The sequence below is a fragment of the Pinus tabuliformis genome, chromosome 3_1 (assembly GCF_031772625.1).
Source record: "Pinus tabuliformis cultivar Carrire ecotype Pingquan chromosome 3_1, CPIR1, whole genome shotgun sequence".
NCBI lineage: Eukaryota > Viridiplantae > Streptophyta > Pinopsida > Pinales > Pinaceae > Pinus > Pinus tabuliformis.
In genome coordinates, this window is record NC_142301.1 from 88,455,443 (window position 1) to 88,599,621 (window position 144,179).

Below are 144,179 nucleotides of genomic sequence, written 5' to 3' on the forward strand. Positions count from 1 at the left end.
TGGTGTGAAGATGAACAAAGGGGATTTAGTTGAGAGAGGGTTAAGGGGATATTCCCCACTTCCCTAACCTTCTCATCTATGACCCAATCAACATTAGATTGGTGGCTCTCCCATCATGGGCCTAGGAGAAGCCTTGAGTCCTATTTGATCCCTTCATTATGTGAACACTTTTTGCTTGCGGACAAACCATACGGTCGTATATCTAAGTGTAAGGTCCATTCATTTTAGGTGGCTTCGATCATGAGTAATTTGGAGAAAGCCATGAAATTTAACTTGGAATCTTTTTGGACAAAGCTGACTAGATGTGACAACACTTTATTGAAATTTATGGCTTGATAATCCAATGCATTTTCTTTAGGATATGTGTAGTTCACTTCAAGTTTGTTGGTGACAGGATGATGGTGTTAATGCAGTAGCATTGTGATGATGAATCCAGGAGGGAATTATGCTCACCTAAGGGGAATGAAATTATGGATGGATATGCTTTAGGATGGAGGTGATCCATGACATGATCTTCTTAAGGTGGCACTCCTAGTTTGTGTGCCCCCTAGGTAGCTTGGTGTTCTTATTTAAATAAGGTAGAGGAGGATTGGACGTTTAGTGTGCCCATCTGATGATAGTTGGTTGGCAGTCATCTTGGAACCAAGGTAAATTTTCTTTTTCATGTGGTTTTAGAGTCTGGGTTTAGGTGTTTATGTTGTGGAGATATAATCTTGGGTTGTGTGTTCATGAGAAGCATAATCTAGTGAAAATCAAGCCTCCCCTTGGGTCTAGCTCTTCCTTGTTCTTTGGTTTTAGGTTGGGTTGTTTGATTCCCATTCCCCAGTAGAGTTCAATATTGTATTGTTTGTGTTGAAGGGACATAGGGATTTAGTTTATATATGCATGGCTTCTTGTGTGCTAAGTTTCTTTGGGTGGTCATCATCTTGGTCTTGTGGTATCTGCTATATTTCTGTTACATGTTGTCTTAAGTTCTGGGTGCTGATATTTATGATGAGGTTCATTTTTGTGTTGGCTGAAGTCGTGCTTGAAGATTGGCCAAAAAATTTTAGTTGCACTAGTAAATTGAGTAATGCTTGGGTTGTTCTGAAGGATAATCTTTGTTTTGGTTTAGGTTCTCTTAGTTGTTATCAACAGGTTAGAGAGTTCCTTGAACTCTTTTGGCCCATGGTATCACAATTGGTAACATCCTTGTTTGTTAGGTTCAATGAGCCCCCACTCTTTGGGTTTATTACTTCTTTTAGTGAGCAGGGTGGTTCATTGGATCTTACTTTACTGTGGTGAAGGTAGTGGGGGCTTCCGACTTTTAGAGGATGTTGCTCAATCAATTGGGGTGTGGTCATTTTAGATTGTTCTCACTCTTCATTCAAAGATCTCTTTGCTCCTTTGGTCTCCAGCGTATTGGTAGTTCCTAGTAATTTGACAAGTGCAAAGTTGCCAAATAATTGGGAGTTGAAATTTGATACTTTGCAGTAGGAAGTAAACTTCATCAACTTAAACTCAATCAATTATCTACCATCATGGATGTAATCATGGGGTTCATAACTAATTTGCAAGAGAAAAGTTAATGCTTGGAGTATGAGGCTCTTCATCTCAAAAGCTCAATAGTGGATCTCATACGGGAAAGAAATATGTAAGCAAAGTAGCGTGGCATGGAGGGCTCAAATGATATCATGGAACCTGAGGACCAAAGGAAATTGAACTAGCAATAGGAGAAGTCTCCCCAAAATAAGTAAATCTGAATGTTATGATGAACTGTAAATTTTGTTTTTTGTTGTGTGTCTTTTGGAGAGTATACTAGTGGATAAATTTTGAATAGCTCTTTCTTCTCCAAGAGAGTGTATATGTAAATGGTATAGGATAAGAGGGCTCTGGATCTTGGATCCATGTCTTGTTAAGAGGCTCAATAAGATTGTATTTTATGTATATACATTTTCTCCTTTGCGTAGTGGTTTGTAATCAATACAATATTCACAATTACGTTATAGAAGAAGAAAAAAGAGGAGGTAGAAGATTTAACAACACAAATTTATTATTCCAACTATTTTTGAATAGATTTTGAACAAAACTCATTAGAATATATACTAAAAAATAACAAAAAAAATAAATTAAAATTTCATTTTTTTTCCTTTTAATACATTTAATTATAAAAACGTGAATTTAATTTTTTTTATTATAATTATTTCTATAATGTCAAAGAAAAAATAAATAAATTTAACTAATGTGATAAATTAATTCATTGTTAAATATATAATAAATCATTTATTAATAATAAAAAAATAATTATAAAAAAATAGGTCAATAATTTAATTAATTTCCATAAAATTAAAATTAAAATTAATATTATATTTTTATTATTAATAAATTTAATTATAAAAATGATATATATATATATATAGATATAAAAGTTAAAATAACATTATAATTTAACTATTTAAAATCATACTTTTTATATCAACGTTATAGAAAAACAAAATATATAGTGCAAAACAAACAGAAACCTAACCACATCCATATTAAGAATAAGGAAAGTTGACACTGTGACAATGTGACTTCCAAGTAAGCAAACACAAACCTCATCTAGGCAAAGTTGACTATGTGACTTGCAAGTGGGCACAACAACATCATGTTGAAAATGGTAGGGGATGTGTTGCAAGTGATTGGGGTGTGGTTAGTGTGTGATGACAACAGGGGTAGGGCCACTGCATCACATGTCATAGACCCAATCTATTTCTTTATCTCTTTCCAAATCTGGGCACTGAGGTCTACCAATTGCTACCACCAATAGAGATCACCACCCCCACTACGCTACAAAAGTTGTTTGTTCATTTCAATTTTATGATGGGAGATGAGATGATATCATCCCCATTTTTTATATCTCATTCTAACTCTTCCTCTAATTTTATTTTGTTAAATAAATAAACAACACCTTTTATCATATTATAAAATTCTAATATATTATATAGTGCGAGGGCCCCTTTCGTTGTCATAATCACATGGATCTCCAAACATGGCAACCATATCCCTGTTTTCCCATGTGATGTGACCTGTTTGGCCGTGTAGTAGTTGGTATTTTTAAATGGTGGATGGTGTTAGATTGTAGAAGATTTGGCATTCCAAATATAAAATGTCTCATTGATTGAATGTTTAGTATGTGTTTTTGTGGGTACACTCGGCCTTTGTTATCCATGGGAAGTTTAAGATTTTTATTTTGGTAATTAAAATATTTAATAGATTAATAATGTTTAAAAGGAGTTTGATGTATAAATGAAATTAAAGCGTTGTAATTATTTATGTTATTTAAGATTTTTATTTTGGTAATTAAAATATTTAATAGATTAATATTGTTTAAAAGGAATTTGATGTGTTAATGAAATTAGAGTGATGTAAGATGTGTTAATGAAATTAGAGTTATGTAATTATTTAGGTTGGATTTTATTATGTAAAGTGATATTTTTGTTTTTTATAAGCGAGTGTGTTGATGACATTTATGTTTTTTAAATGTAATTTTGGAACTGGATGCATCTTTGTTATTTAAAGATTTTGATTGATTAATTTTTTCACCTTTGTTATGAGGATGAATCACATTATATGGTTCGAAACGTCGACCAACAACTTATGATGTGATTAATTTGAAAGACATTATAAAAAATAAAGACATTTATGCTCTTCATAAGCTAGTGCATCGATGTAAGGAGATGTTAAATAATGATAATCATCATGGTTGTTAAATGGGGTTGAAGGTTACACAACGTGTAATGAACCTCACAAAAACACCCTATTTTTTTTTTAAATTGAGATACTCATATGACAATCGTTCACATATATACTTGAGTATGTTATCTTTATTTTTCCTTTTCATTATTGATGGTTTCTAGTTATTGAATACTATTACAAATTGACCTCAGATGTTATCCTGATATTCTCCTTTCTTTTCTTCCACTTAAGTTCACTCTCTTTAACATTCATGACTATTGTGTTAATTTGTTGAGATGTTGAGGATACGTATATCAATATACTCTTAACAAGGTATGATGTCTCCCTTAATTTTTCTCCCTTATTATAGAGGCGATTCTTGTTTCCTAAGCTTAAATAATTCTTAAATCCTTCTTTAGGATTATTACAAGGTTAAAAATGTATATATATAAATTAAAAAAGTGTTAAGCCTCAAAAGGCCCAACCTCACAACTTGTACATTGTGGTTATTTCTTTGGGTTCTATAGTCATACTACTTATGCAAATATGACTTTATAATTTGAATGGTTTATTTAATTTCCAAGGGTTATCCTATTTAATGTGGTACACTTACTAAGTGTGCATGTTACCAAACTATGGAATCAATATCTACTCATCTAAGGGTGTACAAAAATATTTCATATAGTCGTGATGGTTACTTTATATACTTGTTGTTTATATTAAATCATTGGCCCGCTACATATTCAGTTTATGTTTCCTTTATATTTGTATGCATTCATATATGTTTCTATTAAACATTATTGTAGACGTAATGACACACATTTTCAAACACTTGTGGTCTCGTTTGCATATGTGGAGCCCTAACAACAATCCACAATGGTGAATACCACCCACTCTTCACGTGGACTCATGTTGATATGCATGTACCCAGACCTCAACAGCTACAATTTGATCTTGCTCGATCAACGATTGATAAGGTTTAGGGTTTTGATTGTTGCATTGACTATCCTTTGGGTCTTGGTGTTTGCTCATTCAGTTGTTAGACTTTGGACAAAGCTATGCTCGCTCTGTGATTGAACTTACCTTAGTCTTTCTATCCTTACCACACATTTGACAAAGGAGAATTATGGTTCCACTACTCTACTTCCATCGATCTGTAAAGTGAAAGTTGGTACGTTGAACGTATCCGTTCTTTTTGGGAGCCCAACAGAGGTATGCTTATTTTCCTTCAAATAAATTTGGTCACAATTTCTATAACTTCATTTTTGAGTTTTTCATACTAATTTAACCTCTTAAGTCTACATGTTACCAGGTTTAGCTTGAGGGTTTCTACCTTAGTTCTGAGTTCATAGTCTTTTTGGCTTCGACTTTATGGCCAAAATTACTCTACCGAGGGTTTATGGGTTTTGATACCATTAACAATGTGAGGCATGTTTTCACCTTCATGCTCTTATAGGTAATTTAAATTCGAATACTAGGTTATCTACAATTTTTCCTTCACGGGTTTACATTACCATAGATATAACCCTAACTATTCATTGTAGGGTATCAATGACCTTCCTAATCATTTCCATAATTGGATTTAGCTTTTGTCTCTGGCAAGATTTGTTCTTCAAGCTTCAAGTTGTTTTGGAAAATGTTTTTTTGTTCTCTTACACAAGTAATTTTATCTAAATGTTTAAATGATTCCTTTCAAGTTTCTTTCTTTATTTTCTAGTTATGTTATGAATATGGTTTCCAAAATAATAACCCTAACTCTCCATGGGTATTTATATAGTTATAGGTTTGTTTGATACCAAATTCTTGCCTCATCCATTCATATAATTACATGAGCGGCCATAGAACTACTTTGTTTAGTGTGTATCTTATGTAAACCCTACTATATTTTTCTTAGGGATTTAACTCTTCACAAATGTTCACATATCTTCTTTGTAACTTGGTCGTATCTCCTATACAAGTTTTATTATCATGATAGCTATAATTTCTTTTTCTTTTTTTACAATTTGTTTGACCTTAAAAATAATGGTTTAATTGTAAGATTATGACATGGTATCCTGGAACGTTTACTCCTACATGTAATTATATATACTCGATATGCTATTCATTATACAAATTCGACTTGTGGTTTTTCTACCACACTCTAACCAAGAATTTTGTTTCCTAAATTCTTGTACGTAATATAAAACCGTGCTTTTTCCTTTGAGCCTATAGTTTGGAGCTCTTCTACTAATTATGGAATATCTAACATCCTCTTTCTAGGTCGGGTGTTACTAAAACCCCTGGTTACTTCTTTGCTTGTGCATGATTGTTTTGTCGAAGACTGGATGCCGAGGTTTTAAATGTTTTTGTAATTTAAAACAATAATTTATTTCTTAGGGAATACTTCCTTATTAGAAGTTTGTATTTCATTTGCTTTCATGCCTAATTTTTAATTGTTTAAAAAGGGTAACTATGACCCTAGAACATTAATATTTATATAATTAATTTGATTAATACTATGGTCATTTTTTACCTGTTACTACAACTTTAGCAGTCTAACTTTTGTTATCAAACTCATTGTATGTTATCCCTTTCATTCTCAATTAATTCAATATAGTTTTTCTCCATTGGTTATATGTTTTATTGTTTGTATTTTATGTCTAAAAGGATTTATGTACTTGCATACGAGATACATTTATTTCACTTATACATTAATTTAGTTTATTTTCAGACTCTTCCATAACACTTAATAATTTCACAACGACTAATTTACGCAAGGATTTTTCCATATTCTCTTTTATTAGGGAATACCTTCTCTATACTTATGGTTCTATCTATATTTATTGTCAATAATTTAGGTCTTTTTGACCTTAAAATAATTTTGTATTCCTATGTGCCCTCTGAAAAATGACATCTATGCATTTAGTCCCTTACTTTCAAACTCTATATAAAAACTAACATATTCCAACACACTAATAAAAGAAAGAATTAGCAAAGAGACTAACTATTTCTATTAATCAATACTTTGCTTAACTTACTTTCTGTTTTATATACTTTACTATGTAAGTACTAGAACATACTTGCTTGCAAGATGTAACTATAATAATAGAACAAACTTGCTTATATATATATATATATATAGAGAGAGAGAGAGAGAGAGAGAGATTCCAGTAAAAAAACTCAATCTTTTATTCTTTTACTCTATTACCTATTCTATAATTCCACTCTACAAAATTGCACTAAATAACCAAAGTAAAATTATTATTTCAAAATAAGAATTTTAAGCTCGTTTTTCTTTTTTCCTTTTTTGGAGTACTCTTTCCAAAATCATTTACTCATATAGCAAACAAAAACTCCATATAAAAGCTAACATATTCCAACATGCTAATAATTAAAAAAAAATAGCAAAAGAGACAAACTTTTTCTATTAATCACTACTCTTAATTTACACCATGTTTTATATGTTTTACTCTATAAGTACTAGAAAATACTTGCTTGCAATCAATATATATATATAGATAGATAATTTTTTTGTTTTTTTGTTTTTTTCTAGTCAAGAAACTCAATCTTTTCTTTTCTTGTTTACTTTGTTGTAACTTTTGTTTACAACAGGAAAGCTACAAAAAAATTTAAAATTTGCTAATTGATCACCTAGCTAAACTTTGAGCTATGTAAAAGTTTTTGTCAAGTTCCCATCACCTATGTACAAGTTTTTGTCAAGTTCCCATCACCTAAATCCTTCGATTAACTAATCTTCCAAAATAGTCATGTCCTTCATGAGTCAAATTTGGAAAAAATCCCTTTTCATTTCTAGTCTTAATCCAAGCATGTGTATCCCAAACCTATATCTAGCCTTAGTTTTTATCTAAATTCCTTGATCCCATTCTACCTATTCCCAAATTTTATATTTCTTCTAGAAATAATATTTTTATTCCCACCTTTGTTTTACCTATCATTCCATTCACTTTTTACCCTTATTATTATATCCCCATAATTTTTTTTTATATATATTTCACTATACCCTACCATTATTTTTATAATTAATCCATTTTTCATTTTTACTATAATCCCACATTAAAATTATTATATTTTACTTTATTCTTTATTTTATATATCTATCCCATTATTCCATACTCCACTTATTATAAAAATATTATTTTTGTCCATCCAAACATATGTCACCACCCTGCATTTCACACATTAAAACACCATAATATAGAATGAGTTGAGATGTGTGAAGTAATAATGGATGGTTTGTTGGGACCTCACTTATCTAACCTCCTTTAACCTACCCTTGCATTTCTCACATTAAAACACCATAATATAGAATGAGTTGAGATGTGTGAAGTAATAAGGGATGGTTTGTGGGGACCTCGCCTATCTGACCTTTAACCTACCCCCTCTTGAAATATATTTTTGTGCAGGTAAAATGAGGATACATGTTCCAAAGGTACATCTCAATACAAAATAAAGAAATGTTTCCTCCTTGTGGAATAATTTTACAAAGGTAAAAGCAAACCAGTAAATGGTTTTCACATAAAAATGAAAATTATTTATGAAGTTTCATTTATTCATAAGTATACCAAAAGGAAAAACAAAATATGAAAACAGTGGACGGTTTGGGTAAATTGTTTTGATTTCATTTATGAAATTCATAAACAATAAGTTAAATGCTACAATGGAGAAGTATTACACGACATGGTTTTCTATGGGAGACATGGTTTTTTTTATAGAAATGGGAGAATATAGAAATGGAATTTTACAAGTTAAAGAAGTATTTGAGAATTATTTTTATCAAAATATCTTATTCTCAAATATTTGAAAATTGATATTTCTAAAATAGACATGGATAAATAAAAATCAGATTTGAAAGGATACAAGTGGCATTTCAAAACAACATGTCACAACCAATGATTTATTTTCCAGATTTAAAGAAATTGAAAATGATTCCATGCTCAAAATCAACCAATCTCATATTTAAAGACAACAGTTGAGGAGAAAATCATATTTTCGAGCAACTTTTTGGCAAGTCAAAGACAAATGGTGAAGTATTTCTATTGCAAAAGCATTTGGTTCCATCTCCAACATTTGAGAGATATGGTAGTTTTTCTAGATTTAATTTGATTTCATGATTTTTATTTAAATTTGTTTCCAAAAAGCCAGTCAGAGGAGAACTTTGTAATTTTCTATTTAAGCTATCATTTGTAATGAAAAAAAGGGTTGGATTTTGTGCCTAAAAACCCTAACATTTTTGTGAAGTCTTCTATTATAGAGAATTTTATCAAGGGATTCTAGCTCCGGTTCATGACAAAATTTGTTATTTATGTATGTTTTTCCAGGGATTTCATAATATGTTATTCTTCGTATATTTGAGGTCACATAGAAGTACCTCTACATCAGTAAATTGTTGTCTTTTCTCATCTCTTAAATATATTATTGTTAGTTGTAGAACTCCTTCTACACGCTTCTGATCTTAGTTAGATAATTAGACATCAGGGAAGGATATTTAATTGCATAATTTCTCCTCCATTCCTCCATCAAAACCTTTCAAGTTATGTTATTCTAGCAAATATGAGCGTTGACACTTTGATAAGGCCTCTACAAGAGAGGGTTTGGTTTGTGAGCATGGATTTGTGACTCATTAGCAACCACCTATACAACAAATTAGATCTGGCCATTATGCTTCATAGGTTATTTTCCAGTGACAATCAACAACATTAAAAAGCCTCGTAACACTTGAGAGAGCACCCTCTAGTTCAAGGGCCATCTTGAACCTAAATATTGGTCATGTTGGTTTCTTGGAACAGTTTTGCAGCCAAGAACTACCTTCGAGAAACATTACAACATTTGGTGTCGTTGTCAGGGAGTGAAGTAAGGAATATATTTTTCCCTAGAGAACGATCAAGACTAGATCTATTCCTTGCTGGTGAATAACGATTAGGCATTTGAAATTTGTTACATTTCCTTCACTTGGCGGCTCCACTTTCTTTGTTTGGTGATTCCATTGAGAAACATATTTTCTTCCTTTCAGCTGTGATAAAAAATCTTAGATGTCTTCAAAGGATGAAACTTTCCAAGTTCACTTGTAAGTATCAGTTTCCTATGAAGTTTGTATTTCATATTGTAAATATTTTTCAAGGTATCAATTGCATATAAGGTGGTTTTCCAGTCAACCCAATCCTCACATGGTTGCATTGGAAGTCAAACTACACTTAACAGGTATGCTTTTAGTTGACTACAGTAGGAGTGTGTAGATCAATCAATTATGGTGTGCAGTTTATGAATGAGTTTTATTTTAAACAATTTATGGATTGATTCAGTTTATAACAATAGTTGTTTTAGTAGAGTTTCCACTTTCAGTTTGGAGTAGATGAAGTGTTCATTTTTCAGCAGTTTCAGTTTTAGTTTTTGAAGAATGTTCTAGGGTTGAAGGGCTAGACAGAAAAGTTGAACAAGGAAGTTTGAGATTGCAGTACAAATTGCAGATTTCAGATTACATGTTATCAATATGTAGTATATGGTTTCAGTTTGTAAATGCAACTGCAGATTACAGGTTTTATGGCATGACTCCATGCTCAATACTAAAGGCACAAGTCTACAAGTTCTTTGCATCCCACAGGGGGAAGTAGTCCCTAGTTGGAGCCGATGTTGTAACTTTTTTTTACCACAGGAAACCTACATTTTTTTTTTTTTTAATTTTGCTAATTGATCTCCTGGCTAAACTTTGAGGTATGTACAAGTTTTTGTCAAGTTCACATCACCTAAAGCCTTCACTTAACTAATCTTCCAAATCCTCCATGCGTCAAAATTGGCAAAAATCCCTTTTCATTTCTAGCCTTAATCCAAGCATGTCTATCCCAAACCCATATATAGCCTTAATTTTTATCTAAATTCCTTGGTCCCATTCTACCTATTCCCAAATTTTATATTTCTTCTAGAAATAATATTTTTATTCTCACCTTTGTTTTACCCATCACTCCATTCACTTTTTACCCTTATTATCATATCCCCATAAGTTTTTTTTATATATTTTACTATACCCTACCATTATTTTTATTATTCATCCATTTTTCATTTTTACCATAATCCCACGTTAAAATTATTATATTTTATTTTATTCTTTATCTTATTTATTTATCCCATTATTCCATACTCCATGTATTATAAAAATATTATTTTTGTCCATCCAAACCTATGTCACCACCCTGCATTTTGCACATTAAAACACCATAATATAGAATGCCTTGAGATGTGTGAAGTAATAATTGATGGTTTGCGGGGCCCCTGCCTATCTGATTAACCTAGCCCCCTCTGCAATTTTACCACCTTTTACACTTGTCTCCATCTTGTGTATTGCAGAACCCCCCTTCTAAACCATTTACCACCTACTAACCCCCTCCCCTTGCAATACCATTGCAATACCAAGGCTATAATGGAGGGAAGTTTTTTATAGTTCTATTTTTATGGAATGAGCTTATGGATGAAAAATTGAGGTAAGAGGAGGCTAGGCCAACAATTCAAATATATTTTTGTGTAGATAAAATGAGGACACTGTAGAAATTCCTACAAATTCTCTACAAATCTACCTCTGAGATCTATGTAGAAAATCTTACTGTAGATTAGCTCGATAATGCAATATACTAAAGCAAAATATTATAATCTACTTCTACTATCAAACTTGCGGAAGCTTCGAGCTGAATCAAAGCTGAACACATATAACCAGAAGAAGAATCAATGCACATGAAACACTAGAAAATACTCAAGGGAAATCCTCAGCTAAAAAACCCCACTATCTATATTATCATACAAGGTGGAAATATATCAGGATAATACAAAGCCTTAGCTCCCACAGCTAGCCAGTTCTCAGTACAATCCTCCTGGATGCTCACAGGCAAACAAGGCTTCTCACAAACCTTCTCCTCTGCCCTCCAAGCCTCCTATTTCCTTGTGCAGTTTCTCTAGGTGATCCTCTAGTTACCAAGTGGAAGACTGATCACTCACACTGATCCTCCACCCTGTCAGAACTGTACAATCCTCAAGGAAACTTACCTTGATTACATGGATGAGTTTCCTTTATAGGAAAACACATGCAACTGATAGTAACCTGTCCTTGACATTTAGCTCAACCGGGTCTTTCTTAGAATAGACATGCATGAGTTTCTGATGAGGGAATCTTCAGTTATCTGGAGTACACTAGTTGAGTGCATGTATGCATCAACTGACTGATAACTCACAATTAGTTCCTCAAACAGTTTGAAAATAATTTAACTGGACTTGTCTCAGTAAACTGAGCTAACTAATTACAATTCAAATATAACTAAATCTTATCTCCTTAATTAAGGGATAATCTCCTTAATTTAAGAGATAACTGTTGCATGACTGCAAAAAGACTTCTAACTTGAATTTCTCCAACTAATTAATCCATAATGAATTAATTAATTATTTCCAAGCAGTTGGTGAGACTAAATTCGAATTTTAATTCAAGGACAAATTAAAATTGGAATATAATGGATTCTATTTGTATCATTTCTTGTTGCTATTTTCAACACTCTCTCTCAACAAGAAAGGAATTCAACTCGATCCTGATCATGAACCTTTGGAATGTTATGCATGCAACACTTCTCTCTAGTGTTGTTGCTCCAACGACTCCAGAAACAAAAAAAAAAAGAATCCAACCTGAATCAGTATGATGCATCTGTCATCAAAGTCTCTGACTGCTATTGCCTCTATCAACTGAAAGCTTTGCACTTCTACTGACTCTGCCTTTCTGCACTGTTGTTAATCCTTCTCTGCGCTCTTCAGTATTTGACTGCTCTAGCCTCTGTCACTTTGATCTCTGACTGCATCAATCCCACTAATTCCTCCCGCTACTATGTACTTTGGGCTCCCGTAGCAAGGTACGATCCATGAGATAAAACCTCTCAATGGACCCTGCCCAATTTCAGTTTTCATGGGACTATTACTTCACATTGCTCCACTTCACACCTGGAGGTATGGCTGCATGTGATCCCTCTGCTGACTCTAATTGTGGCTCCTTCACAATTGTCTGAGACTTCTTCTGGGACTGCATGTTGAGAGGTAATTTACTTTCCCTCTCAACCACCAAGTCTCTAACATTTGCCTTGCTCCTCAAGGCTTTGCATGCATCTTGAACCTCAAGAGCATATAGGTTCTTGACTCATGAACCGATCTATCACTTGTCTCGTGGTGATGTGTCGAAGGAAAACCCCTTCCCTTACTGAAGACAACATCGTAGCCTTTGTCCTCCAACATCGCGACCGATACCAAGTTCTTCTTCAGTCCAGACACATACTTCACATCGGTCAGGGTGATAGAAGCTCCATGCTCCCTCTGAAAAGCAACTATGTCCACTCTTGAAACACTAAACTTTTCATCGTCACCTATCTCTATGCGAATCTTGAGGTCTTTCTCCTCCAAGGTACTGAATAAACTTTTATTGTCGGTCATGTGGAATGAGGCTCCAATGTCAAGAAACCAACCACAACCCATCATCGATGACACCATGCATGCAATGAGGGTGAAGTCCATTTCAAATTGAGAGGCTAATGCCTCACCTTTCGATCCTTCCAAGGATCCCTTCTTGTACTTCTTCGATGGGCAATTAGTCGCATAATGACCCATCTCATGACAAGTAAAGCATCTCACTTTAGACTTGTTAACCTTCTTCCCTCCATGAGAAGAATTTGATTCGGAATGGGACACCTTCCCCTTCCCTTTCCTTGCCTTACTTGCTAAGGCCAGATTTTCTTCATCATCATCCTTGGATGAAGAACCATCTCGTGTGCTCCTCCTACATGAGACCCAACCACAGTTGTTCCCAATCTGACAGTTTCTCCCTTCCATTCACAAAGTCCTGGTAGTTATTCTAGCTCTTTGGAAGGCCAAGGAGAGCGAGGCTCACCATATCATCATCGACAGTAGTTATTCCCACACTACCAAGCTCATCTCTGCAAGTGGTGAGCTTCTTCAGATATGTGGAAATAGTATCGTCGTTCTCCATCTTGATTCTTCGAAGCTTATCCTTGAGCGCCAATTTCCTCTGGTCGCTATTGTTCTGGTAGAGGTCCTTCAATGTCTTCCATATTGAATATGGAGTATCCTTCCCATGGAGACTCGAGACAATATGGTCTCAAACTCCCTCAAGTATGACTTGTCTCGCCCTCGCCACACACTTCTTCCATTCACCCAACTCTTGTGCATTAGTTGAACCTGGCTTTGGGATTTCTTGACCAATGAAATCCTTCAAGCCGTTGTCTTCTAATACAGTCTCCATGCGATCTTTCCATGCTATGTAATTCGAGCTATCTTCCAAGGCATACTCAAGTCTCAAGCCATAGAACGCCATTGGCCAACCTTGAAGTATGATAAGAATTCGATTTGCACCTACAACCCCGAACTTCAAACTTCTAATTCTCTTCTTTGTATACTATTCACAGCTCTGATAAACTTGGCTCCGATACCATGTAGAAATTCCTGCAAATTCTCTACAAGTCTACCTCTGAGATCTATGTAGAAAACCTGACTGTAGATTAACTCGATAATGCAATATACTAAAAGTAAAATACTATAATCTACTTCTACTATCAAACTTGCGGAAGCTTAAAGATCGAGATGAACACATATAACTAGAAGAAGAATCAATGCACATGAAACACAGAAAATACTCAGGGGAAAGCCTCAGCTAAAAAACCCCACTATCTGTATTATCATACAAGTTGGAAATATATCAGAATAATACAAAGCCTTAGCTCCCACAGCTAGCCAGCTCTCAGTACAATCCTCCTAGATGCTCACAGGCAAACAAGGCTTCCCACAAACCTTCTCCTCTGCCCTTCAAGCCTCATATTTCCTTGTGCAGTTTCTCTGGGTGATCCTCTTGTTACCAAGTGGAAGACTGATCACTCACATTGATCCTACACCATGTCAAAACTGCGCAATCCTCAAGGAACCTTACCTTGGCTGCATGGATGAGTTTCCTTTATAGGAAAACACATGCAATTGATAGTAACCTGTCCTTGACATTTAGCTCAACGGGGTCTTTCTCAGAATAGACATGCATGAGTTTCTGATGAGGGAATCTTCAATTATTTGGATTACACTAGTTGAGTGCATGCATGCATCAACTAACTGATAACTCACAATTAGTTCCTCAAACAGTTTGAAATGAATTTAACTAGACTTATCTCAGTAAATTGAGCTAATTAATTACAACTAAAATATAACTCAATCTTATCTCCTTAATTAAGGGATAATCTTCTTAATTTAAGGGATAACTGTTGCATGACTGTTGAAAGACTTCTAACTTGAATTTCTCCAACTAATTAATCCATAATGAATTAATTAATTATTTCCAAGCAGCTGGTGAGACTAAATTCGAATTTTAATTCAAGGACAAATTAAAATTGGAATATACTGGATTCTATTTTTATCATTTATTGTTGTTATTTTCAACAGATACATGTTCCAAGGCACATTTCAATACAAATCATGGAGTTTCCAATGTTATAAAGAAATGTTTCCTCTATGGGGAATAATTTTACAGAGGCAAAATCAAATTTCATGGAGCACACTGATAAATGTTTTATGCTATGGATATAAGGAGGAAAGGAACTAAAAAGAGGAAAAAAAAATGGGTAATTTCTTATCCAAAGTTTTTACAAGAGTAAAAAGGGGGGGATAAAAAAATATTTTCATAGTTTAACAAACATGGTTGAAGACATGGTTTTCAAAATCACAAGAAGCAAACAAGTAAATGGTTTTCACAGAAAAATGAAAATTATTTATGAAGTTTCATTTATTCATAAGTATACAAAAAGTGGGCAAAACAAAATATGAAAATAGTGGATGGTTTGGGTAAATTGTTTTAAATTTGATTTATGAAATTCATAAACAAATAAATTAAGTGCTACAATGGAGAAGTATTACATGACATGGTTTTCTATGGGGGAGATGGTTTTTTTTTTTAAACCGTATGCACTAATATTGATAAGTAAAAATCAAAATTGAAAGGGGACAAGTGGCACTTCAAAGAGCATGTGGCCCTCAATGATTTATTTTCCAGATTTAAAGAAATTGAAAAAGATTTCAAGCTCAAAATCATCCAATCTCAAATTTAAAGACAACAGTTGAGGAGAAAATCAAATTTTCAGGCAGATTTTTGGCAAGTAAAAGACAAATGGCAGAGTATTTCTATTGCAAAATGATTTAGTTCCATCTCCAACATTCGAGAGATGCAATGGTTATTTTCCAAAATTAGTTTGATTTCATGATTTTTATTAAAAATTGTTTCTAGAAAGCTAGTTAGAGGATAACTTTGTAAATTTCCATTTAAGCTATCATTTGTAATGAAAAAGGGGTTGGCTTTTGTGCCCAAAAACCATGATATTTTTTTGAAGTCTGCTATTACAAAGAATTTTATCAAGGGCTTCTCACTCCAGTTCATGACAAAATTTGTTACTTATGTATGTCTTTTCTAGTGATTTCATAACATGTTATTCTTCATATATTTGAGGTAACATAGAAGTATTGGGTAACGCTAGGTCGAGTCTTAACCTCCTTGATAGCCCTTACAAAGTTATTATCATTACTGAGACTAGCTAATTGAACAATTTGCATGGATTAGTACCTATACATCAATAAATTGTTGCCTTTTGTCATCTCTTAAATATATCGTTGTTAGTTGTAGAAATTCTTCTACACACTTTTGCTCTTAGTTAGATAATTAGACATCTAGGAAGGATATTTAATTTCCTAATTACTCCTTCATTCCTCCATCAAAACCTTTCAAGTTATGTTATTTTGCCGTAGTTGAACGTTGACACTTTGATAAGGCCTCTGCAAGAGAGGGCTTGGTTTGTGAGCAAGGATTTGTGACTCATCAACAACCTCTTATACAACAAATCCTAGATATGGCCATTGTACTTCATAGGCTGTTGCCCAGTGATAGTGAACAACATTAAAAAGCCTCGTAACACTTGAGGGAGCCCCCTCTGGTTCAAGGGCCAACTTGAACCTAAAAATTGGTTGAGTTGGTTTCTCGACACAATTTCACAGCTAGGAAATGCCTTCGAGAAACATTACAACATACTCTATCACCTATTTTATAATTCCACTGTACAAAATTGTATAAAATAAACAAAGTAAAATCATTATTTTGGAATAAGAATTCTCAAAACTTTTTCATTTTTCTAGTACTCTTTCCAAAATCATTTACTTGCATAACAAATAAAATACAACATAACAAATCCATCTTCTAGAAACTCAAAGAGTTTGAGGTACCAACTTGAAAATATTACTTTGGAAATTAAGACTAGAGCTAACTAGCTCCACCCAACCTTGACTCCTTTCTCCAAAAGGCCCCCTCCCCCCCTCCCTTGAGCACTTAGGTCTGCAATTTCCTTTCTATGTTCTTGTTTTTGTCACCTTTTGCCTCTCACCCAGTTTTTCCACCGCGTGAATTCTCTTTCAACAAAATACAAAAACCAAAAACCCCTTACCAAAATAATTATTAGTTAGTAACTACCTCCACGTCATCCAACAGGTGTCAGGTAGTTATTAGCTCATTTATGAGCCCCACTTACTCACTCATTTCCATTATCATTAATGAGCTAATCATTTAAAATAGATGCCTAGGACTTAATTAATAGAGGTAATCATTTCCCATCATTAACTTGCAGCCTTATCTCATTCTGTTGGCATTATAGTGTTGTCATTGATGTCAACATGTGTATGAGTCCTATGCCTTGCATGACGTCAACAAGTGTATGGTTATGAATTTGAATTGAAAAGAGTAGTTTGTCATCTTTTCTAGAGCTTACACTTGAAGCTGAGTTGAACACTACATAGAGGCGAGGGGTGAATCAATAGTGTAGGAAGGTTTCACTTTTAACCCTTTTTTGCTTTTCTTTCACATTAACAGATCATGCATTCATTAGTACCATAAGAATGTGAAAAAAATATGTAGTAATACAACTGAACATGCAAGCGTCAACAACACATAATCATGTAAACATGAAAGCATCAATGATCAACACATAAAAACCATCACACAAGGGGACACCGGGTGTTAGGTGGAAAACCCAACTGGGAAAAACCACTGTTGTTTTTGTTTTCATTTGCTTTTATTATTATTATTATAAAAATATTGCTTTTTACATAATCACTGACATCCACCAGTATGCAAGCCTCTACTCGCAAAGCAATGTGTCCACCACTCACTCGGAAGCCACCACTCCCATAAACTATGTAGGCCACCACCTACTAAAGGTCACCACCTTCACTATTTTTCCAACCACCATTGGAAGGAAGCCTCTACTCCCTGAGTAAGTTATCTAACATCTACGAGAAGGAAGTCGCTACTCCCTTAGCAAGTCACCATTTGCCTGCAAATCTATACCTACAACATTGAGGGCCCCAATTTTTAAATCCACATGGGCCTAGTTTCATCTATTTTAAAACATCAACCCATGAACTCTACATACAACAAATGTGAGCCTCATTTCATCCTATTTTCAAACTGGAATCACCACATACAGTAAGCTCATCTATTGAATATTATATGCTCCAACACAATCTCTCTACAACATCCAAACTACTCATAAACACAATGAGCAACATACATAACCATCTCTCACAAACTCATCGACAACATAACAATTTTGAACACATAAAATTAGTTGTGTATTAATAAAGAAACCATACAATATATGAATACAATGCTACAACCATATGAAATAAAACATGACCTTCTCAGCTATAAAGCCCTACATACACCATGTTAGCAATACACGCGTGTTATATAAAATATGCTAACAATAAATCTCCATGATAACAACAATATCCTCCATCAAATGTCTTCATAAACCTGCATCATACAATTGTTGAAGCGTGCACACAAAACTCTGCAATAAAATTGTTCTCCTCCAGCAATCTGCTACAACTATGTCTCTCCTCTCACCATTGGTTCTCTCTATTATATAGTGAATTACTCTCTCAAATGAATCAACCTCTACAAAATGAAGTTGCCTCCTATATATAAAATATATGAAATGCTCAAGCAATAATGGCTCAGAGACATGGAGAGACAAACACTCCTGTTCATACTCTAGTATCTTGCACCTTGACTTGATCCTCCATCTTCTTCATTCAATGACAGACTTATTTTCAACTTTAACTAACTTTTAGATGAAGGCCAAATCAATAGACTCTAACCATAAAATACCATGGAGAATGCCCCTAAAATTGGTTGGAATGCGCACACAATGTGGGAAAATACACCTACAGGGATAAACGGTCCTCTTCCATTCGAGAAGTGAGTTATAGCACAGGTTTCTCCAATGTGACCAAAGTTATAACGTAGGTTTCTCCACTGTGACCTGAGTTACCCTTTTTTGCAGCCCAAAACTTAGTCAAACCTCAGTCAAACTGCTTCCAACTTCTAGTACACCTTCTTCAACACTTGCACAACCTGTCCAAGTTTTGAAAAGTCTCAATAACACCTCAACAACCTTTGTACTAATGGAAGAAGTGTCCTCAGACACATAATTTTATTAATCAGAAAAACAATTACATAATTGATTTGCAAGAGTTTACACCCGAACAACCAAACACTCTTGCAATGAGCTATTTATAAGCTCCATGTCCTAACTACCTCTAATTATGGATCACTTATTAAATAACAAGTGTCCATTTACATTAAAAGCTATTCAAACCAACTAGCTAACTAATCTCCTAAAATAGAGCCTAAGATACGACACATTTGGAGAGTCATATCTTGTTACAACAATATACTAATTTCTAATTGTCTCCATTAAATAATTAATCATTCTAGAATAATAATTATTAATTTAATTTCTTAAATTAATAATTATTTTATTTCAATTTTATAACCTATGATAATAAATTATTTTTGGATCATCTAACATTCCCCCCTATGATCCAAAGATACATTACAACAGATACCAAGTTCATCCCTAAACTTAGTAAATTTTATTCTGCCAAGCGATTTCGTGAAAATGTTGGAGATCTGATCTTCGGAAGGACAATAAACTGGCTTGAGGACATCTTTGGCAATGAGAGATCTAATATGATGATACTTGGTGTCCACATGCTTTGTCTTTGAATGAAAAACTGGGTTCTTGGCAAGTTTCATCGCTGGCTGGCTGTCAATGAATAATGATGTAGCTTCTGCCTGAGAAATGCCCAAGTCCTGCAAAATTCGGCGCAACCAAACAATTTCACATGTTGCTTCCCATGCTGAAATGTACTTTGCTTCAGCTGAAGAAGTGGCCACTGTAGCTTGTTTCTTACAACTCCAAGATACTGCTGCTGACCCCATATTCATTAAATAACCTGATGTTGATGCTCAATCATCAATACTCCCAGCAAAGTCAGCATCAGAATATCCACCAAGTACAAAATTTTTAGTCTTTGTGTAAAGAAGACCAAAATCTTTTGTTCCTTGGATATATCGAAGAACTCTTTTGGCTGCATTCCAGTGGCTGTCTCGTGGTTCCTGCATAAAACGTGAAAGAATACTAACTGCATAAGATAGATCAGGACGAGTATTTGTCAAATAAATCAAGCTGCCAATCAACTGTCTGTAAGTTGTACTGTCCACCTTTCCCCCCCTTCAAATTTTGAAAGTTTCAAGTTTTGCTCCATGGGGGTAAGAACGGGCTTGCAATCCTGCATGCCAAAACGCTGAAGAACCTCGGCTGCATACTTACGCTGAGAAATGAAAATATGATGTGGACGTTGGAAGACTTCAACTCCAAGATAGTAGTGAAGTAATCCCAAATCTGTCATCTTAAAACCTGCATGTAACTCCTTTTTTACCTGTGCAATATGATCATCATGATTGCCAGTGATGATAAAATCATCTACATACATAACAAGAATTACCAGATATTTGCCCTGTTGTCGCACATACAAAGTATCATCAGATTCACTTCGTTGAAAACCAACTTTCTTAAGGTATTCATCCATCTTTGCATACCAAGCTCGGGGAGCTTGTTTTAATCCATATAAAGCCTTGATCAATTTGCAGACTTTATGTTCTTGTCCTTCAACTTCAAAACCTGGTGGTTGGGTCATATACACTTCCTCCTGTAAATCCCCATTGAGAAAAGCACTTTTCACATCCATTTGATGAACTTTCCATCCTTTTTGAGCGGCCAATGCAAGTGTTAATCGGATGGTGTTCCATTTAGCTGTTGGAGCAAAAGTTTCTTCATAATCAATGCCTTCCTGCTGCGCAAAACCCTTTGCGACAAGTCGTGCTTTATACTTTTCAAGTTCACCCTTATGATTATACTTAATTCTGTAAACCCATTTACATCCTATGGGTTTAACATTTGCTGGACAATCAACAAGTTTCCAAGTGTTGTTATCAATTACTGCTTGATATTCTTCAACCATAGCCCGTTTCCATTCTTTATGTTTTACTGCTTCTTTGTATGTGGAAGGTTCAGTAACATCATTTGCTATCAAGGCAAAATTGCCTTCACTTCTATGTGCCCTTCTGGTGCCAGTTTTATTCTGTTCATCAGGCTTTACATCTTTCAAAAGTTGAACTGCCCATTTCGGAAGTTGGTGCTCACTTGTTTGTGCTTCTGTAAAGTCCCCATCATTGTAAAGAGGATTAATATAAACTGATGTACGTCGTTCAGGTGAAGAATGTGGAGAATCACTGTCAGAAGAACTGCTGCTGCTGGGAGATGTGGATGAACTGCTAGAAGACCCAGATGATGTTGTTGATGTAGATGGACTGGATGACTCATCTTCAGAGGAAGGAAAATCAAGTTCATACCAATTTGGTGAAGTTGGTTGACTTTGCATTTTACCATTTCTTTTACTTCCTTTAGTTTCTAACTTGTGAAGAAGATTTTCAATTTCTTCAGCACTCTTACTCTCTGTTTCATCAAAAATGACATCCCTGCTCACAATGAATTTTCCATTGGTCAAAAGACGATACCCTTTCTTCTCATCAGAATAGCCAATCATTATGCATTTTAAACTTCTTGAGTCAAGCTTAGTTCGTTTTTCTTTCGGAACTAAGGCATAACACACTGAACCAAAAACTCTAAGATGTTTAAATCGAGGTTTGAAACCAAACCAAGCTTCATAAGGTGTGATTCCATCTAAAGAAGCAGTTGGAGATCTGTTTCTTAAGTAGACAGCTGTATGAATTGCTTCCGCCCAATATGTTGGACTTAACCTCTTGAAAGTTAACATGGATCTCGCCATTCCTAACAAAGTGCGATTCATTCTTTCGACTACTCCATTTTGTTGTGGAGTGTAAACATTAGTAAGATGTCGTCTTATGCCATTTTCACTGCAATAAGTTTTGAATTCATTCGAAGTGAATTCTCCCCCATTATCTGTCCGGAGAGTACCTATCTTTTCTCTGACTTCATTTTCAACAAGTTGGCGAAAAATTTTAAACTTATCAAATGCTTCTGACTTGTTCTTCAAGAAGTAAACCCAAGTCATTCTACTGAAATCATCAATGAATAGTAAGAAATATTTACAACCGCCAAATGAAGTTTGTAGTGGACCACAAACATCACTGTGAACTAGTTGTAGCCGCCTGTTTGCGCGCCATGAACTTGTTGGAAAACTTTCTCGATTTTGTTTGCCATAAATGCAAGCTTCACATTTTGCATTTTCCCTTTTGAATGTGGGAAGTCCTTTAACCATTCCTTGTTTCTGCAATTGAGAAAGACTCTCAAAATTCAAATGTCCATATCTTACATGCCATAGTCTTATAGGTGAAATACATGTAGTCACTACCCCTGCAAAATCAGAATGCCTTGGAATAACTGTCCCTTTCATCCGTAACAGTTTTCCATCTTCATAACCTGTCATGATTGTTTTCAAGTTCTGTTTCACTGAATTAATCTTCACTAAACCATCTTCCATAATCACCTGATGTCCTGCTTGTCGAATCATGACTAAAGAGAGCAAATTTTTCTTAAAACTGGGTACATACCATACATTGGAAATCATTTTTTCTCCAATGCCAGGGAGAAAAACTTTTACTGCTCCTTTGCCATAAGGAGTATGTTTTGTATCATTAGCAAGAAAAATGGAATTAAGTTGGCAATCTTGAAAATTCCAAAAAAAATCACGTCGACAAGTTATGTGCTGAGTTGCCTCGGAATCCAAGATCCAGGCATCTTCGTAGTCACTTCTAAGATAGGATGAAATTTGTGATGCTGGTGAGGAAGTAAAAACATATTCGGAGTTATCTTCATCTTGATCATTTGCAAATTGTGCTGAATGTTGCTGAAACTTGGGAATTTTATTAAGTGATGTTCGACAATCTTCAGCATAATGGCCAACTTTGTTACATCTTCGACACACAATTTGACTTAAGTCTCTTCCTCTTCCTGAAGATTGTCCTCTGCCTCTGCTTTGACTTCTATTTTGAGATTGTCCTCTACCTTGATTATTATATCCTTGTTCTTGAAAATTGTCTCTTCCTTGGTTGTTTCCTCTACCTTGAAAATTATTTCTTCCTCCTCTGTTAAAATTGTTTCCTCTGCTTTGGCTTCGACCTCGATTATGTGCTGCTTGATTCTGATTCCATCTGCCTCTTCCTCGAGAACTATCTGCTAATGACTTACTGGTGCTGGCCTCTGTAAGAAAAACATCTTCACCAACTTTCTTCTTCTTCCCAAAAGTTTTATCATGTTGACTCAACATTTCACAAAGCTCATCAAACTTTAGTTTTTCTAATTTCCCAGTTACTTGTAGAGTCTCTAAAAAATGCGTATAGGAAGAAGGAAGCCCAGCAATTACAATTGTGACCATAAAGCTATCATCAATTGTGGGAAAACCAGCATTAATAAGTTCTTGCCTGATATTCTTAAGTCTTGAGAGATATTCAAGAACATCATCGCCTTCAGTTAATTTTTGTTGCAACAATTTTAATTGTAGATCGACTTTCTTTGATTCAGGCTGAGTATCAAAGAGGTCTTTAAAAGTTTTCAAAGCAGTCCATGCATCTATAGCATTTTCTATATGGACATACATTTCATCATTCACAGACGATTTAATAAGAGCTAAGGCTTTAACATTCTTGATTTCCCATTTTGCTAGTGCAGCTGCATCTGTGGGTTTATTTGGCTTAACATCTCCATCACATATTCCCTGCCATAATTCATTGTAAATGAGTGTGCTTTCGATGAGACGATGCCATGTTTTATAAGATTTGGTGCCTTCTAGTTTGTCGGAATCAGAAAACAAATTAATCAACTTAGACATTTTAGCGTTGTAGCGTCGCACCAAGAATCAGAACAGAAATGACAAGATAGTCAACACAACATGCAAAAAACACAATCTATCGGGGCTTGGCCTTGACCCTCGAATAGTCGTCAAAACAGGAGACAATTGACTGAGCTTTGCACTTGGCTCTAGTCAATTTCTCAAATTTTTACAAGGCAACTTTCAAAATTTGACTTTTTACAATGGTGCTTTTGCACAATATGGTAAAAAAGAAATTACCCCTCCTCAAAGTAAAATTACTTTGAGCTACAATCTCTCCGAAAACAAATTACAACTAAAGTCTCCTTATTACTCCAAAATTTACAATCCTTAACATTTACAAATATCCCTTATTACTCCACAAAACATAAACTCCAAAATTAAAAAATCATGAGATTTCTTCAAAATACAATATGCATTATATTACAAAAAAAAACTTTATGATCCAAGCTGATAGGCTTCACTCTGGCTTCTTCTGGCTTTACATTGACAGGCTAACAGGCTTCACTCTGGCTTCATAAACAATATTGGCTACAGAATCCTTCTTTATTTGAGTAGCTTCACCCCTTAAGCAGATGTAATATATTTGGGTTGTTTCAGCTCCAAAATTTTCAAGAAAATGCAAAGTGAGACTTGCCACACCTTGAAATCGAGAATACTTTATTTCATATTCAATTTCTCCTTGAGTGTTTTCTGCCAATTCCCATTCCTGAACTGGTGCTATTTCTTGAGCATCTGAAAAATCAATGCCATCCCGGTTTATGAACGCTTGCATTCTTGAAGGACTCGTTCCTTCAGTACCACCAATAATAGAAATACTTTTTATCTTTACATCAGACGTGAATGGTATAAAAACAATTAGCTCTGGATCACCATCATTGCTCTCCAAAAACTCAGATGAATTATCCAAACGTTGTTCCTAGCTTTTGAAAATAGACTTTACACTTCCTACCACAGATTCATTTAATGCAGAAACATGGGGCGTGTCAATGTGCTTGTAAAGAGACCATTCGGAGCTGCAGTCGTGGTCAGTGAAGCGGTTATTTGAAATTGTGATATGTGTAGATCCTCTCACAGTATCAATGCAATAATGGCAGAACCGACGACACCGCCATTGTGGACAACAATACAAGCAGAAACAACAATATCATGGCCGCTTCTGTATCCAGTCGTGAGTTTCAAGCCAAACAGTGTTGAAGCGGAGCAGTAACAAAAATTCCAAAAAACAGGGGCAATTTTTGATAATACTAAAAAATGATTTTTAGATTTTAAAAATCTAAAATCAATGATAAAATTTATTTTCTTTTTTAAACAAAAACTGGACAATTTCCATACCAATCATTTGCCGGTCAATTGAATGGAGTTTTCCAGGACTTTGTTGAGCTGGAATATCCTCCTCACATCCACTGCATCATTACTGGAGCTCTGATACCACAATAATGGCAGAAGTGTCCTCAGACACATAATTTTATTAATCAGAAAAAACAATTACATAATTGATTTGCAAGAGTTTACACCCGAACAACCAAACACTCTTGCAATGAGCTATTTATAAGCTCCATGTCCTAACTACCTCTAATTATGGATCACTTATTAAATAACAAGTGTCCATTTACATTAAATGCTATTCAAACCAACTAGCTAACTAATCTCCTAAAATAGAGCCTAAGATACGACACATTTGGAGAGTCATATCTTGTTACAACAATATACTAATTTCTAATTGTCTCCATTAAATAATTAATCATTCTAGAATAATAATTATTAATTTAATTTCTTAAATTAATAATTATTTTATTTCAATTTTATTACCTATGATAATAAATTATTTTTGGATCATCTAACATGTACACATCAATAAACCTTCCTCAACCAATCATTCGTGTCACCTCATGTAATTGCCTTCTTCAACTCCATTTGTAGCTCAGCTTCAGGTATAGGTTCTAAACAAGATGACAAACTACTCTTTGTAGTTCAAATTCATAACCATACACTTGTTGACATCATACAAGCCATATGAATTATACACCTATTGACATCAATGACAACACTACAATTCCAATAAGCTCCCCCTTTGACAATGATGTCAACCTGAGCCTCCTTCCTGAACTTGACAACAGATGTTGAGTTTAACACTTTCTCCCCTTTCAACATCAATGACAAGGGACAATACATGGCAAGAAAAATGCATAGAAATACTAAGACATAATGCCATAAAAAACACACTCCCCCTGAGTTGTTGAAACACTCTCCTCTTGCATGAATGACCATGTTGATAGAATGATACCACTTGTTGTTCATATAAACATAGCAACAATAAACACATATGGATGATACAAATGATACCGCTTGTTTGAGGATGAAACAAAATCAGTTGCCAACATCTACAAGATAAGCATTAGAAAATGTGAAAATTTCATCTATCACAGCAAATGGAAATTATTTTTCTAATTGTTAATTTATTTAACAATTTATCTGCGGTCTGCTATGACAAACATCAAACAATTCACTTTTTGATTTTTACAAATAAATTGTAGAATAAAATAGCGTTGGAAACTGAGAAAATCTAGCACACACACACATAAAAATGAAATGGTTAGTTTTGGACAATCGTCCTCGAAAAAACTGGTGTAGCAACTGAGGGTTTTATTATATGTAGCAGTGATAAATTCTAAGTACACTATGGATGTCGAATACTGGCTATCTTGCAAAGAAAATATTGGAAAAAATAATTTGAAGGAAATTACCCTCTCTCCAGGCAATTTCGGCACTATATCGCTTCTGAAAAGTAAGTCGTCCAACTGGGCTTGGGCAGGCTCTGCGCCACTTTGAAGTTTCCTGCCACATGTGCTTCCTGGATCGTCTGCTAATCAATCCGTCCTGCCTACTGTTGGTTGGGAAAATGATTCTCCCGCACTTTGGGACTCCTTCTTTACCTATAGAACTGAAGACATCTTCCCATATCAGCAAATCAAACTGCCCTCTGAGGCTTCTTCGCTAGGACTGCTAAGCCTCCTGGGGAAACTTCAACCTCTCTGCAAATGCACTTGCTAGATCTAGAAAAATTCCTCCATCCTCACTATCTCTACCCCTCATTGTCTCTACTTCGATCTCTGGCTCTTTGGCAACTACTGTTGCTCTCAGAAAATCGATCTGCCAAGGAAATTGAACTACTTAAATGTGTTTTCCAAGTGCCCATCGAATTCTTCTTATAATCCCCTGTTGGGACTTCAACGACCAAGACTAAATATTAATCAAGGGCTAGGATCAGCTTGAAGTCTATTTGTGTGAGTTTCTAGACTATTCTAACCTTGACTTAATTAATTCTAATTAATTAACCAATTTTCCTAAGTTTAGACTTAGGAAACTATTGTAGCGGCTGTAGGTCTGTATCCAAATTTCGGAGCCTTCCTTGGTTTTACCCCTTGATGGTCACAAACGCTCAAGCTCATCCCATGAGCTCCTATTGAGTTTTCACACCCTTTTTGCTTGATCGATCACCAATCCTCTTTTGGCATGTTGATCATTATGTCATGCTTGCGAGTTTGTTTTGGCATTTTGAAGGTTTTCCTGGTGTGTATGAGTTGTTTTCGCTTTTTCAACATCGGTCACACTCACACAAAAAGTTGTAAACATTTTCATGCAAGTGTCATCATGGTCGTTCGAAGACATATTTCAAGTGTCGCACTTGTTGCTCTTAACCATTGAGTCAATTTCACTAAGCACATGTTGTCTTGTTGGTTTGAGGTGTCTTATCGCCGAGTCGTGCTAAGTGTGTGATCACATTGTCATGTATGCACAAGTACACTTGCTTCCACACTCAGTGAATTTTCTCGAAAATATGTCAACCGAACAACCCTCCGTCAACCGAACTCGATCTTAGTGACCTTGCATTGCTGCCCAGTGTTGGGTTGTGTTATATTCTTTCCATGACTAACCTACGGAGTTAACTAGGGGGTTAGAGCGAGGGCAGAGCCCCCCCTTCGTTGCGCCAATTGCATAGTGAGGGGGTCACAGGGGGGTTTGAGGGGGGTGGGTAGCTCCCCTCTACGGGGTCTAGGGCAGTGCCCAAGGAATTTTTTTTGGACCCTACATTAGGTTGGGCGAACCTACCTATGGTTTTTGGTCCACGATTTTCGACACAATGGTTTTTGATCCATGGTATTGGATGCTTTGACATGTATAAATATGTATTGTAACATTGAAAGGAATGTAATGAAAAATCAAGCTGGTAGTCCCAGTTTTGGGATCCAGGGAAAATCTCTGTGTATATGTGTTTTATGTGTTATGCTCTCGCATTGTTTATTTTATGTGTTTTAGAATTCGTATGCAGGTAATTTTTGTATGGGGTTCAAACCTACATTTGGTATCAGAGCTATTTTGGCTTCAAGGGGACGCCTTTATTGCTAAGGTGCTTCGCTCGGGCTTGTGGTAGACCCTATTCAGTGGGAGATCTGCTGGATCGATTCTGGTGGTGAAAGAAGATGGCGAGTAGTGGAAAGATAGAGATCAATAAATTTAATGGTTAGAGTTTTGAGTTATGGAAACTCGAGATGGAGGATCTGTTGGTGGATAAAGATCAGTGGATCGCGATCGATCCAAGTACTAAACCAATGGGAATGTTCGATGAAAAATGGAAGAAGTTGGATCGAAAGGCAAAGAGCACAATACGATTGTGTGTCTCAGATTCAGTATTGCTGAATGTATCAGGGGAAGCTATGACAAAGGCTTTGTGGGACAAGTTAGGGACTTTGTACCAATCTAAGTCTCTGATGAATAACCTGTTCTTACGGAAAAATCTATATAACTTGAGGATGAAAGATGGAGACTTGGTGACAGAGCATCTGAACGCAGTTAATACTATGGTAATTCAATTATTGTCTGTTGATATTAAAATTTCAGATGAAGATAAGTGCATCGGTTTGTTGTGTTCTCTACTAGATTCGTGGGATAATCTAGTTATTGCAATAGGTAGCAATGCAACTGCCTTGCAGTTTGATGAAATAGTCTCATCCTTGCTGACGGAGGAGATGAGATGGAAAAATATGGAGAGCCAGAATGGTGATGCCTTGTCTGTACGAGGATGGTCCCAGAACAGAAACAAAAATAAGTCATTGAGTGGGAGATCTAAATGTAGAGGGAGATCTAAATATCCAGGAAAACTTGTAAAGGTGGTGCACTGGAAATGTGGAAAGGAAGGGCACTACAAAAGGGACTGTAAATCTAAAGCTCCTGACAAAGGAAAGGGATCTGATGATGCTTCTTCTGTAGAGGCGAAAACCACCTTAGATGAAGGTGGCGATGTGTACTTGGCTTCTTCAAGTACACATGTAGATCATGAGGCATGGTTGATTGACTCAGGTGCATCATTTCACTTCACTCCCCATAGAGTGGTTCTGCGAGTATGATAAATACGATGGTGGTGATGTCTTCTTAGGGGATGATAGGAAGGCTAGAATCATTGGTCGCAGAAAAGTAAAGTTGAAGTTGTAAGGTGGAAGGGTTAGAACACTTTCGGGTGTTCTGCATATTTCTGCATTAACCAGAAATCTGATTTTTGTAAGCAAGATGGATGATGCAAGTGTGAAAACAGTGTTTGAGAAGGATACCTGCAAGATGGTTCAAGGAGCATTGGTCTTGATGCAGGGAGTTCGGACTGGAACTTTGTACAAGCTGCAAGGTAGCACTATTGTTGATGGGTGCAATAGTTCTGTGGTTCCTGAAAGTGGAGCAGAAAATCTAGTGGTCTATGGAGAGAAGACCATGTTGTGGTATCAAAGGCTTGGACATATTGGAGAGAAGGGCCTTCGAATGCTTCATGGTAAAGGTATGGTAGAAGGTATGAGCAATAGCTCTCTGGATTTTGATTTCTGTGAAAATTGTCTATATGGGAAGTAGAATCGGGTGAGTTTCCCCTCTGGTGGTAAGAGGGTGAAACAGATATTAAAGCTTGTGCACAATGATGTGTTTGGGCCTGTGAAGGTTCCATCACTGGGTAAGTCTGTGTACTATGTATCATTTATAGATGACTTCTCAAGGAATACATGGATATATTTCCTTAAGAAGAAATATGAAGTCTTTGACAGGTTTAAAGAATTTAAGGCTCTGGTGGAAAACCAGACAGAGAAGAAGATAAAGGTGTCGAGGATAGATAATGGTGGAGAGTTTTGCAGTAAGGAATTTGAAGAATTCTATAAGAAGTGTGGTATAGCACGACAGAAGACTACTCCATATACACCTCAGCAAAATGGAGTTGCAGAAAGAATGAACAAGATGTTGATGGAAAGGGCAAGAAGCATGCTCAGTGGTGTCAGGTTAGGATAGGAATTCTGGGGAGAGGCGGTGGAGACAACATGTTACCTGGTCAACAAATCACCTTCATCAGCGTTGGAGGATAAGAATCCATAAGAGGTATGGATTGGTAAGAAACCCTCTCTTTCACATCTGAGGGTTTTTGGATGTGATGCATATGTACATGTTCCAAAGGAGAAATGAACCAAGTTGGATAGTAAATCTAAAAAGTGCATCTTTATTGGGTATAAGGATGGTTTAAAGGGTTATAAGCTTTGGAACCAAGCAACAAGGAAGGTTGTGTATAGCCAAGATGTGGTGTTCAGAGAGGTGAAAGATGTTATTAAACATGAAGTCCAACCAAAGGAACCTGAGAAGATAGAATTTGAGCTAAAGGAGGAAGAATCATACTCTACAGCAGAGGATGAATCAGAAGATGAAGAGCCACAAACTCCGGGTGTAAGAAGATAAGTTCAAGAAAGAAGGCAGCCAGAAAGGTATAGTCCATCTGCTTTTTGTTCAAATTTTGCTTTATCTATTACTGATGATGATCCTAGAGCTGTGAAGGAAGCAATAGATTCAGAGGATGGAAAACTCTAGAAAGAGGCCATGGTTGATGAAATGGCATCTTTGCACAAAATTGAGGCTTGGGATCTGGTAGAGTTTTCGGCTGGAAGGAAACCCATTAGCAACAAATGGGTGTTTAAGAAGAAGACAAATGCAGAAGGAAAGGTGGAGAAATACAAAGCTTGGTTGGTAGCAAAAGGTTATTCCCAGGTGCCAGGAATTGATTTTGGTGATATTTTTTCTCCTGTTGCCAAGGTAACTTCTATTAGATTACTTTTATCTGTTGCTGCTACTTTTGAGTTTGAGGTAGAACAGATGGATGTGAAGACAACATTTCTTCACGGGGATTTGGAAGAGGAGATCTACATGAAGCAACCTGAAGGCTTTGCGGTGAAGGGTAAGAAAGAACTAGTATGCAAGTTAAAGAAGTCTTTGTATGGGTTAAAACAGTCACCAAGGATGTGGTATCATAAATTTGATACATTTATACGGGGACTTGGCTTCACCAAAAGCAAAGCAGATCACTGTGTGTATTTTAAATTAATTGGTGACCGTGTTATTTATCTGGTATTGTATGTGGATGATATATTGTTGGTTGGAAATGACAAAGAAATTATCCAGGATTTGAAGACCCAATTGTCCTCCAAATTTGACATGAAAGATCTTGGTGCTGCAAACTATATTTTGGGCATGGAAATTAAAAGAGATCGAGCAAAGAGGAAGCTCTGGTTAAACCAAAGGAAGTATGTTGAGACAATACTGCAGATGTTTAATATGCAGGATAGTAAACCGATGAAGGTTCCTATTCCTGTAGGTGTAAAGTTGTCTGTTGAATAGTGTCCTAAGACACAAGAAGAGGAAGAGGATATGTCCCATGTTCCATATGCAAGTGCAGTTGGTAGCCTGATGTATGCAATGGTTTGTACTAGACTAGACATTGCACATGCAGTGGGAGTATTGAGCAGGTTTATGTCAAAACTAGGGAAGGAGCATTGGACAACAGTGAAGCGGGTTTTCAGGTATTTGTGTGGCACTAGTGATTATGGTTTGTGCTACCAAGGAAGACTAAGATTGGACAGAGTTTTGGATATTCGTGGCTTTCTTGATGCAGACTGGGCTGGAGATTTGGATCAAAGTAGATCTACAAGTGGGTATGTGTTTAACCTATTTGGAGGCGCAGTTAGCTGGCTGAGTAAGAAACAATCTGTAGTGGAACTATCAACTACAAAGGCAGAATACATTGAAGCCATTCATGCAAGCAAGGAAGCAGTTTGGTTGCAGATATTGTGTTCAAGTATGGGGTTAGTACAGGGAGTTATAAGGATAGACTGTGACAGCCAAAGTGCACTTTTCTTGGCAAAGAACCCTGCTTATCATTCAAAGACAAAGCACATTGATGTTTAGTATCACTTTGTGAGGGATATGATAGAAGACAAAAAGGTGTTGCTGGTAAAGGTGGACACTTTGAAGAATACTGTGGATACATTGACAAAATCTGTGATCTCTGAGAAGTTCTCCTGGTGTAGAGAAACAATGGGCATTTCAAGGCTAGAAAAATGACTAAGCTCTCCTATGGTCCCTGGTGGAAAGAAAACAACAAGTGGGAGAATGTTGGGTTGTGTTATATTCTTTCCACGACTAACCTATGGAGTTAAACGGGGGGTTAGAGGGGGCAGAGCCCCCCCTTCGTTGCGCCAATTGTGTAGTGGGGGGTTTGAGGGGGGCAGGCAACTCTCCTTTATGGGGTTCGGGGCAGTGCCCCGGTAAATTTTATTTTGGACCCTATATTAGGTTGGGCAGACCTACCTATGGTTTTTGGTCCATGGTTTTGGACACGATGGTTTTCGGTCCATGGTATTGGATGCTTCAGCATGTATAAATATGTATTGTAATATTGAAAGGAATATAATGACAAATCAAGTTGCTAGTCCTGGTTTTGGGATCCAGGGGAAAATCTTTGTGTATATGTGTTTTATGGTTATGCTCTCGCATTGTTTATTTTCTATGTTTTAGAATTCGTATGCAGGTAATTTCTATACGGGGTTCAAACCTACACCAAAAACTGCAATGATCTTGAGGTTGTCCTTCGGGCAGCCTGCTTTGGGCAATTCTGGAAATGAGCCAGCTGACTGACTCCCATAATTACACAGAAGTTGTCCTAGAAACTGATCCAGTCAACGCTTCCTACAAGACCTCCCATCAAGGTTCTCACTGGTCAAATGGAAGAAATGAGTTGAGCTATGACCCAGGGCTGTACTGATCTCCAAAATTACATAGAGTTGTCCTCCACCTGCCCTTCTTCCCCACTCTACAACTTGCGTAGATCTTTCCTTGACCATCCCTTCTTCCCCACTCTGCAACCAACCTAAGAATTGCACAGAGCTATCCTTGACCAACCCTTCTTCCCCACTCTACAACCAACCCAGGAATTGTGTAGAGTTTTCCTTGACCAACCCTTCTTCCCTGCTCTGCAAACATTCGAGAAACTGTGCTATCAGGGAGGTTTCCCTGCTGACCTGCTCCGCTCACTCAGAAAACTACGTAGAACTGGCTATCACCAACCCTTCTTCCCTGCTTTGCAATTAGCCCAAAAATTGCATAGAATTGTTTAGGCCCGGACTGTCTCCCAAGATTGTGCAATTTTGACCACTAACTCCTATAGCCTGATCTTGTTCTCCTAAAAAATACATGGATTTTTCTACCATTGCCTCCGGCTGCCCGCACTGTCTTCCCCGAAGAAATTACGCAAGTCCCAGTTGGATGACCTGCCCACTACTCCCATTGAAAATTGCACAGATTGGCCTAGCAACTCCCCAACACCACACCTGGCCTTCCTCCCGAAAACTGTGCAATCTTGCCTCCTAGCCGTGTTTTTCCCTGCAACTATCACTGTTGTCCTAAATTGCGAAATTTTGTCTCCCAAGGACATCTGCGCAGTTTTTCCTGATAGTGCTCTAGAGCCTTACATCCTGGCTTGAGTTGTGCTCTGTGCAGTTTCAGTGCCTTGTTCCTCTCCCGATCACTTGCACCGAAATGGAAAACAATGCATCATGATAAACGAGGATATTTTTGGATTTGATTTTGTCTCATCATGAGTGATTGCAGGAATAGGTACATCGATGAAACATGACAAAACGACAAACGAGATGGTAAAGAGGTGCATCCTAGAAGACTTGCTCGCAGTCGATTGAACACATGAAGCACATCGAGCAAGCGAGCGAAAGGGACACATTCACATGCACCATCAAGCAAAGACCAAGACCATCGAAGACCCCGCACACTTTTCCATGTGGAGGTGAAGACATATTACACCAAGAGCATACCATCACTTAGCAGCACAAAAGCTCGACACTGACACCACAGTTAGCCAATACATGTCAACAATGTCATGTCGACTTGTGTCATGAGTTGTCTCGACCACATCACTTCTATGGGCCATACTTGTTGTAATCAATGTAATGTATGTGGAAGCCCAAGAGACCCACATTTGAAGTTGAAGAGTCATGTAAAGTCGAAAAGTCATAAGAAGTCAAACATTCATGAGGGAAGTAGAAGAGTCACAAGGGTTAGTTATACCCCCTTAGCTATATATACCCCCTCATTGTATGAGCAAATGTCTCTTCACCTTGGCTCCTCCCACATAGCCTTGAGAGTATGTAGTATGTTCTTTGAGGAGCGAGGAGTGGCTCCAATGTCCCACCACTGGGGTTAGTGATGTATGGTGTACAAATGTGTCTTGGATCTTTTGTTTAATTCAGAAGTCTATCTCAGGACAACACGTTTTCACACATGTTCTGTATCCGTTTGTAAGACTATTCTTTAAAAATTTGTAATGCATGTTTTCTTAACCTATTATAAGATTGTTGAACTACATCGATTATTTTAGTACTCATATTGTTGAAGTTGTGTTGTATTGTTTATCGATGTTGTCCCATCCATGTGGACTACTCCACCAGACATTAAACAAACCATCTTTGTGTTGTCTTGATTTTAACAACCGTCACCCCCATGTGGACTGTTCTACTGGATGGTGTACATGTTTTCCCTTGAACTTTGGTTTTCACGACTACTGCATCTGTTGTGGACTATTCCGCTGGATGCTGGACAAACCCTTGTGGTTGTTCGTGTGTGTTTCTTCCTGGGTTGGGACTATTCCCTCTCATCAAGATGCTCACTTTACTTTCCCCCTTTGACATTAAGAGAACTTGGACACAGAGTTACATTACGCACTCACCAGGCACACTCACCTCACTTTCTTGAAGTTACAAGCATAACACTCTCATGTGTCGAACAACAAGAGTAAGGCAAATCTCTAAGATAATGGCAACAGGGCCATCATACTAGATGGGACTCCTACACCAAACGGTGTGAGGTATAATTGGAATTCACATCGGGGAGATCCCCTTTGCTAGCGAATCCAACACCATCAACAGAAACATTAAAAAATAGGTTAATAATCTAATTAAGTCATCTCTAGGAGGAATTTCCAAAAACGATTTATGGGTTATTTGTTGATTTGGGGTAGCATCGGATGTGCTCTAGCCACAAAAATTGGTGGAGAGGCTAAAGCACATGATATCTCCAATACCCAGAAATGGTTTGGGTAGAATCTAACCAATTTGGGAGATATTAAAATAATTAATATTTTTAATGGAGTCCCTATGTCTAAACTTAGGGAAAATAAAATATTGATGTGAATTAATATAAAACAGAGTTAGAATGGTACAAAAGCCATGGATCAAGCCAGATCTAATCTTAGCGATTGATTAGGGACTTAATCTCGGTCATTGAATTGTCAACGAGAAAAGTATAAAAGGAGGCTTCAGGGTCACTTGGAGAATACACCGAGTTGATCAAGAATGCAATTTTCTGGGGCAGGGCTTGCTGAGGAAATTGAAGGAGTGATCAGAGTTGCAGCTAAGGGGTAGTGAATGCAGTAGAAAAGAGGCAGAGATAGTGCCGGGAGCATCAACACAGAAGCCAGGAGAGGGTTGACGCAGAGCCAACTAGAGGCCACGCAGAAGCAGCCATAAGCCACGCAGAGGCAGTCAGGAGTTGTGCAGAGCTTGAGGAGGTCCAACATGGGAGACGTAGAGGCAGTCAGGAGATGCGCAGAGCCTGAGGAGGGCCAACATGGGAGACGCAGAGGCTCCAGAGGCTGATGCAGAGACTAGAGAGGTTGATGTTGGGCCAAAGAGGCTAACGCTAGGCCAGAGAGGCTAACGCAGACCCTAGAGGTTGACACTGGGAGATTTCGTGGGGAAGATTGGGGTTGATATCTATCTTCGACTGAGAGGTACTACTGCTGAGGGAATTCTCTATTGGGTGGACCATTTCTGGCACCCAACTTGTATTCTGAAACTGCTTAATAATAAAACCGTCAGATAGCTGCACCGATTTTCCTACATTGGGTTTTTCTGGGGACATTAGTCCAAAAATAACAGTGTCACTTGTGTGCTTGTTTTTTTCCTTCATTTGATGATCTGTATGTGTAGAGACTGTACTTATATTTATTTTCAGTATTTACATGGTAAATAACTTGTTAATTAATAGAACAAGTAGGAATAAATAAACCAGAAAGTACATGAAGGATTTCTAATAGTTAGACTTAGAAATTCCAACATTATGGAGATCTCATGTATTCTAGACTCTCCACCAAGTTTCGTGACTAGAACACATCCGATGCTATAAAAACTAATAGAAACAAGATGACTCTTGTTGGAAAACTCTATGGAAAGAAGATATAGGGTTGTGCTAGCCAACACCATGCTGAACCATCACTGAATACTGCCGATACCAATTGATATGCAAAGAAAAAAAATGATTAGCACTTCATGCCAACACCATGTACTCCCTTCAACTGTTAGGTTGAACATGCTCCCCCTGTACATGTAATGGGGCTACAAACAAATTTACGTTGATGTACATCACATTTTGCTACTACAAATGCCTCTTTGATATATGCAAGAGACCATTAATCATACCAAGACTCCTTGCAACTATGAACAAATGATGAACATGATATTACAAGGCTTCATAAGAGTGATACATGGCCATATCAATGATAAATACATGAATGATAAAGGGCTCCTCAAATGTACATAAGAGTTCTCTACATGGTTGTTACATCAATGAAGCTCCTCTATGCATGGTTGGTATAAAATTTTCAACCGACTTGTCAATGATAACATATACATATATATCGCTGAAAATGTACCCTTAAACTCATGAAAAGATATATGGTGCTGCTACAAATACATGGATAAAAGTAAATAAGAGAATGACAAGTAAATCAAGCAAACCTCAAACCATTCATAGCTCCCTTCAAAGCTCATTATACATCCAATAGGCAAGTTGATCTTGCAAACCTGAATATGCATGAGGCTCGTGAGCATACCATGTTGTTGCTACTCATCTCCACCAACTAATCATGATTCCATATGCTGCAACCATACATTCCCCATGAGGTTATGCACCTCACATGCACTTATGTAGCCAATCATGAATATGCATCAAATCATTATGAACTGTAGAAGGGGTTGCTCTCTCTTACTCAAAATCTGAAGAGGAAGAGGCTCTCCTTGACCTCTTATTTCTGCTCACTCTTCCCTTTAGCACATATACATTTCCTAGGCCCTGGCTCCTATCGCTATCAGCGTCTTTGAACCTTCTTTCTGGATGAGGCAACCTTTGGAGTTGAATACCACTTCCTTGCCTCCATCTACCATCTAGTTCACGCTCAAAATATTGTGCTTTAGACCCTCAATGAATCACACATTAGTTGCATTGGTATTCTTGTCACAAGGTTGGCCTTTCCTTTCACCAACACTCTTGTTGGTTCATTGCCTTAAAAAAATAACGTGGCCACTCTTGGTTCTCTTCGGAAAGAGAAATATGCTCCTGTCTCCTGACATATGGTGGGAGCATACATATCAATACACCACCTATGATCATCACCACGCGAGTAAAGGGAAATACCACACTTTCCTAATTGCTCCTCCTTTTTCTTCCACACGATCCTCGACTGATTCTTTAATAGAGTACTCTCCTTTGTCTTTATTTAGGTCTACTATGAGTCTTCCACTCCTTTTGACTAGATGGTGTGAAGAATTTGACAACTTGCCATCTTTGACCATATGCTTGAAATTGTGGCACACATAACACTCCACATGACCAAGTGTTGTAGCGACTACAACCATCCTCCAAAATTTTTCCTTAGCTTTGTTTTGGAGCCTCCCTACCAACCATCCTTAGCAGCATGTCTTGCACTGCCCAGGTACTTACACTTTCAGTTGAGTTATTTGGCTTATCAGCTTGTGTTCGCTAACTTGTTTGCCTTTCACCTACAAGGTGACTTCCCGAGACTTGGTCTTCAACTGGTTCTTGTGCTGGCTTGGGGAATTGCGTAGAACTGGAGGGAAACCAACCTTTCTCTCCAGAATTGTGTAGAACTGGAGGGAAACTAGTCTTGCTCTCCAGAATTGCGTAGAGCATCAATGATCCGAGTTGATTCAACTTCCAGATTTAACCAAGATATTTTACTTCTGTGATGTCGTTAGAATTGCATTTAAAAGAGCATAAATGAACATATATGCATGCTGTAAAGAAGAGGGAACATGACAAGAATCAATAAAATAAAACACAAGACATTGATAACGGAGTTTGTCTAGGAGGGACTACATCTTTGCACCTCGGTGTCAAGATGGTGTAGGCCGCTGCATTAAGTGCTGGAAAGAGTGATGATGTACATGAATGTGTTTTCTCTATCATGCAAGGAATATGCCCTCATACAGGAGTGGCTCCACGACATGTTCCCCTGTAGGAATTCTCATTCACAAAAGGACTCCTATCAGCACGACATAATTTCACGTATGATAATAATGAGCATCCCACCAACATGGAATCAAAGGGATCTCAATTCAAACATACATGGCAACACATGAGTATCCCGTCAACATGGCGACAAAGGGATCTCAATAAAAACATGACAATAAGTACATCTCACATCAAGAACAAAACAAGATCCCACATCAAACATCAAACAGGGATCTATATAACACAATGCATCTCAAGCAAAGAGACTAAGAAGTACATGATCACACTGCATATACCTCACATAAAGGAGTTATCTGAAGAAGAGGATGATAAACTGTTGGATCTGGATGTACCATCAATCTCACGGCATCGAATATCATGGAAGTCGTTGCTCACACATTGAATGTTGACACCTGCACTCCACTTGAAAAGTGGCCGAAAAATGGAATGATCAAATGGAAAATATGATTACACCATCAGATTTGTAGCGTCGAATAGTGTAAAATCGACTGTCAAATTTCTAAATTTTGACAAAGTGAAAATCTAGGGCTACAAGAATATTTTAGATTCCCCTAGATTCCTCAAAGATTCCCTCCTTTGGGTCATCTGAAGATCTGCTGCTCAGATCAAAATTCTGTCTGCGCCATCAAGATCCTTGCAAAATTTTGAGAAGAATGAGTATGAAGTTGGTTGCATTCTGACTTTGGCAAATTTCAACTTCCACGGAATCTAGAAGATTCCCTCAAGATTCTCCTCTGTTGGGAATCTGAAAATCTGCTGCTCAAAAGGCGAATCTGACCTTGCCATTGTGTTCCTTGCAAAAAATTGAGAAAAATGAACGTAGACTTGATTACATTCTGATAAAATTAATTTTTACCTCCAAGGGAATCTTTTAGATTCCTCTCTACATTAGGGAATATTCTATCTCGAAATGCGTGTCAAAGTTCCACCTCCTGGAACTGCATCATGGTTCCACCTGGGCATGGTTCCACTGCATGAAACTTCGTTTCCATTCTCTGTTCTGTTGGCTCACTCTTCATTCACTGTTCTTTGTTCTCCTCTGTGCGAATGAGTGAGGAAGGATTAAATATATTTTTCGGGCGGGGTTTACAACACAAGGTGGTTTGGCCAGTTTTTTAGGGTGTATGGTTTGAGGCAAGGAGGTTGGGGGATCAAATCTCGACCTCTCCCAAAATACATTGGAACTTTTTGGCGTGTTTTTAAATTTGGTAACAATTATATCTTAATGTTTTGGGTGCATTTGTTGTGGGTGGAGTAATGCGTCGTGTATTGGAGTTTGGGTGTTGTTGTGTGGGCACCTGAGTGGTGGGCCGGCTGGGCGGGTTGAAACCCCGCCACCCATGATTCAATTATTATATGGTATGGTGGGGCGTGGGTGGGTCCACCAGAGGTGGCCCACCCACTTTCGTTTGATTTTAATACAAAACGTTAACGTAATGTTGTTATGCGTTTGGTTGGGCGGGGGTCACGGACCTTCGGCCTTTTTTTAAGTAAAAATTTGTTTTTAATGTTATGTTTTGGGAGGAGGGGTGACGGCGGTCATGGCCCACCACCTCAATATATATATATTTTTTTAATTTTCGTTTTTATAGAAAAAAATGGTTATTTTAAAATCTAACGAAAATAAGGGTCATTGGACATTTTAAAGAGGCAACAATTTCGCTCGCTCTCGGGAGCTAAGTTTCCTCACCGGTTGACGGTGAATTTGTAGGACACTTAAACCTAGTCCACGGGCCAACTTTGACCAAAAATTTGACTGGCTCTTTCTCCCTCATATGAGCTTAGATTTGAGTGTCGTTCGCACCATTGGAATCAGGGCGACAAGCACTTCGATCTGGTGCTCGTTTGGGAGCAATCTGACCACTTTGAATTTTTATCATTTCCGAGTTCTCTGGGAGTTCTGCTTGTGTCTAGAGCCACCTAGATCAATCAAGGCAGCCAGCTTCTCTCCAAAATTGCACAGAGAATGCATGCTTCCTTCCCCTTGAAAATTGCGCAGAGTAGCCCATCACCGGGCTTGCTCTCAGAATTTGCACAGCTCTGGCTGGCAGCATTGGTTTCAGTCCAGAAATTATATGGAGCTTGAGGGGCAACTAGAGCCACTCAGCCCAGAAACTATGCAGAAGCCATCCTGAGGCTTGTTGTGCATTGCATGTGCTCACAAGTTGACTGGTTCCCTCCATGGCTGTGCAATATTGCCTTGCATGCATGGAAACTTTTTCCTGAAAATCAAAGAACTTCTATTAGATTATCATGAAAATACATATTAGAAAATGTTTCTCAACGACTTCCTCAACTTAACTCCAACCAGATTAGTTAGCTAGGAGATCTAGAGTATGCAGAAGATGTTCCCATTGTGCCTTTATTTCCGAGAAGTTGAATAGACTTACAAGCCAAAAAGAAGACAAAAATAACAAACAACCTATGAGCATCATACAATGGATGTGGTTGAGGAGGGTGGAAAGGAGACACTACAAATAGACCATATCTCTCATGCATATGGAAATCAATGCGCTCGACTCTGGCCTCCAATTCATGTAGGTGATCATTAGTCCAATGTTGGCTCCAACCAATGTTAGCCAAATACTCCAGAATCTCATTCTAACTGAACTGGATGTTGTTGATGTTGTTCATGTATGCCACCAACTCATTCATATCCTCATATCTATGCTCCCCAAGGATATCCAGGTTGGCTCCACACTCGTAGGATAATGAACTGTGGCTACTTGCATGATGTGTTTCCTGCCTCTGCAAACCACCACCTTTCTAGCAAGGCATGACTGAACTCACACTAGTTTCCCAAACCTGAAACCCGAAAAGGACCATAACCTCTGTAGAGACTATTATCACTCAGATTTCTTCCTTAGAAGTTATCAAAGAAGGAATAGTCCAAGGTAACCACAAACCTAATCTTTTAGACTCGGGTTCTAGACAACCTAAGTCCAGAGAGGGCTCTCTCTTTATAGTTTAACTTTGTCTAAATAAGATTTTAGGCTAGTTCTTAATGTTCAAGATTGTTTGTTTTGATTGGGTGGTGGAATTAAGAAGACAAATGGGTAGAGCAAATATTTAGGCCATTGGGCTATGGAGTCAATCAAGAAAGGCTTAATTGGATTTGATCTATCACTGAGGTAAGAGTCCACAGGGTAGGCTAGCACAACAAAAGAAAATCTATAGGTTTAAATGGATGAAAAGTCCTAACCAGGGCCAAGGGCAATGAAGAATCCTTAACCGGGATTAAGATGAAGAAAGGAAGGATGGCCAGTAGCAAAGGGCAATGAAGAATCCTGTACTATGGGCCAAAGGGGGGATAAACTACGAAAGTAAGGGGGCAATTAAGAATCCCCAGACCAAGGCAGTTTAGTTGAAAACATAAATAAAACAAATAGTTAAAATAGAGAGCACTTAAGCTAATTCTGATGATATCATTCCTTGTTTGCTTTTAAGATTTTATAAGAAACACATATGAATATTTCATGACATAAAGATAAAACGATATTTAAACATGAGAAAATGATACTTATTTGTTCCAACTGTGCACAAGAATCCAGTGAAATGTCCTCAGCTTTATTTCATTTCCAGCAAAACCAGTCCAGTCTTGAGTACAATAGCTCCTTGGCTAAAAAATAATATGTCTACAGAAATGTATTTTAATCCACCCTAATTACTTCAATTTGTGAAGTATTTATACAAAAATTGATACAAAATATCTTATAACCATATGAGAATTATTCTAGGAAACAAAAATATCTTCAACACGAAGATAGAGACAGATGGAGAACTGTCTTCTAGCTGTCCCTTTTATTGTGACTGTGTTGGCTGTTGCAACTCGGATTTGGCTCTTGCAGTTGCTTTGTAGTTATGTGTTGGAATCACTTTTATCTTCTACCTACTGATACTCTTTACCTGTGCTGCTTTGATCCTGTCTTACCTGTTTTACCTGGCAGTTATGTTTTACCATATAGATTTACTACAGTAACTTATAGTAAATCAGTCAAATTTGTCCACCATTCACTGTCAGGTAATTTCATCCTTATCATTTTCCTGTAAACTTCATCAGCTTCTGTGTATTTGGAAAAATTCGGTTTTCTTGTGAACAAGTGCTTGACTTCATGTTCTATGTAGAACAGATTCTCAAGGCCATCATAAAGCACTTTTCCAGTGGGCAAAGATTTCACCCCTGAAGTACTAGCTTGGCTTCTGGCCAGCTTGTTTAACTTGTCAATGTAATCTTCCTGGGTCATCAACTTATCATGGATCACCATAGGACTGGGGAGTCCTTTTTCTCTTAGGATGCCATACTTTAGCATAAAGCTATCAATGTCTGTTTGGATGCTCTGACATCTTTTCTCCAGATTGAGCATTAAGTTCCTTTTGGTGAGAACTTTTTTGATCTCTATGATTGTTGTTGTTCTGTCCTCTATTTCCAGTTCATCAAGCCGATATCTATTTTTGCTGTTCAAAAAGGTGATCAACTAATTGGCCTCTTCTGGATTATTTCCCAATTCTTCAACTGTCATATGGATTGCCTCTGTAGCCATTTTGACTAATTCTGTTTGCTAAAAAATAATTTGAATTGAAGGCCAAACATCATTGATGGAATCAATGATGTTGGCCCAAAGGATTTCTTTCATGTCTCCTAATGGTTCTTGCAGTGTTAAATCCTTCTCAAGGGCTTTTATCCTTTCTGCCATCCTTAGGTTCCTCTGAGTTTCTTCTTTGTGTTGTATTTGTGCAAGTTTACAATTGGTTTCTAAACTTGTCACTTGTTCTCTGAGTTTCTTGAGCTCAGTGGCCTGGATACTCATTTCTTCCATGGCCTTGATCAACTCTACAGTTTTCTCTGTTGGTGTCTCTGTGCTGGTTGATGTACCTGTGCCTGATGTAGTACCTGTCATTGGCAATGTTGTAGTTGGAGGAAGCGTAGGTGCCAAGGCAGCTGCCAAGGTGGAGGGTACTGCTGTGGAAACTGTAGGTATTATAGTCTGAGGAGCGGTGGCCAACTCACTTTGCTTGGACTGTATCAAATTATCCAATTCTTTCTCAATTTCCTTCAATTGGTCATTTAACTTAAGGACTAGGTCCATAAGTTCTTCCTCCTTTTGTGTTTCTAACACTTCAGCTGTTTGAGGATGATGTAGAGGAGGGATTTTAAGCTACTTCTTCAATGTAGCTATGTCATCATTTTTCTTCTTTATCAGTTGCTTTGTTGCTTTCACATCCTTGGGATCATGTCCTCTAAGGACTTTATTCTGGTGTCTTTGGCCTGTGAAGAGGCCTTTTCCAACTGAAATTGTGTTGAGATGTTATTTAATGAGTTCTGGAGTTGGTGGGCTACTATGGCCTTGTTGGTCAAGGTGGAATAGACCATTTCCCCAGTTTGTTTATGCAACTCAATTTGGTCAATAGGATGGATATCCTTTGCCAATACCTCAAAATCTATTTTAAGGTAGTTTGCCATTAATTTAGGTTGTTGTATGGTTGGTTTGAGAAAGCTCATCTACGTTTTACCCTCTTTTATGTCAAAGGCTGAAATTAGCCTTGTTTGGTTTGTTGGAGCCATCTTTAGATAATGTGCATAGCTTTGTACCTTTAACCTCTCATTCCTTGCCTTGATTTCCTTATACTTTTCTTTGATGTCTTGGCTTTTTCCCGTGGGAGCCCTAAAGGAGGATACTTCCACACTCTATTGCCTTTCTAACATTTGAGTTTGAGAGGTGGAAGGTTCTTGTGTCCCTCCTAAAGGAGTGTTGTGCCTGCTTTATGTTCTCTCTGCCCCTGAAATCCATGTTGTCTGTTCAGTGTATTCTTGCCCTGCATATCGATTTAACCTTTGCCTCTTAGCATAGGTTTGGGAAACATGCCTGCTGGAAGGGGTGGCCTCATCTCTGTCTCTCTTAAGGTTCCTCTCCTCATTTAGAGGAGTCTGTAAAACAAGAGGATTGATCATGATTTGTTTAGGTTGAGCAAGTTCCTTTGAAATTTCACGCGCTTCAGATTCTTCTAAATGTTCTGAAATCTCTAGTCGCTTTGATGGCCCTGCTTGATCTGAAGAATCTGGTTGCCCTGATGGCCCTACCTCTGCTAATGGACCTGCTTCTTTTGTCTGCCCATTGTGGCTCTGTGTTTGTCTCGGAGACTGAGACTGTCCTAGAAATTGTACAAAGGAATCCTCATCAAGTCTTCTGTCTAAGTCCATTAATACATTATCAACAACAACCTCTGTACTATCTCGATCTATCAAAGTGCCTTCCACCCATTCAGATTGATTAGCATATTGTTCAATTTCAGGGATTCTGTGGTGGATGTAAGGAGATAGTTTATTCTTTTGTCTCCTATTACAAATGAAGCTTAAGGGTCATAGGTCCACATGAAACTCTGTTTGAGTTTCAACCTTTGGAGGATTTCATCTGCCTCCTTTCCTGCTTCCCTACTGTTACAAATGAATGGGCCCAATTGATCTTTTATTCTAAGTTGGGCTTTCTTCTTGGCTTTTACAAAGTGCACCTCATCTGAATTGATCATTTGTCTGTAGTACTCCAGAGCAAATAATCTCATGGGGAGGTACTTTGGCAATTTGTAAGGTGGCAATTCACATCCATAAATTCTGATTTCAGTGTGGTTTTGGTACAAGTACCAATCCCCCACTTTGTACTACTTTGACAACTGTAGGACCCTCCTGATGTCTGCACTGATTCTGGGTGGAGGGTTTCCTAGTAGCATGGTTGTCACAGGGTAAACAAAGAGGTCTATGAAATATGTATAGGAGTATTGAGAATCAAATTGATGAATCAAAGAAATCCAGAAGATCACTAATCTGGGGTTTCCTCTGTTATCTAGCTTTTGGAGGGAGATTGGAAATCTATCGGCTTGGTAATGCAAGAATAAATTATATAAAACTGAAGAATACTTGAAAACTCTTTCATTTTCCAACCTCATCAATTGATCATGCATTCTGTCAGCGATAAACTTTGCATAGTCAAATATGATGGTTGGTGGGTGGCCAGGAGAGTAGATTGACATGATGGATATTATCATCTCATCAACAAATTCACTAGTGGTACAACCTAGCACACTGGATATCATAACTATGATGTCTCGACCAAGGCTGGAGAATATTGTCCATAGATAAGGAGGAGGGTCCTTTGGGATGTACTGTTCTTCTCTGATGAAGGTCTCAAATAACTGAGCCATTCTGATTAATGTGAGGGTAGGGTATCTATTTAGCATATCTCCAATGGAAAGAGGAGTTAGATTTTGGCTTGGTTGCAATTGTAGCATTTGATTAATGGATTCAACAGTGATAGTAAACAGAACTGACTGGTCAGGGGTTCTTACTACCCTTTGGATAGGATCATAGTTCATGTGGCAGTAATGTACAATCTTTGGGAATATATGCACTCTGGGGAACTGGTACTTGGGTAAACCTGATTCCCAAAGTCCAATGGAGTCTGCTTGGTTCAAGTATTGGTCTCTGTATTTGCAGAAAAGTTTCAAAGGGGATTTGGAGACAGAGGTATCTTTAATATGGAAATCCTTGTCTGCAAGTGGGAGATGGTCTAAATCCATGTGGGGAGTCGTAATGGGCATGACATTCAAGGCAATTGGGGCTTCCATCCTTGGTTCTTGTGGATTCAAGGACGGGGGCAAAGGGTTTCAGGGAAATATGGAAAAATTGGTCTATTACAGAGTATTTCAGGACTACTAGGCAGCTTAATTTACTAAATTACTTAGTTTTTAAAGCAATTTAGCTCAGGTTCGGCAAGAAAACAGGGTTTCTCAATGGAAATGGGGTAAATACCTGGTTTTGGCTGTTTTAACGGAGTAATGGTGTTGGTGCACTGTTTGCAGGAAGTGCACGGGTCTCCAAGGTAGTTTGGAGTTCAGTGGCTTTGGAAAGTTGATGGTTGGTAGTAGGTTGACAGTTGAATGTACTATGTGCTTTGCATGGGAGTCAGAATGTTCTTTTCATGATAAAAATGAAAAAACAATGAGTTTTTTGGTTTTATGTGTAAAGTCAATGTTATTGGCGGGTACATCGGGAAAGGATAATTGGTGCCAATCGGAGGATAAGACATTTTGGCGTGTAGCAAAGGCGGTAAGTGGAATCTATCGCACCGCTTTTCGGGATAAGTGGTTTTGGCGGGAGGCCGCCTCATGCCATTTATTGGGTGCCACGTAGCGGTGGGGTGAACAGTAAAACCGCTCACATCGAGCGGGTAAAGGTCGGCCTTCGAAGGCCGCCCGATATGAGTGTCTGCCGTTGGATCTGAAGGGGTCAGATCGCACGGTGGTCGGGGGTGTGATTTGATCGGGGAGTTAATGGAGGGGCCCAACGGGATATTAATTGTGAATTAGGGAGGCTTAATGACGTCAGGGGCGATTTGATTGGTTGAACAGGTTATTAATTAATCACTGTTTGATTAATTAACCCTTTTTTTTTGGCGGAGGGTTATGGCTCTTAATTAGTCATTGATCGATTAATTAATCCATTTAATTAATTTACTAATAAAGTTTATATTTCAAACCATTTGGGTGGGATATTAACATATGAGATTTAATAAATATACGGGAAAGGGGTGTATTTTCGGGAGTTAAATAAATAAAATGAATACTAAAGTTAATATGAAATGAAAGGGGAAAAGTGGTTTTTTTCACTAAGTATAATGTGTTGAACATTTATTTATATATTCATACCTACACATTATAACTTAGGATAAATGCTTTTTGTGGGAAAAAGGGGTTTTATGTAGGGTTAATTACTTTCCATAGGCAAATGATGATTTCACCTTAGGAAAAGAGATTTTTTAGATGAAATGGATGAATTATGGAGGGGTGAATGTTGGTAAGGGGGTTTTAGTACTTAGACCCTATAAGTTATTGGGCTGAGGGTCTGGTCCCTCCAGAAGTGAGAGAAATGCTCTGAGGCCCTTTAGCTTAAGGTTTTGGGTACTTTTTTTCATTGCTTATGGGAAATTAGTAAAATTGAAGGTAAAATGAATGGGGTAATTAATCATTTTGACTATGTAAAATGTTCCATTGTCATCCATACCTTTCACAATTTGATGATGAAAGTAAATGATATGATTTTATCCAATCAATCACCATAATTCTGCAACCATCCAACTACTTACCCATTTACTCACCTTACCATTTTTTCTACTCTTTATTAGGATGCACTTAAGCTGGCAAACCCTCATCAAACCTTTTTTATTTTCTTTTACAATAGAAATCTATCTAAGTCTAGGGCTCAGATTAAACTATTGAGCTCCTTTTATTAACTCTACCTATCTACTTATCTACCAAGATTAAACAGTTTTGTCAGATTTTATTCTCTATTTCTAGGCATGAAATTCAAAACATGGAACAACCAATATTAAACTATTTGGTTACCATGGATTGTGGCATAAATAACAAGTTGCACACAATCATTATTATGTATAAAAATAAATAGCAGTGGAATTTGGACTTGCACACTTTCATGGTCCTTTTCTTTTTTATTGGGGTTCATTTTTTCATCTGTTTTGACCCTTTTTATTCCTTTTGTCCCTTGGTTTTTCTTTTGGGACATACCCTCTTTACATTTTTTTAATCTTTTTGATTATTTGAATATGGAAAACATTTACAGAAAGCAAAGGTATGTACATATTATAGTTTTAACCTCATCCATTAAAAAATTATGAGACGTATTGGTATAGGAACATAACAGTGGCTCCACTGGGGGACGACGTTTCCTGGTGAAATGTCAAGAACTAGTAGATCAATGGCCTTCTAAATTTCTGTGATCTTACTCTGCAACTTTTCCTTTTACTTTGTTGCTTTATTGATACTTATGATAGTAAACTTTTGCGGCTTAGGGCCTTCTCTTCAGGCTTCAACTCTAAAATTTACCATCCAATCCACACAAAACTTTGTGAAGGATATATTATGTACACGTGATTAGTGAAATCAATGACTAGGATCTATATAGTGCTTAAGCATTCAACCATTTACCGGTCCTCCTTCTACTTCTGCAACATCCAATTCTTTGAGAAAATAAGCATTATTACCTTTGAAAGCATAAATAATGTAAGGGCCTTTCCATAGGAAGTCAACCTTCCCATGTTTCCCTTTATCTTCCCTTCTTGAGTCCCATTTTAATACTTTATCCCCTAGATAGAAATCTTCTGCCTTGGTTCTCTTGTCAAATGCTTTCTTGATTTTCTCCTGCACAGCTTGGGACCTGATGTACACTTGCTCCCTGGTTTGCTGCAAATGAATTGTCTGGTTGATCCTTCTCTGAATATCATTTGGCTCAACCAGTGCTTCTTGGAGTATTTTCATCACTAGAGTTCCCAAGGAAGATGGGAAGACAACCTCCATTCCATAGACTAGCTGATAGGGACTGGTACTAATATATTTCTTTGTGGTCAGCCTGTCTGCCCATAAAGCATTCACTAATTTCTTATTCCAGGTCTTCTTATTGTCTTGCAACAATTTTTTGATAATATTCATTAAGCTCTTACTGGATGACTTTGCAAGTCCATTTCCCTGGGGATAGTGGGCTGTGGAATGACCAAGGGTTATGTGATATTTGTTGCAAAAATCAATCATCCTCTTTGATTTAAAGGCTGCAGCATTTCTGTGATGATTTTAGTGGGCCAACCGATTCTGGACAGAATGTTGGCCTCAAGAAAACCTATTATGACAGTATCAGTGGCTTGTCTTGAGGGTATGGCTTCTATCCACTATGTAAAATAATATGTGGAAGTTAAGATCCATCTATACTAGGCAGAGGAAGGGGGATGAATTTCACCAATAAAGTCAAGACCCCACTGTTGAAATGGTGTTTCAGTAGATGTAGGTTTCAAAGGTAATGGCAGTAGTTTTCTTTTTCCTTCAAAAATATGACATTTGTAGCATGAGGTTACAAACTTCTTAACATTAGCAAACAGAGTGGGCCAGTAAAAACCAGCCCTCAAGATCTTATTAGCTTTTGTCTTCCAATAGAGATGTACCCCATAGTCACCTGCATGAAACTCTTACAAAATTTTATCAGATTCCTCCTTTAACAAACAATTTAGAAAGATGCCTTCATGCTTTTTCCAAAATAAAGCATTATCAATTATGTAAAGCTTCAAAGATTTCATCTTTAAGAACCTACTTTTAGTCCTGGATAGCTATGGAGGAGATTGAAGGTTTTGTAGAACGTATATTATGTCAGCATACCATGGTGAATCTGTAAAGGCTTGGCTGATCTGTGGAGTCGCCATCTCCTCTTCGTTATCCAGTTCTGCAATGAAGTTTATGTCTAGGGCCTGGTAGTTTGATTCAACCATGAGCTTAGCCAAACCTTGGCCTTTGATCAATTTTGTAGGTTTAATTTCTAAATCATACTCTAATATTGTAGCTATCCACTTTCCTCTCTTTCCATCAGGTCCATCCTGTGTTAGAATGTCCTTGACTACAACATTGGGAACATAAGCTACTATATGAGAGTACAAGATATAAACTCTGAAATCTTTAATAGCTTTAACCAGAGCAAAAGCCTGCTTTTCCATTATATTATACTTTAAAGGTGCATCTCTCAGGGCTTTACTGAAGAAGGCTATTGGCTGTTCAAAACCTTGATCATTTTTCTGCAAGAGGACTGTAGCAATGATGTGTTCTGAAGCAAAAGAAAATATGATGAATTCCCTATCAAACATTGGACTAATGAGGACTGGTGTTTGCGGCTAAATTTATATATTCAAATGAATTTATAGCCTCTAGAGTCCATTTAATAGTCGAATCTTTCTTCAACATGTTCTTTAGTAATCTATTTAACTCAGCTAAATTAGAGATAAATCTCCTCAAAAAGTTTATGTTACATAGAAATGCTTGAAGTTCTTTGATATTCCTGGGATGTGATATCTGCAAAATAGCTTCAATTCTTGTTGGGTCAATCTTGATACCATCTTTAGAGATATTCTGGCCTAATAATTTCCCTTCTTCCAACCCAAATAGAGATTTTTTAGGATTCAGAGAAATTCCATATTTCCTGCATTTAGTAAAGACCTACCTAAGGTGATCCAAGTGTTGTAGAGCTGATTTAGAGAAAACTGTGAGGTCATCAAGGTATATTACCAGGAAGTCATGGATTTCCTTGGCAAAGGCTATGCCCATTGCTCTTTGAAAGGTGGCCCTTGCATTTTTTAACCCGAATGGCATTTTCACATACATGAAAGTGCCCCATGGAGTAGTGAATGCAGTATTTGCCTAATCATCTGGGTGGACTAGGATTTGGTTATAACCGGAGAATCCATCTAGCAGTGAGATTCTGGAGGAACCTACTCCCCTCTATAATATGTGATCCATTTTTGGAAGAGGATAGTTATCCTTAAGTGAACTTTTATTCAAATTCCTAAGGTCAACACACAACCTAATTTCGCCAGTTTTCTTTCTAGTGGGTACCAGATTGGAAACCCAGTCTGAGAACCTGATAGGTGCAATAATCCCAGCTTCATACATTCTTTTGATCTCCTTTTCAATAGAAGGCAATAGAACAGGGTTGATTCTTCTAAGCTTCTATCTAAAAGGATTTTGATTTTCTTTTAATGGAATGGTGTGTTGTATTATGCTGGTATCATAGGATTTCAGGTCCTCATAATTCCATGCAAAAACATCTTGGAATTCTTTCAGCAGTTCCATATACTTCAGTTTTTCATTGCGAGGTAATGATTTTGAAAGTTTTATCAGCTTGGGATCTTCTTCAAAGCCTATATTACATTCCTCAATGTCTGATTTCAAGGGTTCCATTTTAGGCTTTTTTTGAATATCGTTTGAATCGAATAAGTCCTCCAAAGGAGTTAATCCTTTGGGTAGAAAATTGTCTTTAAGGTTTATGACTTCAGTTTCTTCATCAATTCCATTTGGTTTAGGTTTCGAATATCTGCTTTTGTAAACTTTGTAGGATGAATCTATCTATCTTCTCATCTTCTAGTTTGTTAATTTGTACTTCATCAAAGCAATCAAAATCTATTCCTATGTCTGTGTCTATGTTGCTATTTACAAACTCCTCATCTAAAGTTAAAAAAATGTTAATTTGCTGATCATTCTCAAATAATTTCCTGTTCTTTAAGTTGTCAGGAATAGCAAGTCTATGCCTAACCTCAGCAGTGTACTTATGGTTGGGCTGAAAGGGCAACTTACAAGTACTAGCAAACATGGCTAAGCTGTGAGCTTGCATGTTGTGTTTTCTTGGAATAACAACAAGTTTAGTTTCTAAAAAAGTATTTAGTATTTCTATAACTGTACCTCTATAAAATCCTAACCTAGGATCCCTAGTCATATAAACAACTTTAATTTCTTTGATTACCAACTCAGAATCTCCCATAATAGGGACTCTTATGGCTCCTAATCTTTTGACTAGTTTCAGACCTAACATAAGTGCTTCATATTCGGTTATGTTGTTTGTACATTTAAGGTTTAATTTGTAGGCATGACCTTATGCATGATCATTTTCTAAGTTATAAATCCATATACCTACTCTTGCACCTAGTTTGTTGACTGACCCATCAAACTCAAGATGCCACAGGATTTCATGCTCATAATTTTCATCTGGGGTGGTGAAATATTTCTTGACTAAAGTATCTAAGTCATCTTTTTTATCTGAAATCTCATGAATTTGGACAGTTTTATTTTCTTTTAATACTGCGATTTCTTTTGGTTCTGTTGTTATTTTTTTTCCAAGGAAAAAAACGGTAACCTTTTATTAAAGAATTAATGAAAAGTTACACTAGCAGATGCAATGAAGCATTCAGTAATTGCCACATGGGCTCAAGTGCTTTCGCACCCCACGCAACGTTAGAAGACTAACGTGCACAAAGAATAAGAAAAGAAAAGAGAAAAGAGAAAGAAAAAGGGTTAAAAAACCTGAATTCCGGCTGTGAGTAAAACTCACGCTTCAAGTTTTTCTCCCCTTTTTCTTTTTGACCTTGCGCCACTCTCCTTGAGTGGGCTCGATCGAAGCAATGACTAACTGTGTTGTTGCATTCGGAGGCCCTGTTTCTTTGTCTGAGTCTGAAGTATCTGAGTGATGATGCCGTTTGATGCCTCCCATGCTTTGATCCACGCTTATCATCTCTGCCTGATTTTGCTGTGTTTCTGCCTGATTTGAGTGGGACTGTGAAGCCTTGTTGTCTGCTATTTCAACTTCCTCTATGGTGGTATCATCCTCTTCTGCTTCTGTTTCTTCATCTTCTGTTACCGAAGGGGCTTTCTTTTCCGCGGCTCTCTTCTTTACAACATCATCTATGTTCTGCCATCCTTTGGGCTTCCTTTGTTGTGGCTTGCTCTTGTTGAGGCTTTTGCATGCATTGAACAGATGACCTGTTTGTTGACATCCCCTGCATCTGAATGCTGTATTCTCATAGTCCAAAGGTTGTTTCCACTGAGAATTGTTGAAATTCAGAATGATGCTTTCAGGTAATCCTTGGCTAAGGTCTACCTCGACACATATCCTAGCAAAAGTAAAGATTCCTTTTATGTGTCTCTCTGAATCAATCTTTAACATTCTTCCAAGGGTATTCCCTATGGCTGATAAGGTCTTGTAGTGCCAAAAATGTATCGGAAGATTATGCAACCTTACCCATACTGGCATCCTTGATACCACCATAGTATTTGCATCAAACTCCGGGAACCATGGGGTAACAAACAATCCCGCACTGCCCCAGAACCATGGTCCTTCATTGAGAATTTTTTCCCTTTCTCCTTCTACGAGGAAGATTACTATGAAGAAACCCTTCGAGCATAGGTGGATCTGGCAGTTTTTTGTCCAGACCGTGTGAATCCATTGGTACAAAGCATCCGTTCTAGGCCAGAAACCGTTAAATCTACAAATAACAACATTTTTTTGTAGATCTGAGAATATGCACTTTACCTCTGGAGTATCCAGCAAGATGGAGGGACTCTCTGGCACTTGATCCACGATATACTGCCCTGGAGGTATATTAACAGTTGTGGATTCTTTCCCCTTTGGAGGTTCTTTCCCTTTGGCTGCATCGCGATAGTTGCCTGTAGGTTTTGAGGTAGATCCCTTAGATCCACCTCGCAATCGGTGATTGAGGATAATAGTTGAGTCCTTTGCAACCTTGTAATGCTGGAGTGTGTGTTGATCCTGCAAACATATCCCAGAAAATATTAGGATTTGAAATGCAACTGGAATTCCCAGTTTGTCCTGGATCTCTTTTTTAAGCTCCAAAACACTCATCCGTTCCCAGATCTGCACACAAACGTGTCTGCCTTCTGTTGATCTGATGAAGATTTGTTTCAGATCCGCTGTGTCTGCCTTGATCAGATCCCGTTTTTCGGATTTGTATTCTGGATCTGGCGAAATTTCATTTTGCTTCTGCCTAGATCTGGCCAGATCTGGTAGATCCACCCCGAATCTACAATGTTTGGCACTAACTGATGATCCGTTTCCCAGATCGGGCCTCCTGTTAAGTCTATCTCTCATCTGGAGATCCCCAAACCCTACCTGCGCAGGGAAGATCTCAAGCTTCAGGGCTAAGATCCCATGTCTAAATCTCAGCTCCTTGCCACGGATCAGGAAAAAAAATGCCCGATCTGGGCGGAAAGACGCATTTTCAACAAGATCTGCGACAAATAAAACCGGATCCGGATCCTGATGTGCAAAATTTTTGAGTTTTCGTTTCCTTTCCTCCGGGGTCTTGTCGCCATGGGTTTCTTTTCCGCGGATCTGTATCTGCGTACCGCTGCATGTCAAAATAATGTGATTAATGAAGCCCCTGGATACCAGATCCATTCGAAAACTCGCATTGCCCCGGAAGCCCTCTTTCACCTGCGGAGCGATATGCAAAAACAAATTCCTGTGCTTGACCGACGCCGATCCCGCAACCTCAGAATCGGATCTCGCACATTTTTCCCCTGCGTTCGCCATCACCGAAACCCCGGATCTCCTTGGTTCTGTTGTTATACTGTTTGGAGTATCTTTTTTATTATTGAAAGAATCAATATCAGAATGTACTGAATATATAGGAAAGTTCTGAGGTCTCTCCTGGGTACTCACTACATACTTCATCAGAGTCTCTCTATACAGTTTCTTGGGATGTCTAAAGACTAATATGGTAGCATATGAAATGTCTAGTTGTAGAGATCCTTGGAGTTTAGCACCCCAAGATCTAGACAATAGCATACCATACTTAGGGGGTATATCAGCAACAACTATGTCCATAAGTATGGTATTGGCAGGGTACTTCACTAGGGAAGCACACAAGTCTTTTAGTAGCCCTAAACACTTAACTTGGCTTGAATCAAAGGAAAATAGATCCTTGTAAGGCTTGGTGATATCCAAGTTAAGTTTTTCCATTACAGACTTAGGCATAAGATTACGTGAAGCCCCAGAGTCAAGCATGGCATTATGTAGGATTTTATCGTGGATGTTAAGGCTAATGTAGAAGGGTGGTATCCCTCCTTCACCTATCTTTCCATTAACATCTGGTCCGAAAATTAACTCAGGTTGGTCATCAAATAGATTCACAGAGTCTTCATTTTCAACGAAGTTCAAAGATTTACTAATTTGAGATCTGTAAGTTTCATGTTTAACCAATTCTGTCATAGGCACTGAGATTTTAAGCTTGGTCACCTCTGAAACAAACAACTTCTGGATAAACAGAAATATATATAGAAATAATTTATTAATAAAAGAATAGACAGATGATGTCTTTTACAATGGGGTTTCCTGGCTTAAATACTGCCACGGGCACCCTTTGGGGAAAGGGCATGATCTTATGATCGTGCCCTTTCGTCTAATTAATCCTAAAACTAAATAATAAATCTAAAATTAACGACTAACTAATTTTTTACATAACATTGCCTTCCTCTCGAAAGAATGCTTTGTCCTCAAAGCATAAGTAACGACGGATGTTGTTGAAGGATGGTTCATTCTCCCAGAAAGCGTCTTCTTCAGGTAAGTCCTTCCACTTGATTAGATATTCTAAGATGATCAAGGTCGCACACTTTAAAAGGTCTTGGATTAATCTCTCCAGTTCCGTTTTTTGGTGATGTGGATATCGGTATGGCTTGATGTTGACAGGGTCTGACCCTGCCTTGACTTCTATTGTATGCTCAATTTCCGTATTAGGCGGCATCTTCATAGGTAGGTCTTGAATCTCTGGTGATTCTTCTCTAGTCATATTTGCAGATAACATTTCTAATTGGTGACATTGTACTACATAAGTAGGTGCTCTTCTTCGACTCAGCTTCATCATTTGAGATGATGATACAACTTGATTTTCTGGTGCTTGGAATCCGTGTAGCTTGTACTTCTGACCTCCCCATTTGAATTTTATAAATTGTACTTGATGGTTGGCAGCATAAGTACCTAAAGTTCGTAACCATTGGATACCTAAGACTACATCTACTCCTCCTAACGGTACTGTGAAGAATGGAGACTCTAGATTAAAGTCTTGAATTTGCAAATTGACCTTATGGCATTTCCCTACCTTTTCAATCTTCTTACCATTAGCTACCATCACTTTCATGTTTGGTAAGGGAAATGAAAAGATATTGAGTCTCTTTGCCACAGTTGTATCTAAAAAATTGTGTGTGCTTCCAGAGTCGATGAGAACCACTACGTTGTTCTTCTTTATGTGTCCTTTTAACTTTAAGGTCTGAGGTTGTGATATACCTGTCATGGCTGATAATGACACTTGCGGAATTCTTCCGTCATCTAATTCTGGTGAGAATTCTGTGGCATCTTCTGTGTCTTCTATGTCATAATCTTCACTGTTTGAATCATTGGTTGCTTCACAATTATATAGGTTCTTTGGTTCTTTTCCTTTAACACATCTATGTTTGGGGTCCCACTTCTCACCACAGCGTTTACATTTACCCTCTTTTATCCTTTGCATTTCCACATTAGATTTTTCATCTTCACGACGATGTGGTGGAACATATCTTGTATTATTTGAGTCCACATACTGGGGTATCCTTCGTCTTGCATAAGCTTTTTCCACTGTTGACCAAAATATTGGTTCGGATTTCTTTTCGGCTGTTTTTGCTTTTCGTCTTGCTTCTTCTATAGATGTAATATCATGCATCTCAAGTTCTGCTTGTAAATGGGTTTTGAGTCCTGAGATGTATGACTGAATTAGACGAGATTCTGATAACCCAGGTACTCGTGTTACTAAGGTCTCCCATTCTTGAGTGTATTCGTCCACACTTCCTTTTTGTCGTAATTTGATGAGTTTTGAAAAGAACTCTTCTTCCTTTACACCTTGGAATCTTTTGAAGAATGCATCTTTAAATCTCCTCCAGCTAATGACGTGTGTGGTCTTTTTCCACCACATATACCAGTTATATGCTTCTCCCTCCATTTTCATGGATGCATGTCTGAGCTTTTCGTCATCGTCAGTGATGTCATATATCTCAAAGTATTCTTCTGCTTTATTTATCCATGCAACATTGTTTTTTTCGTTTCCATCGAATTTAGGCATCTCGACCTTTGCCCTTCGCTGGTATGTTGCTACTGGTTGAGCGAAAAAAGGGTGTTGATTGGTAAAGTTATCCCAGAGTTGCTTGTTTGTAAAGACTGTGTTACTTGCTTCTTGGTGGGGTGTCGCTGATTTTTTTGGGGATTCAACCTTGTCATGAGAGTCTGTGGACTTAGTTGAATCTGACGAGACGTGTTCTTGATTCTCCTCACCTTCTTTCAGTAGTTGTTCGGGCATACAGTTCGACCTTTTACACAGAACTTTTAGCATTGTTAAGACCTCTTTGAAGTTTACTTCTGTTTGGACATGTTGACTTTCCATTTTTATCTCTATTCGATTTGTCGTATCTTCAAGATTCTTGATTTTGTCCGCTTGCTCCCCAAGCTTGCTCTCGACTTCATTTAATCTTTTACTGACCTCATCGTGGTTGTTATTTATCTTTTGCTCTGCATCCAACAACCTTTTTTGGAAATCCGCCATTGTCATTGTCGACATTGAGCGGGTTTGCGGAGGCGTGTATTTATTTGCCAGCTAAAATATTTTTCCTTCCCTTTTTTTTTTTTTTTTAAATAATTAAATTAAATTAATTTAATAATTTAATTAAATTAATTATTATATATATATATATATATTTTATTAAATTAAATTAATAATTTAATTTAATTAATAATTTTTTTTTTAAATTAAATTAAATTAATTTAATAATTTAATTTAATTAATATATATATATATATTTTTAACTTATAATTAAATTATAGAATATATATTATATATAACTTATACATATAATTATAATATTGTATATATTATATATATCCTAGGGACAGTTACGTCCACCAAAAGGTTACGACCAATGCTTCCACGAATCGATTTATGAAGGGATGTGACTTATTGAAGTCAATGAAATGGGTGGGGTGAACGAAATAAGGCACAACGGATGGGCACAGATAACGAGTGGTGAACTGGTAGTCGGAAGCACGAGAGAGGAATGGACGGCGGTTGGCGTGGGTCACGGGTGGTCAGGAACGAGGGTTGGAAATAAGTGAACAGAGAATAAGCAGTCGGGCTAGCAATTGGTGAACAACAGTGGTAGGAGATGCGACGGAGATAGCAACGGTTGTTGGGACTGGTGCGGACGTAGAGAATGCGTGGTCGTGGTTGCGGGAACAACGGAGGGGAAAGCGTTGACACAGAAAAGGAGCAGCAGAATGGTGACAACGGCTGGTACGCGACGATGAAGTGGTTAATCGACTGAGTGTGTGGCTGCTGCGATTGAACTGGACGCCACAAACGACGACTGAGGCAGTTTGGCCTGGGACGGAAGCGAGAAGGCAGCGATCAACCCGCTCTGATACCAGATGAAACAAACAACTTCTGGATAAACAGAAATAATTTATTAATAAAAGAATAGACAGATGATGTCTTTTACAATGGGGTTTCCTGGCTTAAATACTGCCACGGGCACCCTTTGGGGAAAGGGCATGATCTTATGATAGTGCCCTTTCGTCTAATTAATCCTAAAACTAAAGAATAAATCTAAAATTAACGACTAACTAATTTTTTACATAACAACCTCTGCTCCCAAATTGAAAGGCAGAGGGGCTTTATTTGTTTGAACATTTGAAATTTTAGAGCCAAAGTTTTGAGTAGTTTGTTTTTATTTTCTATTATTAGGAGTGTTTTCAATTAGATTTTCTAATATAATTTCAGGTGGTTGTTCCACTATTCCTTTGAGGGGGACTAAAGTGGAAGGTTGCTCACTAGAAGGTTGGTTATTAATTACATCTTCAGTGGTGGGACTGGGAGGGTTTTGATGTGGTCTAGAGAGGATTTATAAGGTTTTTGTAACTTGAGGATTCTTATTTGTAGCTTTTACTTTCTTAGGCTAGTTAGGTACTGCTTTTTTATTCTAATCAAGAATATCAGCCTTCTTTTTGCTTCTTAAATTGTATTGTTTATGAACTTCGAAAATAGCAGAGTCATACCCTTGCTTATAGTCGAAAGATTCTCCAGTTTGGTTCTATAATTGTTGAAGCATATATAGTTCTTGATCATCTTGAGTTAGAAAAACCGTTTCTTCATCATCTAAGCCCATAAGGTTGATTTGGGTGTCTATCTCAGGGTCTTCTTGGTGGGAAGTTTTAGCATAATTTTCCTGGAAAGGTGGTCTAATGTTTTGATCAAGCCCATTTTTACCAGTGTTCTGGTTTTGGTTTTTCCTAAAGTTTGCATTCCTTACGGATTAGCTTGTTCGTTATCCCAGTGAGGTTTTCTTTCAATGACTTCTATTCTATCCATTAACCTTTCCATTCCTTTAGCTAAAGCATCCATTTTCTGATCAAAGGGTGAAGTTTCATCTTTCAAATGTGTTCTTCTCTCGTTTCTAACCCTAGCTCTTTTGGATAGCAGATTAGATTCTATGCTAACTGCTGCACTTTGCATATCTTCAAATGTAGGGGGATTCCTTTCTCTAAGTTGAAAAGCCATATATGTGTCAAATCCGTCTAGAAACTTAATCAAGGCTAAGCCAGGTGGAGGCCCAAGGTTAAGAGGGATTGCATTATATACATTATTAAACCTGGTACAGTAGTCCTGAATAGTTTTGTTTGGTCCCCTTTTAAGGTATTCATATTCAGATAGAATTTGAATGGGGCTCTTTTTCTTCTCCCACCTATTTAAGAATTGTTGGTAAAGAACTTCTAAACTATCTATGCTCTGAAGGGGCAAAGATCTAAACCATGTTCTCACTTATCCAGCTAAAGTTTGGACAAAGATTCTCATTTGAACATCTCCTATGTCAATCTCATGCAGTTCAAAATAATCTGTCATTTTCTTAGTGTGTTGTTGTGCTGTGTAAGTTCCAGTGCCATCAAATAAGGTAATTTTACTCTGATAATCTACTGGCAAGGCACCTTGAGGTGCATGCATTATAAGAGGGGCATATCTGAGTGCCATAGCTCTAACTTTGACAGGATTGAGAACAGGAGTTGGGGTAATAGGAGGATTTGGGACAACAAGGGGGGTTGGAGTAACAGGGGTAATGGGTATTTGAGGGGTAGTGATGGGCTGATGGAGGAGTGAAGGTATAAATGGAGATGAGGGATGATCTTCAGAGGTGTGGGGAAACGATGGTGAGCTTAAAGATGTTGAAGCTGTTTCAGAAAGTTCAGGGAGTCTATCAGTGGTAAGGGATGACTGAGGGGAGTTCAGAAGGTTCTGGCCAATTGACAAGTTGGCTCGTTGGGTTTCAAGTTCTCTGGTAAACTCTGGATCTAGGACTGTGATCACAAGTTCACTCTCAGACTTGGTTCTAAATAGAGATAGGTTAAAATACTCATCAAAAGGGATATCTTCAATGAATAACCACTCAGCAGGGCATGAATTGGATCTAAAAAGAGGTCTAGGGCTTACTGAACTTTCCTGTCTTCTGATTATTCTTGGAATAAGGTTGGGATTTTCAAATACAGGGGGAGGATTTGGATCAGGGTTGGCCCTGGTATAATGAGTTCTCCCTAAAGCCAGATTTCGAGTTTTTTTATGATTTATTTTTCTTTTTTTTATATGAACTTTTTGAAATAACTTCTAATAACCCTTTAAGATGCTTAAAAATAAAAATTTGAATTTCTCAAAGGTTTATTAAGACTAAGGGTTTTGATTCCCCAGTATGGTCGCCACTATGTTATCACTCAGATTTCTTCCTTAGAAGTTATCAAAGAAGGAATAGTCCGAGGTAACCACAAACCTAATCTTTTAGACTCGGGTTCTAGCCAACCTAAGTCCAGAGAGGGCTCTCTCTTTATAATTTAACTTTGTTTAAATAAGATTTCAGGCTAGTTCTTAATGTTCAAGATTGTTTGTTTTGATTGGGTGGTGGAATTAAGAAGACAAATGGGCAGAGAAAATATTTAGGCCATTGGGCTATGGAGTCAATCAAGAAAGGCTTAACTGGATTTGATCTATCACTGAGGTAAGAGTCCACAGGGCAGGCTAGCACAACAAAAGCAAATTTGTAGGTTTAAATGGATGAAAAGTCCTAACCAAGGCTAAGAGCAATGAAGAATCCTTAACCGGGATTAAGATGAAGAAAGGAAGGATGGCCAGTAGTAAAGGGAAATGAAGAATCCTGTACTATGGGCCAAAGGGGGGATAAACTACGGAAGTAAGGGGGCAATTAAGAATCCCCAGACCAAGGCAGTTTAGTTGAAAACATAAATAAAGAAAACAGTTAAAACAGAGAGCACTTAAGCTAATTCTGATGATATCATTCCTTGTTTGCTTTTAAGATTTTATAAGAAACACATATGAATATTTCATGACATAAAGATAAAATGATATTTAAACATGAGAAAATGATACTTATTTGTTCCAACTGTGCACAAGAATCTAGTGAAACGTCCTTAGCTTTATTTCATTTCCAACAAAACCAGTCCAGTCTTGAGTACAATAGCTCCTTGGCTAAAAAATAATATGTCTACAAAAATGTATTTTAATCCACCCTAATTACTTCAATTTGTGAAGTATTTATACAAAAATTGATACAAAATATCTTATAACCATTTGAGAATTGTTCTAGGAAACAAAAATATCTTCAACACAAAGATAGAGATAGATGGAGAACTATCTTCTAGCTGTCCCTTTTATTGTGACTATGCTAGCTGTTGCAACTCGGATTTGGCTATTGTAGTTGCTTTGTAGTTATGTGCTGGAATCACTTTTATCTTCTACCTACTGATACTATTTACCTGTGCTACTTTGATCCCGTCTTACCTATTTTTCCTGGCAGTTATGTTTTACCATATAGATTTACTACAGTAACTTATAATAAATCAGTCAAATTTGTCCACCATTCACTGTCAGGTAATTTCATCCTTATCATTTTCCTATAAACTTCATCAGCTTCTGTGTATTTAGAATAATTCGGTTTGCTTGTGAACAAGTGCTTGACTTCATGTTCTATGTAGAATATATTCTCAAGGCCATCATAAAGCACTTTTCCAATGGGCGAAGATTTCACCCCTGAAGTACTAGCTTATCTTCTGGCCAACTTGTTTAACTTGTCAACGTAATCTTCCTCGGTCATCAACTTATCATGGATCACCATAGGACTGGGGAGTCCTTTTTCTCTTAGGATTCCATACTTTAGCATAAAGCTATCAATGTCTGTTTGGATGCTCTGACATCTTTTCTCCAGATTGAGCATTAAGTTCCTTTTGGTGAGAACTTTTTTGATCTCTATGATTGTTGCTGTTTTGTCCTCTATTTCCAGTTCATCAAGCTGATATCTATTTTTTCTGTTAAAAAAGGTGATCAACTGATTGGCTTCTTCTGGTTTATTTCCCAATTCTTCCACTGTCTTGTGGATTGCCTCTGTAGCCATTTTGACTAATTCTGTTTGCTCAAAAATAATCTGAATTGAAGGCCAAACATCATTGATGGAATCAATGATGTTGGCCCAAAGGATTTCTTTCATGTCTCCCAATGGTTCATGCAATGTTAAATCCTTCTCAAGGACTTTTATCCTCTCTGCCATCCTTAGGTTCATTTGAGTTTCTTCTTTGTGCTGTATTTGCACAAGTTTACAATTGGTTTCTAAACTTGTAACTCGTTCTCTGAGTTTCTTGAGCTCATTTTCCTGGATACTCATTTCTTCCATGGCCTTGATCAACTCTACAGTTTTCTCTGTTGGTGTCTCTGTGCTGGCTGATGTACCTATGCCTGATGTAGTACCTGTCACTGGCAATGTTGTAGTTGGAGGAAGCGTAGGTGCCAAGGCAGCTGCCAAGGTGGAGGGTACTGCTGTGGAAACTGTAGGTATTACAGTCTGAGGAGCGGTGGCCAACTCACTCTACTTGGACTATATCAAATTATCCAATTATTTCTCAGTTTCCTTCAATTGGTCATTTAACTTAAGGACTAGGTCCATAAGTTCTTCCTCCTTCTGTGTTTCTAACACTTCAGCTGTTTGAGGATGATGTAGAGGAGGGATTTTAAGCTGCTTCTTCAATGCAACTATGTCATCATTTTTCTTCTTTATCAGCTGCTCTGCTGCTTTCACATCCTTGGGATCATGTCCCAGCTCTATGACCAAGTCCTCTAAGGACTTTATTTTGGTGTCTTTGGCCTGTGAAGAGGCCTTTTCCAACTGAAATTATGTTGAGATGTTATTTAATGAGTTCTGGAGTTGGTGGGTTGCTATGGCCTTGTTGGTCAAGGTGGAATAGACCATTTCCCTAGTTTGTTTATGCAACTCAATTTGGTCAATAGGATGGATATCCTTTGCCAATACCTCAAAATCTGTTTTAAGGTAGTTTGCCATTGATTTAGGTTGTTGTATGGTTGGTTTGAGAAAGCTCATTTGCATTTTACCCTCTTTTATGTCAAAGGCTAACATTAGCCTTGTTTGGTTTGTTGGAGCCATCTTTAGATAATGTGCATAGCTTTGTACCTTTAACCTCTCATTCCTTGCCTTGATTTCCTTATACTTTTCTTTGATGTCTTGGCTTTGTCCTGTGGGAGCCCTAAAGGAGGATACTTCCACACTCTGTTGCCTTTCTAACATTTGAGTTTGAGAGGTGGAAGGTTCTTGTGTCCCTCCTAAAGGAATGTTGTGCCTGCTTTATGTTCTCTCTGCCCCTGAAATCCCTGTTGTCTCTTTAGTGTATTCTTGCTATGCATATCAATTTAACCTTTGCCTCTTAGCATAGGTTTGGGCAACAGGTCTACTGGAAGGGGTGGCCTCATCTTTGTCTCTCTTAAGGTTCCTCTCCTCATTTAGAGGAGTCTGTAAAATAGGAGGATTGATCATGATTTTTTCAGGTTGAGCAAGTTCCTCTGAAATTTCAGGCTGTTCAGATTCTTCTTGTTGTTCTGAAAGCTCTGGTTGCTTTGATGGCCCTGCTTGATCTGAAGACTCTCGCTGCCCTGATGGTCCCACCTCTGCTGATGGACTTGCTTCTTCTGTCTGCCCACTGTGGCTCTATGCTTGTCTCTGAGACTGAGACTCTCCTGGAACCTGTACAAAGGAATCCTCATCAAGTCTTCTGTCTAAGTCCATTAATACATTATCAACAACAACCTCTGTACTATCTCGATCTATCAAAGTGCCTTCCACCCATTCAGATTGATTAGCATATTGTTCAATTTCAGGGATTCTGTGGTGGATGTAAGGAGATAGTTTATTCTTTTGTCTCCTATTACAAATGAAGCTTAAGGGGTCATAGGTCCACATGAAACTCTGTTTGAGTTTCAACCTTTGGAGGATTTCATCTACCTCCTTTCCTGCTTCCCTACTATTACAAATGAATGGGCCTAATTGTTCTTTTATTCTAAGTTGGGTTTTCTTCTTGGCTTTTACGAAGTGCACCTCATCTAAATTGATCATTGCCTGTATTACTCCAGAGCAAATAATCTCATGGGGGGGTACTTTGGAAATTTGTAAGGTGGCAATTCACATCCATAAATTCTGATTTCAGTGTGGTTTTGGTATAAGTACCAATCCCCCACTTTGTACTGCTTTGACAACTGTAGGACCCTCCTGATGTCTGCACTAATTCTGGGTGGAGGGCTTCCTAGTAGCATGGTTGTCACAGGGTAAACAAAGAGGTCTATGAAATCTGTATAGGAGTATTGAGAATCAAATTGATGAATCAAAGAAGTCCAGAAGATCACTGATCTGGGGTTTCCTCTGGTATCTAGCTTTTGGAGGGAAATTGGAAATCTATCAGCTTGGTAATACAAGAATAAATGATATAAAACTGAAGAATACTTGAAAACTCTTTCATTTTCCAACCTCATGAATTGATCATGCATTCTATCAGCAATAAACTTTGCATAGTCAAATATGATGGCTGGTGGTTGGCCAGGAGAGTAGATTGACATGATGGATATTATGATCTCATCAACAAATTCACTAGTGGTACAACCTAGCACACTGGATATCATGTCTATGATGTCTCGGCCAAGGCTGGAGAATATTGTCCATAGATAAGGAGGAGGGTCCTTTGGGATGTACTGTTCTTCTTTGATGAAGGTCTGGAATAACTGAGCCAATCTGATTGATGTGAGGGTAGGGTATCTATTCAGCATATTTCCAATGGAAAGAGGAGTCATATTTTGGCTTGGTTGCAATTGTAGCATTTTATTAATGGATTCAACAGTGATAGTAAACAGAATTGAATGGTCAGGGGTTCTTACTGCCCCTTGGATAGGATCATAGTTCATGTGGCAGTAATGTACAATCTCTGGGAATATATGCACTATGGGGAACTGGTACTTGGGTAAACCCGATTCCCAAAGTATAATGGAGTCTGCTTGGTTCAAGTATTGGTCTCTGTATTTGCAGAAAAGTTTCAAAGGGATTTGGAGACAAAGGTATCCTTAATCTGGAAATCCTTGTCTGCAAGTGGGAGATGGTCTAAATCCCTGTGGGGAGTCGTAATGGGCATGACATTCAAGGCAATTGGGGCTTCCATCCTTGGTTCTTGTGGATTCAAGGATGGGGGCAAAGGGTTTCAGGGAAATATGGAAAAATTGGTCTATTATAGAGTATTTCAGGACTATCAAGCAACTTAATTTATTAAATTACTTAGTTTTTAAAGAAATTTAGCTCAGGTTCGGCAAGAAAATAGGGTTTCTCAGTGGAAATGGAGTAAATACCTGGTTTCGGCTGTTTGAATGGAGTAATGGTGCTGGTGCACTATTTGCAGGAAGCGCATGGATCTGCAAGGTAGTCTAGAGTTCAGCGGCTTCAAAAAGTTGACGGTTGGTAGCAGGTTGACATGTGAACGTACTCTATGCTTTACATGGGAGTAAGAATGTTCTTTTCACGATAAAAATGAAAAAACAATGAGTTTTTTGGTATTATGCGTAAAGTCATTGTTATTGGTGGGTACGTCGGGAAAGGATAGTTGCCGCCAATCGAAGGATAAGACATTTTGGCGTGTAGCGGAGGTGGTAATTAGAATCTATCGCACCTTTTTTCGGGATAAGTGGTTTTGGGGGGGAGGCCACCCGATGCCATTCATCGGGCGCCACGTAGCAGCGGGGTGAACAGTAAAACCGCTCACATCGGGTGGGTAAAGGTCGGCCTTCAGAGGCCGCCCGATATGAGTGTCCGCCATTGGATGTGAAGGGGTCAGATCGCATGGTGGTCGGGGGTGTGATTTGATAGGGGAGTTAATGGAGGGGCCCGACGGGATATTAATTGTGGATTAGGGAGGCTTAATGACGTCGGGGGCGATTTGATTGGTGGAACAGGTTATTAATTAATCACTGTTTGATTAATTAACCCTTTTTTGTTTGGCGGAGGGTTATGGCTCTTAATTAGTCGCTGATCAATTAATTAATCCATTTAATTAATTTACTAATAAGGTTTATATTTCAAACCATCGGGGCGGGATATTAACATATGGGATTTAATAAATATACGGGAAAGGGGTGTATTTTCGGGAGTTAAATAAATATAATGAATATTAAAGTTAATATGAAATGAAAGGGGAAAAGTGGTTTTTTTCGCTAAGTATAATGTGTTGAACATTTATTTATATATTCATACCTACACATTATAACTTAGGATAAATGCTTTTTGTGGGTTTTTTGTGGGAAAAAGGGGTTTTATGTAGGGTTAATTACTTTCCCTAGGCAAATGATGATTTCACCTTAGGAAAAGGGATTTTTTAGATGAAATGGATGAATTATGGAGGGGTGAATGTTGGTAAGGGGGTTTTAGTACTTAGACCCTATAAGTTATTGGGCCAAGGGTCCGGTCCCTCCAGAAGTCAGAGAAATGCTCTGAGCCCCTTTAACTTAAGGTTTTGGGTACTTTTTGTCATTGCTTATGGGAAATTAGTAAAATTGAAGGTAAAATGAATGGGGGAATTAATCATTTGACTTTGTAAAATGTTCCATTGTCATCCATACTTTTCACAACTTGATGATGAAAGTAAATGATATGATTTTATCCAATCAATCACCATAATTCTGCAACCATCCAACTACTTACCCATCTACTCATCCTACCATTTTTTCTACTCTTTATTAGGGTGCACTTAAGCTGGCAAACCCTCATCAAACATTTTTCTTTTCTTTTACAATATAAATCTATCTAAGTCTATCCTTATTACATCCAAGGGCTCAAATTAAACTATTGAGCTCCTTTTATTAACTCTACCTATCTACTTATCTGCAAAAATTAAACTGTTTGGTCAGATTTTATTCTCTATTTCTAGGCATGAAATTTAAAACATGGAATAACCAAGATTAAATTGTTTGGTTACCATGGATTGTGGCATAAATAACAAGTTGCACACAATCATTATTATGTAGAAAAATAAATAGTAGTGGCATTTGGACTTGCACACTTTCATGGTCCTTTTCTTTTTTATTGGGGTTCATTTTTTCATCTTTTTTGACCTTTTTTATTATTTTTCTCCCTTGGTTTTTCTTTTGGGACATACCCTCTTTACATTTTTTAATTTTTTGAATATGGAAAACATTTGCAGAAAGCAAAGGTATGTACATATTACAGTTTTAACCTCATCCATTCAAAAATTACGAAACCTATTGGTATAGGAACATAACAGAGACACCACCCACAAGAACCCAAACAAGAGACCCACATACCAAACAAAGATCAGGGGATACAAACTTGAGGGCACGAGAGAGCCCACAGAACTTAGGGGTTCCCAACCCCAGGTTACTCGCACAACCAACAAATAATAATAGGGAGTGTGAATTACTTTCCCACCCCACCCAAAAGACCTTTACACACTACACAAAGTAGCCATACAGGGATCGAAGCGAATTAACCTTAACCCTGAGAAAAAATACGCATAGGGCCAAGTCCAAGGGAGGGTTGGGCTGAATACACCATAGAATTTAGAATAACAGAAAGGAGATAGACCCTCGAGACCCAGATATATCCCCACCCGAGAGCCTCTAGGCACACCACCTCCACCGTAACCTTAAAAGACCACAGAAAGACTTTACAACATTGATGACCCACAGGGTTGGGCACCATCCGTGAACCCAATTCCAGAAGCACAAATGATCACACAATTGCAACCAAAACATCAACACTACCAAAATAGAAGTTTCATAACAAAACCACAACTAGGTAGAAAAGATTACTTGAAGGCCACTGAATGTCAATCTTAATAGGGGTCTGCTCCATTGGCAAGAGACGATACTTCTGCTTACGAACCCAAGACCGAGAAGGAGGTATGAAGAGAAATTCAGATGCGGTCCGGGGTCCTAGATGAATTCCTAAGAGCCACTCTGAATAAAAATGGTTGGATAAAGTTTTGTCGATGCACTTTGCCGAATGTTCAACATCCAAGGCGAGCTCACATGGCCACCCTCGTTCAGCCTCACCAGCCTACACCCACTGCTCATTTTCCAATTCTCATCAACCTTCCCAAACCGCCTGTGAACCATTATAACTCCAACCATTGCCTCCGGAAAGTTCGAAGGTCAATCGTCACATCCCATTATACTCTTTATGGTTAGGAGCATGCCCGTCGCGTGCCAGGAGGGGAAAACCCCAAGGCCAGTTGACCCGATGTACGTTAACCCCCATTGGGGTATATATATATATATATAATTTTATTTTATGTTATTTTTATGTAATTTGACTGAGTCAAAATGTTACATAACATAACATAACATGACATTACAACATCTCTTCCATACTAGGCCAAAGAGGCATAGTTAAACATTTTTAAATTAAAAAAAAATAATGTAATGAGATTCTTAGCCATTAAGATTCACCCTAACTTTAACACGAAGATTCTTAATCTTAAATATGCTTTATTACAATACCATGGGCCAGTACCATGAGGTACTAGTACCACATGCCCAAAAATCCATAACTCGTTTTATATGTCGCTTATCCATATGACTTTTTTTAATTAAGCAATTTAATTAAAAAAAGGAAAAGAAAGGCATAACTACTTTAAATATAAATCTCAACCTTTGATTTGTGTATACTATTAACAATATCCTAGAATACTTTGTGCAAGTTAAATCCCTACCATCCACCTACTAATTATTGATAATTAAATTAAAACTTTGGAAGCCCTATTCCAAAATAGACATACCTATTGGTGTAATTATCAATAATTATTAGGTGGATGGCAGGGATTTAACCTCCATAGAATATTCTAAAATATTCTTGGTAGTAGTCATCTATTAAAGGTTGATATTTATCTCAAAAATAGTTGTGCCCTTTCCTCCCTTCTAGTTAAATTGATTAGTTAAAAGAAAATGTCATATGAAATGAGTTATGTTTTTTTGGGTATGTGGTATTGATAAGCCACGGTATTGTAAACAATCATATTTATAGGTTAAGAATCTCCATGGTAAAGTGGGGTTGAATCTCCATGGTTAAGAATCTAGCTACATGTTTTTTAAATGTACATATGTTTAATTTATATATTAATTTATGTATTTTTTGGGTGAATTCTATTAACTAAAAAACACCTAGCAATTACATAATAGTTTCCAAAATTCACGCTAGTCTCTCACAAGGGTGACCAGACCAAAACAAAAAGTAGACTCTCCTTAAGGAAGTGAGAGCCAAATGAAGCTTGAAAGTCACAAAAATAAGCAAGCTACATTTGATATTCGAGCTTGATTAGCCAATTACAAAAGAAAACACAACTATTCAATCACACACTAAAAACATTGTGCATCATGCCGATGGGTTCAAATTAGATCCAACTACTGGAATAAGAGCTATTGAGTCTATTGAAGTCTGCCCTGTTGCTGCGGGGGGGGGTTGGGGGTGGGGATGGTGCTCAATTCACTCCATTCTTATGTCAAGGGTGATGATATGCTTGTGCATGTTCTCAAGGGAATGGAGGATATCTAGACAAGATTCACGGTGATCCAAGAGAGTTCGACCCATCAAAAATTTCATTTTCCAATATAATTCAATTACCTGCATATACTAATTATACCTCGCTCTCATGTGGTTAGTGTCTGGGACCCAATCAACTCGCTTAGCTAGGAATTTTGTGTCTAAGAGGGAAAATCAATGAGAAGAGGCTTCCTCCTCCATGCTAGTGAGTTCTTCTTGAACATGGGTAGGAGTGAGTTCTTGAAAACAAGAAGCAAAGTCCTAAATCCTACGGTGCATGTGAGTTCAACCACTATAGAATCCTCATGATAAGAGGTAGCCGCTCTTCAGACCCGAGCTCTCTGATGTGACATGAGGAAACAAACAACCAAGAATCCAGGAGTAATATTTTCTTCCTAGTGATTAAAGGCAAACTGGAGGGTCCAAGAAGGATGATACCAGTGCAATAAAAATCAATACTTGTAGAGGTTATAGGAGTCATCCAAAATAAAATCCAATGTAATAACACAATTGTATAGTGCTTGTAGCCACACCGCCAACCACCAAATTACTCCAGACCACTTGTCAGCCCATAGCCTGAAGGCTTCCTTTGAAAATAGAGTAATTGTAGAGACAATATGATACGAAAACATTGAAACTAGCCCCTCAGACCAACATCAGAAAGAGAAACTCGAACTTGCACCAGATGTGTTAACCCACCAAGCCTCTTTGTACCATTAAGGACTCAAATTACTAGCTTTACAATAGAGGAACCACTCAGGAACCATAAAATATGTTGGGAAAAATACTAAGAGGAGGGGGGGGGGGGTGAATCAATATTTTCAAATCATTAAACTTTTCAATTTCATATCCAGATTTTTGTACGAGATTTTATTGAAGGGAACTCACGTATGTATGTGACTTTTATTCAGACAACTAGCGTATATCCAGTAAAATTACTTTTCAATGAATTCATCATATGTTTATCTTGAGTCAATGCATCAGTACTTCGTTAGACACTAAATAAACAATAACCATGTGCAGTAATAACAAAATAAACCATCACACATAAGAAACAAATCAACACACATGAACAACAGGATTTTTAGGTGGAAACCCAATGTGGGAAAAAATCATTGTTGTTGTCCTCTTTGTCTTCCTTTTATTATAAAGAAAACTTCTTACAATCTTGCACTGGCACAAACTCATACCAGTATGCAGGCACCCACCTGTAGAATGCTACAACCTTCTCTTGTTCTCTAGCACTCATTGGAAGGGAGATCCAACCCCCTGATTTTGTTTATTGATACCCATCGGAAGGGAGCTCCAACCCCCTGATCAGATTTACTAGCTACCACTGGAAGGAAGCTTTGACTTCCTCATTGAAGGCTCCAACCCTCAACACCTTCATGGAGCACATTTCATAAATTTTCATACAGGATCCACCTGCTACAAAAAATCACAACTTGTAGGCCATGTTTGATCAAATTTCCAGATTGAACCCAATATCAACATTTAAGCCTAATACCAAATATCAAAGCTGAAAACTGATCACTGCAACACAATCATCAAAACAACCAATCTCTAACCCAATTGAATCAATCAATCACTGAATCAATTGAAAGCCTTGATCAATAAACTATCAGAATATACATGCTACTTTATTTTAGAATATACATGCTACTTTATTTTAGAACATCATTATTAAGCCCATATCGTCAAGCAGAAACATAGTAAGGCTGATTAAATTGATCAAACATCTTTTCCAACAAAACCTTAGCTTATATACGCGCTTTCCTTAAAGCATTTCCACGTGTATATACGCTTCTCAAGAATCAAACTTGTGTATAGATCTGAATATATATACGCGACTTACCAGTGTTAAACCTGTGTGTGTAGGCACCTTTCAGGTTATAAAACCCACGCACATATCTGTAATTACTAGCACAAACCTTCACTGTATAACATAACTTCAGGCATACCTAGATCTCGACATACACAGAACAATCACACGTCAAGACATTATCATCATTGATCAAATCAACCCATAATAAAAATTGTCATCTCAGATCTATTGGATCTGATCCATCATCAAATTCTCGGTTTCATACTTAGTTCTAGATCAAACAAATCAATAATAGCCCATTACATGCACACTTTCTTTAGATCTAACTATTCATGGAATATTCATCACTTACACACATCTACCACTTTGATCTTCATCTCCTTACATAGATTAGCCCTTATCCAATACCATAGGTCAAAACCATACTAATGCCGATTGTATTCTTAGACGGATTGAATATCCGTTGTTGGGCTCAATACCTTAGGTAAATACCATGGTAAAGACCCTTGGTATTTAGAATAGCATGGTGTTGAAATTGTACGTGCCTTTCCTTCTTCATACCCGTGTGTGTACGTGGATTTTCTTTACAGAACTCGCATATACTCTACTTTGCTTCACCAAACCTAAGTGTGTACATGACTTTGATTCATAGAACCTACGTATACTCGAATTTGCTTCACCAAACCTGTGTATAATTCTTCAAACTTGATCTTTATCATTTTTCTATATCTGAACTGATAATCCTTTTCTGTCACATGTAGACATATCTTGTTGACATCTTCATCAAGTAGGTTTCCATCAAGGAAAACACATTAGTCATAATGCCAACAATCTCCCCCTTTGGACTTAATGGCAACCACTTTGGTGTTTGGTCACCACCACCTGTAGATACCTGTAAAACACATCAATCTAAGCACCAAGCTTTTCAAACACCAAGTTACTCTCCCCATTTGACATCAAGGAAAAGGGATAACCAATGCTAAATGAAGGATTCTCTCTTTAGTGTTGTAGATCTGAACTACTGAGTATGAACACTGAATACTAACCATGCTCCGCCCAAGCACATGTTGATATTTTTGAAGAATGTACATTGAATTACATGACTCAAATGAATATGACTTTTCCTATCACCAATGAATCAAACTTACACCAATCACCCAATCATACTGGGTTTACATATTTGACTTCATTATTACATCAACCATCCAATCACAATGGGGTTACAAATTACATCATATTCCCAAAAGGACTTGTCCACAATAGTCCATACATGACTGGATTTTACAATGATTACATCATACGTTTTTACATGACCTTTACATCAAATGACATATATGTCGTTTATAACAAAGACCAAAGACCTCAATAAGACCATGATAGTCATCAACAACTATCATATACCATATAAGATCTACACCATAAGCATCTATTAGCAACAACATGAACAACAACATGCACTTCTACATTAGTAATCAAGAACTTCACCATTGATAAACATCATTATGTATCAAGGAATTATAAAGAAAACATAATGCCAACAATGCATTATTAGAAGCATAAAAAATACCCCCCCCTGAACTTGTGCCAGCTATTCACAGTCAGATCTGATCATATCATCTCATATCTCAGTAAAAACATCAAAGTATCTTCATCAACCAATTATCCATCAAGGCATTAACAACTTATACAAACCACTTCTAAATAGCATCAACAGACTGTTACCATCAACCATTAAAAAATGAAAGCTAAATAATAATTGACTGAAGCATATCAAAGCTTTTTCCCCAGTCTGTCTCACTATTTCTTTATCACAACAAAATATACGCGACTGTTCAGATCAGAACTCGCGTATATACACAACTTGTCTTCGTAGGATCCACGTACAGAGAGTGAGATACTGAAACTTCGCAACTTCATCTCCCTCTAAACCTGTACTATATGTACATATTCACTATTACTACACCAGATGCACTGTCAGTAGTATAAGCAATATGAATATCAAAACAATCATAGGAATCATCATCAAGACAAAACATGTATTGATCCCCCTGAGATTACTGATCTTGTGGACCTGATAATAAAATTATGTTCTTATGAGGTCAAGTACCTCACATTACTTCTGCAGTCACTGTTAGAAATATTTTGGTAAGAATAATGGACTGCAATGGGCACCATCTTCTTTTACTCCAAGTCTGAATCCTCATATCTGCGAGAATTCCATTTTTCAAGCACATATAATATGTCTAGGTTTCTATATCCTCTTACTACGACTTTTCTAGTTTCTTCATCCATAACCTTGCACTTTGTTGATGTAAACACAATTATATTTCCTTTATCTGCCATTTGACCTACAATTAGAATATTCTGCTTTAGACCTTGAACTAATAAAGCATCAACTTCTCCTCTATGTTTATTAATTATGGCTTTACCTTTTCCAAGAACTTTTGCTGGAAAATTAGTTTTAAGAATAACATTACCATATTGGTATTTCTTGAGAGACTCCAACTTACTCTTATCTCTAGTCATGTGATGTGAGCATCTGCTATCTATGTACAATTCATCATCTTATTCAGATGAGCAAAGTGTAAGACCACACCTTATCTATTATTCGTCTTTCTGCTTGTTATGATAAATGTTGTCGATCCATCTTTTTCAGGTCTTCTGACATTAATATTCTTATCTGGTTGCTTACCATGTTGTGTGCAATGATCTATAGACTTATTCCTGCATTCTTTTGCTACATGCCCAACTTGTTAAAATCATAACATCTTATATGAGCAGAGAAATCATAATACTTCTCTTTCATATTCGTTCTGAAGCAATCAATAGTTGTGTGACCATATTCATTGCAAGAAAAAAAATATCCCTTAAAGAGACCCGAGTACATGGGAGCTGAGGATCTTTCTGTGAAGCAGTTATTTGCTTGTGATTGAAATAGTATGCTTTTGCAATTAGATGTAGCATGTCCATAATTATGGCATATCAAACATTCAACATTTCTTATCAGAGGAAAGAATTGAGTAACATTTCTATAGTTATGAGTAAATGATTTCCTTTGAAGATTCACTTTCCTTGTTTGTCAATTAGGTTAACTTTTTATCTCTTTGTTGAGCATTTTAGATTTTGCATTGTTATTATTTAAATTCCTTGCATCAACTTGTGAACTAGATTCTCCTTCAACAGTTTCATGAAAACCAAGACCATATTTGATGGCGGGAGACCTTTGACTACTAAGAATATTATCCAAAATCTTAGTACTATCTTGAAATCGCAAATGTTTATCCTTTTTTTTCTAATTTACCTTTTAGGATGTTTACCTTAATCTGATATTGCTTTTCCTTTTCTAGATACTGTTTCTTCATAACTTCTTCAACCCTTCTTCCTTCCTCCACTTGCTGCTTTAATTTGAGAATCTCTTCTTTCAACCCATTTTCTTGTTCTTCAAATGCTTGAAGTAGTTCTTCATTCTGCTTATTTGATTTTTCAAGATTTTCTCTTAGAGAGACGATCTCAGCTTCAAGACCTTCACAATTTTGTTTAGATACCATACCAACATGATTCTTGCTATCATAAGCCTGCAATGTATCTTTAAGATTAACAATATTTTTCAAAGCAAGATCAATTTTTGTTCTAAGGTCGAAAATTTCTTCTAACTTGTCTTCTTTTGAATCAACGACTCCATATGACATTTTGGACACATTGTTAGGGCAGAGATTACCTGGCAGTTTCCTTGATGAGGAATATTCTTCATGGATTGCTTGTAGCTTATCCCACACTTTCTTTGCAGTTGTACAATGCATAACCTTATTTAATGTTGAATTAGGTATGCTACAAAATATGTTACTCAAAGCCTTACTATTTTTTTTCACTTCCTCATCTAATGGAGGAATCTTGGCGTAGCTATTTCATACTAGATACCAAGCATTAAGGCTCATTAGATTATACTTCACCTTTTATTTCCATTGTTGGTAATTATCTTTGCTTAGCATAGGCACATCTACATTGTCCATTGTTTCTAACTTGCCTTGATCTTCTGCTTCTAGAGACATCATTTTTTAATCTGTCTTCCTTGTAGAGTGCTTACTTTCACTTTTACCCATCAGTGCAAGTTTAGTTGCTTTACTGTCATCATGACTATCATTATTTCATAGACAAGGAAATGGATCACAGTTAGCAAGAGAGTCCATACCTAATAATTATTTATTATAGTCTTATTCATTCTTGATCAATAGAAAGCAGTTTACTCTCAAACATGAATATTTGCTGACATCTGTAACTGTTACCGCATTTGATATATCCATGTCAAAGTTTTCAATAAAAATATTCTTTTCTTCTAGGCCATTAAACCCATTACTAATTCTATCTTCAAATGCCATAATTAATTGACATTCTTGATCAGACTCATCTCCTTCACAATTTGAAAGATCATCACTACCTTCATGCGTATAAAAACTTCTCTTGTTTTAAAACCTTCTCCTATTTATTTTTGCAACTTCTTTCCCTTTCTCATGATTTTCTCTATAGGGACACTTAACAACGTAATGACCAATTCTACCACAAGCAAAACATTATAAGGGAAGCTTAGCTCTGACTCTTCCAGTACCCACTTGGAGTTTCTTTACGAAGTTTTCCTCTTCTTCTTTTGATACATAACCTGATTCTTCCTTTTCCTTTCCTTTTGCAGTAGCTTTGAGGGTTGCTTCCCTTATGTCTGAAGGACCACCTTTCTTCATCTCAAATGCTATCAGTATTCCATGGAGTTGATTAAGTGTGAGACTTTTCAGATCTTGCATTTCTTCAATAGTGGAGACTTTGGAATTGAACTTCGGAGTTAGTGATCTCAAAATCTTTTTAATAATAGTAGCATCTTTTATTTCTTCACCAAGATTTCTCATGGAACTAACAATTCCATCTACTAGATATCATTTGTTGGGATTCAACTGTGTTAAGTAAGTCATTCATCTATGACTATTTCCATGAAAGGTTTTCATAACTAACTAATTTCTCATGATTTTTTAATAGTCCACTTAGCACTCATTGCATTGGGTGATGCTCATAGGGGTGAAGAAGTGGGATTGAAGATAGTGAAATGAATCACATAGCATCAACCATCACTTCGGGGGATTGCGCCTGGTAACTAGGACTTATCAGGAGGTCACCCATCCCAGATCACCTCTAGCTCAAGCGCGCTTAATTGTGGAGTTTTCCCCACAAGCAAGCCCACTTAACTTGCTACCCCATTTGAAAAACCTTAGCAAATATTGTGCCTCATGAACGATTCAAGTAGAGCTCCCTTCACTCTTTTGTATTGAAGTATTGAGGGGCTTTCACAGTGCATTATATTCAATTTACTTAACGTAGTTGAATCCAAAAAAAATTATATCTAATATAATGCATTGAAAAATCCCCTCAATACTTCAACACAAAAGAGTGAAGGGAACTCTACTTGAATGGTTCATGAGGCACAATACTTGTTAAGGTTTTGCAAATGGGGTAGCAAGCTAAGTGGGCTTGATTGTGGGGAAAACTCCACAGTTAAGTGCACTTTATTTAGAGGCGATCTGGGATGGGTGACCTTCTAAGAAGTCCTGGTTACTAGTGCAAGCCTTGAAAGTGATGATTGATGCTATTTGATTCATTTCACTAGTTTCAATCCCACTTCTTCACCCCTATGAGCATCACCCGGTGCAATGAGTGCTAAGTGGACTATTCAAAAATCATGATAAATTAGTCAGTTACGACTACCTCTCATGGAAATGGTCATAAATGAATCACTTAATTAACCTAGTTGAATCCCAAAAAATGATATCTAATATAATGAATTGCGAAAGCCCCTCAATACTTCAATTTCATCTACTCTAAGAAAAACTGTTGCAATGCTTTCATCATCATGCATTTTTAGTGTCTCATGCTGTATTCTAAATTTTTTGAGTTTAACACTTTTTACCTTAGTGTCGCCCTCATAACTGTGGATAATATTATCCCACATTCCCTTTTCTGTGTTTAGTTGCATTACCTTCACAAACTCAGACTCGGCCAAACTTCCCAAGATGGCATTTACAACTTTTGCATTGATTTCATATTGTTTCTTTCCTGCAATATCTGTGGGAATGGAGGCTGGATATTGATATCCACTTTCAACAATTTCCCATACATTAGCTCCTAGTGCCTGCAAGTATGCTCTCATCCTAACTTTCCAAAAGAAAAAGTTAGTTCCATTAAATATAGGTGGCCTAATAGAAAATACTCCTTCTTGACTACTCATCTTGACAAATCTCTTTCAAGCGATCAAGCTTCTAGTTGTTGGGAAAAATACTGGGGGGGGGGGGGGGGTGAATTAGTATTTTCAAATCATTAAAAATTTCAATTTCATAACCAGATTTTTGTACACGACTTTACTGAAGGGAACCTGCATATGTACACGACTGTTATTCAAACAACTAACATATATCTAGTAAACTTACTTTTCAGTTAATATATCATATGTTTATCTTGAGCTAGTGCATCAGTACTTCATTAGACATTAAATAAACAATAACCATGTGTAGTAAGAACAAAATAAACCATCACACATAAGCAACACATCAACACACATGAACACCAAGATTTTTAGGTGGAAACCCAATATGGGAAAAAACCACTGCTAATGTTGTCTATGTCTTACTTTTATTATAAAGAAAAATTCTTACAATATTGTATTGGTACAGACTCATACCAGTATGCAGGCACTCACTTGTAGAAAACTAAAACCTTCTCTTGTTCTCCAGCACCCACTGGAAGGGAGCTCCAACCCCCTGATCTCATTTACCAACACCCACCGGAAGGGAGATCCAACTCCCTGATCAGATTTATCAGCTACCATTGGAAGGAAGCTTCGACTTTCTCATTGAAGGCTCTAACCCTCAACACCTTCGTGGACTAAGTTTCATAAATTTTCATACTAGATCCACCTACTATAAAACAACACAACTTGTAGGCCACGTTCCATCAAATTTTCAGAGTGAACCCACTATCAACATTTAAGCCCAATACCAAATATCAAAACTGAAAACTAATCACTGCAACACAATCATCAAAACAACCAATCTCTGACCCAACTGAATCAACCAATCACTGAATCAATTGAAAGCCCTAACCAATAAACTATTAGAATATATATGCTACTTTATTGTAGCAAACCCGTGTGTATATGTGCTTTCCATGAGGCATACCCGCGTACAAATTTGAAAACACTGAACCCTAAAACTGAACCACTACCACTCTGAAATAAACGTTGAATCATACTGCATCATTCTAAAATAATCACAAAACCATTACTGATCTTCAATCATAAACATCTAGTAGCTTCATCATCTTCAATCAATCAATCCTCAATCAAAACATCATTATTAAGCCCAGATAATCAAGCAAAAACATAGTAAGGATAATTAAACTGATTAGGCATCTTTTCTAGAAAAACCATAGCTTATATATGCACTTTCCTTAAAGCATTTCCGCGTTTATACGCGCTTCTCCAGAATCAAACCCGCGTATAAATCTAAATATATATACGTGACTTACCAGTATTAAACCCGCGTGTGTACACGCCTTTGAGGTTATAAAACCTGCGTACAGATATGCAATTATTGGCACAAACTTTCGCTACACAACATAACTTCAGACATACCCATATCTCGACATACGCATAATAATCACACGTCAAGATATTATCATCACTGATCAAATCAACCCATAATCAAAACTATCATCTTAGATCTATTGGATTTGATCCATCATCAAATTCCTGGGTGCATACTTAGTTCTAGATCAAACAAATAAATAATAACCCATTACATGCACACTTGCTTCAGATCTAACTATTCATGAAATATTCATCACTTGCACACATATACCACTTTGATATTCATCGTCTTATATAGCTTAGCCCTTATCCAATACCAATTGTCAAAACCATACTAATGTTGATGGTATTCTTAGATGGGATCAAATATCCATTGTTAGGCTCAATACCACAGGTCAATACCATGGTAAAGACCCTTGTTATTTAGAATACCATGGTGCGGAAACTGTACGTGCCTTTCCTTCTTCATACCTGCATGTGTACGCGAATTTGCTTTACAAAACCCATGTATACTCTACTTTGCTTCACCAAACCTAAGTGTGTACACGACTTTGATTCATAGAACCTGCATATACTCGACTTTGCTTCACCAAACCTGTGTATACTTCTTCAAACTTCATCTTTATCATTCTTCTGTCTTTGAACTGATAATCCTTTTCTGTCACATGTAGACATATCTTGTTGACATCTTCATCAAGTAGGTTTCCATCAAAGGACAACTCATCAAGTAGGTTTCCATCAAGGACAACACATTAGTCATAATGCCAACAAAATCAACTTTGAACAAAGAAGCATACAAATTTACCTCATACACCCATGCAAGCTGCAAAGGAGGAAATCTCCAAGTGCCCAGCTGAGTCATGCTTACACCAACATAAGGGCCATATAATGGAGAGACGCTATGATAAGAAAATAGTGAAACTAGCCCTGCAAACCAATATTAGAAAGAGAAAACTGAAACAATTCCAAACGTGTTCACCCACTAAGCCTCTTTGCATCACTGAGGCCCCAAATTACTAGCCTTATAATAGAGAAACCACTTAGGGACTAGAAAACTAATTTTGCACAAAGGAGAAGATGCATTTATGTCATACCCCCACACAACCTGCAAAGGAATAAATCTCCAAGGGCCCAACAAAGTCACGCTTGCAACAACAGAAGGACCAAATAATGCCACCCACCGTCAAGGTTCCAACATACCACCTTTCAACTGAGAAAGTTGCCTAGGAACTAAGAGAGGTGTCTTAGATAGGGAAGAGCCCAAAAACATGTTGAGAGGGAAATGCACACAGAATGAGGGGGGCCTAGAAGCCTTCCTATTTTGATGAGCCTTCAAAAACCCCGCCTCAAGTCGACGAACAACCCACCAAAGAGGGCATACAACAATTACTTTCTAACCAGGGAAAAGGAACGCGACCAAAATTAATATCAAAACAAAAAAACCACCTGTAATGGTAGAATTTAAAACAAAAAATTAGTAACGATGTGCAATCCATAGAAATAGGGCGAAAAATAATACCAAGAATCAAGAATGAGATAGAAACAATCACTGCAACCACCTAAGCTTATGTTTCTTGCCAAGGCCTTTGCAATTTAACACAATTAACCTGAAAATTTGAAAGGTAGTGTGCCAAGTAGAATAATCTCCTTCTATCAAGTTACATCCCACCTGGAGACCTAGATTTGTAGCCCCACCATCCAACCTCAAACAATTAAGAAAAATTGCTATTGGAGTCACACACTTCACCTTCTCGAGTTGCCTGCTCAGTCCTGGACTCCATCTCATCATTTACAACCATAGGGATGGGTTAATGGCCACACAAGCCTGCATTAACTTTGACTGGGGATGTGTTGCCATTTCCTCTTGTGTGATTTCCAAGTGAGGCGATTGAAACCGTGCTACCCCTTCCCCTTTTGCATAATAATAATAATAATAATAATTTAAAATAAAATAATAATGTAGTTTATTTTTATGCTTTTTTAATCTTTGGTAATGTGAGAAAAGTCATGAAGTAGGTTTTTTATACTTATCATGGATTCATGCATGCCTATCGACCTTTACCAACTATTTAAATTATATGGTTGTACTAGTTACCTACATATGAGAGTTTAACTTCTTTGGCATGATTAAATCCATATCAATATCACATGCCTTGAGTGAAGAAAATGAAGTCTTATTGATGTTTTGGTGTTTGATTAAACTTCATCTTTTTAGCATTATCCCTACGAAGATCCAACATAGTGTGATCTAGACCTATAAGTTTGTTCTTTCTTCTTTCACTTAAACATATCTTATTTATTAGCAAGTATCTTTTAAATTTTCTATCTCTATTGACTTTTCTATTTCCAAAAAAAAACTTATATTTTGTAATTTCTAAATTCATTAAAAATGATCTCAAATCATATATATCATTATAATTTAACTCAAGTCTAAATCAAACTCTACATAAAATTAAACACATATAATAGTTCTTTTTTAATATCAATTTATGTTATCAATTTAAAAACATATTTATATAAAAGTTGAATTTTAATATCAATTTATTATATATATATATATAAATCGATTTGAAACATTTACAAAATTTTTTTTTCAAACTTACAAAGTCAATTGAAAATATAAAATTGTGACAATATCACACATGATAAACATTGCGTGTTAATCAAAGTTTTGGACCATAAGACAAAGACAAATGTGGCATCGAATCTGCCCAAATATATCACACGTTGTTATGATAAACATTGCCTGTTCAAATTTTGGACTATAAGACAAATGTGGCATCGAATCTGCCCAAAACCAAGTAAAATATTTGGATGGACCTCTTCGAATCATATTATAAAGAATATAAGACTTTGAATAGTAATGTGAATCATATCATAAAGAATATATGCAATCTTGCATGGCTTATTTGACCATACAACTATCCAAAAGGATTATAAAGAATATGTACAACCTAATTGGCTTTTTAATCATGCACTCCTTAGGCTAAGAAAGCACTCAAGAATATAGTTTTATACTTTATTAATATGTGATCATGCTCAACTATAACCAACTTGTAATAAAAAGTATGTAAACATATAGCTGTATACTTTATTAATATGACTTTAGTAATATGTGATCATGCTCTCACTACCTTTTGGAGACTCGTTTTATGTTTATTAAAACCCACTTGTATCTATCAAACATTTGAGGATAAAGATAAAGAACTCAACTCTCTGGATAAGGATAAAGACCACACTCTCCAAATAAGACAAATGTAACAATGACCTTGGCTTTATTTTATTATACTATATGACCTTCTTAAATTTGACCACCATTGGAGCTTAGCAAGATCTTATATGCCATTACCCTTATTTTGATATCTCCAATTTCAACTCTTATGCTTTGAAAGGACTCTACTCCATCAAAGATTCCCTCTATTACCTCAATTATTTTACTAGTTTATCAACAAATAAATGCATTACTTATTATAATTAAATTTCACAAAAGCGTGCTTAATGGCATTCCCCGTCACATAAGCCATTACATATTTCATAATGATAATATTTACATCACAATGTCGAGGAGGAGACAAAAGAGTGGGGGAGATAATGATATTTTTGTTTTTATTATTAATTTTCTTTACCTATCTTACATTTTTTTTTTTTGGATTTATTAGACATCAAAATTAATATTTTTAAAACTGTTTTGTTTTTTAATTTTAACATTTATACACTTTTCGTAATTGTCATAGGTGTTGCATTAGAATACCTATTAGCCCCAACAAAAAAAACTATATTAAAATTATGTTTAATAATATATATAAAAAGACATATATATTTATTAATGAGCAGTGTAAATACGCAAATACATAGAGAGTATATATAATTAATTTTTTTCTTGGTAATTGTGCTATTAAAATATTTATTATTTAGAAAATAAATTATATTAAACTTATCTTTAATAATATTTTAAAATTAAATATATTAATGATTGTTTTTTTTTTTCTCGATTAAGACTAATTCTATTTGGCCTGGAGTATGCCGTAAAACTGCTTCTGCTTGGCTAAGAGCTCGTCTTCCTCGGACGTAAGGAAACAGGTTAACGGCCCAAGACCCAGAGGCATCTGGCAGGAGTGAGAGCCTGCTCCCGATTACGGACCACCAGTAGGGTTATGTCAGGTGGCGTGGTTTTCCTATTTAACAGTGATGAGTCAACCCAGCATTCGCGGATAGCAGCCAGAGATGGCTGTCCTCACTGTTGGTTTGACACCTGAGTTGATAGGTTTTACCACCTTCGGAAAAAAAAAAAAAAAAAAAGACTAATTCTATTAAGAAAAAATATTGTACAAGAGGATACCTTCCAGAGAGGCAGAAAACCGGCAACCGGAAATAATAAGACTATCATCCTCGGTTCCGGAGAAGGAATTAAGCAAGCAAGGAGCTACAACAAGTCACTGGTAACCTAAAGAAGCAGTGATTCCTACCCTGAAAGGGTAGAGGAATCAACACGAAGCTTTTTCCCTTTCCTTTTTTTGACTTCAACCCAACCATTTTGGGGTGGATGAGCAATAACAACTTGAAGATTGGGGTCCTCCCCCGGAGAGCCCTCCTTTTCTGAATCAGAGGAGGAGGACAAGTGGACACGTTTCTGAGCAATGGCTGAGTCAGTGGAAGGCGCCAGACCATCTGTGGGAGGGGCCACGAAATGAGGCGGCTGATTCAATTCTTCATCACTATCTTCATCTTCAGAGCTGGAGGAATCAGAATTCACGACAGGAGGAGGAGAACAAGGAGCCCATCGTTTAGCCTTGGGCTTGGAGTCGTTGGCCTTGTTCTTTTTTGCTGGGCGAGATGGGCATGTATTCTGCAAATGCCCAGATTGGTGGCAATGGCGGCACCGAAAAGCAGTATTCTCGTAATCCAGTGTCTGGGTCCAGACGAAGTCGTTAATCTTGAGATTGATTTGTTCTGGAAGTCCTTTGCTCAGATCTAATTCCACACATACTCTTGCATATGAGTAGAGACCTTTGGCTTCCCGCCATAAATCACCATGAATGAAGCTGCCCAAGGTGTCTCCTATGGCTCTGAAGACACGAGTACTCCATAGGTGGGTAGGTAAGTTGGGAAGCCGGATCCATACAGGTGTCTTAGTAATGACTGCAGTAGCTGGATCAAAATCTGGGAACCAAGGAGTCAGGAATAGTCCTGCAGTTCCCATGAACCAAGGGCCTTCTGCTAAGACCTTTTCATAGTGCTTACTGTTGTCAAATAAAACAATGAAATAACCTTTCGAACAAAAAAAGATCTTACAATGATGTGTCCAGTTTGCATGTACCCATGCATAGAGATCCTGAGATTGCGGCCATAATTCGTTGAATCTGCAAATGATGGCTCTTTCTGCAAATTCTTGAAGCTGGGAAGCTAGATCTTCATGAATGAGTTCAATAGAGGGTACTTCTTCAATCTTGTCAACCAAGAAGGCCTTAGATTTAAGGACTTCCGGGGGTTTGGGGATCTCAGAGTGAACATCATCCTTGTATGAGAAAGGCCGAGAAGAGGAAGACTGTCCCACTGCACCTCCTCTCAAACGGAGGGTTACCACCACAGAGCTGTTCTTGGAAATACTATAAGCAGAGAGGGGAAAAGGGTCTTCAAGTTGTTTACCTTGAAAGAGGAGACACTGAAAGCTTGAAGGGATCCCCATTCGGCGCTCTAGAATCAGTTTGAGTTCCTGCACCAGATCTGAAGGGCTAACCCATTGCATGATGGTTCTGCCTGTAGGCTGAGAGATTTGGATCTGAAAGGAGTCAAGTGAGGGCTTTGAGCTTCCTAGCGCAGATCTGCCATGGCCATTTCCCATCCGGGGGAGCAGACCTGCAAAATCTTGGCCAGGATGTGTACAGGTCTCTGGATCTGGCCAGAGCGTGGGTTGATCTGCCTTCTGGGTGACCGGATCTGGCTAGTTTTTGTCAGATCTGAAGCAAAGACTGTGCTTGACACCGAGCGTGGCATCCTTGAGCTTTCCGGCCCTACTTAGGGTTTGGATGCGGTTGTGGAGGCTCAGACGCTCACCCACAAGGACATTGATAGGCTCAGGGAGCTTCGAGTTCCTGTTACTCATGGCCTCCCTCCGGGCAAAGCCACGGTTGCGTTGCAGAGCGTTCAGGGGTGGCTCGATGCCCGACGTCTCCTTTCGGCTGCTGCGTCCAAGGCAGCCTGCGATTTCACCACCATTCGCATGTCCCGCGTCCACCTTGCTATGCTTTCCGCCATTAGTTCTCTTGGTCGGCTGAACGAAGTGCCAGGGCAGCTTCTTTGAGGGGTGAATCGCAGCTCCGGAAAGCGGAATAGCAGAGGGGAGAACGCACGGATCCGCCATTTTCCCAGTCTCGTAAATGATGTAAGAAGCAGATACTGTTCAATATCAATATATTAATGATTGTTAATGTGGTTATCTTACATGGTTAAGTGGAATGGTTGTTATTTTTTTCATTGAGGTTTAAATCCCCGCAAGCGATATGATGAGCTATAATGCCTTGATAAATATTGTTGTAATGACTTCATGCCTATGAATATTGTAGTATTGTCTTCGCGCCTTGTGAATTTTTAAGTGGGTATACCTCTGGGCTAGTTTGGTACCAACAATCTCACTCTAGCCCTTGAGATGAGAAGGAGGTTGACTTCTTTCCTCGGAATATATATACATCAATGATTAGAGAAATATATTTGTAAAAATTGTGCAAATACATAGAGAGAGTATAAAATAGTATTAACATGGTCAAATTTTTCATATGCTTCCATAAAGGAGGCACATTATTGGAATTTTTCCTTAACCAATTCAAAAAATACAAAATCCATAAAGGTCTATATGTTTATATTCTATAAAAGACTTCTCCATATTTACAATATTTCACCTTCATATCAAAATTAACCTACAATACTACTAGACATCACTTCCTCTATATTCACAATTACCGGGGGGTTGGAGTGTTTAGGTCGAGATGAGCCATAGGTGGTGGACAGGTCGAGTTGGATGAAGATAATGAAAAAGCTACATACATGAATAGTTGGGCTTATTTTAGTTGCATTTCTTCAACTTGGCTTCTTTAGCTATATATTTCATCATTGTGTCTTTGAATCAACATCCTATGCTCTACCATGATCTCCATGGTGGTTGAAAGAGCTACTTCCAATTGGTCTATACATAGGCTAAGTGCCATAAACTCCTCTCAAAGCTCCTAGAACTCTGCATCCCATGCTATTGATTCTCATTTCATATTTCCATCACAAGCCACCATATTTTCCACAATGTGTAGGAGTGCTTCCTTGTTCTCTATCCTCTACAAGCTTTGGCTATAAATTGGATTCACAATGTCTTGTTTTTGTTGAATGTCCAAATACCTTCACCAGTCGTCAATATCCAAATATAAGTTAAGGGAGGATCTATGTAGGTATCCTTGATCCATGCCGAAATTAACTCCCCTATCAAACCATTCGAACCAAAGAGTAGAGGCTATAATCCTACACTAATGAATAGAGTCTTTCCAACAAATTTCATGATTGCAAGCTAAAAATTCATTATCTCATAGAAATTACAACTCCATAAATCCCATGAGCACATTGATTTCCCTATTATGCCAATGCGAAGAGTGTACAATCCCAAACTAATTCCACAAGAGAAGGGAGATGACTTAACTATATACTTATTGTATTCAGGAGGGTGTACGGTTTCTCCATGCACTAAGAACCGTGTACCACCTATCTTTGATTCCAATGTTTTATATGATTTCCCATCACCACACTTCCTCCATATAATTTCATGGAATTAGATGGGGGAGAGTGGTTTTACTCACCCATAAAGTCTTGACGAGTCTCCTTGTTCCTTTATTAGTGTTGGATCCTCAAATTATCCTCAATTTTGACATCTTTTCCCCCTCTTTTCATCCATTCCATACTTGTTTCTGATATATCTGTAGGTCATAAGGTCATTTGGGTTGTCCTCATCCACACTAAAGGTATCAAAAAATTGTAGCTCATAATCTAGATTTTCTTTATGAAATTGACTGAAATATCACTATGGTTATCGAATTGTGCAATTTCGTAGCTAATTATAATTTCTGTAGCTGAGTCCATGGTTAGACAGGTTCTCGATATTTTCAAGGCAAAGAAAATACATGTATCGATGCCAAATGTCAAATACATGGACACCCACCTATTGTGCTTACTTAGAAGATCATAGGCTTTGAGGATCTGATTGGTCAAAGTGTAGGTCAACTCTATTCTATTCATGCGTAAGGGTTTCATGGAATCAATTTAAACATCAAGCAAATCTGGTAAAGATGGCATCAAGTGAGCGAGTATCTGCATTTGAATAACTGATGTGTAGATAAAGATGATCTGCATGATTTTCTACGACATAGCAAATCATGGAAGATCTATTTCTTAATCAAATTAAAACACTGTAAGATATGCAATTAGTTTAATTTTACTTCTGCAATTAGTTTGATGCTTTGTCATTGGTTATCACTTGCACTTATTGTTGATTTCATTGTCATAGGTCGAGCGCTTTATAAAATCAAAATACCAAAAATATTTTCTTCCTTAGTTTCCTTAATTAGATTTTCTGCTTGGTCTCAGATTTAAAAAGAGTTAATGATCAAATTGGTTTTAATCACAATTTCACACACTAGTAATCTATCAAGGCTTGTAGTTTTTTTTCTCTTTAATTTGAAAGGTTTTAAAATAGATTTGAGTTTGATTTGAAGCAACTTTCAATTTAGTTCGATAGAGTAATTTCAATTTTTCCCATTGAGTAAACTTCAATTTAGTGCAATAGATTAAGTTTCAATGTTGTCAATAGAATAATTATTTTTATTTAATTCAAGTCAATAGCATAAAGTTTCTATTCTGTCATTTCCAATTCCCATTTTTAGAATAGTTTACTTTTAAAGTTAATTTTGATTTAACAACCCTTATGGAAAGAACATGTGTGTATCTTTGATAAGAATTGATCTTGAACTAGCCTAGGTTTTCTTACATGTGAATTGAATAAACTAGAATTTAAGTTTTTGATCAAAAGTAAACATCCTAGCATATATAGTGCACATACAGTTTGCAAGTACACGAACCTTGGTTCGACAATTTAATGACGTAGTTTAACTAACAACTAAATTACCTAACATTTTTGGCGCCATTGTTGGAGAATTGTATATAAGACTTTATTTTTTATTTGCACATTCATTCTCTAGATGTACAATTAAAATCATTTTGGATGCATGTATAAACGATGAGATTCTAGGGGTAGATTTGTAAGTAAAGGTAGATGATATAGTTTAATACCAACATCACCAACCATCCCCGCTAAACCACGTAGTGCTACACCATCCACTAACACTCTCATTCCATCCATAACAGGTAGACATAGACTTTCTGAAGTACATAGGTTTGAAATTTAGCCTAGGCACTCACCAACATTGTTCACAAAAAATGTAGTTAAAGAACCTACATCCCCTACTGAAGGAGTTATATTTCTCTTCTCAACAGGTGAAAAAATATTAGGGCATGAGTTAGAAGTGCCTAGTGAGGAAGAGGAGGAAACGTTTTCTGACATACCATTAGTACAAGAACCAGAGGAAGAAGTAGAAAATCCTATTGTTGAACCTTATATCAAGTCTAAGGAATCTACAATGGCAGGAGAAGGGGAAGGACAAGTACACAATGGAGAAGGTGGACCAAGTATTAGTGGAAGAATAGGTAGAAGAGGAAATAAAGGAGGTCGAGGTGGTAGAGGTGGAAGGGGAGATGATAGAGACTTTCATGAAGAAGATACTTATGGATTCCCCATCCTAGATGAAGATACCACAACTACCATGAAAAATATCTCACCTTCTATCCTTCCTAATTTTCATGGCTTAAGAATTCAGGATCATGAAACATTTTTTTTTGAATTTGAAGTATTATGTAGATCATATGATTATTTACTTGATACTCAAAAATTAAAATTATTTCCATCCAATTTAAAATATGGAACCCTTAAATGGTTCATGGGTCTAGATACACATTCTATCAAAACATGGGATGATATGAAAAGAATATTCCTAGAAAAATATAAAGATTATTGTATGCACTGTAACCTTAAGGATGGAGTCTTTAAGATGGTTCAAAAAGAGGATGGAGACCTTGAAAATATGGTGAAAAGGTTTGCCTACTGTATAAAAAGGGATAAAATGCACAATTTAGATGAAGAGACATTAAAAACTCTTTTGTGAAAAACCATAAGAGATAAGTGGAAAAGCAAATGTCTCTCAAATTTCATTTGATGAAATTCGTGAGTTGTGAAAACACATTGCGAGAGGTAAGGCAACGTATGGAAAGAACCCAAGAGACCTAGTCATGTCAAGGGTAAGTAAATCCACATCTCGAACAGTAAGTAGAGTAGAATTAGGAATTTTTCTTGACAATTTTAAAACAAATTGTTGAAAATAGCAACAAGATAAAAATAGAATCCAGAATATTCCAATTTTAAATTGTCCTTGAATTAAAATTGTGAATTAAATTCGAATTTAGTCTCACTAGCTGCTTGAAAATAAATAATTAATTCATTATGGATTAATTAGTTGGAGAAATTCAAGTTAGAAGTCTTTCTGAAGTCATGCAATGGTTATCCCTTAAATTAAGGAGATTATCCCTTAATTAAGGAGATAAGGATGAGTTATGATTGAGTTGTAATTAGTTAGCTCAAATAACTGAGTTATATCCAGTTAAATTAGTTCCAAACAGTTTGAGGAACTAATTGTGAGTTCAGTCAGTTAATGCATGCATGCATCAAACTAGTGTACTTCAGATAACTGAAGATTCTCTCATAAATAACTCATGCATGTCTATTTAGAGAAAGACCCAGTTGAGATTAAAGACAGGGACAATGTACTATCAGTTGCATTAGTTTTCCTATAAAGGAAACTCATCCATGCAAAAGGAACAAGGTTCCTTGAGGATTGCGCATTTCTAACAGGGTGTTAGATCAGTGTTCCACTTGGTTGAGAGTTTTCCACTTGGTAACAGGAGGATCACCCAGGAGAAACAACGCAAGGAAATAGGAGCTTGGAGGGTAGAGGAGAAGGCTTGTGAGAAGCTTTGTTTGCCTATGATCATCCAGGAGGATTGTAGTGAAAGATGGCTAGCTGTGAGAGCTAAGGCTTTGTATAATTCTTATGTATTTACACCTTTTATGATAATACATATAGTAGGGTTTTTAGCTGAGGCTTTCCCTCGAGTATTCTTCTGTGTTTCATGTGTATTGATTCCTCTTCTCTGTTATATGTGTTCCGCTTGATCTTGCTAAAATCTATTAAGATTTTGCAAGTTTGATTGTAGAAGTAGATTAAGTATTTTGATTTAGTTATATTGCATAATCAGGTTAATCTACAGTCAGAATTTCTACATGGTATTAGAGCCAAGTTTATCAAAGCTGTGAACAATATATTGAGAAGAGAATTAGAAGTTTGAAGTTCGGGATCGTAGGTGCAAATCAAATTCATCTTGTTAGAGTCGGTCTAGTAGCCCTCCACCAGAGATCAAAGCTCTTTGCATTTCATGATTAGGTGTCCCATCAGTGTGATCATGTTGCATTCCGTTAGGCATGCCATAACCCTGGTGGAGGGAGTTTGTGTTTTTTATTCCCCTCCTGTTTGGCACTGCTGGTTCAGGTTTGTTTAAGTAAATAAAATCTTCAAAGGGTCATTCATCTTGTTTTAAATTTCGAGGTCTTAGGTCTAGGGTTGAGTCAATTTTTGTCTTGAGAGGTCATAAGGGACCAGCAGGCCAGAGGGATGTCCTTCATAAAACATCAGTTCAATAATTCTCATTATTGTATAGCTAAATTTTCACCTTGTTTTCAAAACTTTGTTTTTGAAAAACAAAGGTCATTATCTCGTTTTTGTAAAAATTGTAAAAATTTCAAATTCTCCAAATGTTGAAGCGCAACCTTGGTCTCCTTTGCCAAAGCATCTTAGAAGCTATCCCTGCAAAAATTTTCAGAAGAAATCATCATTTCAACCATTTTTTTTCAAAGAAAGGAAACCGGAAGTCAGAGCCAATTAATTCAAAAAATTGTCAACACTCAAACATTATAAAGTGGGTTTTGGGCAAATAAAAATCTAAAGGGAGCCTATAAAAGCACATCACTCTTCATTAGCAACTCATTTGCCTCTCACAAGCTAAGTGAATCCTTGCAAAGGCGATTTCAAGAGTCATTGAGCAAATTGGGCAGTTTCAGAGGCGTGCTACGCATCAGGGAGGGCGCGCTACGCATCAGCACGATTTTTCTTGTGTTAATTTGTTCGTGCGCTACGCACCAGAGGCGCGCTACGCGTTGGGCAAGGCGCGCTACGCGTTGGGTTTTTCGCCCAGAAACTTGCCAGCAAGCATTCAAATCCTTTCTTAACTCAAGCAAACTACAACATTTTGAAAAAGGAAAAAGTCAAACAGCAGTCAATTGTGTGCACAGTCAGCATATACATTTCAACCATCTTGTCTTCAAAACTATGTCAGAAACCGAATCAACTTATGAGCAGAGTTATGACAGTGATTCAACACCAGAAATAGAGGTGCCAAGGAGGTATCACAAGGGTGGCAAAGGTGGTTGGCATGTCAGGGAGGAGCCCACTTCTTTGGTTCATTTGCAAGCTTGTCCACTTGCAATGAACTGTTTTCAATACCAATCATGTTTTGAATATTGTGAGTGGATCTCACAAATCCAACATCACCGAGAACTAGTTCGCTTATTTGTCCTACATTTGCAGAATGGTCATGTAAACCTTGCTGGAGTGGATTTCACCTTGTCACCTGAGATTATTGCTCAGGCCACCGGGATACCAAATGTAGGGGAGGAGTGGAATAAGCGCCAGCAGTTAGACAGATTTCACTATGAGCCATATATCAAACCCGGGTGTATGAGGCACTTAACTGCTGTTTTTCCTTTCAAATTCCTAAGGGATGAATATGCATCGTTGATGAGACTTATTATTCGGTATTTCACTTGTGAGGGCAGATTTTCACGTCTATATTCGTACCATATCCGTTTGTTGATGCATTTCACAAGGGTACGAATGATGAACATTCCATTTTTCATGTGTCACAACATAGAGAGGATGGTGCCTATAGTACAAAGGAAGAGCCCAGCACAGCAGCATAAGAGCATCTATAATTATGCACTGATTAAGATCATAGTGATGCATCAATTGGCACAGCAGGGTATTGCTTGGGAGGATTTCATTTCTCGTGACTTTTTCACGGTGTCACAGCCACCTCCCGAGATTGTCCATGATGAGGGAGGGCCTTCACATCAGTTTGACATTCCTGAGCCCGAGCATGTCAGTGCTCCTTCATATGTTACATATTAGAGAGGCCACAAGGCCTTATTTGCATCTGCACGGCGAGTATTATCTCCACCTAGGGTGGAAGGGGTCTCGCCTTCTTCATCGGCACAGCGAGTATTATCTCCACATCAGGTGGAAAGGGTCTCGCCTTCTGCAGTACAGGTACAGGACAGAGGCAAGCAACCCATATTTGATGAGGGACCTTCAAGAGATCCGGACACGGATATTATTGATCTTGATATCAGTTCTCCTAGCTCGGAGCTAAAGGAGATCATTCAACAACAAAAGGCTGAGAATCGCTTGTTGCAATAGAAGTTGGAAATGGCCAATTGGACAATCAACTACTTGGAGCAGCGCAACAAGCAGCTAGAAGATGAACACACTCTTTATGAGTTGCGGCGAATCCGAGAAGACCGAAACTTGGCCCGCAAGAGACCCGGTGATTTGACACTTATTGAGCGAGAGTCTATGCTTATCCGGGTGAACACTCATTTAGAGAAATTGTTAGCCAAGGCAAACAGAGACAAAGATATGCTCCACCATATGAAGAATCATTACTGGGCCCGCATGCATGTTTGCAAAGCGAGAATGAAGGTTCTTAAAGGGCGATTGAGCAAGGCATTAAAACGGGGAAAAAGGCTCGATCCACTCCAAATTTTGGCCGAAGCCTCCTTGAAGGAGCATGGTACTTGATGATACACCCCCAGCTCAAAATTCAGAAAATTTGGAGAACTTTTGGTCAATTTTGAAATTTTTGTGTTAAAAACAGGTTTTTGCCCTCAATGCGTAGCGCGCCGCGCGCTACCTTGAAGATGGGGAGGTCCAATTCACAAAAGTTCTGCATTTTTGGATTTGTAATGACAAATTACACTTGCTCAGCCACTACCAAGACATTTCATTGAGGTTTGGGCCCCCAAAAGGTCAAAAATCAAGCAAAAAATGACCTTCTGCCACTTTTTGGACACACAGGAAGCAATCTTGGGAGATTGCATTTTTGGAGGGGCAAATGGGCACCAAATTCAGAAATTCCACTTGGGTTGGAGAGTAGACATCCAGACCTTTCCAAAAATCCCACTTGAGCCTCATTTGGATGCCGGGAAGTGCCCCAAAAGTGGTCTCAAATGCGCGCTACGCGTTGAAAAATGGCGCGCTACGCATCAGGGAAATTTGCCAGTTTTTCATCTACAGCTCAGGACAACGCAGCTTTTGACTAGTTTTGACTTTTCATGGGATTTTTCACCCTCTTTGATGTAACTAATGTATTTTCATGATGACATGACACTTTTTTACCTATTCTAGAAGATTCATTCATAAAATAGCAAAAAATTAATGAATGAATTGGTGTTCTAACTTATAGAGGCAAGTTGTTTTGACTGCCTAGATTATAGTGCTTTGTTTAGAATTGGTTGAAACAGCTCCTAGGATGATGAGCTCGACCCCTAGAGGCAAGGGAATGTGTTAGCTTGCCTATATTATGTATTTTCTTAGTCATTTTCATGGTTGGACTCTTGAGGGATAAGCTTAGACTGTATTACTCTTTGTATCTCTGCAATTTTGGTAAAGGAAAGACCAGGGTTTTGCAGCGCTATTTGGGATTCCTGTGGTGATTTGTGTTGATGGTGTATTTCTCTCATGTACTTGTAAGTTTTTTATGTGTATCATTTTCCTACTCTTCTCTTCTGCAAATTAAGTAAATGAAGTGTTAAGGTAGAATTCATGGTTTCTATGCTCTGCCTTTAAGTTTGCTTAATATCTATGTTTTCATCTGTTTAAGGAGAACTCCTGATGGTTTCTTGCTCTCCTTAGCTCCTCACCAGTCATACCTATCCATTCAGCTCCTTCAAAGGCATCAAGACAATCTCCTACCTTGCCCCAAAAAGACCTCTGCAAAAACTGTGTCTCATCCCCGCACCCAAAATTGCCGTGCTCAGTTTTCCAACAAAACCCTAAAAATTTGAAATCAAACTTTCCTTATCAGTTTACTAGCCTAAAATCAGTGTTCTTTATTGGTCATCTCAGCCCTTTGAAGACCTTTTGCCGAGATAGACCCGGAGAGAGCCCTCTCCTGTCCTCGTAGGGCTAGCTACGAGGCTAAGTGTTTTGATGTTGCCTTGGATTTTGTCTTCTTCAGCTTGAGGCCAAATTCGAGCGCTAACACATCTCATACTTCAAGGTTGGTCAATGGCATTCTATGGCTTGAGACTCAAGTATGCCTTGGATGGCAGTGTTAGCCTCCTATACCAATAGGGTTTCATATTTCATGATTGACAGTAGAAGTGCTAAAAATGTTCATCTTTGGTAATACAAAGGTTCCATTTTTTGTGGACAAAGCAAAAAGTTAACAAAAGTAAAGAGGGTATGCCTTAAAAGAATAATCAAAAGGTAAGAAAATGAACTGGTCAAAAGAAAAAATAATTGAAATGAACCCCAAAGAAAGACCAGGAAAGTGGCCAATCAAAATGCCACTGCTATCTTGATGTATGGCTCAACAGTTCAAGCTGGGCCATGCCATGTTTTAAATTGCTTGTTTTAGAGTAGGTAATGAGTACCTGTTCAAACAGTTCAAGTTTGACAGATGACTAGCTGGATAGAGAAAGGAAGGAGCCCACTAGCTTAATCTGGGCCCTTGGAAGATATAAGGGTAGATCTAGATAGGAGGGCAGCAAAAAAAGAAAAGAGCATATGAGGGTTTGCAAGTCTAAGTGCACCCTCCCTGAAGTAACAAAAAATGCTAGGTACTAGGTTGGGTAGGTAGCCAGAAGTTGCAGAATCCCGATCCTATTCAGTTTTGGCTTTGATCAAGAAGGCACATCTTAGCAATTACAGAGGTATCTATGCAGCATTCTGAAGGCAAAGTATAGAAGCATGACTAACTCCCCCTGTTGTCCCCCAAAGACTCTCTTTCTAACATCCCCTGGAGGACTTTAGGACCTTCCTAAATTAATCCTCCTTGTATTCCTCCTTGAAAAATTTCATGACAGGTCTTCACCTTCTTTTCCAAAAAGAAGCCACATTTCTTGTGTAAAATCATTCCCCATCTACTTATAAAAATCTAGGTTTACTCACTAAACTTAGTTTTCTATTCCTCACTTTCAATCTTTCATATCCCCAATTCACATTGACTTCTAACTTTATTATCTAAATCCCTAAGTGCCCCTTTTCCCCTACTACTATAGCACTATTGTGAGAAAAACCCAAAAAAAATGTAAATACCCCCCCCCTTGGGCATTATAGCCATATTTTCAAAGTTTGGAGAATGATACAGAATCAAAAGGTTCTGGTATTTTGGTCACTTTAAAGATTGGGGATTGGATTAACATTTGGTTAGTTCAATAACCCGTTCCTACCCTTATCCGCTTTGCAAACCCACAACATTGCGTTATCCACGCCATTGTATAAACTTTGTTAAAAAACCCACTTTTTCCGCTTTTCCAAAGTCTGTATTTCGGCGCGCCCCACCAAAAAAAAAAAATATTAAAAAATTCCCGCTGTATCGCCTCCGCACATCCGCAGCCCGTCGCCCGTTGGATCAGGGCCCTCCCATCCGACGGCCCACATCGATTTCGGACCACCTCTTACATCCGCCAGTTACCGCCCGAAATTTGTCAGAGGGTGACGTAGGGCCGAGGACGCGTGCCCGCCTGTTATTGGAGCGGGTGACCTCTGACCATTACTGGGCCTGTACTCATAGCGGTCCGATAAATACCACTAACTGCTTTTTGTTACCAGTGTCCCGCTCCTGCCCCACATCATCTCCACATCAGCTCTACCTCACCCCACTCCCCGCCATTCCTCAGACCTATCCGCCACATCGCCCGTCCACGTCACTCCCAACCACCAGCCGCCACGTCACTCCTCCGTACCTTGTCGGACCAATGACATCATGATGACGTCATCCACCAAAAAGGCGCCAAATACCAAATTGTTTATATAAGTGCGCAAAAATCATTTTTCCCCTTTTTTCGCTGAAATACGCACTGTACTCCTGCATGAGTGTTTACGTTGCTTATGCGCCAACTTTGAAGCTTGCTCTCTCGCTGCTGGCGCTGTGTGTCCACCTAACTTTCAACACCATCGTCTTACTATGCCCAGGTATTTATCAGTTTTCCTCTGCACGCCTTGGTCTTTGTATAATTCACTAAAGCAAACAGGAAAAGAGGGAAAACACAGGAATTGCTAGGAATCCTCAGTAACTGAGCTTCATTTCCCACTGTAAGCCCAAATTCACCTACAGAGGTCCCACATTGTGCCAAATTATTACAAATTCACAGCTTATTATGCATTTGCGAATCTAAACCATTGCCAGACAAATCCACCGAAAAAAGCAATTCTCAATCCCCGCATTTGCTCTCTAAATCTCTCCCAGGAGCATTTCAACTCAGTTTCACCCCAGTTTACCTCTTTCCCTCTGCAAATTTCCCCCCTCATTGAAAATTCACTGCTCTATATTGTTGTGCCCAGAAAATCAAGTTCAAACACAACTTCAAGTATCAGTTAACCATGGAGACCCCTGTGGCATTAAACATTGCACCATTGAATGCCCCACATAAGGACCGGGAATGGTTGGCCCTTGCAGACAGAGATTATCAGATGAGAGAAACTGTAGAGCTGTGTAACAAATACCACATAGAAACAGTTTGTGAGTTAAGAAAGAAACACAGAGATGGTACAGACCTCCTGGGAATCTGGAAATCCCATTTGCCAATTTATTATCTCCCTCAGGTCAATGAGTTCCCTGACTTAATTCACGAGTGCTGCAAAAACTACGACCCCAATCAAAGGGCTGTTCTGAGTCCTTAAGGCTCTGTCTTATTCCATATTACTCCTGAAGCCATCAACCAAATGTTACAGTTTCAACCTACAAAATCACTGGTTCCTCTTACTATGCAGCTTTTATTAGAACAAGGTGCCAAGCTCTCCAACTCACAAATTACAAGAATTGGCCAATTGTTTATGCTTCCAGAATTTCAGCCTAAACAGCCTCCCCGTTATCTACATGTCTAGTTCAATGACATAGGGAGACTGCTAGTAGACATGATATCCTCCATCCTAGGGTTCAAAACCAGTGAGTTTGTGGATGAGACAACACTGGTAGTGCTATCCATTTTTACCCCAGGACAGCCCCCTGCTGTCCAGTATGACTATGCTACATTTAGAGCCAACAAAATTCATGAACAATTCATGAACTTGGAGAGAGAGAGGGTATTCAAGTACACCTCCTATATATATCATCTGCTATTGTACAATCAGCCTGATGGCTTTCCTCTTTTCGTCAAGAAACTAGATGCAAAAGGAAATAGAAGATCTGTAATGTTCTGGACATCAGTCTGCCATCATATTCATTACTCACCATACAATTACTGTGAGTTTATTGACCTCTTCATTCACCCAGCCTTGTCACTGCTGCAGAGTTCCCCTCCTCCTAGACTCACTGATGATATGCAAAAAGTCCTCCAGCTTTCTAAGAACTATAGCATTGGAGATTGGTACTTTTACCAAGACCACACAGTGATCAGAATATATGGCTGTGAGTTAGCACCATACAGGCTACCAAAGTATGTTCCCATGAGACTCTTTGCTCTAGAATACATCAGGAAGTTCGGCAATGCAGATATGATTCACTTCAATAGCAGAAACAAGAAGGCACAGCTGAAAATTAAGCATCAATTGGGTCCATTTATCTTTAACAAGAGGGAAGAAGCTTGGGAAGAAGCAGACAAAATGTTACAAGGCCTCCTCCTCAAGACCAGCTTCTATTGGGCACCCTATGACCCTAACCATTTCATAAGCCTCAGAAGAATCAAGTATAGGCTTGCCACCTATGATCACTTTAGCATTCCAGAAATTGAAAAACATGCTAACCAACTAGAGTGGAGGGAAGGCACCTTAGTGGAGGATTATTCTGAAGAAGAATTAGCAGAAAGAGCCATTAAAACTTTAGAAAAGGTAGTTGACTTGGAATATTTTGGACAGGTTTGGTCTTCAGCCCCTCAGCATCTTGGAGAAGCTGCCTCTTCGTCCACCGTTCCCCAGCAGCCTGCCAAAACAACTGATCAAGCAGCAAACATGGCCAAAGGCAAAGCAGTACAGCAAGAAGAGTTACCTCCAAATGTGGAACAACAAGCAGAGCAGCAGGAAGGTACAGCCGAGGAACCTGCCTCCACAGAACAACAAACACAAGAGAAAATCCCTCCGAGACAGGAGGTAACAGTTGAATCCTTGGTTTTACAAACACCTGCCAATGAGGAAAGAACAAGGAAAAGGGATAGGCAAGAGGACACTCCTCTTACTACTTCAACGGATAGCAAGGTGAAAAAAGACAGAGGCTAAATCCCTTTTCAGAGGAGGAATTACCAGAGAGACCAATTGATACTATGCCCCCTCCTAGCATGGAAACATCGGCCAGCTCCTTACAGCAAGGACAGGACATGCCACATGGGGCAGAGGTGAGCTCTTCAAGGCAGAAATCTAAGGCGGACTTTAGCATTAAGCAGCAGTTCATAGATATCAAGAAAAGGAATGAGCCCCTCAAATACCAAATCTACAACCAACTCTTGAAAATGGCACCAACTAATCAGCAGAGATTGATGTCTGCTTATGACATTCAAGAACAAAAAATGACTTTTAGTCATTTCAGGCCTACTATGCAGCAACCTCAAACAACTGCCGATTATATCAGAACTAATTTGGAAGTTTTTGCCAAAGACATCCACCCCATGGATCAGATTGAGCTACACAGGCAAACCGGGGAGATGCTCTATTCCACATTAGCTGATAAGACCCTACTAGCACACCAATTACAAAATTCTTTACACAATACTAGTGCCCAGCTTGAATTAGAGAAGGCATCATCTCAAGCCAAGGACAACAGAATCAAGTCCTTGGAAGAGATCATTATAGAGTTGGGTCATGATCCAAAGGACCCTAAGGGTGTGCAGGCACTCTTAAAAAAAAGAGATGAAGACATAGCAGCTATGAGAAAGCATATCAAGCTGCTAGCTACCCTTCACCCTCAGACTGGAGAGGTGGCAGAGCAAAAGAAGGATCAGGATGTGGTGGCTTTACTCTTAAGTTTATACAAAATATTGATGGAAACAGAGAGTGCACTGGAGGTAGCATTGAAAACAAGACAAGCTGAATTACCAATGCAGCCAGCACAGACATCTGCAGTAGGTCCTCCCACCGGACAAACATCAGAGGCAGGCCCTTCAACCTCAGCACCAACTACAGGAATATCAGCGCCAGCAACAACACCAGAACAGGAACCCAGCCTAAGCATGCAGAACATGATGAAGGAGCTTGAGGCTTTAGAAGCACAGATGGCTGAACTAAAAGAGACCAAGGATAAATTGGCTGCCATTGAAGAAAAGTATGATAAATCAAAGCAGAGTGTAGCTGAAAAAACAAGAGAGGTAAGGGCTCTTGAGAAGAAAATAAAGGAACTAGAGAAAGAACTCTCTCTTGATAAGGTTGTAGTTGAAATCAAGAAAATCCTGTGGGCCAATATTGGTCAATCTATTACAGACCAGTGGCAATATATTGAAACTATTCATGAATATATGGATCTCATAGGCAGGGCCCAAAAAGAAAGTCAAAGAGCAAGAGCATCTCTAGGCAATATGCCTGAAATAGCCAATAGGATGATCAATGTCCTTAACAATCGCACTGGCCCCCAGCTGGCAGCAATGGGTATCACTAACAGAACTGATACCATTTTACTAGTAAAGAGAGTGCTTACTTTGAGAAATCATGTACAGACATTGGATAGAAGGTGTCAAGAAATGCAGACAAAGGTGAACAAATTCATTGAGAAAATTACAGCATTACATAACAGAGGTCTTCCCAGCTTGGTAACCAGTGCAGGAAGGTTACTATCTCATGAAAACTATGCTAAAAGAGTCAATACATATGCCACAAACCAGATCACTGCATCAACAAGTGCCCCAGAGGAAACAGGGCCTCCATCTGGGCAGAGTCTCTATGACAAACTAGAGAATTTATTTTTTATTATGAATGAGATTAGACATCTTTTTGAAGTGCCTCCAAACTATTACAAATATACTGAGGCAGATGAGACTTTGGGCATAATCCTAAGACACCAATTGCCTACACAGGAATGGTGGACGAGCATGATATAGACACTGCTGTGAAGAAACAGGTTTTTCACCAAATTTTTGTATATCTATCACAGGTCATCATTTTCAGAAAATTAATATATTTGCTCTGACTGGGAAAGGAGTGGACAGGGCCAACTCAGCAATCAAATTTGACCACCAAAGCAGGACCGACAGATGCAGATGACGGGGCTGAGATAGCCACACCACGACAAAGCAGTAAAGAGCATGTTACTCAGAATCAATGCGATGCACCCAACCGACCCGGTTGCCTCCAAAAGTCAAAGAACTTCTGACAGAAGTGAACAGTCATTCATTGTTCATTTAAAGTAGCAATAACTAGTGCATCTGCTATTTTTGAAAGTTGGTAAAGACAGTTATTGAGCAAATGACTCATCGTTAAGATATTTTGTAAAACGATTGTATATATATCCCCATGCATAAACTTATTGGGGTTGTTGATTTTTCTTCTGAAGAGCTATGCTGTAATTTCAGACTTTTAATACAAGAAGCTAATGGAATTTCTGAAGTTCTGAGTTGTTTGGAGTGTTGTGATGGGCTTGCTTGCTGCTATAGGATTCCTGCGCTATTTCATGTCACAATAAGTTTTCTGAACCATGTTATTTTGTATTCCGCTCTTTCATAATCCACTTATGCTGTATGTTTCACAGGTTTAGTAGTAGAGAAAAAGAATAGTTCAGGATTTGTTCATTGAACACCCTAAACTCAATCTCTGCTATTATGAATGTTTTCTTCAGAATTGGTTATGAATGTGAAATTCTTAATTGCTCACATTTACACTGAATCTTCCATAGTAAATACTGTTCAGGAATTCTGACCTGCTCCTGAGTAATATTTCATTTCTCCATATCACCAGCTTAGTGAAAGATTCTTAGTTGCCTTCTCACTGGCTGGAAATAGTCCATATTCCACAATTTGAAGATTGTTTCATGAGTATCCATATGGCCCTGCAGTTTCATCACTCTCACTCAACACCTCAAACAACACATAATCACAGACTCCATTGCCCAATGGACTGAAACTCCTGAAGATTACATTTTAGCTGTTAGAAGACATCATTCAACCAAAACTTTAAACAAAATTCAGTGCATTATAACTAGCCTAAAAACATTACTAAAACAAAGCTAAATTCTAAAGAGAGAGCCCTCTCTGATTGCAGGTAGGCTAGAACCTGTGATCCAAAGATTGGTCTGTGGTTACCTCGGCCGTATTCCCTTAGGAGTCAAAGGGAACAACCTGAGTGCTAACATAACTGGCGACTCCACTGGGGAAAAAACGAATCTTTCAACTGCTGTCTGCTTTAGATAGTGGTTCCAAAATTTAAATAATCCCTTGACCATTCTAAAAATATTCTCAAAAATACCAAAAACAAGTTCAGAAGCTGGCTCCTAAAAAGAGAACTAGGCATACCAGGTCAAATCCTGACCCAAATCCTCCACCTGTTTTCGATAATCCTAATTTGATTCCCAGGACTCTCAGAAACCAAAAGGAACCAGAAGAATCTGCTGAGTCCAGCCCTGAGGCAGTTCAACAAAGTTATATTCCAACCCCTGCCAAACCATCAGTTCATCTTCATATAGCCCATTCTTCCCCCTCTTCCTCTTCCACTTCCCAAAACATACTATCCACACCCCCACCCAATATACAAACTGCTATTGTTATCCCCATTGTTCCAGTTGTTCCCCTTTTACCTGTTGCCCCTTTTATCCCTGCAAATATGGCTAATCGTTATGCTCCTCTTCAGCTACCTGGTAATCCTGGGGCTATGCCTCAAGACTACCAAAGTAAGATTACTTATTTTGATGGAACCAATACATACACTGCCTTGCAGCATACCAAGAAAATGCAAGATTACTTTGAAAATTATGAGATAGATGATGATGATGTGAGAATGAAAATTTTTGTACAAAGTTTAACAGGTGAAGTAAGAACTTGGTTCAGAGCACTTGCTGCAAATTCTATACCTGACTCAGGCGCTCTTTATCAGTCCTTCCTGAACAGATGGGAAAAGAAAAAGGATCCTCTACACATTCTATCTGAATATGACACCATAAGGAGAGGCCCACAAGAAACTGTCTTGGACTATTGCACTAGATTCAACACTGTCTATAATGCCATTCCACAAAATCTTAGACCTCCACCTGATCTAGCTTTAATCAAATTTCCAGATGGGTTTGATGCTGACATGGCATATCAATTAAGGGAAAGAGCCCCTGCAACCCTGGCAGACATGCAGAACATTGCTGTAAGTGTAGAAGCAAATTTAATTGCTAAAAGAAACCGAGCAAGAACTGAAAGAAGAACCACTTTTAAGGAAGAACCCTCATCATTTGAGCAAAAGCTAGATGCAATCATCAAAGGTATGGACAGACTTGGAGATAGGGTGGAAACCATAGAAAGAAAATCATCATGGGAAGGTCAACCAAGCAATGTTAGAAACCCAAATTTTAGAAAGAATCAAAATCCTAATGTTGGAAGGGCTGATCCAGACCAGCATATCAGACCTCCTTTCCAAGAAAATTATTCTGAGGCTTCAACATCTAATGAACCAACTGAGGAACCTCACATCAATCTAATGGGTTTAGACAGTGAACATCAAGTCCTTTTAACACAAGAAGATCAAGAGGTTTATAATGACAATCAATTCCACACTAAGTCAGGAGAATCATTTGATTTCAGAGAAGGTTATGATGCAGCTGTGTATGAGGTACACAAACAGCATAAACTAAGGACTAGAACGATAGATGTACCTGAACCTCTTAAACCAAGGGACAGTAAGCAGCCAAAAAAGACCAATGATAAGACTGCTCTTCCACGATCAACTGGCAATTCAAACCCACACACCACAGAAGTCACTGTGGAGGATGTTTCAGAACAACAGACCCCTGAAAACGAGCCAGCCCCACTCCATCCTGCAAAGGCAAAGGCAGATACCACCCTGGGAAACAAACATGGTACCAGTTTCATTCAAAATCATGCCAACAATGAACAAAAGACCTCTGATAACCCAGCTGAAAAGGAAAAACCTGCTGCACTCAATGCCAAAATTCAATTGGAAAAGCCTTTTAACTTAGAAACTGAAATAAGTAAGCTGAAGATATCAGTCCCTCTTTCGGAATTGGCCAAACATCAAGTATATAGACAGCAGATTAACAAGTCACTCCAAGTATCAGACAATAAAGATGCTGTGAATGTCCTAAACGATCAACTAGAGTTACTATTTGGCCCTGAGGTTAATGGAAAAACAGAAAACGGAGGGGTTCCACCCTTCTATGTTAGTTTAAAATTTCATGATAAGGTTCTACATAATGCAATGTTTGATTCCGGGGCCTCACACAACTTAATGCCCAAATCTGTAATGGAAAAACTCGACTTAGACATCACAAGACCTTATAAAGATCTATTCTCATTTGATTCAAGCCAAGTCAGGTGCTTAGGATTGATTAAAGACTTATGTGTCTCTCTGGTCCAATACCCAACCAAGACAATATTGATGGATGTAGTAGTAGCTGACATACCTCCTAAGTATGGTATGCTCTTGTCCAGATCCTGGGGGGCCAAACTCCAAGGATCTTTGCAACTAGATATGTCCTATGCTACCATTTCAGTCTTTGGGCAGCCAAAGAGATTATACCGCGAGACATTGATGAAATATGTGGTAAGCAGTCAAGAGAAGCCCCAAAACTTCCCAATCTACTCAATACACTCTGACATTGATTCATTTATTCTCTATAATGCTGACATTTGCAACAAAGTTTATTCTGAACTAGCAATCGCAGCAAAGACAGAGGAATTAAATGAACAACTTACCCCCCAACACCAAAACACTTTAGACATAACTAATATAAAGAAGGAGTATGATGTATCAAGCAACTTGCAAGAAAACAATCCGCCCATGATACAATTCTCTAAAGACCTCAATTCAAATCTTGATCATGAAACCTTATGGTATTTAGAATTTGATGGTTCTGTAAACAAGTTAGGAGCTGGGGCAAGAGTTTGGATCCATAATATGCATAATGACCAAGCTGAGGGTCATGCATACATACTAAACTTTCGATGCACAAACAATATGGCTGAGTATGAGGCCCTGTTGTTAGGTCTGAAACTCATAAAAAATTTGGGTGCAACCAAAGTCTCAATCTTAGGAGATTCAGATCTGATCATACAACAAATGAAAGGAAACTTTACCACAAATGATCTAAGGTTGAGAGCATATAAGGGAGCAGCTATACAGGTACTTGATACCTTCTCACAATCACAGTTGACTAAAATTTCTAGAGAACTCAATCTACATGCTCACAGCTTGGCAACCTTTGCCAGCACTTGTAAGCTGCCCTTCAAACCCAATCATACTTTTACTGCTGAAATCAAACATAGACCTGCAGTTCCAGACAACATAAAAAACTGGCAAGTATTTGAGAGTGACACTCAGATAAACAACTTCCTCACTCTAAAAGAGGAATTCTCTGGCATTAACATTGACTCAATCACTGGAGATGATCACCAACAGACACACACTATTACACAGAAAATATCAGCTGAAACAACTAACCTAGTTTTGCATCCTACCACCTTTAACAACAAAACCATACAAAAGTTGAAACAGATAGACGGAGATGAACTGGCCGAAACAGAAGCAGAGGTAATTGAGCTAAAAGATAATTTTCTGCCCACAGGTTTAACCCCTTTGGAGGATCTGTTTGATTCAAATGATATCTCAAGAAAACCAAAAATGCAACCACTGAATGTTGAAATTGAAGATTGTAACATTGGAACTACAGAAAATCCTAAAATGATAAAGTTATCTAAGACATTACCACCTGAGCAGAAATTGAAATACATTGAGTTGTTTAAAGAGTTCCAAGATGTCTTTGCCTGGAGCTATGAGGACCTCAAATCTTATGATACCTCAGTCATTCAGCACACTATACCTTTAAAAGAAAACCAAAAGCCTTTTAAACAGAAACTTAGAAGAGTGAACCCGGTGCTCCTTCCCCTCATTTAAAAAGAGGTGAAACGTATGTATCAAGCAGGAATCATTGCTCCAATCAGGTTCTCAGAATGGATTTCAAACCTAGTGCCTACTAGGAAAAAGACAGGAGAAATCAGGCTGTGTGTTGACATAAGAAATTTGAACAAAGTCTCTCTCAAAGACCATTACCCCTTACCAAAAATGGATCATATCCTGCAAAGGGTAGTGGGAGCCTCTAGGATCTCATTATTAGATGGTTTCTCAGGATTCAATCAGATTCTAGTACACCCGGATGATCAAGACAAAACTGCCTTCACAACACCTTGGGGAACTTTCAAATATGTCAAAATGCCTTTTGGCCTTAAGAATACAGGGGCCACCTTCCAAAGAGCAATGGATATAGCCTTCACCAAGGAAATTCATGATTTTCTAGTGGTCTACCTGGATGATCTTACTGCCTTCTCAAAATTAGACCAAGAACACTTAGAACACTTGAGGCAGGTTTTCACAATTTGTAGAAAATATGGCATATCTTTAAACCCAAAGAAATCACTGTTTGGGCTAGAGGAAGGTAAACTTCTAGGACATATAATCTCAAAAGATGGTATTAGGATTGACCCAGACAGAATTCAAGCTATCCTACAAGTACCACATCCAAGAAACATCAAAGAACTACAAAGCTTTCTAGGAAAAATCAACTTCTTGAGAAGGTTCATTCCCAATTTGGCTGAGCTCACAAGACTGTTAAACAACATGCTGAAGAAGGACTCCAAGGTCAAATGGGCCATGGAAGCTAGACAAGCCTTTGAGGATATTAAAAGAGCATTGACAAACACACCAGTCCTAACAAGCCCTAGATTTGATAAAGATTTCATCATTTTTTCTTTTGCATCTGAGCATACAATTGCCGCTGTTCTACTACAAAAAGATGACCAAGGCTGTGAAAAACCTATTGCATTCTTTAGCAGATCTCTTAGGGATGCCCCCCTGAAATATCAGATTATGGAAAAACAAGCCTATGCATTGGTAAAAGCAATCAAAGACTTTAGAATCTATATCCTGTACTCCCACATCATTTCCTATGTCCCAAATACAGTAGTGAAGGACATTTTGACCCAAGAAGGAATTGAAGGTAGGAGGGGCAAATGGATTGCCAAAATCTTAGAATATGACATGGAAATCAAGCCTACCAAACTGATAAAAGGACAAGGTCTAGCCAAGCTGATGGCTGAAACCAATTTCCAAGCCGTTGACATTAATGAACTGGACAATGAACAGGAGATGGCGACTCCACAGATCAACCAAGCCTTTATGCAATCCCCCTGGTATACTGATATATGTTTTGTATTGTTAAACCTGCAAGCTCCTCCAGGGTTGTCCAGAACTAAGAAAAGGTTCTTGAAAATGAAAGCATCAAAATTTTGTATTATTGACAGTGTTTTGTTTTGGAGAAATCATGAAGGGATCTTACTTAATTGCTTAACATTGGATGAAACTGACAATGTCCTCAAAGAATTTCATGCAGGTGACTGTGGAGGACACTTATACTTTTATTGGCCCTCCTTGTTTATTGATGTAAAGAAATTTGTAATGTCTTGTCACAAATGTCAAATTTTTGAAGGCAGAAGAAAGCTGCTGCCTTTACCACTCAAACCTGTTTCAACTAAGAGACCATTCCAGCAATGGGGCTTAGACTTTATTGGTGAAATTCATCCCCCATCTTCTGGCCAGCATAGGTGGATTCTGACTGCTACAGACTATTTCACCAAATGGATAGAGGCTGTCCCTTGTAGGCAGGCCAATGACTCCATTATCATACAATTTCTAGAAACCAACATCATGTCCAGGTTTGGCTGTCCAGATAAAATTATCACAGACAATGCTGCCGCTTTCAAGTCCAAAAAAATGATCAATTTCTGTCACAAGTATCATATGACCCTAGGTCATTCCACTGCTTACTATCCTCAAGGTAATGGCCTAGCTGAGTCTTCTAATAAAAGCCTCATCAACATCATCAAGAAAGTTTTGGAGGAAAACAAAAAGAATTGGCATAAGAAGTTAGTGAATGCACTGTGGGCAGATAGATTGACCACCAAGAGATCCATTGGTACAAGTCCATATGAACTAGTTTATGGAATGGAAGCAAGGTTTCCTTCATCTTTAGGTGTTCCTGTAATCAAGTTACTGCAAGAAATACAAGCCGAGCCCAATGATATTCAAAGAAGAATAAATCAGACAATTCATCTACAGCAAACAAGAGAGGAAGTTTATGAAAGAACCCAAGTACTGCAATAAAAACTCAAAAGAATATTTGACAAAAGAGCCAAAGCTGAGGACTTCTTTATAGGAAACAAAGTGCTGAGATGGGATTCCAGGAGGGAGGACAAAGGAAAACATGGGAAATTTGATTTCTTGTGGAAGGGACCTTATCTAATTTATGTTGTACAAGGTAATAACACCTATTTTCTAAAGAGCTTGGATGGCTCAAACACTGAGGAAGGCCTAGTTAATGGGAGGATGTTGAAGCATTATTTTGACCCCCTCTGATCAAAGCACTGCTCAATTGTATATTGTACATAAGTATTTATATTTCCAATATGTGTGTTTACAGCGGATAGATAAGGGTCCAAATGGAGTAAATTTTTGAGAAAGACTAAGATGCTGCATTCTTCCTGATGTATATTACTCACTTTGTCATGGGAAAATAAGAGAAGATACTTGGAAACTATCTAGGAGAAGAAAAGAACTCAGACAAATAGGGTAAGAACAGTACTGTAATTTCACAGCAGATCAGCTTAATGAGTATTTCATGCAAGTTTCATGGATTCAGATGGGCAAACTTTAACAAATGGAAAGGTTAAACTGCAAAAGGGTGGAAAAAGAAGGCAATCTGACCTGCTGATCTTGACTTTTCATCTGGAAAAGTCATCCCCAAGTGGAGCCACTATTAGCCTCCTATACCAATAGGGTTTCATATTTCATGATTGACAGTAGAAGTGCTAAAAATGTTCATCTTTGGTAATACAAAGGTTCCATTTTTTGTGGACAAAGCAAAAAGTTAAAAAATGTAAAGAGGGTATGCCTTAAAAGAATAATCAAAAGGAAAGAAAATGAACTGGTCAAAAGAAAAAATAATTGAAATGAACCCCAAAGAAAGACCAGGAAAGTTGCCAATCAAAATGCCACTGCTATCTTGATGTATGGCTCAACAGTTCAAGCTGGGCCATGCCATGTTTTAAATTGCTTGTTTTAGAGTAGGTAATGAGTACCTGTTCAAACAGTTCAAGTTTGACAGATGACTAGCTGGATAGAGAAAGGAAGGAGCCCACTAGCTTAATCTGGGCCCTTGGAAGATATAAGGGTAGATCTAGATAGGAGGGTAGCAAAAAAAGAAAAGAGCATATGAGGGTTTGCAAGTCTAAGTGCACCCTCCCTGAAGTAACAAAAAATGCTAGGTACTAGGTTGGGTAGGTAGCCAGAAGTTGCAGAATCCTGATCCTATTCAGTTTTGGCTTTGATCAAGAAGGCACATCTTAGCAATTGCAGAGGTATCTATGTAGCATTCTGAAGGCAAAGTATAGAAGCATGACTAACTCCCCCTGTTGTCCCCCAAAGACTCTCTTTCTAACATCCCCTGGAGGACTTTAGGACCTTCCTAAATTAGTCCTCCTTGAAAAATTTCATGATAGGTCTTCACCTTCTTCTCTAAAAAGAAGCCACATTTCTTGTGTAAAATCATTCCCCATCTACTTATAAAAATCTAGGTTTACTCACTAAACTTAGTTTTCTATTCCTCACTTTCAATCTTTCATATCCCCAATTCACATTGACTTCTAACTTTATTATCTAAATCCCTAAGTGCCCCTTTTCCCCTACTACTATAGCACTATTGTGAGAAAAACCCAAAAAAAATGTAAATACCCCCCCCTTGGGCATTATAGCCATATTTTCAAAGTTTGGAGAATGATACAGAATCAAAAGGTTCTGGTATTTTGGTCACTTTAAAGATTGGGGATTGGATTAACATTTGGTTAGTTCAATAACCCGTTCCTACCCTTATCCGCTTTGCAAACCCACAACATTGCATTATCCACGCCATTGTATAAACTTTTTTAAAAACCCCACTTTTCCGCTTTTCCAAAGTCTGTATTTCGGCGCGCCCCACCAAAAAACAAAAAATATTAAAAAATTCCCGCCGTATCGCCTCCGTACATCCGCAGCCCGTCGCCCGTCGGATCAGGGCCCTCCCATCCGATGGCCCACATCGATTTCGGACCACCCCTTACATCCACTAGTTACCGCCCGAAATTTGTCAGAGGGTGACGTAGGGCCAAGGACGCGTGCCCGCCTGTTATTGGAGCGGGTGACCTCTGACCATTACCGGGCCCGTACTCATAGCGGTCCGATAAATACCACCAACCGCTTTTTGTTACCACTGTCCCGCTCCCGCCCCACGTCATCTCCACATCAGCTCTACCTCACCCCACTCCCCGCCATTCCTCAGACCTGTCCGCCACATCGCCCATCCACGTCACTCCCAACCACCAGCCGCCACATCACTCCTTCGTACTTTGTCGGACCAATGACGTCATCCACCAAAAAGGCGCCAAATACCAAATTGTTTATATAAGTGCGCAAAAATCATTTTTTCCCCTTTTTGGCTGAAATACGCACTGTACTCCTGCATGAGTGTTTACGTTGCTTATCCGCCAACTTTGAAGCTTGCTCTCTCGCTGCTGGCGCTGTGTGTCCACCTGACTTTCAACACCATCGTCTTACTGTGCCCAGGTATTTATCAGTTTTCCTCTGCACGCCTTGGTCTTTGTATAATTCACTAAAGCAAACAGGAAAAGAGGGAAAACACAAGAATTGCTAGGAATCCTCAGTAACTGAGCTTCATTTCCCAATGTAAGCCCAAATTCACCTACAGAGGTCCCACATTGTGCCAAATTATTACAAATTCACAGCTTATTGCGCATTTGTGAATCTAAACCATTGCCAGACAAATCCACCGAAAAAAGCAATTCTCAATCCCCGCATTTGCTCTCTAAATCTCTCCCAGGAGCATTTTAACTCAGTTTCACCCCAGTTTACCTCTTTCCCTCTGCAAATTGCCCCCCTCATTGAAAATTCACTGCTCTATATTGCTGTGCCCAGAAAATCAAGTTCAAACACAACTTCAAGTATCAATTAACATTGCACCATTGAATGCCCCACATAAGGACCTGGAATGGTTGACCCTTGCAGATAGAGATTATCAGATGAGAGAAACTGTAGAGCTGTGTAACAAATACCACATAGAAACAGTTTGTGAGTTAAGAAAGAAACACAGAGATGGTACAGACCTCCTGGGAATCTGGAAATCCCATTTGCCAATTTATTATCTCTCTCAGGTCAATGAGTTCCCTGACTTAATTCACGAGTGCTGCACAAACTATGACCCCAATCAAAGGGCTGTTCTGAGTCCTTCAGGCTCTGTCTTATTCCATATTACTCCTGAAGCCATCAACCAAATGCTACAGTTTCAACCTACAAAATCACTGGTTCCTCTTACTATGCAGCTTTTATTAGAACAAGGTGCCAAGCTCTCCAACTCACAAATTACAAGAATTGGCCAATTGTTTATGCTTCCAGAATTTCAGCCTAAACAGCCTCCCCCTTATCTACATGTCTGGTTCAATGACATAGGGAGACTGCTAGTAGTCATGATATCCTCCATCCTAGGGTTCAAAACCAGTGAGTTTGTGGATGAGACAACACTGGTATTGCTATCCATTTTTACCCCAGGACAGCCCCCTGCTGTCCAGTATGACTATGCTACATTTATAGCCAACAAAATTCATGAACAATTCATGAACTTGGAGAGAGAGAGGGTATTCAAGTACACCTCCTATATATATCATCTGCTATTGTACAATCAGCCTGATGCCTTTCCTCTTTCCGTCAAGAAACTAGATGCAAAAGGAAATAGAAGATCTGTAATGTTCTGGACATCAGTCTGCCATCATATTCATTACTCACCATACAATTACTGTGAGTTTATTAACCTCTTCATTCACCCAGCCTTGTCACTGCTGCAGAGTTCCCCTCCTCCTAGACTCACTGATGATATGCAAAAAGTCCTCCAGCTTTCTAAGAACTATAGCATTGGAGATTGGTACTTTTACCAAGACCACACAGTGATCAGAATATATGGCTGTGAGTTAGCACCATACAGGCTACCAAAGTATGTTCCCATGAGACTCTTTGCTCTAGAATACTTCAGGAAGTTCGGCAATGCAGATATGATTCACTTCAATAGCAGAAACAAGAAGGCACAGATGAAAATTAAGCATCAATTGGGTCCATTTATCTTTAACAAGAGGGAAGAAGCTTGGGAAGAAGCAGACAAAATGTTAAAAGGCCTCCTCCTCAAGACCAGCTTCTATTGGGCACCCTATGACCCTAACCATTTCATAAGCCTCAGAAGAATCAAGTATAGGCTTGCCACCTATGATCACTTTAGCATTCCAGAAATTGAAAAACATGCTAACCAACTAGAGTGGAGGGAAGGCACCTTAATGGAGGATTATTCTGAAGAAGAATTAGCAGAAAGAGCCATTAAAACTTTAGAAAAGGCAGTTGACTTGGAATATTTTGGACAGGTTTGGTCTTTAGCCCCTCAGCATCTTGGAGAAGCTGCCTCTTCGTCCACCGTTCCCCAGCAGCCTGCCAAAACAACTGATCAAGCAGCAAACATGGCCAAAGGCAAAGCAGTACAGTAAGAAGAGTTACCTCCAAATGTGGAACAGCAAGCAGAGCAGCAGGAAAGTACAGCCAAGGAACCTGCCTCCAAAGAACAACAAACACAAGAGCAAATCCCTTCGAGACAGGAGGTAACAGTTGAATCCTCGGTTTTACAAACACCTTCCAATGAGGAAAGAACAAGGAAAAGGGATAGGTAGGAGGAGACTCCTCTTACTACTTCAACGGACTAGCAAGGTGAAAAAAGACAGAGGCTAAATCCCTTTTCAGAGGAGGAATTACCAGAGAGACCAATTGATACTATGCCCCCTCCTAGCATGGAAACATCGGCCAGCTCCTTACAGCAAGGACAGGGCATGCCACATGGGGCAGAGGTGAGCTCTTCAAGGCAGCAATCTAAGGCGGACTCTAGCATTAAGCAACAGTTCATAGATATCAAGAAAAGGAATGAGCCCCTCAAATACCAAATCTACAACCAACTCTTGAAAATGGCACCAACTAATCAACAGAGATTGATGTCTACTTATGACATTCAAGAACAAAAAATGACTTTTAGTCATTTCAGGCCTACTATGCAGCAACCTCAAAGAGCTGCCGATTATATCAGAACTAATTTGGAAGTTTTTGCCAAAGACATCCACCCCATGGATCATATTGAGCTACACAGGCAAACCGGGGAGATGCTCTATTCCACATTAGCTGATAAGACCCTACTAGCACACCAATTACAAAATTCTTTACACAATACTAGTGCCCAGCTTGAATTAGAGAAGGCATCATCTCAAGCCAAGGACAACAGAATCAAGTCCTTGGAAGAGATCATTATAGAGTTGGGTCATGATCCAAAGGACCCTAAGGGTGTGCAGGCACTGTTAAAAAAAAGAGATGAAGACATAGCAGCTATGAGAAAGCATATCAAGTTGCCAGCTACCCTTCACCCTCAGACTAGAGAGGTGGCAGAGCAAAAGAAGGATCAGGATGTGGTGGCTTTACTCTTAAGTTTATACAAAATATTGATGGAAACAGAGAGTGCACTGGAGGTAGCATTGAAAACAAGACAAGCTGAATTACCAATGCAGCTAGCACAGACATCTGCAGCAGGTCCTCCCACCGGACAAACATCAGAGGCAGGCCCTTCAACCTCAGCACCAGCAACAACACCAGAACAAGAACCCAGCCTAAGCATGCATAACATGATGAAGGAGCTTGAGGCTTTAGAAGCACAGATGGCTGAACTAAAAGAGACCAAGGATAAATTGGCTGCCATTGAAGAAAAGTATGATAAATCAAAGCAGAGTGTAGCTAAAAAAACAAGAGAGGTAAGGGCTCTTGAGAAGAAAATAAAGGAACTAAAGAAAGAACTCTCTCTTGATAAGGTTGTAGTTGAAATCAAGAAAATCTTGTGGGCCAATATTGGTCAATCTATTACAGACCAGTGGCAATATATTGAAACTATTCATGAACATATGGATCTCATAGGCACGGCCCAAAAAGAAAGTCAAAGAGCAAGAGCATCTCTAGGCAATATGCCTGAAATAGCCAATAGGATGATCAATGTCCTTAACAATCGCACTGGCCCCCAGCTGGCAGCAATGGGTATTACTAACAGAACTGATACCATTTTACTAGTAAAGAGAGTGCTTACTTTGAGAAATCATGTACAGACATTGGATAGAAGGTGTCAAGAAATGCAGACAGAGGTGAACAAATTCATTGAGAAAATTACAGCATTACATAACAGAGGTCTTCCCAGCTTGGTAACCAGTGCAGGAAGGTTACTATCTCATGAAAACTATGCTAAAAGAGTCAATACATATGCCACAAACCAGATCACTGCATCAGCAAGTGCCCTAGAGGAAACAGGGCCTCCATCTGGGCAGAGTCTCTATGACAAACTAGAGAATTTATTTTTTATTATGAATGAGATTAGATATCTTTTTGAAGTGCCTCCAAACTATTACAAATATACTGAGGCAGATGAGACTTTGGGCATAATCCTAAGACACCAATTGCCTACACAGGAATGGTGGACGAGCATGATACAGACACTGCTGTGAAGAAACATGTTTTTCACCAAATTTTTGCATATATATCACAGGTCATCATTTTCAGAAAATTAATATATTTGCTCTGACTGGGAAAGGAGTGGACAGGGCCAACTCAGCAATCAAATTTGACCACCAAAGCAGGACTGACAGATGCAGATGACGGGGCTGAGATAGCCACACCATGACAAAGCAGTAAAGGGCATGTTACTCAGAATCAATGCGATGCACCCAACCGACCCGGTTGCCTCCAAAAGTCAAAGAACTTCTGACAGAAGTGAACAGTCATTCATTGTTCATTTAAAGTAGCAATAACTAGTGCATCTGCTATTTTTGAAAGTTGGTAAAGACAGTTATTGAGCAAATGACTCATCGTTAAGATATTTTGTAAAACAATTGTATATATATCCCCACGCATAAACTTATTGGGGTTGTTGATTTTTCTTCTGAAGAGCTATGCTGTAATTTCAAACTTTTAATACAAGAAGCTAATGGAATTTCTGAAGTTCTGAGTTGTTTGGAGTGTTTTGATGGGCTTGCTTGCTGCTACAGGATTCCTGCGCTATTTCATGTCACAATAAGTTTTCTGAACCATGTTATTTTGTATTCCGCTCTTTCATAATCCACTTATGCTGTATGTTTCACAGGTTTAGCAGTAGAGAAAAAGAATAGTTTAGGATTTGTTCATTGAACACCCTAAACTCAATCTCAGCTGTTATAAATGTTTTCTTCAGAATTGGTTATGAATGTGAAATTCTTAATTGCTCACATTTACACTGAATCTTCCATAGTAAATACTGTTCAGGAATTCTGACCTGCTCCTGAGTAATATTTCATTTCTCCATATCCCCAGCTTAGTGAAAGATTCTTAGTTTCCTTCTCACTGGCTGGAAATAGTCCATATTCCACAATTTGAAGATTGTTTCATGAGTATCCATATGGCCCTGCAGTTTCATCACTCTCACTCAACACCTCAAACAACACACAATCACAGACTCCATTGCCCAATGGACTGAAACTCCTGAAGATTACATTTTAGCTGTTAGAAGACATCATTCAACCAAAAAACTTTAAACAAAATTCAGTGCATTATAACTAGCCTAAAAACATTACTAAAACAAAGCTAAATTCTAAAGAGAGAGCCCTCTCTGATTGCAGGTAGGCTAGAACCTGTGATCTAAAGATTGGTCTGTGGTTACCTCGGCCGTATTCCCTTAGGAGTCAAAGGGAACAACCTGAGTGCTAACAGGCAGCTCGAATTACATAGCATGGAAAGATCATATGGAGGATGTACTAGAAGACAACAACTTGATGGATTTCATTGATCGAGAAATCCCAAATCCAGCTTCAACTAAGGCACAAGAGTTGGTTGAGTGGAAGAAGTGTGTAGCAAGGGCGAGACGAATCATCCTTGAGGGAGTTCGAGACCATATTGTCTCGAATCTCCATGGGAAGGATACTCCATATTCAATGTGGAAGACATTGAAGGACCTCTATCAGAACATTAGCGACCAGAGGAAATTGGCGCTCAAGGACAAGCTTCAAAGAATCAAGATGGAGAATGGTGATACTATTTCCACATATCTAAACAAGCTCACCACCTGTAGAGATGAGCTTGGAAGTGTGGGAATAACTATTGCTGATGGAGATATGGTGAGCCTCGCTCTCCTCGACCTTCCAGAGAGCTGGAATAGCTACCAGGACTCTATGAATGGAAGGGAGAAATTGCTGGATTAAGAACGACTGTGGTCGGATCTCATGCAGGAGGAGATCAGGAGGAGCACTCGAGATGGTTCTTCATCAAAGAATGATGATGAAGAAAATCTAGCCTTAGCAAGTAAGGAAAGGAAAGGGAAGGGGAAGGTGTCCCATTTCGAATCAAATTCTTCTCATGGAGGGAAGAAGGTTGACAAGTCTAAATTGAGATGCTTTAATTGTCACGAGATGGGTCATTATGCGACTAATATTCCATCGAAGAAGTCCAAGAAGGGATCCTCGGTTGGATTGGAAGGTGAGGCATTATCCTCTCAGTTCGAGATGGACTTTACTCTCATCACATGCATGGTGTCATCGATGATGGGTTGTGGTTGGTTTCTTGATAGTGGAGCCTCATTCCACATGACCGATGAGAAAAGTTTATTCAGTACCTTGGAGGAGAAAGACATCAAGATTCACATAGAGATGGGTGACGATGAAAGGTATAGTGTTTCAGGAGTGGGCACTGTTGCTTTTCAGAGGGAGCATGGAGCTCTTATCACCTTGACAGATGTGAAGTATGTGTCTAGACTGAAGAAGAATTTGGTATCGATCGTGATGTTGGAGGACAAAGGCTACGATGTTGTCTTCAGTAAGGGAAAGGTTTTCCTCAGACACATCACCACGGGACAGGTGAAATAGTTCGGTTCACGAATCAACAATCTGTATGCTCTTGACATTCAAGATGCATGCAAAGCCTTGAGGAGCAAGGCAAATGTTAGAGACTTGGTGGTTTATAGGGAGAGTAAATTACCTCTCAACATGCAGCCATAGAAGAAGCCTCAGACAGTTGTGGAGGAGCCACAATTGGAGATGCTGAGAGGAGACCGAGTGGAGGCATCCACTCATGCAGAGACCTACAGTAGGGGGAAATTTCAAGCCAAGTGGGCAAAAGGATAACATGCAGCCATACCTCTAGGTGTGAGGTGGGGCGATGTGAAGTGATAGTCTCAAGAAGGCTGAAATTTCGCAGGGTCCATTGAGAGGTTTTATTTGATGGATCGTACCTTGCTATAGGAGCTCAAATTACATAGTAGTAGGAGGAATCAGTGGGATTGATGCAATCAGAGATCAAAGTGACAGAGGCTAGAGCAGTCAGATATTGAAGAGCACATAGAAATATTGACAATAGTGCAGAAAGGTTGAGTCAGCAGAAGCGCAGAGTTTTCAGTTGACAGAGGCAATAACAGTTAGAGACTTTGATGACAGATGCATCATACTGATTCAGGTTGGATGTTTTTTTTTTTTCTGGAGATTGCTGGAGCAACAACACTTGAGAGAAGTGTTGCATGTAAAAAATTCCAAAGGTTTAGGATCAGGATCGAGTTGAATTCCTTTCTTGTTGAGAGGGAGTGCTGAAAATAGCAACAAGAAATGAAAAAAATAGAATCCAGAATATTCCAATTTTAATTTGTCCTTGAATTAAAATTGTGAATTAAATTCGAATTTAGTCTCACCAACTGCTTGAAATTAATTAATTAATTCATTATGGATTAATTATTTGGAGAAATTCAAGTTAGAAGTCTTTCTGAAGTCATGCAACAATTATCTCTTAAATTAAGGAGATTATCGCTTAATTAAGGAGATAATGATGAGTTATGATTGAGTTGTAATTAGTTAGCTCAGTTAACTGAGTTATGTCCAGTTAAATTAGTTCCAAACAGTTTGAGGAACTAATTGTGAGTTCAGTGAGTTAGTGCATGCATGCATCAAACTAGTGTACTCCAGATAATTCAAGATTCTATTATAAATAACTCATGCATGTCTATTCAAAGAAAGACCCAATTGAGATTAAAGATAGGGATAATGTACTATCATTTGGACGAGTTTTCCTATAAAGGAAACTCATCCATGCAGAAGGAACAAGGTTCCTTGAGGATTGTACAGTTCTGACAGGGTGTGAGATCAGTGTTCCACTTGGTTGAGAGTTTTCCACTTGGTAACAGGAGGATTACCCAGGAGAAACAACACAAGGAAATAGGAGCTTGGAGGGTAGAGGAGAAGGCTTGTGAGAAGCTTTGTTTTCCTGTGAGCATCCAAGAGGATTGTATTGAGAGCTGGCTAGCTGTGAGAGCTAAGGCTTTGTATAATTCTTATGTATTTCCACCTTGAATGATAATACAAATAACGGGGTTTTTAACTGAGGCTTTCCCCAGAGTATTCTTTAGTGTTTCATGTGTATTTATTCCTCTTCTATGTTATATGTGTTTCGCTTGACCTTGCTCAAATCTATTAAGCTTCCACAAGTTTGATTGTAGAAGTAGATTAAGTATTTTGCTTTAGTTATATTGCATAATCAGGTTAATCTACAGTTAGAATTTCTACATGGTATCAGATCCAAGTTTATCGAAGCTGTGAATTGTATACTGAGAATAGAATTCAAAGTTTGAAATTCGGGGTTGCAGGTGCAAATCGAATTCATCTCATATTTCAAGGTTGGTCAATGGCGTTCTATGGCTTGAGACTCAAGTATGCCTTGGATGGCAGCTCGAATTACATAGCATGGAAAGATCATATGGAGGCTGTATTAGAAGACAAAGGCTTGAAGGATTTCATTGATCGAGAAATCCCAAAGCCAACTTCAACTAATGCAAAAGAGTTGGCTGAGTGGAAGAAGTGTGTAGCGAGGGCGAGACAGATCATCCTTGAGGGAGTTAGAGATCATATTATCTCGAGTGTCCATGGGAAGGATACTCCATATTCAATGTGGAAGACATTGAAGGACCTCTATCAGAATAGTAGTGACTAGAGGAAACTGGCGCTCAAGGACAAGCTTCGAAGAATCAAGATGGAGAATGATGATACTATTTCCACATATCTGAACAAGCTCACCACCTGTAGAGATGAGCTTGGAAGTGTGGGAATAGCTATTGTTGATGAAGATATTGTGAGCCTCACTCTCCTCAGCCTTCCAAAGAGCTGGAATAGCTACCAGGACTCTGTGAATGGAAGGGAGAAACTACCGGATTGGGAACGACAGTGGTCAGATCTCATGTAGGAGAAGATCAGGAGGAGCACTCGAGATGGTTCTTCATCAAAGAATGATGATGAAGAAAATATGGGCTTAGCATGTAAGGCAAGGAAAGGGAAGGGGAAGGAGTCCCATTCCGAATCGAATTATTCTCATGGAGGGAAGAAGGTTGACAAGTCTAAATTGAGATGCTTTAATTGTCAGAGAATGGGTCATTATGCAATTTCCCATCGAAGAAGTCCAAGAAGGGACCCTCGGTTGGATTGGAAGGTGAGGCATTAGCCTCTCAGTTCGAGATGGACTTTACTCTCATCACATGCATGGTGTCATCTATGATGGGTTGTGGTTGGTTTCTTGACAGTGAAGCCTCATTCCACATGACTGACTAATTTTATTTAGTACCTTGGAGGAGAAAAACCTTAAGATTCGCATAGAGATGGGTGACGATGAAAGGTATAGTGTTTCAAGAGTGGGCACTATTTCTTTTCAGAGGGAGCATGGAGCTCTTATCACCTTGACAGATGTGAAGTATGTGCCTATTCTGAAGAAGAATTTGGTATCGATCGCGATGTTGGAGGACAAAGGCTATGATGTTGTCTTCATTAAGGGAAAGGTTTTCCTTAGACACATCACCACAGGACAGGTGAAACAGATCAGTTCACGAGTCAAGAACCTGTATGATCTTAAGGTTCAAGATGCATGCAAAGCCTTGAGGAGAAAGGCAAATGTTAGAGACTTGGTGGTTGAGAGGGAGAGTAAATTACCTCTCAACATGCAGCCATAGAAGAAGTCTTAGACAATTGTGGAGGAGCCACAATTGGAGATGTTGAGAGGAGACCGAGTGGAGGCATCTGCTCATGTAGATACCTCCAGTTGGGGGAAATTTCGAGCCAAGTGGGAAGAAGGATCACATGCAGCCATACCTCCAGGTGTAAGGTGGGGCGATGTGAAGTGATAGTCTCAAGAAGGTTAATCTACAACCATAAAACTCTTTTGTGAAAAACAATAAGAGATAAGTGGATTGATCTTCACAATTTAATGGGAAAAGCAAATATTTCTCAATTTTCATTTGATGAAATTAGTGAGTTGTGAAAACACATTGCAAGAGGTAAGGCAATGTGTGGAAAGAACCCAAGAGAACCAGTCATGTCAAGGGTAAGTAAATCTACATCTGGAACAGTAAGTAGAGCAGAATTAGGAATTTTTCTTGACAAATTTAAAACAAATATCCCTTGAAATCTTAATGAATAACTTGATACTCTAAGGATACAAAATAATTAGAAAGATGAGAATGTTGCATTATCTATTTTCTATCCTAGGTGTAGGAAAAAGCATGTTCTACGTGAATGTCCTCTTGATAATGTTGAAATATGTGTTATATGTGCAGAAAATCATGATACAAAATAATTTCCCTCAATACCTAGACTTAAGTCTACTTTCCAGGATGAAGGTGGTGTTAGAGCCTAGATTTGTCTCAGGCTGAAAAGACAAGGTTCTAGGTCCACAACAAACCACGCTCAGCCTCGTAGCTAGCCCTACGAGGACAGGAGAGGGCTCTCTCCGGGTCAATCTCGGCAAAAGGTAATCAATGAGGCTCGAGATGACTAATTTTGCAACTGATCTTAGGCTAGGTATTAAGTGCAGGGATTTGATTTGGTTTTTTGAGGGTTTTGTTGTAAAAATGGGAAAGGCAAATTTGGGCTCGGGGATGAGGCACAGTTTCTGTAGAGGTCTGATTGGGGCAAGGAAGGCAATCGCTTTGATGCTTTAAAGCAGGTGAGATGGGTAGATCTGACAGGTGAGGAGCTAAGGAGAGCAAGAGAGAGTCAAGGATTCTCCTTAAACTGAAGAAAACATGAAAATTTAAACAAATTCAAAGGCAGAGCATAACAGTTATGGATTCTACCTTAATCACTCATTTGTTCAAATTCAGAAGAAGAAGCTTGAAGATGATACACAAAACACTAGATAAACTTACAATTACTCAGAGAAGCACACCATCAAAACATAAAGCCACATGGATCCCAAACAGTGCTGCAAAACCCTGGTCTTTCCTTTGCCAAAAATGCAGAGATACAATGTACAATAGAGTGCCAAGCTTTTCCCAAGAGTCCAACCCTGAAAATGACTTAGAAATTACATAATATAGGCAAGCCAACCTCTTCCCTTGCCTCTAGGGGTCAAGCTCATCCTTCTAGGAGTTGTTTCAACCAATTCTAAACAAAGCACTAAAATCTAGGCAATTAAAACAACTTGCCTCTATAAGGTAGGAAACTGATTCATTCATTAAATTTTCACTCTTTGGTGAATGAATCCTCTAGAACAAGTAACTAAGTGTCAAAATTACATCATGTTCACTCAATTACATCAAGATAAGTCAAAAATTACATCACAAAGCAAAACTAGTCAAACTGGCCGAATTTTTGAGCTGGAAGGTGAAAAATTGGGCCAAAAACCTCTGTGTGTCGCGCCAATTTCTGTATGCGTCATGCTACTTTGATGCTGATTTTGAGGAACTTTCTGAAGTCCAAATTGAGCCCAAGTGTGCTTGTTGGAAAGCCCTGCCTGTCTACTTTCCAACCCAAGTGGAATTTCTAAATTTGGTGCCAATTTGCCCCTCCAAAACCTCAATCTCCCAAGACTGCTTTCTGTGTGTGAAATTAGGGGCAAAGAGGTCATTTTTAGGGTGTTTTTGCCCACATGAGGACTCAAAACTTGCCCAAACTTCTTGGCCATGCACCAGCAGTCATGATTTTTCATGCTGAATCCAAAAATGTAAACCATTTGTGATTTGGAGCTCCCAATCCTAAGCGCTGCGCGTACAGGGAGAAAAAACCTGTGTTGTGCCCAAAATTTGTCATCCTTTGATGATGGTAGTGAAACTGAGTGCTGTTGTGATATCTGCCACCAAGGGGAACAATGTAAAAAGGGAGTGTTAGGAAGGGGAATAATATGATGGGAATAGGGGTTATGGGGGGGGAATTTTGTTCAAGGATATGTAGGAGGGTTTGGGGATTTTATAGTTGAAAAATGTGTGGAGGGATAGGGAATATGGGTTTAGTAATGTTTTAAGGTAGGGAAAATAGAGAAAAATGAGATGGGGGGAAGGGAACAATGGAAAGGAGTGAAAAAATGAGAGGTGAAAGAGGAACCTTGGCATCAACACAACAAGTCCTCAACCTTAGAGCAATAGCTTTGGTGATTTCAAGTGGTAGGGTTTAGGATTTTTTTATTATTGCAATTATAAATGGCCATAACCATCATCCTATCCAAAAAATTGGATGAACAAGCCAAGAGATAGACCCTACCTGGAAATTGGAAAGAATTCCAAAAGATTTGATGAAATTAGGAACAATTTCGGGCCTCTGTGGGTGTGCGCCGCGCTTGGTATATGCGCTGCGCTCGTGTTAATTTAACACTGTGGGGTAGCGCTGTGTGCGCCGCGCTCTGTATGTGCGCCGCGCCCCTCTGTGTGTGTGCCGCGCTTTGGAAAACGCCTCCAATCTCACTCCAAACACGCACTAGCTTCTCACAATGACTTTTCAATGCTTCTCTATAACCTTGAGTTGCACAATGACTTTGTTTGCTTGTGAAAATCTTTTATAAAGACATTGGGAGTCATGGGTTAAATTTTTGCTTCTTCAAAAACCCACTTCATAATGTTTTTGACTATGGCACTTTGTCTTTTAATGAAACTCTGTCTTTTGGCTGTCTCATTGATTTTCTGAGTTTTGAGCTGATGAACTTGGTTGTTTTTAATAGGGATGCTGGCGTTGATGTCTAGCAAAGGAAAACCAGAGCCTGCTTTGAAAATTCCATGGCGAAAAAATACATGATTATTACAAAAAATGAATTCGACAATTTCTTACTCAAAACAGAGTTTTGAACAAGAAATGTCATCAAATGTGTTTGATGATGAGCTTTTGAACTAGGAACCTCTTCGAAAACCACCTCATGGCCGGTAGGCATTATTCGACATGTTTGAAGACCAACCACTAGACCTGGACTCTTAAAATAACTCTTTTTGACCAAAATAGCATAATGACTATGAATGATTGAAATGAACTTTGATAAACATAGAGAAATTTTGACTAGCCCGGGCAGGTACAAGCATGAGGGAAACAAGAACACCAAACCCTTCCGTCAGACAATGGCATGCCCCTAGCGAAATGCAAGTGATCGAAAGCGATGGGACACCTAAACATGAAATGTAAAAAGAGTTTTGATCTCTGACGGAGGGATGACCAAACCGACTCTAACAGGTGGAACAAGTCAAGCTGAATCACTTTATTTTTTTCTCCTAAGAGACCTTGGCAACCTAGATAAACAAGTATGGTACAATATCCCAATGCACAATATTAATCATATCCCCAACCAAAAAATAATTTGAATTCACCTATGCCTTGGAAAACTTGCAGGCCACCTTAATCCCAAAACCCTGCTTGGTCACAAGGTTGGAAAAATTCTTATGGCAGAAATCCTCAATATCCTAAATTCCAATAGCCATACCCTCAATTCCAACCTCAATATTATCCCTCTCAATCTCCACAACCTATGCAACCAAAATTCTAATCCTAATTGATTTCAAGTCAACCACTTCCTTTTCCATCCATTCCATTTCCTCAAAAAGCCAATCAACTACCTGCTCAACCACTTCTGAATCCAAATAATAAAGCTCCTCAACAATCCATCTATAATGTTAAGGGTCAAAATTTTCAAGCTTGTATGATAGCCCCTTTAGGTATAAATGATCTCCAACTTAGATATGGTATGATTTTTCAAAAGAAGTCACCACCAGTTGTCATTCAAGAATTCAAGGAGGATAAAATTCATGAAAAAGAGGCATCTCTTGATCAAGAAAAGACTCCTCCAAAGGAAGAATCTCCTACATAATTAGATGACAACCAAATAAAATCAACTATAATATTTCCTCTAATAGAGCAACCTTTTGTTTCCATACAAAGTTCCCCTTTTCTTGAAAGAGTTCAATTTGATAAGGGAATGGAAATGCAAATCATTTTACTCGATTATGATATGATAGATGAATTGAAAAATATTTTCATCCAAATTTCGTTACTCCAAGCTATAAAGGAAATATCTATATTTGCAAAAATAATAAAGGAGTTATGCATTAAAAAACGAGGAAGAAAAATAAATGTAAAAAAGATTCAATTGATAGGAAAGATTGTAGATATTATGATGGGGAAACCAATAGTTCAAAAACATTTAGATCCAGGTAGCCCTATTGTAAAAATTCATATCAATGGTACCAAGATTCTAAACACTTAGATTTATTTAGGAGAAGCCATTAATATCATGAGCAAGCAAACTATGGATCAATTAAAGCTTCCTAATATTCAATATACCCCAACTTTATGCAATTAGTAGATAGATCTATTTTCAAACCTGATGAATATATATATGTATCTTTAGATTCATGGGATCATATTGTTGATTTTATGATTTTAACTCCCAAGAATAATGTAGGAGACCATCTATTGATCCTTGGTAGATCTTGGCTAGCTGCAAGTAATGCAATTATAAGTTGTAGATCTGGTGATATGTACATTTCTAATGGTAGTTATAGTAATAGATTCACATTGTATCCACCTTCAAAAACAATAACTGAAATAGAAAGTGAAGTTTGGATTGATGATGATAATGAAGACTTTGAAGATATTCAACCTGTATTTACTCTTTCACAAATAAATGAGTAGGACCAATTAATAAATTTGATGAATAATAATGATCCTTCTTCATATTGTGAAAAAGATCAAAGTTTTCAAGAGCAATTTAATATTGAATATTTATAATCTCAAGAATCTAAAGTAGTTTTACATTCTATGGAAAAGTTTGGCAATTCTTTAATACTTTTTTTTTCTACGCAAGGCATTAAACATTAATAATAACTTGGAAGAATTTCAAAAGAAACAATTGATAATGATGCTACAAAAACGCCCCTCTTCATATGCATGGGAATATATTGACATGAAGGGATTTATCCTAAGACATGTATGCATAAGATCTACATTCAAGAAAATTCCAAACTAGTTAGACAACATTAGAGAAGGATGAATCCTAATATGAGAGAAATTGTTAAGGAGGAACTACAAAAATCGCTTAATGTGAATTTCATTTATCTGATATCAGATAGTCAATGGGTCTCACATTTAATGATTGTTCCTAAGAAGAATGGAAAATGGAGAGTTTGCATTGATTATAGAGAACTGAATAAGGCTACTTTAAAAGATCATTTTCCACTACCTTTCATTGATAACTATTAGATACCTTAATAGGGAAAAATATTTTTCATTTCTTGATGGTTTTAATGGATATAAGAAAATTCAATTGGCACCAAGATATCAAGATAAAACAACCTTTACATGTCCATGGGGTACACATGCTTACATGGTACTTCCTTTTGGGTTATGTAATGCACCTGCAACATTTCAAAGACTAGTTTTAGGTATCTTTTTTGACTTGCTTCATGTTTGCGTAGAAGTTTACATGGATGATTTTACTATCTATGGAAATGCTTTTGAATAAGCTCTTGAAAAATTAGAAAAAAATTCTCATTAGATGAAAAGAAGCAAATCCTTCATTAAGTCACGAGAAGTGTTTTATGATGTTTAATGAGGGAATTATTTTGGGTCACCATATTTCAGGTGATGGAATCAAGGAGGATGCATCTAAGTTAGAGGTAATTTATAAAATTTCAGTGCCTACTTGTCAAAGAGATGTTAGAAGTTTTCTTGTCTTTATAGGGTATTACAAAAGATTCATAGAAAACTTCACAAAAATTACTTCTCCACTCTTTAAAATTCTTACAAAAGATTGTGGTTTTGTTTGGAATAATGACTGCTAGAAGGCATTTGAAACATTGAAGTAGAAAATTACTAAAGCACCAATCTTAAGAGGGCCTAACTAGTCTCTTCCTTTTCACATTTCAACTGATGCTTTAGATACAAATTTAGGAGCTGTGTTGGGATAGAAAGACTTAAACCCTTATGCTATTTATTACACAAGTAAAAATTTTACTCCCGCAGAGTTAAATTATACAGTAACATAAAAGGAGTTTTTAGTTGTTGTTCATGCCATTAATAATTTTCGACATTATATTACTGGTTATGAAACTTTCATTCATACAAATCATTTTGCTATTAGATATTTAATGAATAAACCAATTACTAATGGCAAGATTACTATATGGTTGTTATTATTACAGGAATTCAGTATTACCCTTCTAGATAGGCTAGGAAAGGAAAACACAGTAGTTTATTTCCTTTCCAGGATGTAGCATGATAATATTGATACCCCTGAAAAGGATAATTTTCCTGATAAATATCTCTTTGTAGTTTCTACTAAAACTCCTTGGTTTGCAAACATTGCTAACTATTTGGATATAAGAAAGTCCCCCCCACAATTATCAGCCAAAGAAAGACAAAGTTATAAAACCAGTGCACCTTACTCATGGGCAGATGGAGGATTGTACCAAATTGGACATGATCTGATCATCTGGAGATGTGTTTGAGAAGATGAAGTACTAAAGATATTAAAATCTTGCCATGATGAACCATGTGGAGGACATTTCACTGATAAAAGAACTACATACAAGGTACTTATTTTGGGATGTTACTATCCTTCTCTTTTTAGAGATGACAATGAATATGTAAAAGTATGTGACAATTTCCAAAGAATGGGAAAGCCCATTCCATGAGATGAGATGCCTGTGCAACCTCAGGTACTTGTAGAGCCTTTTGAAAAATGGGCTCTATATTTTTTTGGTCCAATCAACTCTCCATCTAAATAGAAAAGGTATATTTTTTTTTGTAAACATTATGTTACAAAATGGGTAGAAGCTAAACCACTTCGTTTTTCTACTGAAATTGTTGTAGTTGCATTTATTTTTGAGGATACTTTCACTCGTTTTGGTGTTCTAAGGGAAATTGTGACAAATCAAGGTGATCAATTCACATCCAAGTTGGTGCAAAAAGTTATGGAGCAATATCAGAGCAAACATCAGAAATCCACTCCATATCATCTACAAGCCAATGGGCAAGTGGAATCTACCAACAACTTACTTGAAGCAATTCTCACCAAGACTATATACTTGCATAGAAGAGATTGGACATAAAGGCTCCTAGAGGCACTTTGGGCATATTGTACCACATGGAGAAACACTACTAGACATACTCCTTATGATATTTTCTATGGGAAGCAAGTTTTTCTTCTAATTGAATTCCAGGTGGAAACTTTTAGGACAATAGCAAGGTTGGGGTTTGATCTATTTGAAGCTCAAAAAAAAATATTAACACAACTGAATGAGCTAGATGAGATTCGACAAGGTGCTATCCAAAGAACCAACATAGTCTAACAACAGAGATTGAGATGACATGATAAATTCATTGAAGTTAAGAAATTCAAGCCAGGTGACTAGGCTCTTCTTTTTTATTCTAAATTCAAGTGTTTTCAAGGAAATTTCAGAGTCACTGGCTTGGTCCCTATGAGATAAAATATTGTCTTTAATAATGAAGCAGTTAGAATCAGGACTATTGATGAAGAAAATATCACCTTCCTTGTTAATGGGCATATGTTAAAGCTATATCATAAGCCCTTGACAAGAGAGGAATTTGTCAAATATTTGCAAAACAATTATGATTTCAAGTTGATTGAAAATTGAGATTCTTCTCCTTATCCTCCAACTAGATTGTAATTTCTTTCCTTAAATCGAAAAAAAGAGAGAAAACAAAATTAATAATAAGTATAGACACGAAAATCAACATTGTTGGCATGTTTATACATAAAATATGCCCTGACAACCAAGATTACTTGGCATCTTAGATTTTCACAACCCCATCTCTTTTCCCATTTTCTTTATTTATCCCTTCTTTTTTCTAATAAAATCATTTAGGTCTAATAAGTGTCTTTGAGACTTGGTTTTTCTCCAAGCATTCTGATAAGTTATCAACACCAATAAGGATTGGCCACATCAACAACAATAGAATTTTTCAAGCAAAATTATGAAGTTCAACAAAGTAGCTATAAATTTTTCATTTTTCGTAGCTCCATTCAAATTCCATAGCTAGTGACAAACCTGCGAAGATTATTCAACCAGTCAACATCCAGAAGGCATCATGAACATGGAAAATGAATACGTGGCTACATTAAAAGGTGAGCGCATATGATATTAAGTTATTTTCATTAAAGAATTTATAGATTCATGAGCTTACATAATAACGTTGATACACCTTTCCAATTATGACCACATTATGACCTTGAATTGATAGATTCATGAGCTTACACAATAAATTCGATACAAATTTCCAATTATGAACACATTATGACCTTGAACGACCTATAATCCGATTATTCATATCATAACCCACTACATCATAACAAAATCCTCCCACCGCATTCAAATGATTCAAAATATCTTAACGATCCTGTTATCCTCCGTAATTTCCCAAGGGTGTGAGAGAAACCCAAAGGTAACCAAAAAACCACTTTTGAAGATGGGATCTAGCCTTTCTAGCTTTAGAGATGGATCTCTCTTTATGATTTAGATTTGTTGATTTAAGATATTAGGCTAGTTATGAGTTATGAGTTTGGGTTTTTCAAAGGTTTGGTTGAAGCTGTAAGGATAGTCCATTGGGCAATGGAGTCATAAGTCTTAAGGGTGATAAAATACAAGAATTTCAAAACATATGTAATAGGAAAAAGTAGGTAGTATTTTGGATCTTTGGAGCATTTTGTTAGGTGATCCAAAAATACAATTTATCATAGGTTATAAAATTAAAATAAGATAATTATTAATTTAAGATATTAAATTAATAATTATTATTCTAGAATGTTTAATCATTTAGAATTAGTATATTGTTGTAACTAGATATGACTCTCCAAATGTGTTGTATCTTAGGCTTGCTGTAGCTGAAAATAATAACATACTCTGGTTGATTTCTATTTCTGAGAGCAGATGATGGAACACAAAGCTTGATTTTCTCTACGGCTTGCAGGGTGAATAGTCATGTTTCTATTCACAAAGGTTAATATGAAATGAGCTATTGTAGAGGAAAGCAGAGTTTATATCTTCAATTCGTTGAAAAAATTTAAGAATATGCTTTTGAGTCATCATTTCAAATTGTTTGCAAACTGCAATTTATTGCTGCGAATTCCTTCAAAGACTCTGAATGCTTTCTGTATCTCTGAATGCATTGCTATTTGATGTGTCAAAACCCCACCCATGCTTGCCGCGGAGCTTGAGGTAATTTAAATGTTTATCGCCATCGAAAACAACAGATGAAGGAAGAGGGGTCGAGCTTATCGGATTCGATATCGCCATGGTATTACCTTGTAAGCAGCTGTGATGTCACACAAAACGCCCTAATATTCTTTATCAGAGATATTATGCTTGGAAAATAAGATTCAAATTTGTCATTTCCTCGAACCTGTATAGTATGGCCAGGCTTTTATTCTTCAACAAATTCAGATTTGTAGATTTTGACTCAGCAATCAAACTTGGATCTTGAATAGAACAGTTTGGCCTTGCTGAAAAATGAAAAACCAGCGGTGAGGAACATTGAAAAAGTTTAGAGAGAATTAATTTAATAAAATTATATGTTTGAGTGTTTCCTTATGTAGCCAGCGAGCGTGAAGCCAGAGTGAAGTACTCAGCGTGAGCCAGCCCGTGTAAGCCAGCTAGCGTGAGCAAGAAGCCTGCCAGCAAGAAGCCAGTAGAAGCCATCCTATGCCAGCAAGAAGCTAGCCTGCAGCCAGCGTGGAGGACAGCTTGGAACAAAAAAAAAAATTCAGTCTCTTAATTTTTTAATTTTGTAATGTTAATGGAGTGATAAGGTTTTTCCGTTGTTTGTAATTTTTGTGGAGAGATAAGGAATATTTTTAATTTTGTAAATATCTGGAGAGATAAGGTATATCGTATTTTTGAGAAATCTGGTGATTTTTTAATTTTTGAATTTATGGTTTGTGGAGTAATAAGGTAATTTGTAAATTTTTGGAGTAATAAGGGGATTTTAATTGTAATTTTTTAAAGGAGATAAGTGTAACTCAAAGTAACTTTACTTTGGGGCGGGTAACTTTTGTTTTGAAAGAGCATCATTGTAAAAGTCAAATTTTGAAAGTTAACTTGTAATTTTTTGAGAAATTGACTAGAGCCAAGTGCAAAGCTCAGTCATTTTTCTCCAGCTTCAACGACTATACGAGGATCAAGGCCAAGCCCCGATAGATCGTGTTTTTTTGCGTGGTGTGTTGTGTTGTCCATCTTGTCATTTCTGTTCTGATTCTTGGTGCGAAGCTTCAACGCTACAATGTATAAGTTGATTAATTTGTTTTCTGATTCCGACAAACTTGAAGGCACAAAATCTTATAAAACATGGCATCGTCTCATCGAAAGCACTCTCATTTACAATGAATTATGGCAGGGTATTTGTGATGGAGATGTGAAGCCGAATAAACCCACAGATGCAGCTGCACTAGCAAAATGGGAAGTTAAGAATGCCAAAGCTTAGCTCTTATTAAATCTTCTGTGAATGATGAAATGTATATCCATATAAAAAATGCCACAGATGCATGGTCTGCTTTGAAAACTTTTAAAGACCTCTTTGATACTCAGCCTGAATCAAAGAAAGTTGATTTACAATTAAAATTGTTACAACAAAAATTGACTGAAGGAGGTGATGTACTTGAATATATCTCAAGACTTAAGAATATTAGGCAAGAAATCATTAATGTTGGTTTTCCAGCAATTGATGATAGTTTTATGGTAACAATTGTAATTGTTGGACTTCCTTCTTCCTACACGCATTTTTTGGAGACTTTACAATTAACTGGGAAATTAGAGAAACTAAAGTTTGATGAAAATTGTGAAATGTTGACTCAACATGATAAGACTTTTGGGAAGAAGAAGAAAATTGGTGAAGATGTTTTTTCTCATAGAGGCCAACACTAGTAAATCATCAGCAGATAGTTCTCAAGGCAGAGGCAGAGGCAATCAGAATCAAGCAGCACATAATGTACAAAGTCGAGGTCGAAGCCAAAGCAGAGGAACCAACTTTAACAGAGGCAACAGTTCAGGAAGGAATAATTTTCAAGGTAGAGGAAACAACCAAGGAAGAGGCAATTTTCAAACACAAGGAAATAATAATCAAGGTAGAGGTCAATCTCAACATAGAAGTCAAAGTAGAGGCAGAGGACAATCTTCAGGAAGAGGAAGAGACTTAAAGCAAATTGTGTGTCGAATATGTAATAAAGTTGGCCATTATGCTGAAGATTTTCGAACTTCACTTAATAAAATTCCCAAGTTTCAACAACATTCAGTGCAATTTGCAAATGATCAAGATGATGATAACTCAGAATATGTATTTACTTCCTCACCAGCATCACAATTTTCATCACATCTTAGAAGTGATTATGAAGATGCCTGGATCTTAGATTCAGGGGCAACTCAGCACATGACTTGTCGACGTGATTTTTTTTGGAATTTTCAAGATTGCCAGCTTAATTCCATCTTTCTTGCTGATGATACAAAACATACTCCTTATGGAAAAGGAGCAGTTAAAGTTTTTCTCCTTGGCATTGGAGAAAAAATGATTTCCAATGTATGGTATGTACCAAGTTTTAAGAAAAATTTGCTCTCTTTAGTCACGATTCGACAAGCAGGACATCAGGTGATTATGGAAGATGGTTTAGTCAAGATTAATTCAGTCAAACAAAACTTGAAAACAGTCATGACAGGTTATGAAGATAGAAAACTGTTACGGATGGGATAGTTATTCCAAGGCATTCTGATTTTGCAGGGGAAGTGAGTACAGGTATTTCACCTGTAAGACTATGGCATGTAAGATATGGACATTTAAATTTTGAGAGTCTTTCTCAATTGCAGAAACAAGGAATGGTTAAAGGACTTCCCACATTCAAAAGGGAAAATGCAAAATGTGAAGCTTGCATTTATGGAAAACAAAGTCGAGAAAGTTTTCCAACAAGTTCATGGCATGCAAACAGGAGGCTACAACTAGCTCACAGTGATGTTTGTGGTCCACTACAAACTTCATTTGGTGGTTGCAAATATTTCTTACTATTCATTGATGATTTCGGCAGAATGACTTGGGTTTACTTCTTGAAGAACAAGTCAGAAGCATTTGAGAAGTTTAAAATTTTTTGCCAACTTGTTGAAAATGAAGTCAAAGAAAAGATAGGTACTCTTAGGACAGATAATGGGGGAGAATTCACTTCAAATAAATTCAAAACTTATTGCAGTGAAAATGGCATAAGACGACATCTTACTAATGTTTACACTCCACAACAAAATGGAGTAGTTGAAAGAATGAATCGCACCTTGTTAGGAATGGCGAGATCCATATTAACTTTCAAGAGGTTAAGTCCAACATATTGGGCAGAAGCAATACATATAGCTGTCTACTTAAGAAACAGATCTCCAACTGCTTCTTTAAACGGAATCACACCTTATGAAGCTTGGTTTGGTTTCAACATCTTAGAGTTTTTGGATCAGTATGTTATGCCTTAGTTTCGAAAGAAAAACGAACTAAGCTTGACTCAAGAAGTTTAAAATGCACAATGATTGGCTATTCTGATGAGAAGAAAGGGTATCATCTTTTGACCAATGGGAAATTCATTGTGAGTAGGGATGTCATTTTTGATGAAACTGAGAGTAAGAGTGTTGAAGAAATTGAAAATCTTCTTCACAAGTTAGAAACTAAGGGAAGTAAAAGAAATGGAAAAATGCAAAGTCAACCAACTTCACCAAATAGGTATGAACTTGATTTTCCTTCCTCTGAAGATGAGTCATCCAGTCCATCTACATCAACAACATCATCTAGGTCTTCTAGTAGTTCATCCGCATCTCCAAGCAACAGCAGGATAGTGATTCTCCACATTCTTCACCAGAACGAAGAACATCAGTTTATATTAATCCTCTTTACAATGATGGAGATTTTACAGAAGTGCAAACAAGTGAGCACCAACTACTGAAATGGGCAGTTCAACTTTTGAAAGATGTAAAGCCCGATGAGCAAAATAAAACAGGCACCAGAAGGGCACATAGAAGTGAAGGCAATTTTGCCTTGATAGCAAATGATTTTACTGAACCTTCCACATACAAAGAAGCAGTAAAACATAAAGAATGGCAATAGGCTATGGTTTAAGAATATCAAGCAGTAATTGATAACAACACTTGGAAACTTGTTGATTGTCCATCAAATGTTAAACCCATAGGATGCAAATGGGTTTACAGAATTAAGTATAATCAAAAGGGAGAACTTGAAAAGTATAAAGCACGACTCGTCGTAAAAGGTTTTGTGCAGCAGGAAGGCATTGATTATGAGGAGACATTTGCTCCTACAGCTAAATTGAACACCATCCGATTAACAATTGCATTGGCCGCTCAGAAAGGATGGAAAGTTCATCAAATGGATGTGAAAAGTGCTTTTCTCAACAGGGATTTACAGGAGGAAGTGTATATGACCCAATCATCAGGTTTTGAAGTTGAAGGACAAGAACATAAAGTTTGCAAATTGATTAAGGCTTTATATGGGTTAAAACAAGCTCCCCGAGTTTGGTATGCAAAGATGGATGAATACCTTAAGAAAGTTGGTTTTCGACAAAGTGAATCTGATGATACTTTGTATGTGCGACAACAAGGAAAATATCTGGTAATTCTTGTTATGTATGTAGATGATTTGATCATTACTGGCAACCATGATGATCATATTGCACAAGTGAAAAAGGAGTTACATGCAGGTTTTAAGATGACAGATTTGGGATTACTTCACTACTATCTTGGAGTTGAAGTCTTCCAACGTCCACATCATATTTTCATTTCTAAGAGTAAGTATGCAACAGAGGTTCTTCAGAGATTTGGCATGCAGGATTGCAAGCCCGTTCTCACCCCCATGGAGCAAAAATTGAAACTTTCAAAATTTGAAGGGGGGGGAAAGGTGGATATTACAACTTACAGACAGTTGATTGGCAGCTTGATTTATTTGACAAATACTCGTCCTGATCTATCTTATGCAGTCAGTATTCTTTCACGTTTATGCAGAAACCACGAGACAGCCACTGGAATGCAGCCAAAAGAGTTCTTCCATATATCCAAGGAACAAAATATTTTGGTCTTCTTTACACAAAGACTAAAAATTCTATACTTGGTGGATATTCTGATGCCGACTTTGCTGGGAGTATTGATGATCGAGCATCAAAATCAAGTTATTTAATGAACATGGGGTCAACAACAGTATCTTGGAGTTGTAAGAAACAAGCTACAGTGGCCACTTCTTTAGTAGAAGCAGAGTACATTTCAGAATGGGAAGCAACATGTGAAATTGTTTGGTTGCGCAGAATTTTGCAGGACTTGGGCATTTCTCAGGCAGAAGCTACATCATTATTTATTGACAGCCAGTCAGCCATCAAACTTGCCAAGAACCTAGTTTTTCATTCAAAGACAAAGCATGTGGACACCAAGTATCATCATATCAAATCTCTCATTGCCAAAGATGTCCTCAAGCCAGTGTATTGTCCTTCCGAAGATCAGATCTCCGACATTTTCACGAAACCGCTTGGCAGAATAAAATTTACTAAGTTTAGGGATGAACTTGGTATCTGTTGTAATGTATCTTTGGATCACAGGGGGGAATGTTAGGGGATCCAAAAATACAATTTATCATAGGTTATAAAATTAAAATAAGATAATTATTAGTTTAAGATATTAAATTAATAATTATTATTCTAGAATGTTTAATCATTTAGAATTAGTATATTGTTGTAACTAGATATGACTCTCCAAATGTGTCGTATCTTAGGCTCTATTTTAGGAGATTTGTTAGCTAGTTGGTTTGAATAGCATTTATTGTAAATGGACACTTGTTATTTAATAAGTGATCCATAATTAGAGGTAGTTAGGACATGGAGCTTTTAAATAGCTCATTGCAAGAGTGTTTGGATGTTCGGGTGTAAACTCTTGCAAATCAAATTATGTAATTATTTTTTCTGATTAATAAAATTACGTGTCTGAGGACACTTCTGCCATTAAATTTATGGAATGAATGGATGAAAAGATTTAGAATCAATTAAACATAGAGCATACTAAGATGAATTCTATATTTAATATCAAAGTGAAAACATAGATATTATTTATAAGCCAGGGCATAGTGTATTCAAACAAGTTCAACCCTTAATTTTATTTAAACAATAAAGACAAGAAAACATATGGATAAAACAGGGAAAATAACAATTTCATAAGAGAAGAAATATCTCCAATTCCCTGACACAGTAATCTTGGAACAACTTTCTGTATTAACGAAAATGATCGCTCAGTACATGCACAACTTTACATCAAGGATTTGATTTCTTCATAAGAATTCCAACCCTTTGTACTTTGAATTATGAAGTATTTATACAAATTCATCAAAATATCTTGATTTAAAATATCAAGATTTTCCTACAAAATGTCCTAAAAAATTACAAAAATAGTACAAGAATATAGGAAAACTAAAACTGCCGAAGCTCTGGCATTGACTTCGAGGATTTCTATTGATGACTTGGCCTGAGAAAACTGCTACTTTATTGTTGAAGATGAATGCCTGTTTTACTCAAGAATTTGACAAATTTTATCCCATCTGTCTTCATCTAGGGTGGAGAATTTAAATAACTTTTTGTAGGTTTCATCCACCTCAGTATATTTATGGAAAGTAGGCTTAATTATAAACAAATGTTTTATTTCATGTTTGATCAATAAGTTGAATTTCAAACCTTCAATAAAAGCTTTACCTGTAATGGTTCCTTTTATGGTGGAAAATTTTGATTTATCTCTTGCTAAGGAACATAACTTTTGCTGATAATCCTCTAGCTGAACTAACTTATCTCCAATTCCCTTCAAACCTCGAAGTCCCTTCTGGTGGATTATGTTGAACTTCTTATAGAATTTCTGAATGCTAGACTCCAGATTGTGACACTTGTTCTCTAACTATAGCATTAAATTTCTTTTTGTAAGAATTCTTCTTACCTCAAGTATTGTTTCAGTTCTATTAGTGATCTCCTATTCCTCGAGCTCTTCCTTGGTATTTCAGTTCAAAATTCTTATTAAGGCAGTGGCTTCATAAGGTTTCTGACCCAAGTTTTCCTTTAGATCTTTAGTTTTGACCTCTTTAGATCTTTGTACCAATTCCTCGTCCTTGAAAATTATTTCGATGGAAGGCCAAATTTCGGTCATAGCTTCATTGATTTCCACCCAAATGTTCTCCTTTTCCTGTGCAATTATTTGGGCCATGGCAGATTCATTCTCTATCTATTCAATTTTCCAAGTTAGCCTGTGAGTCTTTTGAAGCTGTGCCACATACACATTATCAATTTTTAATTTCTACTCTTGAAGGTTTTTAAGTTGATCTTTTATCTTTTCAATCTCTTGGCCTCTAATAGATAAGTCTTCCATAACTTTGATTAATTCAACTGATGTATCTGTAGACTGTATTTATGTTGCAGTAACTGCTGAAGCAGAAGCTCTTGCTGTTGATGTACCTGCAACTGGGATTGCTGTGAGAGGAATGACTGCCAAGTTAGTTGACTGCTCTTTCTCTTTTAGTAGCTTCTCAATTTCAGTCTCCATTTGTTTAATTTGCCCATTCTATTCAATGATAATTTTAAACATGTCTTCTTTCTCCTTCTCTAGTTGGCCAAATTCCTTTGTCTGTGGATATTTAGTGGATGGAAGTTTTAACTGCTTCTTCAGGGCTACTATGTCAGCATTTTTTCTTTTAATAATTTCCTGATATACTTTACATTACTAGGATCATATCCTAGTTTGATTACTAAATACTCCAAGGACTTTATCTTAGTGTCTTTAGCCAAGGAAGATATTTTTTCTAATTTCAATTGAGACTGAATGTTGTTGACTAATGCCTGAATTCTGGAGGTAGTGATTGGTGAGTTTTTCAAGCTGGAATACAACATCTCACCTGTTTGTTTGTGTAAATCCATCTAATCAATAGGATGGATTTGATCAATGTTGAAAGAAAAAATGGACTTCTTGTATTCATTAGCAGTTTTAGGAAAAGGAACCTGAGCTTCAAAGAAATCTATCTGCATTTTCCCTTCTTCAGTGTGAAAAGCAGAGAGAAGTCTATGTTGAGATGAAGCTCTTTTCTTCCAAAACTGCGAATAGGTGGTTGTTTTCAGGAGCTCATTGTTCTTCTTTATCTCCTCATACCTAGAAAATATACTTGGTTCAACTTGATCACAAACCAAATATCCTGATTGAGATGTTTCCAGAGGTTCTTGAGAAGCTGAAGATGATGGTGATCCTATGAAAATGTCATCAATAAGACGGAAAGTAGAATTATAAGGGTTTGTCAAAACTATTGTAGACTGTACATTTTATTCCTGTGAAAACACTTCTACTGGATTTGTTTTCTTCCTCTTCTTATATATTTAAAATTCTTTCCCCTGAATTTCTGTGAATGGAGGGGAAACATCTGCCCTTAGCCTTTTATCCTGATTTTCCTGGGGCACTGGTGTCTGTGATGTCATTGTAGAGAGTACCTATTCTTCTACCTCCTGCAATGTGTTTTCCTGCAATTGATCTTGAGTCTTATATTGCTCAATTTCAGGTCTAGGAGTATGAGTGCAGGGAGTATTTTTCTACTCTACTCTCAACTTTGATATTATTCCCAAAGGATCATATGACCAAGTGAAACTGAGTTTAAACTTCATCTGTTTGAGTAGAAGATCTTCTTATTTTGCTGCTGTCCCGGTATTGCAAATGAAAGACCCAACCGGTTCTTTTATTTTGAACTGAGATTTCATCTTGGCTGTTAGAAAGTGTAGATCATCCATATTAATCATTTGCCTAATATAATCTAATGAAAATATTCTAATAGGATAAAATTTAGGAAAATTATATGGAGGAAATTCACATCCATACACCCTGATCTCATTGCAATTTTGATATAGGTACCTGTCACCTGTCTTTGTTTGTTCACTGAGATGTAAATTCTCTTTATCTCAGGTCCAATTCTAGATTCAAAATCACTATTAAGTAGGCTGGAAACTATATACAAAAACTAGTCTACATAGTCAATGAAGGTGAATTCATTGGTCTGCTTCCTTACCAAGGAAGTCCAATGAATCATAGACTGTGCATTTCCCTATTCAGCCAACTTTTGTAATGGAAATTGAAATCTATCTGCCTGATGGAATAGGAACAAGTACACTAAAATTGAAGCATGTTTAAGACTCCTTCTATAGAAAACTTAAGGAACCATTCATGAAAGACCTCTTCTAAGAATTTACTGTAATTAAAAATGACTAAAGGTTTCTCTTTTGTTGAAAACACTAATAGAAAACCTATGATGGCCTTATCGACCCATTGATTGGTTTGATAGCCCAATAAACAAGAAACTATATAGATAATTTGTTTTGTCATTTCAGGGAACATAGAGGATGGATAAGGAGGGGTTGTCTTCAACAATTGGACATCCTGAGGCATAAATGTTTCAAATATTTTGGCTCTGTGAGGGAAAGTGATGTTTTTGTAGATTTCTATGAGGTAATATCTTGAAAAAGGTTTCAGAGAGGTTGAATTCTGGATCTGAAGCATTTGGAAAATGGAGTCAGGGGTAATTGTGAAAAGGATGTCATTGTTTTGGGATACAATTTCTCTTTGGCTGGGTATGTACCAGAAATGGCACCATGAAACAAAATCAGGAAAATGATGGGTCTGAGGAAAAATGATATTAGGTAGGAAGGAGTCCCACAAGTCCAATTCATCATTGCGATCAACATATTTTATATTATCAAATTGTGGAGTTCGTAGAGATCGAACTCACAATTGGTTTTGAGGATTTTGTATTGTTGATTCACTAAAGGCTGGTGGTATAAGTCAATTACGGGGGTAAGCATAGGGTTTTCCCTTGTAGATTTTGACTTTCCTTTCGAAGTCATGTTTCAAGGAAATGAGATGGAAAATAGTGTAATTACCCAAAAATGGTCAGAGGCAAGGTTGATCGGATTGATGAGTATGCAGTAACAATAGCATGTTCATTGTCACAGGATTTGCAACGAGATCGCAGAAGGAAAGCTGATTGAACAAGGTTCTCTTATTAGCAATATCAATTACCATTGACAATTATCAGTTTACTGGAGAAAATTCATTAATTAGAGAACGATTATGTCTTAAACGAGTATTAACGGTTGTATGAAAGGGCAAGGATGTGACAGGAGCAGGGGCGAAATGGGAAGGGGAAATTCCATGTGGCGGTAGCAGATGGGAATGGAGGGGGAAAGGATGTGCCACTTGGCGGGACATGAGTGGAGCAGAAATATTGGGTTAACGGTTATATTTTAGGTGGGTGGAAGGAAAAGCCGATTTCGTAGGGGGGGTGAGCGGTAAATGGTTTTAGGTGAGGGGTATCCGAAGTCCACCAGGGAGCACCACATCGCAAAAGATGGATTTGGAGAATAAGATTTTCGGACCCCCCCCCGCCTTGATTAACTCTCGGAGGGGTGGGGGGGGGGGGTCCGAAGTGATCGTCTTTCGTTTATCTAGGCGGTTAGTTTGTGGCCATTGACTTCAGCTCGAACATTATTACATAATGACAAAATCCTTCGCACAAAAAACAACTTTATTAATATTTGATTAATTGCAATTACACTATGTGATTAAACTAATTAAACTCCATTTATTCAACCTTTAATTCGACATTTAGACTAGAAATCACATATTTTATTTTTCTGAGGGGCTTTTCATCATATTTTTTTTTTTTTGAATATTTATCTATTTTTTCTTTTATTTTTCATACATATATCAATTTTTTATATCCCCTTTTCATTTTATTTTTTCTTTTCTTTTCTTTTTCCTTTTTTCTATATTTCTTCTTTTTTCTATTTTTTTTTTCTTTGGAAATAATTTGCAGAATAAAATATTATTTATAACCTCTCATAACATGAAAATCAATAGATAATCATCAAATGATCCTATAAATTATAGGACCTTAACAATGGCTCCAATGGGGATGGCATCTTCCTTGTGAGGTGCCAAGAACAATGTAGATCAATAGCCTTTGTCCATTGGGTATCCTGTTCTTATTCTGCAATTGAATTGATTACCTGCTGTTATTTTAAATACTGGCAAGAACTCACTAGAAGCTTAGGGCCTTCTCTTCGGGCTTCAATTCCTAATGTTAGCCACCCTCTCTTGCAGTAAAATGGTAAAATGATATTTACAATGAATTGAATGAGAAACTTATCTATTCTAGAAGAAAATAGTGCTTGAGTAGCCTGCCATTGTCAGGTCCTCCTGGCAGTCCTTCTCCAGTCAAGTCTTTCAGAAAAAAATGCATTGTTACCTCAGAAAGCTTCAGTTTTATAGGGTCCTCGCAACAAATATCAAATTTCCCATGCTTACCTTTTTCTTCGTTTGTTGAGACCCATAGTAACACAAGATAATATAGTTGGAAGTCATCTGCTTTGGTCCTTCTGTCATGGATGTTTTTTATTTTGTCTTGAATTATTTGAGTTTTGCTGTAGACCTCCTCCCTAGTTTGTTGCAGTTGTATTGTTTGATTTATCCTTCTCTGTACATCATTTGGCTCAACTTGTGATTCCTGCAATAATTTTAACACATGAATTGCTTGGGAAGTAGGAAAAATTTCATCCACTCCATATACTAATTGGAAAGGAGACATTCCAATAGATTTCTTAGTGCTAATTCTATCAGCCCATAAAGCATTAATCAACTTCTTGTGCCAGGATTTTTTTTTATTTTCCTGGAATAGTTTCTTAATGATGTTGACTAAACTCTTATTAGAAAACTCAACTAACACATTCCCTTGTGGGTAATAAGCAGTAAAGTGTCATAACTTGAAGTGATACTTATGGAAGAAATCAATCATTCTCTTTGACTTGAAAGCAACAAAATTTTCAATAATGATTTCATGTGGGTATCCAAATATGGCAAGAATATTACCTTCTAAAAATTGAATGATTACAATGTCTATCGCTTGTCTAGTCGGAATGGCCTCAATCCATTTAGTGAAGTAGTCAGTCGCTGTCAAAATCCATTTATGTTGAGCTGAGGAGCTTGGATGGTTTTCTCCAATGAAATGAAGATCCCATTGTTGGAAAGGAACCTCAACTGAAATAGGCTTTAAAGGTAAGCAATTTTTTTTTTTTTTTTAATCTTGCCTTCAAATATTTAGCACTGATGGCATGTTGAAACTCTCTTATAAACATCTGCAAACAAGGTAGTCCAGTAAAAACCAGCTCTTAGTATTTTTTTGGCTGTGGTATTCCAGTGTAAATTTCCTCCACAGTCTCCTTGATGAAATTATTGTATAGCCTTGCCTACTTCATCCTTCAATAAAGAATTTAGCAAAATACCCCCAACATCCTTCCAATACACATTCTGATCTAAAATGCAGAATTTCATAACTTTTAACTTGAGAAATATAGCTTTTGTTTTTGATAAACCAAGAGGAGCTTGTAAATTTTGTAAAACAAAGATAATATCTACATACCAAGGAGAGGTAGCAAATTATTCTGATATATGTGGAGTTGCCAACTATTCTTATTCATCAAGTGAAACTATAAAATTTATGTCTAGTGCATGGATATTTGACTCAACCATTAGGTTAGCCAATCCCTGAACTTTGATGAGCTCAGCAGGTCTTACTTCAATGTCATATGCTAGGATTACTGCAATCCATTTGCCTCTTTTTCCATCTGGATCAGTCTGAGTGAGGATATCTTTCACTATGACACTTGGAACAAATGCAATTATATGGTAATGGAGAATGTACACCCTAAGTATTTTAATGCGTTTACTGGAGAAAATGCTTGTTTTTCCATAATATTGTACTTTAAGGAGGCATCTATCAAAGCTCTACAAAAGAAAGATATATGTTGTCAAATCCTTCACTGTTTTTCTACAAGAGAACTGTTGCTATGGTGTGTTCAGATGCAAAAGATAAAATCATGAAATCTTTAGTAAAATAAGGGCTAATCAAAATAGGAGCAGTTGTCAAAGCTACCTTTACTCCACTAAAAGATTTTTTAGGTTCACCTTTCCATTTTATTTCAGTATCTTTCTTCAGCATGTTTATGATTACTCTAAAGATCTCGGCCAGGTTTGGAATGAATATTCTTGGGAAATTTATCCCACCGATAAAAGACTGAATTTCTTTTTTGTTCCTGGGAGGATCTATCTTCATTATGGCTTCAACTTTGTTGGGGTCTATTCTGATACCTTCTTTTGAAATAATTTTGTCAAGTAGCTTTCCTTCCTTTAAACCAAAAAGATATTTTTGGGGTTTAAGGAAATACCATATTTTCTACATTTTTCAAAAACTCTCCTCAAGTGTAGGAGGTGATCTTCCTCTGTTTTGGAAAATACAATAATTTTATCTAGGTAAATTACAATGAACCTATCCTTCTCATCAATGAATGCAATATCCATGGTTCTCTGAAAAGTGGCCCCTGCATTCATGAGGCCAAAGGGAATTTTTACATACATAAAGGTTCCCCAAAGTGTAGTAAAAGCTATTTTATGTTGATCATTAGGATGTACCATAATTTGGTTATAGCCTGAGAAACCATCCAACAAAGAAATTCTGCTGGAACCAACTACTTTCTGTAATATATGATCCATTTAGGTAGGGGGTAGTTGTCCTTGAGATAAAATTTGTTCAGATTCCTAAAATCTACATAGAGCCTTATTTCTCCTATCCTCTTTCTTGTTGGCACTAGATTAGACACCCATTTTGAAAATATTAAGGGTACAATGATTTTTGCATGAATCAATTTTTTAACTTCCTTTTCTATCAAAGGTAACAAAACTGAATTTACCCTCAATTTCTACTTGAAGATTTTTTGGTCTTCTCTGATGGGAATCGTATGTTGTATGATACTAGTATCATATAATTTTAGGTCTTCATAGCTCCAAGCAAACACATGAAAAAATTATCTTAATAGTTCAATGTATTCATGTTTTTCTTTAGTAGGCAAGGATTTGGACAACTTTACAATCTCAGGACTTTCCTCAGTACCTATATTACAATCCTCAACCCATCTCCTATAGGTTATATTTTTGGATTTTTGGCTACATCGTTAAAATCAAACAACTCTTCTAATGGCACCAATCCTCATGTTAACACGTTGTCTTTCAATTATAGAACCTCTAGTGCCTCTGAATTTTCATTTGTCTCATTCAACATTATTTCATTCATATTCTCATCTACATCATTATTTACATCAATATGTACACACTCAAATTCTTCTTTCAATTGTAAAATTTTTTCTACTTGCTTATCACTATCGAAAACCTGCTAATATCTCACATCATCTAGAACATATGGCTTGTGTTTCACTTCTACCTGATATTTTCTATTTGGATGGAATGAGATTTTACAAGTACTGGCTGAAGTAGCCAAAGCATCAGCTAAGATATTTTGCCCTCTAGGGATAACAAACAATTGATATTTAGGAAAACATTGTAGGATATTTAGGAAAACATTGTAGGAAGTCTAAGACCACATTTCTATAGGCCATTAGTCTAGGGTGTTTAGCCGAGTACTCACCTTTAATTTGGTTAATGATGAGTTTAGAATCCCCATGTACAGAAATCATTTTAGCTCCCAACTTCTTCAAAATTTTCAGTCCTCAAATCAGTGCTTCATACTCAGCTATATTATTTGTACATTGGAAATTAAGCTTATAAGCATGTCCCTTTGCTATATTTTTTTATGTG

The 144,179-nt window shown here is 37.7% G+C and overlaps 1 pseudogene; it reads right to left on the minus strand.

Annotated features, from left to right (window-relative positions):
* Window positions 1-24,445: 24,445 nt before the first annotated feature.
* On the minus strand, window positions 24,446-85,794 carry LOC149185912 (uncharacterized; annotated as a pseudogene).
* Window positions 85,795-144,179: the final 58,385 nt, after the last annotated feature.